Below are 144,179 nucleotides of genomic sequence, written 5' to 3'. Positions count from 1 at the left end.
TTAATCTCTTGATCTACTGAAGCAGTGCAAGCTGAGAACTGAGATTTGTTCCACACCAGCGCTAGATGATACTGAAAGTGTCATTTAATCCTAGTGTGCAGTTTATTTGTTTATAGACTGTCTGAAGTTCTTCACTTGACTTTTACTAGACTTGTCGTCTAAATGCGTGAATGCAGGAGTAAAGTTCAACATGCGGTAAGTGTATACTGCATGGCGTGGAATCCATCATCAGGGTATAAAGCAGAAAGCTTCGCAAGACTACAGAACAGGAGAAGACAGTGAAGTCTTGCAATAGAAGTAAGCCATCAAGAATGCAGTTATACAGAACCCAGACTCGGCCAGAGCGACAAATACATACAACAATTCTATAAACGTAAAATTAATATCGAGTAACATTTAAGACCCAATTTCTCCAAATGTACAGTTTATTTTTGCATTGCTAGTGAAATCAATCCAGAAGAAGCCACACTCACTTTATAGCCTGTATACAACCTGCCTGTTACAACATACATTCCTGTTAAACAAGCTTAATTAAAATATGCTATAGATACAGTCGTATGCAAAAGTTTAGACACCCCTGACAATTTCCATGATTTTCATTTATAAATATGTGGGTGTTTGGATCAGCCATTTCATTTTGATCTATCAAATAACTGAAGGACACAGTAATATTTCAGTAGTGAAATGAGGTTTATTGGATTAACAGAAAATGTGCAATATGCATCAAAACTAAATTAGACAGGTGCATAAATTTGGGTACCCCAACAGAAAAATCACCAATATTTAGTAGAGCCTTCTTTAGCAGAAATAACAGCCTCTAGACGCTTCCTATAGCCTGTAAAGAGTGTCTGGATTCTGGATGAATGTATTTTGGACGATTCCTCCTTACAAACATCTCCAGTTCAGTTAGGTTTGATGGTTGCCGAGCACGGACAGCCCGCTTAAAATCACCCTACAGATGTTCAATGATATTCAGTATAAATATTTTTGGAATTGGGATTAACCAGTCAGATTCATGGATAGAAGCTACTTCACAACCACACTGTAGTTAGGGAGTTTAACCAACATGACTGAGGGTGATAACAGTTACCTCTTCTTCCTCTTCTTCTTCTTCTTCTTCTTCTTCTTCTTCATACAAAAAATAAAACTCAATTTGAGGTGATGTTTTAATTTGTAGTTGTGCTTCCTGAAGCCAGACAACTTTTTTCTTTTTAGACTGTTGCAACTGAACCCTCAGAGGAAATCACAAACTTCACTCTGATTGACAGGGTAGTGAATAATGGCATCCTTTCATGGCCAGTTTTGTTTAATTGCTGTGAAGGTTGGGATTCAAACTAACAATCATTCAAACTCACTTTTTTAAATGTCATAATTGCTTGTTATTTTCAGTGCAGCTGTGACTTTTTCCTCAGACTTTTTCACAGTTGTGACTCTTTTGTGATGTTTTGTGACTCAACAGCTACTTAAAAAGCTTAAATTTCTAGTAATCAAACCACAAAAAAGCTGCAATTTGTAAAAAAGTAATAAAACCTGAACTGGAGAGCCTCAGAAGCAGAAGTATGCAGTCACAGCATGATATTAACTTATTTAATTATGGACTAAATCTATGTAAGATTTTCCTCATATGCGAAGCCTTACCTTTCTGAACTGATGTTAATAACCCTGTATCTAATCTCTGGCCTGATGAGCTGTCTACAGCTAAATAATTTGCATAAATGCAAATGTGATTAAATAATCCATATCAGAGGAACTTTTATAGCCACTGTGATGATTCATATTTACTACAAACATTTCTTCGTTGTTTAAAGTTGTATTTTTTTAATTTTTCCAAGTACTCCATTTTGTACGCTGAAAACGCTTCACCGGTTGATGATTCGTGATGTTGAATTTTCTGGCATCCCACAATGCACTGCATCAAGATAGTATCCACACATAACATAATGGATACATTCATTCATTCATTCACTCATTTTCTACCGCTTATCCGAACTACCTCGGGTCACGGGGTCTCAGGCGTCATCGGGCATCAAGGCAGGATACACCCTAGACGGAGTGCCAACCCATCACAGGGCACACACACACTCTCATTCACTCACACACTCACACACTACGGACAATTTTCCAAACCTTCCTTTGGACCGGGGGAGGAAACCGGAGTACCCAGAGGAAACCCCCGAGGCACGGGGAGAACATGCAAACTCCACACACACAAGGCGGAGGCGGGAATCAACCCCAACCCTGGAGGTGTGAGGCGAACGTGCTAACCACTAAGCCACCCATAATAGATACAGAGAATAAATAATGCACCACATAGTACAGGTTATTTTTATTGTTTGAAAGAATAAGGAACAGTGCAATATTTTGGACATCAAACACAAAGGCTACTATGCTACGTATTTTCTTTAATCACAGATCTATTTTTCAATTCAGGTTCATTTAAAGCCGCTTTACATGGATAATATAAATTCAGTTTAAATTTTACTTTCATTTACTTTGTACTTTCATCCCTATTGAGCAAGCCAAATGCAACAAATGCTGTGGAAAAACTTCCTGAGATCATATGAAGAAGAAACCTTGAGAGGAACCGGACTCCATAATTGAACCCATCCTCATCTGAGTGGGAAATCATTTCCCTTCTATAACTTATGAGTGTAATCACCAGCATAATTTCTTTGTTGGCCAAAGCCATCAAATATTTGATGTTCGTTGTAAAAATATCGAATTAACTGTATCGTTAGTGTCTGTTCGTTGTAAAAATCTGATAGAAATTTAAACATGTAATCATGCAGTCTGTTATAGAATTCAGGCAGAATTTTATTTGAATCAAGGAATCATTTTAAAAAATGCATGAAATCACATGCTTCATGAAATGTAACAAACATACAGTACTGTAAGGTAGTATGCTGTACCTGCTGTAGATCTGAGCTACTGTACATGTTTTTCCTGTGCTCTGGGGGTTTCCTCTGGGTACACCGGTTTTCTTCCCAGTCCAAACACATGCAGTGTAGACTGACTGGCATTTCTAAAATTGTATGCAGTGTGTGATGTAATTGTACCCTGTGATGGGTTGTGACCCCATGCAGGGTGTCCCACTGCCTTGTGCCCTGAGTATCCTGGGATCAATTTCTCCTGAAGGGTAAGAACTACAGAAAACAGCTGGATGGATAAATATAAATGAAATATTAAGAAGAGGAAACACTGATCATGCAGAGAAAATGACAGGGTAAATGGGGCAGGATATACCCCGAGTATGGATATTGATACTGACATCAATCTTTGTGTGAACTCTGTATAAATAACTCAAATAATTTCCTTTGTCTTAGCAACATCCAGAGAAAGATTCTGCACAGAAGCAATATCCATATAGGTTTTTAATAATATATTGTAACCCGAAAACGGCTTTTTAGTTGGAGAGCGCAGTTAGGAAGAATTATTATTCCATATTGAAATGCAAGACTGATGAGATTCCTGAGCGAAGCCTGCAGTCGTGAGGCGGGACGCTGCATGGTGCTTTATGGAGAGTCGAAGAGCTTGACAGTGACTCTGATTTACTACACTGTAAATTTCCACACAGGCCACAATCCAGTAGGTCATTAATAATCTCGATTCAGGACTACTGGATTATTAGATCTTATTATATGTCCAATGTAGTCGTTTCTGTCACAGACGCGGGATAAAAACAGACCCAAATGCAGGACAGCTTAACAGAAACAGGATTTATTAACTTAAAAACACGAAACAGGACAAAGACGAACCAGACAAAGACAACAGGGGAATCCGCGCTGCACAAGGCAACGCGGCTCAACTAAATAGTACAAATAATTATTCAGACATAAGGGACAGGTGTGCAGAGGCGGGGAGGAAAAGACAAGGGCGGGACAGACACGTGAACATAAAGAAACATAAACACATGGCCAAAGTCCGGGCAGAGTCCTGACAGTTTCTTTTGAAAGAGGGGTGTTTTTGAAGAACAGGACTGTGGAACAGTGTGCACTTCATGTACAATAACGAAAGCCATAAAAACAAATATTTAGTTATGTAGTAATACAGTAATTGTAGTAATGTAGTAATTAAAAATAAAATGGAATCATTGTTTAACCCTTTTTTAACAGTACTGTAGTGTTTCAGTCAGCTGACAAAATGGATATTTTTAATCAGTATAAACAAATGAATCATTTTATGGCCACAAGTCTGATATAAAATTAGTCAGATCGCTGTTGGATTAAAATAGAATTCGTGCATGTTTTTTCTGGTGTCTACATTCAGCATTTGATTTCTTTGTCATTTTACATTCTACGAAAGTAGACATTTTATAGTTTTTTTTCTTTAATGTAAATGGTGATTCCAAACTCATTTCTGCTCTCTGAGATGCCCCAAGTGCTTGTTCATAAGCCTTTAAAATTTTAGGTCGTTACCGTGAACTATTAAAATTCTATGTAAGGTTAACACAAGAGAATCTTCCGTGCCATGAAGATTTTCTACAGTACCTTCACTGAGATGAGGCCAACCATGTGAGGATCCCGAGGCATCTAGAGATTTACCAGCTCCAGTTGGACTCTGCTTCATGATGTAATCAGACATACTAAGAGGAGTTGCCAACTCCATGTGGTCTTTGAGGGCAATGACCTCCTCATCAATGCAACATTTGTCATATTTTTACACCTCCATTGTCACCCAAATGAGGATGAGGTTCCCCTTCGGGTCTGGTTACTCTTAAGGTTTCTTCCTTTATCATCCAAGGGAGTTTTTCCTCACCACAGTCACCTGAGTCACCTCAGACTCGCTCATTGGGGATAAATACAAATACATTTAAATATATCTAATATTAATCTTGAATTTTTGCATTATATTAATCTTTATATTAACCTTTTATTTTATGTTTATGTTCTGTAAAGCTGCTTTGAGACAATGTCCATTGTTGAAAGCACTATACAAAAAAATTTGTATTTGAAAGAGAGAGGAAAATAAAACCTATTGTCCTCATTCGTTTTATATCAGATTTGCGGGCAGAAAATAATTCATTTGTTTATACCGATTAAAAATGTCCCATAAGTTGATTTACACTGTGCGTGCGTAATTCACAGCCATATGTTAGATAGCTGGGAATCTATGAGAACACAACTGGCACAACTGGAACACAATTTAATAGTTCACATGGCTTAGTGCCAACGTCCCTGTGGTTTTACAGTGATCCTGGCTCTTTTAGATCTCAGATTTCTTCTCAGCCACATATCACAGTTTTGAGCAGTTAAGAGTGTGTTCAGCTGTCGTTTACACCACAGCATATAGCATTTCAGGAATATTTTACACCAACCAACAAAATGAACCGACTAAAAGAAGATAAACCCATGATTGAAAAAAAAACAATCCGTGTCTAATGTCTCCAGGTTTTTCACACACACATACACACACACACGTACACACACACGCACACACACACACACACACACAGTAATGCATGGTCTATAGGGTGTTACAGTATCAGGTGACATCTTAGCCTCTTGTTGACTCCTCATTAACACTGTTCAGTACATGACTTCATCCATCCGAAACACAACTCTGTCAGTTCGACCCTTGGCTGCACCCGTGGACATATTTTGGGGTTTAGTAACATCGTAATCTTCACTTCACGGATGGCGTCTCGGTCTGTCTCGACTGTCTTCCCCCCCTCTACAGGGGTTTTATGATCATTTGATCTCATAATGATGCTCCAGGAGACAGACAAGCTGTGGAGAGAAGGCATACAACAATAACGTAATTATTACAGAGAAACCGCCTGTTATTGTGATTGTGTCATTATGAAAGGGGAGATCAGCAGTTGTGGGTTTCTTTTTCAGGTACAAGACACAAGAATAATGTAATACAAGAAGTTCATTCTTCTTTGCCTAGCGAGGAAAACACAGCATCTCATCTACTTGCCCGTAATTTGGCCTGTCACACTGTGAAATGCTCACTTTGCATAAAATGATGTCTGTGTTGTAAACAGGATTGCCTCATTGGCACACGCTCACAACACCATCAGCGGGAAGCGCTTGAGGAGAAAATATTTTAGATGCTTGTTTAGATGCCATGCACTGTGTGAAGGCTAATACTGTGATTTTTTTGCACTTCTTCAGTTCAGATCATGTCCATAGAAATTACCCCAGTTTCTATTTCCTGCATTCTTTAAGTAATTAAGTAATTAAGTAAGTAAGTAAGTAAGTAAGTAAGTAAATAAATAAGTAAATAAATAAATAAATAAATAAATAAATAAAGATATAAAAGAGCAATTAAGGTTTCTCGGGTTGGTCGTATTTATTTGGTTGAACCTTTTTCTATCCCTGAGTGTTTTCATGTCCATTCTACATTCCTTCTAGATTCTAGATTTCCACACAGGCCACAATCTATAAAGTCATTCATTCATTCATTCATTCATTCATTCATTTTCTACCGCTTATCCGAACTACCTCGGGTCACGGGGAGCCTGTGCATATCTCAGGCGTCATTGGGCATCAAGGCAGGATACACCCTGGACGGAGTGCCAACCCATCGCAGGGCACACACACACTCATTCACTCACGCAATCACACACTACGGACAATTTTCCAGAGATGCCAATCAACCTACCATGCATGTCTTTGGACCGGGGGAGGAAACCGGAGTACCCGGAGGAAACCCCCGAGGCACGGGGAGAACATGCAAACTCCACACACACAAGGTGGAGGCGGGAATCGAACCCCCAACCCTGGAGGTGTGAGGCGAACGTGCTAACCACTAAGCCACCGTGCCCCCCCATAAGGTCATTAATGATCTCAATTCAGGCCTACTGGATTATTAGATCTTATGTGTCCAATGTAGTAGGTTTTTTGAAAGTGGAGTGTTATGAATAGTGTGCACGGCCAGAAAAGCAAATATCCAGTTATGTATTAATATGAGTTTTGATTAAAAAAATAAAATAAAAATAATAATTAAAAACAAAACAAAACAAACTATATATATATATATATATATATATATATATATATATATATATATATATATATATATATATATATATATATATATATATGTAAATATGTATATAAATACAATGGTGTTTCAGTCAGCTAACAGAATGGAAATTGACTTATCAGACAATTTTAATCAGTATAAGCAAATGAATTATTTTATGGCAAGTCTGATATAAAATTAGTCAGATCACTGTTGGCTTTCAAATAATTAGTGCTTGTTTTTTGTTCATTGCTCAATAGGCTCGAGATCCCTAGCTGATGAATCATTATTTCATGTGCACGAACCAGGTCACTGCTAAGATCCCTGTCTCACTACACACTGGGACACTGACGACTCAATTTCCGGTGACATTCTACCTTCCTCATCAGTCACTGAAAAAAATCCAAACATATCAAATATTTATATTTTAGGTGTTTTATCTGCTTTAATCAAGATGATAGATTTTTTTTTTTAACTTATTAAACATTTAAACATCAAGACTCAAATGAACAGTATATAGCAAGTCAAATAAAGTTCAAAACCTCTAATGTGTTTAATCATCTGAGAGTTACAATAACCATAACAAGCTATTTACATGTGAAGTTGACTGAGAGTTCAGTTTCGGAGAGTTTGGAAGTTTCTGAAAATATGATGTCATTTCCACTAATTGCTCCCAGTCAGCATCGATGTTTCCTGTTGTTTTTCTTTGTTTTGTTTTTTTGAGGTGCATTGTAGGATTTTTTACTGAGCAAAACTTTCAGTGTACTGGAAGGATTTTGTGATGGAGAAAGACCTCAATTACCTTAAACTGGTGACTCCTTGATTGGTGTCCTGACTATTAAACTTGTTCTAATACGTTATTGTTTCTATAGCAGCAGCTCATTAAAAGAAACTTGCATTGCAGATCATCATTTGTAAAGTTTATAAAGCAGAGATGTTTATAGAACATTTGCAGAAGGAAGCTTCAATATGACTCATTCTGTCATTAGACAGACGCTGATGACAAAATGTTTGTATTTTTAATGATTTTCCTCAACGTACTATTTTCATTTGAATTCATTTGCATAGTGCTGTAGTATAAGCTGTTGTGTTGTGTCCATTAACGGTATGTCTCCCATGGGTTCTTTTTCCTTTCTTGAAGAACCCTCTGTTCTACCATGTAAGTTTGGGTGATTATAGTACAGTAATTGGATAAAATTGTACTGATCGTACTGACATCTATCTATCTATCTATCTATCTATCTATCTATCTATCTATCTATCTATCTATCTATCTATCTATCTATCTATCTATCTATCTATCTGTCTGCCTGTCTGTCTGTCTGTCTGTCTGTCTGTCTATCTATCTATCTATCTATCTATCTATCTGTCTGTCTGTCTGTCTGTCTGTCTGTTTGTCTATCTATCTATCTATCTATCTATCTATCTATCTATCTATCTATCTATCTATCTATCTATCTGTCTGTCTGTCTGTCTGTCTGTCTATCTATCTATCTATCTATCTATCTATCTATCTATCTATCTATCTATCTGTCTGTCTGTCTGTCTGTCTGTCTGTCTGTCTGTCTGTCTGTCTGTCTGTCTGTTTATCTGTCTGTCTGTCTGTCTGTCTGTCTATCTGTCTTTCTGTCTGTCTGTTTATCTGTCTGTCTGTCTGTCTGTCTGTCTATCTGTCTTTCTGTCTGTCTGTCTATCTATCTGTCTGTCTGTCTGTCTGTCTGCCTGTCTGTCTGTCTGTCATACTGGATTTTCACAGGACTGTTACAATATACACTAATTTTCATAGTAAAATATCGTACTTACAGATTTTATTACTGCTCAAAAAATGTCAAAATATCTTTTTTTTTGTTAGTGGCAATAGGAAATAGAGCACATGCTACTCTTGTTTTTATGAGAGAATTGAAGAAAATTGCTCATTAGGGATGAAGTTAGAGATAAAATAGTTTCATTTAATTTCATTTGAAACAATTTTTATTCTATTTCTATGCTTCTGTAAAGCTGTTTTGAGACAATAAATTTGCAAGACCTAAAAATGTCCAGAACTTGAAATGAAAAATGAAAAGAAATCAGTCACAGAATTCAAAGTCTCTACGGTATGATACCTTATTACAGATGAAGCAGGCTGAAAAAGAAAGAAAATTATTGATAGGAATTGCCTGTAAATTTGCTTAGATTTAGTAAAGGGTTTACAGGGTATGCTTAATAATGTGATCGCTTTATGATTATATTGAATTTAGCAGTTTCATATTTTATTGATTTGTTCATTTACAAAACTTTAACAAAAAATGTAATATGGCTAAAAAATACTTGAGACATTCTTTAAAGACCCTGTTGATCAAAACATGTCTTAGAAGGAAAATTTATAATCCAATCTCCGCTGTCACCCAGATGACGTCGGGCTTCTGTTTGCTTCCTCTCGAGGTTTCTTATTCATATCGTCACAGGGAGTTTTTTCTTTTTACCGTAATTTCTGACTTACACATTAGGGTTAAGTTTTCATTTAATTGAGGATATCGCTCGGCCCTTCACCTCAGCCATGGAAGTCGCTCGGCATGAAAAATGAAAATTGTTCATTGTTAAGTGCTATACTAATCTAATCAAACTGAATTGAACTTCTCTCTGATTGTATGTTCAATTTTCGCTCGAAAGACCAGAGAAAGTTTTGCGTGTCTTTGAGGTAAATAAATTGTTTAAAAATATGAAATTGAAACTTTTCTGTTGTGTTTTGTTTCAGGGAGCCTATTTATTGTGATTGTGTTTGTGTATGTGGGATTGTTTTTTTGCATTAAAATTAGCCACCGGTGGCATTTCCATTTACCTAATTGGCATTTGAAAAAGGATCCTATTTTTGCGGATGTCTGTCATGCTAATCAGGTTACATGTTTTTCATGCTTGACTGGCAGATTTGTCTGAGCTGGAACTTGAATTACAGCAGCAGGCCTGTCGTATTGTCATTAGTATGCAGCAGGAGGCCAGAGTGTGACGCTCTGCGTGAAAGCGTCGCATGCTGATGGATAAAGCATCGAAAGCAGTCATTTGTGTCAATGTAATGCAATTTTGATCAAATCAAAAGTGATCTTTGCATAATAATAATATGGCTGGATCAGTAATGAGTCGGTGGGCGTAAATAGCAGTGTGAAATAATACATGTGAAGTATAAACCGTGCTGTGAAAGCACTGCAGTATGTTTCACCATATTTACATTTCAGTTCTGGATTCACTGTGGATTAGATGTTCTCACATCTTCCACTGTTCAACACAAAGCAATCTCTAGTGATAGTGATAGTGAGCACACAGAGAGCTTCTTCTCTATTGCCACTATTCCATTATTTACTACTTATCCCTTTTAGGGTGTATCAATGTAGCGTTCTAATTACATCTGAAACATTACCAATTAGTGTAACAATAAGAATACAGACATGTAGTGACACACGTGTAGCTACACACGGACTATTCTTCTGATGTATTAATGCACATGTAGTTACACAGGATTAAAGGTGGGGTGCACGATGTTTGAAAGCCAATGTTGACATTTGAAATCACCAAAACAAACACGCCCCTAACCCAAATGAGTGTCACCCCTGTTTTGATAGCTCCGCCCCACACATACATACGCAACCCAGGCAACTATTATAGCGGAACCTGCTGGGGCAGCTGGTCGAGTGGACATTTTTATCAATAAATGAACTCAATGAGTAATACTATGGTAATACAAATGTGTTTAGCTCCATTTCACGTGAAAGGTTTAGCTCAGTTTCACGCGGAAGACGACGTTCAACACCTAGAACCCGAGGCAGAGGTAACGGCAGGTATCCGCCATAGAAATGTTTCAATCACTTTCTGCTAATGTCACACATGCGCACTGAACACTCTCTACACCGCATTTTGACAGGACACACCCCTTTCTCCTCATTGGCTACACGTTTGTTTTGTTTGTCGGCCCGACTCAGTTTTCTGAAGCATTTTTCAAACATCGTGCACCCCACCTTTAATTTCACAACATGCACATACTGTAGATACAGGACATACTGTAACAGTCTTATAGCTAGTTAAGTGCAGATGTGCAGGTTGCGACACAGGCAATTGCACACATGTTGTTATGTACGTTCAGTTACACATGGTGAGTTACACACATCACACACATTTAGTTACACACAAGTAGTTACACATATGTAGTTAAGAACATGCAGCTAGTTAGATGTGTTTACATGCATATTGTTACACACACACATCTGTGTACACACAAGTGGTTGAATACATGTAATTAAACATATGCAATTACTCACATTTAGCTACATGTATTAACACACCTATAATTACACATACACATTTAGTTACTCTCATGTAGAGACACTTTATTTTTTACTCACAAGTAGATAACAGATTTAGTTACACATGTTTAATCACATAACATGCACTTAGACAAAGGACATAACAGTGTTATAGCTAGTTAAGTGCAGTTGTGCAGGTGTTGTGACACAGGTAATTGCACACATGTAGTTATGTACGTTCAATTACACATGATCAGTTACACACATCACACATTTAGTAACACACAAGTAGTTACACATATATAGTTAAGCACATGCAGTTACACACATTTAGTTGCATGTACTAAAATGAATATAGTTACACACAGACACACACACATTTAAGTACACACATAATTTACTTACAAGCAGCTACACAGATTTATTTACACATATTTAGCTACACACATTTAACATATTTACAAACATTCACTTACATGAACGCAGTTATGCAACTTTAGTTACACAAAAGTAATTACAAATATGTAGTTAGTTACATGCATATACTTACACACACACATTTAGTTGCACTCACAGTTACACACATGTATTTATTCACAAGCAGCTACACAATTTTAGTCACACACATATTTAAACATATTTACACACATTCACTTACACAAATGCAATTCTGCAAATTCAGTTACACACATTTAGTTACACTCATGTAGTTACGCACACACATAGTTAGACAGATATTGTAACACACTGTAACATTAAAACTCATTTAATAACGCAAATGCAGTAACACATATATAGTAAGACAAATGTAACTAGATTTTTAAAGTTTGTCGCGACAAAGCGGGTGGATATAAGGGTCAGTGTTACTTTTGGAAGCAAGTAGACAGAAAGCTAGGGTGCCAAAACATTTGGAGGTAAGTGGAGACGAGCATGTGACGTCATCCGAATACTCTTGAGGAAGTTCCCCAGATTGGGCTGTTTTGATATGTCACATGTCCATGTTGTAAAAAGTTTTACATTTTTTATTTTCACGTGACATCACGTGACGTGACCAGAATACACGTGAGGCAGTTCCCCTCATTGTGCTGAGTGTTTTGATATGTCACATGTTCATGTTGTAAAAAGCTTTTTGATTTTGAATATTTTGGGGGCGGGGCTGTGGCACAACCGAAAGTCGGTACACCAATTTAAACCTTTGTTCAGAGTATCACCCTAAAGGAGCTGGCCGAGTTTGGTGTAGATAGTTCGAAAGCTTGCTGAGTCAAAAACCTCCAAAGTTTATAATGGGAGTCTATGGGAAAAAAGGCCACTTTGAGACCCGGTACCGGAAGTACAGGAACTCAGATCGCTTAGAAAATAATAATAATAATAATAATAATAATAATAATAATAATAATAACAAACTTCAGACCAGGGTCTACAACATTTTCATTACAACAATTTGGTGCATGTGGCTCGAAAGCCCTAGGAGGAGTTACTATTTATAAATTTTTTTCTAAGCTTAAATAGGAAAACAGAATGTTGGCTTCTACAAAGCGACATAATGACACAATGTACACGAGATTCTTAAAGACTCCTCTTATCCTGCCCATAGATTGTTGTCCCTATTCTGTCCTTTAGGTGTTTCAGGAGCCTTCGGACAAAAACCAGCATACCGAGGAACAACTTTTTCCCTAGAGCTGTCACCATACATACTGTAACTCCTGATGATCAACCACCTCTGTATATTATGTCAATAGCACCTGTATATTTGTTGATATAATATATAACACTGTGTATATTTCAAGTCTATAGCACCCAACCTGTATATCATGTATATCCATACCTATATATCCATAGCATATTCCTCTGTATATTATTCTGTTCATACTGTAAATACTGTAATCATACTGTATATTCTGTACATCTTGCACTTGCTGCTTATTGCACTTCTGGTTAGATGCCAAAGTGCATTTGGTTGCCTTGTACTTGTACATGTGTAATGACAATAAAGTTTAATCTATGTAATCTATGTAATCTATGTAATCTATCTATTTAATCTATGTATCTACAATAAAAGAAACAGAAGCTATAGTGAAGATTCCGCAGCGTAGGCTTCAGAAATGTATCAGGAAAGTCGTGCTTTAATGTTGCTCAAAGAAAGCAGATGTTCAATACTGACCTCTGTGAAACCGAGGAAAATAACATTTGTGCTTGAGGCACGGCGTCAATTCACACAACATCACACACTCTTTAGAGTAGCAATTAGTCATCTCCAAAGATTCAGTTCTCATCGACTTTCTCTGCATGGAGAGTATGAAAGGTGGACTAATTTCTTAGGCTGAAATCTTTTTATGAAATCAATATAGTGTTGAACTTGCAGTTCTAATCATTCATTTTTGTCAAGAGCGGTATTAAAAAGGCAGATCATTTCCTCAAAATTTACATTTACGGCATTTGGCAGATGCTCTTATCCAGAGTGACTTACATTTGATCTCAGTTTATACAACTGAGAAATTAATGTTAAGGGCCTTGCTTCAGGGGCCCAGCAGTGACCAACTTAAAGACAGCAGCAGTAAAATCTGCACCAAATGCTAGTGGAGTTTACAGGTTCGCTCACTCACAGTTCCCAGGTATTACACAAGAGCTTTTCACACTTGGAGTTTAGATCAGTCTTAATCCTGGATGAACAGAATTCTGCTTTATCATAGGGCTTTTGAAATTGGGGAATAGAACCCCAGGGAGGGTGAAGGGCCTTGGTCAGTTGTCCAGTCGTGGCAGCTTGGGCCATGTTCAATTGCCCAATGGGGTTAGCTTGGCAGTGCTGAGGCTTGACCTTCCAGTCAACAACCCAAATTCTCAACACTTGAGCCACCAGTCCACAGCACCATTTTCAGACTGCACCAATTTCACACTGCACCATTTTCAGACTGCACCAATTTCACACTGCACCATTTTCAGACTGCACCAATTTCACACTGCACCATTTTCAGACTGCACCAATTTCACACTACACCATTATTACACTGTACCACTTTTACACTGCACCATTTTTACACCGCACCATTTTCATACTGCACAATTTTCACACTGCACCATTTTCACACTGCACTTATCAGTGAACACCTGGTTAAATACAGTACATGACAATCTTAAAAAGCCAAAAAAGATCAGAAACACAAGTCAGAAGCTTTTATTGTCATTTCAACCATATATAGCTGAAGCAGTACATACGTTTCTCCATTACCATGGTGCTACTTAAAACAAAGACAAAGCTACATAGAAAAACACAGAGATAAGGACTCAAGTAAGTTAGTCCTAGGCACATAAAGTGCATACTGTATGTGCAACCTGGTGCAAACAGTGCAAAACAAAAGACTACAAGATATTACACAAAAGACAATACACAAAAGCAGCACCGATCAGAGTACATACTGTATATTCTACAGTACATATGTACATTGTTGACACTACTGTACATATAAGAATATGCAAATATGAAGGTTAGGCCAGGTTTTAGGAATGTACAGTGTGAGGCATCAGATTATGAATAGCCAGCATTAATTGTTAACCTCAAGTAAAGTAAGAGCAGTGTGAAGCAGTGTGTTGTTATCTCTCTCAGCTTTCTAATCAATTTTAGTCTTATAAAATTTTCTTGTGTAGTTGATCAGCCGTTCACTGATATCCGATTTCTACTCATTTTTTTAGTGTCACGTATTTCCCCTGCTTTACGTCACACACTTCCGTGTTTCTATGTCTTGGTTTTCACATGCAATGTGGCACGTGCTGTTCCGTTTCTGATTATATTTTGTTCCTAAGCATCTAGTCGTACCAATATCACCAGCATTGTTTTAGCACAGTTCTTCCTTTACCCAGGGTTAAAGCAGTGTGTAAGACCTATACTGTATCATTTTTATTACATTAAAGATTCAAGAGATTTAAGATTCTTTTATTGTCCCTATACCGAGTGCAGCGAAATTAAAGCAGTCCTTACAGTCAAATTCACGTAATAATTTGGTGCAAGCTGAACTTCAAAAAAACATAACAACTGCATTCAAGGTGATAGTAATAAATAAGTCATATATTGTAAATGATGTATTAGGTATAAATAGGGATCTGTATATAATCAGAGGTTATTAAAGTGTAACTGAATGTAAATATACTGAGTAATACAATATATGAATAAACACATACTGAGGTATACAGAGAATGTACACTTATAGGGTTTGTGTATAAAATGATGGATCAGATTATTGTGATCCTTCAGTTTATGTGTGTGTGTGTGTGTGTGTGTGTGTGTGTGTGTGTGTGTGTGTGTGTGTGTGTGCATGCAAGGACAAATCGTTATAGTATAGACAATATATCGGTTCTTTAGTTACGCTTATGGTTGAGTGTAAAAGTTTAGTCGTTCATTATGTCTAATTTAAACTGTCAGTTCACTTTCTCTTTAAATCACTTGAATATTTATTCCGGATGAGTCTCTTAAAATGAATCAATTCTTACTTCATCTAGAAGTGAACGCATCACTGACAGGAAATTGCTATCACATTTTTTGTCACAAAGCCTAAACGTGTTATTAAATGTTGTTGTTTCAAATGCATCAATGCTTTGCAAAGAAACCCAGTGATGTGGAGTCTAAAATACAGTCTAAAGTAGAGATATTTACTTGAACACATACTATAAAGAGCAGTCATTTGTGAGTCATTTATCTCTTTTATGTCCCGTGTTAAGACAGTGAAGTGGGAGCATGCTAAATGTATTACGCTCATTTTATTCATCATTAATCATCCTTTACATTTACAGCAAACCTGTCATTGCCTTTGAGCCACAACTATTATCAGCCACTTCATAAAATCTACAGATATAGTCCAAGAGCTTTAGTTAATCTTCAACATCAGAATGTGCAAAATAATCGCAATCTCAAAGACTTTGACGAAGCATGGTTGCTGGTGCTAAGATAGGCCGCTTGAGTGTTTCAGAAAACCCCAAAAGCTGGGATTTGGATTGCGGGCAAGGTCAGAGAACCACTCTTTACAACCATGGTGAGCAGAAAAACATCTCAAAATGCACAGCGCATCACAAATTGAAAACAATTGGACTACAGTAGTGCGAGACCCCACAAAGGGTTGCCAGGAACTCAAAACTCAGGCTACAGTCGAAATCTATTGACCCTGTCTAAGATGAACAAAATAAAAAATAAAAAAATTGCCCAATAAGCCTATTATTATAATTAGTTTATTAAGTAAATCTACACAGAGGGGGTAAAATCTGAGTGTATCTAGTGTATACAAAACATGCAACCTCCATCCAAGAGATGGAGAAAATTAGGGGCCCAATTTCATAAGAAAACCATGGACCTGGCATCCCTGCTTCTGAGCTCCCTTTAGTTATTCTTTACTTCTTTTCTACTTCCCTATAGTCGTTTAATGGGCATTCGGTTACTTCATTTTACCTGTCTGTTTTCATTTGAATATATAATTATCTGTGATTATCATATCCGCCGGTGAAATGGCCTCGGCTATGGACCTCAACTACCAGTCATGTAAAATCCATAATGTAGGCACTGCACTATTAAATCCATCCATCTCTGGCTTCCATTTGTTAAATCTGCAGCAATTCCACCAGCAAGTCAGTTTATATGTATTAATGAAGGTAAGTTTGTGAAAGCACATGTAAATATGCTGAATTCAGTGTCCTAAATGTTTGATATGGTAATTAGCGTACAGGGACCGGACTATTTAATCTGTCAACTGCAGACAGGAAGGCTGTGAAATAAACATTCTACTGTCTAAACAGACATAATTTTTCTCTTTGTAATTACAGTACGTAGCGTTAGCACAGAGAGTGCAAAAGTGCCATTAATTATGCTGTCAGCTTTTATGACAAGATTAACTAAACTACAGCAACGTGGCCTGGGAAAGAAAATAGCCTCTACATTACATGTTAAGGAAGCTGTTTAGTTATGAATTAGTGCTTTGTTTGCCCTCAAGCTAAAGTGGTAATCAAGGTTGCTTTTATAACACTGGTATAAAGCATTAATGTATTAATCTTCTACAATTTTTTTCTTGTTTCAGGCTGCCGGTGGAACGAAAATCGACTGATCAGACATTTTCAGTATAAATCAGTATAAACAAGTGAATTATTTTATTGTCACAGGTCTGATATAAAACGCGTCAGGACTCTGTTGGCTTTCTGTGTGACACGTGGGTTTTTCCCTCGGTTGGACAACATTACACAGAATATTATTGGTTGAAGATCAAATTTTAGATGCTTCTGAACAAGAACAAGCAAAAATAGTCAGTAATATTTGGGTCGAAAAAAAACGAATTATTTTTTTATTTTGGAACTTTATTATGTAAATATTGCCCCTTGTAGCTTAAACAGAAATACTTATGAAAAACTATAAATTCCTAAAGCCCTTAGTATCTACTTTCATATAAGTCATTAACCATGTAAAACGCTGCAAAATTTTCAAATCAGATCTGGTTATAGCGTATTAACTTGATAGATGATTCATAGCAACGCTTAAAAAATAAAAATATAATCAATAAAATTCTAAATCAAATGTTATGTCAAATACAAACCATGTACAATATATCTGTGTCATCAAAGTCAATAAAAATAGAATAAAAAATAATTATAGTAAACACAGAAGGGGAAAAATATCTAGAAAATCTAAAAGTATACAGTACATATGAATATAGATCAGTGGTATAACAACATGACCATGCTTATATTTTCTGCAAAGATTTGTTGTTATTAACATTTGTTTGTGTAACATTCACGGAAGGAGTCTCCAGTGTCAATGTGTTTAAAAGCTGAGTCTTTCCTCTTTTTTTTAGCTGTTTTCAACTGCTTTTAATGCTGGACTATGAAGAATCTAATCTTTTTTGATCCAGTGTTGATGTCTATCATTTTTCAAGTAATCTTTCACAGAGCTCTTTATTTCAGTGCAATACGATCATGCAAAGGCTTCAGTAAATATTTTATGCGTTGTTGTATTAGTATTACTAGTTACAAATATTACTTCAATAGTAGAAAAGATCAATATATATAAGCAATGATTAAACTGTAAAATTTAAAATGCTCTTAATCAATGTTATGGCTCAAACTCAAAACTGCCTTTCTTGTTTTTTTAAATGGTTTTACATTCAATCCATACAATCCATACAATTACGTACAATCCCTTAAGTATCCACATGATAATTAATGTAGGTGTTATAATTGACCTTTTCACTCATTGATTCCTGTCTAGGTGATGGAGGTTTGATTATATTTCTAAGGAGAGCGATGTCCTCACCTCTGTTGGTCTATTGGTCGAGTGAAAGAAGCCATAATGTCTATAGAGATGATGGCCTCGGGTTGTGAAACATTAGGCTGCATTCAGACATTTTTTTCCCTCGCTGCTAGAACAACAAAAAATGTGAAAAACCTACAACAGTGAAAGCGGTATTACTTTCATCTGGCTTTGATCGTTTAAAGATTTATATTAGTCCTGAGGCAAGGCATGTTCATGATGGGAGTTTTTTCTTCCTGGGGCGATTCCACCCCCATCCACAAGACTAACTCAATAGTTAGGTAAGGATGAATCTTATGTAAATCATATGTGGTCTTCATATTTGCCAGATATCAACCCAGCTGAATACCTACAAGACATTTATGATGCATGATGTGTAACGATCGACATGTCAGACGGTTTTCTCCAAAAATGGCAGAATATCTCTTGGAAAAATATCGTTATCCCTCCAGAGTCAAATCACGTTGCACATGCACACTGTTCTCTTTCATGCTGTCCTTCTATTACCCCAACACATACTCTACACATGTCTGTAGATTAGATTGCATGATAAATCTTCTACACTCGTAGAAAACACTCGCTCTTCAATGGTTCTTTAAATACTTATTTCTATGGAACAGTGATGGTTAAACAGAAGCTTAACATCTCCTCTGCATTACACAGAGAAGATCTGATACCTTTTATTCACTTATCTAGCCATACGTTTCAGTATCAAGCAATATTCAGGTTGGTTTCCGTGCAAAGTTCCCTCTGTGGCACAATGAGCTTTTAGAGGATTGACATCTTCCTGTAAACAATGTGAAAGTTGCTGCTTGCCATGTTTAACCAAAATCATGTCTTTTGCCAAGGTACCATAGCAATGCTAGAAATCTTTAGCAGTGTCACAAATAACATACCACACTCCATGCACTATTTACTCTAACAGCTTAATGTATTAATTGTAGAAGTGTAGTATCACTGACGTACACTATCAGTAGCACTGACGTTTTATTATGTTGGCTTTGTAGAAGCCAGCATTCTGTTTTCCTATTTAAGCTTAGACAAAAATTTATAAAGAGTAACTCCTCCTAGGGCTTTCGAGCCACATGCACCAAATTCGGTTATGTTGTAGACCCTGGTCTGAAGTTTGTTGCTATTTCTTTTCTAAGCGATCCGAGTACCGGTACTTCCGGTACCGGGTCTCAAAGTGGCCTTTTTTCCCATAGACTCCCATTATAAAATTTGGAGGTTTATAACTCGGCAAGCTTTCGAACTATCTACACCAAACTCGGCCAGCTCCTTTAGGGTGATACTCTGAACAAAGGTTTAAATTGGTGTACCGACTGAACTTCCAGTTGTCCCGCAGCCCCGCCCCTAATATATGCAAAATCAAAAAACTTTTTAAAACATTGACATGTGACATATCAAAACACTCAGAACTTCCTCACGTGTCTTCTGATGATGTCACGTGATATCACATGAAAATATATCAAAACACTCAGCCCAAAGTGTAGAACTTCCTCAAGAGTATTCGGATGACGTCACATGCTCGTCTCCACTTGCCTCCAAATGTTTTGGCACCCTAGCTTTCTGTCCACTCGCCTCCAAAAAACACCGGCCTTCAGAATACTTGCTTTGTCAAAGCCAACATCAAAGTTTGTCTTGACAAATTTTACAAATCTAGTTACTCATTGGAAGTATAAGCCATTTCCCAGGTGATGCTGCTAGCTTCAGTAGGATACAGTGAATTTCTAATATGTTGATAAATAAATCTCTTTGTAAGATGTCTTGCCCATCAGAATGTTGTCAACCAACATAAGCAAAGCTGCGAGTGTTGAGTGAAGGAAGTGTTTAACATTCCACTTTTTCAATTGAATAAGCGCATCATCAGTGTACATTTATAGCATTTGACAGACATGCTTATTCAGAGCAAATAACATTTATCTCACTTACACAGCTGAGCAAGTGGGGTCAATGGCCTTGCTCAGGGGCGATAGTTGTTTGCCCTGGGGTTTGAACTCACAACCTTTTAATCAGCAGTCCAACACCTTAACCACTGAACCACTACCACTTCCCCAGAGTACTTGAAGTTCAATTCAATTCAATTCAAATTTATTTGTGTAGCGCTTTTATCAATGAACATTGACTCAAAGCAGCTTTACAGAACATAAGAAGCATAATACAAAAAGTTTAATATTATACAAATATTAATATTATACAAAAATTTAAGAATAATATTAGACACATATTTAAATGTGTTTGTATTTATCCCTAATGAGCAAGCCTCATCTGTATCTGAGGTGACTGTGGCGAGGAAAAACTTTTTCAAACCTTGAGAGGAACCAGACTCAAAAGAGAACCTCATCCTCATTTGGGTGACACTGGAGGGTGTGATTATAAATATACAGTCTGACAATTGTGTATTAATGAATAGGTTGTTATCCTCAAAGACCACATGTAGTTGTATCTCCTTTTTGACTGTCCAAAATCCTCATGAAACAGAATCCAACTGGAGCTACTGTAGAACACCCCGGGACCCTCACAGTGTTGGCCTCTTCTCACTGAAGGTCCATAATCTTCATGAAGCGTAACACAACTGGAGCTGGAACAATCTCTGGAAGCACACTTTTTCGTCTTGAAATTTTCAGTCGGTCTCAAATTACTTATGCTACAAAACGGTGAAGAATAGTATGTGATTTGGGAGGAACATTATGTCTTTTTCTTAAAGGAAAACCCTCCGATCAATTGTCCAAACAATTATCCAGAGGGATAAACTAAATACCCCTAAATTACTAATTTAATAGTATATAATTTCTGTTTATAAATTTATCACATATGTGTGAGTGTGTCTGAGAGTGTGTATGAGATGGATTGAACTGCAAATAATTCTTTCTATTATTATGAAACCTGGAGACTTTTTTTAATCTGATCTGTTCATGATGCCGATCTTTGCAATTTGAGTTGCTTCACTTTGGCATCAGCAGGTAATACAATATGATTTTGCCTAAAGCAGACCATTAATTTCCACAAAATTAATTATTGTCAGTGTTCACAAAACATAACAGGAGTGAAATTACATTAGTTCCGCTTCATGGTAATTATGGCTTTCCAAAAAATAAGATGACATACCATGAGAATTAATACATCCATTTCCCAGAGCTGTGCGAATCTCAGTTCCTAGCTTTTAATGTCCTAACATTATACAATGATACATGGTGACTTTGAGGAGAAAACACAAAAAAGGGATGACCAAAACACAAAAAATACCTATGCCGCTAAGGCTCTTTAATAAAATTCAAATTTATTTGTGTTTTATCTGGGCTGCATAATGTGTTCATTCTCTCAGTAACTGCTATGTTTGTCTTTAAATAACATTTTCAATTAAACTGAAATTTAAATGAACATCACTGTTGTGATGTTTTGAAATGATAGTTCTCCTTTTTTATGCTTCCACAGTCACCTCATGGACATTGCCCTGATTAACGCTTCACCGAGGTCGTGTGCAATGAAAAGATGGAGCAGTTAAGAAAGGACCTGAAAGCTCTCATGGGTGAAATTGAAGAAAGGTACACTCATCTGAAACTTCCATATGACCACTTTAATCCAAAGCACATGGACAATCCACTGTAAATGATTGCTGCAATCTATACAATGATGTACAGGTTTCATAAAGGGGCAATGTTTTACGAGTATATCATAATCCTGTAACCCATATACTGTAATACCAAACCATGCTAATAATAATTAATTTTATTTTTTACAGAAATAAATTCTTATTGCTAGATTTTATATAATTTTGAGTCAACAGTAAAAAAAAAATCACAGTCATCATTACAATCAATTTAATTCACAAAATCTCCCCCAAAAAACAAGAAACAAAACAAACAAACAAAACAAAAAAACACCACATTATACAACAAGAAATTGTGTGTAAAATCTAGGTGCTACAAGCATTTAGGAAATCTTGTCTGGCTAAATTTTCGCTTTCCCATTTCTTCCATTAAGCCTTTATTAAATTATAAACAAAACAAAAAGGCACAACATTAGTTATTTTATAGAAGCAGGAGAGTAGCAATACTCAAAAAAAGCAGTGCTACGTAATATTAGCTTTGCTAGTTAGCAAACATTTGCTAGCTAGCCTGGCATTTACAGGTAGGGTGTTTTCTTATTGTTTTGTTTTTCTTTGTTATTAAACATTGTGACTTGCTAAATCTGTTAGCATTTTAGTTAGTTTATTTTAGCAGGCGATTGTTGTGTTATTCAACATCTTGTTGTCTTGAAATGAAACAGTTGTTTTAAGGGACACATTTGATTTAGATTCTTTTTGTTAAGCTCTTTGTTAAAACAGCAACATAAGAAAAATTACAGCCTCCCACTTTTCTTTTACATTAACATACCTGGCCACTCTGTATATAGACCTTTATAAATATGATTGCACATAGATCATTTTTCTTTTTCTACTGTGTATCAAAATGGACAAAATATTAAATCTGATTATAGCTGTGTATAATAAAAGAATAAAATAATAAGTAAATATAATACTTTTGTATGACACATGATTAATGCATTTGTAGCGTGTATATAGCGCTACTTTTTTCAATTAGTTGTAGGTGTTTGATATTATTTTCCACATCTCAACTTTTTATTTTGAACGCAAGTTTACAAAAACAGCAATATCTAAAGTCTTTAAAAATAGAAGACCTTGTTGAAGCTGGTGTAGGACTTTAGATAATATAAATGTAAATTCAATCAGATTTAAAGTAACACTGTGCTGAAGGATTTTTTTCTGGATGTTGCAAAATGACACAAGTTTAACTGCAGAAAACTGACAGATTCTAATTCTGAAAATAGACATAAGCTATAAACCATAGACATAAGTTTCAGTTTCCCTTCACTGAAACTAAGAGATACAAACCTGTTCCAGCATGACAGTGTTCCTGTGCACAATTTGAGCTCCATTACATGATGTGTTAAGGATGGAGTGGAAGAACTATAGTGTTCTACACAGAGCCCTGACTATGACTCAACCCCACTGGACACCTTTGGAAGGAAGTGACCTTCAGGTCCCCCTTTTCTTCTTCTTTTTCTTCTTCTACCAGTCCTCATTTTTTTAACCCAGTCTTCTTCTTCTTCTTCTTCTTCTTCTTCTTCTTCTTCTTCTTCTTCTTCTTCTTTATGAATATCTTTTCATAGGTAAAGGAGTAGATCTGGAGGGTTAATGGGCATAGAGTGTTTGGTGACCTGGGATGTCTGGATGCTGTCGGCTTAACACCCTCACAAGTCGCTCAGGTTTGCAGACTGTGGAGTGGTGGGACGCTTTACTCCCCAGGAAGACCTCACGTCTGTGTCACCTTCTGGCTCTAGCATTTTAGTTATGCTGTCATAGCAAGTCTTGTTATGGATTCCCTGTCTGCACTTTGCACATAATTTACATTGTCCATCACCTGATTACGATCATACCTAACAAATTTCTTCTATCTCTCACTTTCAATTTATTGCTCTTTATTCTCTGTTTCTTTCTCTCTGCTTCTCTCTCTGTCTCCCTCTGTCTATCTGTTTATCTTCTTCTCTCTCTTTTAGGCTGTTTTTCTGTCCCTCTGTATTTAATCTCTCTCTCTCTCTCTCTCTCTCTCTCTCTCTCTCTCTCTCTCTCTCTCTCTCTCTCTCTTTTTGTGTCGAGCTACACATGCCACTCCCGCGCTACCAGTGTTCTGAGTTCCTAGTCTGATCGTCTCTTCTTATGGTGCTACTTCATCAATCCTGACGTTCTACCCCTGGTTGAAGTCTTGTTGCCCTGCCTGGGATTGATCTGCATGGTCTGCCAGCAATCATGGAATTGCTGTGGATGGGGCCGCCCGGAGTCATGCCTTCTTTGATGCAATATTGCGTCGGTCAGCTGTATGGTCTGATCTTTATCAGCAATCATTTGAAGACTTTGACAGGAAGGAATTAGTGTTGGGTCTGTGGTGAACTCAGAGTTTGCACTGACCCATTAGTTTCTCAGGAGCTCTCCATTGCAGGAGCTCTCCATTATAAACTGTTGTAGAAAGGACATTATTTTTTACATTTACATTATTTCCTGTCCAGTGTCACCCAAATGAGGATGAGGTTCTCTTCTGAGTCTGGTTCCACTCAATGTTTCTTACTCATATCATCTCAGGGAGCTTTTCCTTGCAACCGTCGCCTCTGGCTTGCTCAAATTAATGATAGGGATATATATACATATATACGTATATATATATATATATATATATATATATATATATATATATATATATATATATATATATATATATATATAGTATTTTAAATTTTAAATGAATATTTTTACATTAATTTTAAACTTTAAAAACGTATGTATTAATGTATTTATATTTATTCTTGTTTTTTTCTAATCATTATTATATATTTATTTCTTATTTTCTTCTGTTTCTATACTTCTGGTTTGAAATGGTAAAAATAGCAACTAGGAACATGGTTTGATTTCTACATTTATGATCAGCTAGCGTTTAAAAAAATCAAGCAGCATTGTTGGTTACTTTTGCCTTTTTTTTTCATTAAAAAAAACAAAAAAAAAAGAATTTTTTTCATTCAAACTTTTACATCGGTTCCACACAATTGAACTAAGCAACATTGACACAATTACACCGTATTTAATGATTAATATTATTTAATCATGTATTTTTTAAAACCTTGAATAAAATGAAATATCAAGCTGAGCTGAGAATCAAACCCACAATGGTGGTGTTTTACAACAGACACATTACTGCTATGCTATTTTAATATGCATGATTTAATTGCTCAAATTTAATCCCATCGTTAAACTGTAGTTCCCTTCAGCAGCAATGTCTTCATGAGATTCACAATGTATCTGGTTTATGTTAATATTATGCGAATTTATCAGCTTACGCAAACATTATTCAGTTTAGTTATTAGGGAACGTGTGTTTAAGTTTGGTAAAAGCAATGAAATCACATTCTGGTGAAAAATGTGATTTGACAAAAAAAAAAAAAAAAAAAAAAAAAAAAAAAACAGTGAGATGTTTTTTCTTAAATCTGACTGACCACGTATTTCTTTATCTCAGTGTATACTTGTCATGAAGGGTGTAGTGTTGGCACCTCGTGGCTCCGAGTTTCCTGAGGTATGATCTTGACCTTGCGTTTCTGTCTCTGTAGTTGTGAGTATGTGAGTTCTACAGTGTCCACATGGGTTTTCTCTGGTTCCTTCCCACCTCCACCTCCGGCCAGAGAAAAGCTGAGAACGCATGTGACCTCATGTGACAGTTTTCTCAGGGAAGGTGTATTCAATGCAGTTCACCTTTAAGTCATCAGAGGGCTCTAAATTATACAAACTGCTTCTTTAAAACCAAAGTGGTATACACAAGACAAACGTATAAAGTGTACATTCACAATTTTTATTGGCATAAATCTTTAAATAGTGACATAATTTTTTTTTCTACAACAAATGTGAGGACAGCGGGAGTTCGGGCCAAAAAGATCGGCATGTCCTACTGCAGGATTTAAAGGGTACACACGCGTATCATATGCCAGTACAGAATGGCTGATACAGCCACTTAAAAATATAATGAAAAACAATTTTATTGGCTGGTAGTTTACAGTATACATAATATCAAGGGAACACTTGAAATCAGGTTGTGTAAACATTGCCCTGCATCACTTACACTTATTGAAGAATTCACATACTGTAATTCTGCACTAGCAAAGCAACTTTTTCCAAATATATCTATATTATATTTATATATATTTATATATATATATATACTGTACACATGGATACATTTACAATAATACAATGGAAATACGTCGTCTCTCGGGTAGGTTTTTAAGCACACAATGCTCTTGTTGGTTAATTTAAAAAGGCTTTAAAAAGGCAGTCTCAAGAGCAAACGTGGCCGTGGCACAGTTGGGTCCGTTTTCCTATTGTCTTAATGGAAATTATACAAAGTCTATGACATTTACATAAGAAATTGGCACACTTTCCTTGTTCAGAACTATCGTTTAATCGAACTTCTGTATTCCACAGACAAATTGATCCAGCTATTGGAGGCTTTGGGGGATTCGTCTGTTGTAGCAGACACACTCATAATCTCGAAGGAAGTGTACAGAATAGCAGATCTCTCTTTACTTTCTGAAGCGATTCGTCATGTGAGAGAACTTCCTGTTTGTGCGGGTTTGTTAGAGTCTCCTCAGGTTGTGCTCTTCCTGACAAACACCTCTCCTCAGACTGATGTCATCCAGCACCATTTCGCCAGCATGGCCTCTCCGCCTTTCACCTTTCACAATCACCTGTGAGTACACACACACACACACAGACACACACACACACACACACACACACACACACACCGATCACTCGAATGTAATCACATTAATCCAACATTCTCATTTACACACTAAAATGAAATTTAATTTCTCTGAGCTGGGGATTAAACAGAGCGCTTGAGTTTAGTCCTCATTTATCTGTCTGGGTTCCAATAACGCACTAGGTTTTTTAAATCCACTGTATAATAAATGAGTTCACTAGGTTTTTTTTTAACATGTAAAATCCTCATGCTGCCCAACTGAGAACATTCATAATCATCTTTAAGGTGCTACCACAATTGCAGCATTTTTAAGTACAGTATATTGACAATGTGCTAGTTAGCCCTACTCTCATGAGACAAAACGCTGTTATCTAAAGAGATTTATATCTGAGTAGCTAAGGCTTAAGGGCCTTGCTCAAGGGCCCAACAGTGGCAGCATTGCAGTGCTGGTATTTGAACTCATGCCCTTCCGATCAGATCCAACATCTTAACCAGATGTTAGGCTACTGCTAATCCAAAGGAGATAATGCTGGAATATTAATTAAAACTCAGCAAAGGCATAGCACAAGAGTAATCTTGATGTCAGGCTCACACTCTCCAGGCCATTGCCCCACAGTGTGATCTGTGTCGTCCTCCAGCCGCTGCCTCCTGTGCGACCCCACACGGCTGGACTGTGCTGTCGGCCTTTCTGCACAAACACCTGCAGCATGCCCACGTGGTGACCCGCCAGCTTGTGCCGGAAAGCCAGACACAGGTTACCCTCGCTCAAGGGAGATGCCAGGGGAAGAATGAGCTGGGCTCCACGGCCGTTCCGTTTACCTGACGCCTCTGAGATGGTCAGATACTTTCCACCTAAAATAGAAACAACCATACACCATGCTCTTACAACACAACACAAAGCTGCTGCAAAATAAATAAATGCAGAATAAATAAATAAGTTGTATAGAGAGTCACTGATCAGTATTATGTACACATTTTATCTACAAAACATCATTTTCCAAAACAGTAAACCACTAACTAGGATTATCATCTTCCTCAATCTTCTGAATATATTCAAAGCCAATATAAGATGGTTTAATAGCACAATGCTGTTAAATACTCGATTCTGATTGGTCAGAAGGTGTTGCTTAATTTGCTTAACAGGAGCTTAGACAGTAGAACAGGTTTGAAGATTAATCAAAGGTTTTTATTAATGTATTTATTCTAATATGTAATCTAATTGGTAAATATGTTGTTGAAGAAGGCAAAACACCTTTGAGGATGTAAAGCGTTATATATATTCAACTCTTTATTAGTTTTATAAAGTTAAACAGTATTTTTTTGTACAGTATATACAGTGATACCTCGAGATACGAGTTTAATTCCTTCCGTGACCTTGCTCGTATCTCAAAGCAATTTTCCCCATTTAAATTAATTGAAATCCGATTAATCCGTTCCAGCTCGCAAAATTCCACTCCAGTTGTTTTGTTTATGTGTTTTGAATATGAAAGATGTACAGTACCTGTATTTATAAATGACAAATATTGTATAAAAACATACAGTAATAAAAGAGAATGTTTAAAAAATGAACTGGTTTTACTTTACGGAAGATGCGCACGGAGGTTGAGGGAGGAGTAAACAGGCGGAGGAGTTAGGAGGAATTACACTTCCACTTTCGTTCACTTACTCGCACTCTTAATGCTACTTTACACTTAAATGGAACTTAACTAAACTTCATTTAGAGCAGGGCGAGCAGCAACTAGAAAATAGAATAGACCCCCGTATAACAGAACCATTAATCATGCATAGAGTTAAAAAAAGGAAAGGAAAAGAATAAATGAATAAATGGATAAATAAATAATTAAATAATTAGAGAGAGAGAAAGAGGGAGAGAGAGAGAAAAATATGTGGAGATTTATGACGTAAACTGGTACAACGAACACAGGTTCCGGCATGGTGGAGTCGGGGTTGGAGGAGGGAGTTTAAATCGCAGCAGCAATGAATGGGAATTTAAATGGTGGAGTAATATGGAAGTCGTAACCGGATTGCTTAATTTTCTTCATCGCTTTTCTCTTCACTAGTTTTTGCCTTTTTTGTCTCTCTTTCCTCACTAACATCTGCTGGTCGTTTTAATAAAAACCCGTCCGGTCGGCATATCGGATGCGGTGTAGTCGCACAAGTTCACATTTTTAACGGATCCAACGCTCAAAACGGATCCGAAAATTACGGATCCGCAGATGGTCAGCACCTCACGCAGCCCCTTTGCGACTCTCCATAGGAAATGAATGACTTCCTGTTTATCGACCGTCGTTTGTCGTGTGCAGTGGAAAGGCGGCTTTAGCCGAGTGAGAAGCTGAGGCTGGGGAAACAGAGCACACGTGGTTGTTGGGGATCTTTGTTTCGGCGGCGGCGGCGGCTCGGATGCTCGTATCTCAAAAATTTGCTCGTATCTCAAGCCAAAAATATGGTCGAATCACAGCTCGTATCTCAAAAGATTCGTATGTCAAAGCATCGTATCTCGAGGTATCACTGTATAATGTGCTGAGTCATTTATAGTAAAGCAGTTACCTGATGGGTCTGGTACTGTCTCCCAGTGCACATCTCCCTCTTTGTGCTGGATCCAGTCACATAGACCCTGATCAAAGGAGCAGCTCAAAAATCCAGCCTCTAAAATACCAAACCCAGCATTACAAAGCAATTCAAAAATGCAGCTGGATTCCAAAAAATAACACAAAACACAACTTTGAACTCAGCACTGACGCAGTCAGATGAGTTTAAACACACACATCAGACTAGCAGCAATCAGTCTGTAGGAGAAATGGATATTTGCAAGCTTTAAGAGGCCAATGAAAGCTCTGTCCGTGCCAGACTACTGATCGTGTTTTAGCGCTGAGTGCCAGGATACAGACTGAAATCGTTAGACAATTTGCGTACCTCTGACCTTACTTCTAACAGCATGCAGAAACAGTGGATAGCAACCTGGGCTCACTTCCCAGACACATACTGAACACTGTTTTAGACTATAAAAGGAGTTTTAGCCATTTATGTGATGAACTATGAACATTCATGAGGCATCATATACATTAATATGATTATACATGAAACGCATTGACCACCTTTTTACTTCAACAATCTCAGAAGTACTACTGTTTGAGTCGAGAAGGTAAATAGAAAGACACGGATATAGAGCAGATATAGAAAAAGTATACCGCACCTGGATCGTCTTTTAGCTCTTCTTCTGTGTTACCCAGTTCAATGTCTAAATCGGTAACGAGAACGTTGTTATTTCCGTTATTCCGTGGTACTATGGGGGAAAAAGAAGAATCATCAGGATTTCTAGACACAGCTCTGTTATGATGACTGACTGTACAGAAGATAAGTGATACACTGTTCAGTTAAACACAATATCACAATATCACAACATTCAGTAAGCACATATGTTTAGAGCTTGTATGAAATATTCACATTTTGGCAGGTTGGGAGGAAGTTTTGGGGGGTTGAGTGGATAGGGGTGGTGTACTAAACAGAGGAAAGAGAAATCCGTCCCCTTTTGCATGTATGCTTATACTGTAGATGCCTGTGATTGGCTAGTGTCGCTGTGATTGACAGGGAGAGAGAGTATGCCACACCTCCGTCCCTGTTAGCACAGCCAATTTTGCTATCTTTGGCTCCCAGCAACAGATGCATAGTCCTGACTATAGTGCAAACACTTTTCTGTTGCGACACTTGGAAGTTGTTTAGCAGAGAATTCTTGGCCAAAAAAAAAAGCAGCACAATGGTTCACTGGCTTTAAGGTTTATACAGCTTTTGGAATCAGAGCCAAAAATGTCCTGATTGTAGCCTGTGCTTGGGTTGTATTATAATCTAGGCTGAAATATACTGTCCCTAGAGTTGTCAAGCTAGAGTTGTACTGTGTCTGTTGTGGGAGTTGAATGGCCATCATTCTACTGTGTGAGTGAAATGAAGTGGTAAGTGTGGGCCAACATTGAAACATTACCCAGGTGCTATCAGGGCATCCAATGAATAAAAAATACAAAGAAAAAATGCAGCATTGCTTTTAAAGGACAAACAATCATATTTTTAAATATTCACCTACAGTAATCCTTTCACCAAAAACTCTCTTTGGCAGCACATTTTAAAGAATCAGACGCCATTGAGTGGGTAGTAGAGGCCCAGTGGTTAAGGCTTTGGGCTACTGATCAAGGAAGGTTGTGAGCTCAAATCCCAAAACTGGCACATTGCCACTCTTCGGAGCAAAACCTTCATCCATCTCTTGCTCACTCACTTTGGATGAAGGTGTCAAATGAGCAAATGTAGTATTGCTCCTGCTGGTGGTTTGGATTGAACGCCAAGAAGCTTAAACTCTTTTGTTAAGAGAGCCAATGCCTTGGCATACGTTCGCTGCTTATTAAATATGTTTGAGACGTTTCCAAGTTTGCAGTTATGGCAGCAGAACTAGATGAAGTAAAATGTTACCTCTGCCCTCAACAACAACCACTACAAAAATTCAATGAACCAGCCACTAAAATAAACATATCAAACACTAAGACTCAGTTTGGTATATGTTTACTGAAATGTGGTCTTCATACAATACCAGTCTATAAGCATGTATCTAACTCCGTCTTTATGTAGAAGATAGAGAGGGAAAAAAGAGAGTTATATAGAGAGAAAAGGGCAATTGTTATGTGATTTATCTTCCAGGTTATGCATTTGTGCATTCATGAAACCTTGAGACCTTTTCTAGAACATATCCACATCATCTGTAGCTGTTAAAATTATGCACAGCTTCTTAAATTAACAAAGTATCGGAACGATCGGCACTGTTTTTATATTACTGACATAGATTTCCAAACAGGTTCTACCTGGAACCCAATCTGAAAGGGATGTCTTTTGTAGGGTTCTACACAGAACTTCTAAAGGAACAAGCTGAAGATCCCTTAAGAATTCTAGACATTAATATAATTTAAATAAAGTGTTACTGATTTGTTTTTGTGCTTATTTTAACAAAATATAGTTTTGTACAGTAGATGCTTATTTAGGTGTTAACAGAAGGAGGCTTCAGTGTCAGTGCTTTGGAATAAAGGTACAATGAAGCTGAAACACTCACAAACTCTTGGAGGTTTCACACAACTATACAATATGCGGAGCCGGGTGGCCAAACTTTACTGAATTCACGTTCACGCAATAGTTCAGTTCATAATATATTGCAATTCACATAATATAATGCTAGACACATCAGAGTTCAGTGACCACGACAGCAAATCCGTGCATTCTAACAAGAGCCACAGTATCCAGGGTAGTGTTAGCATACCACTATGAAGAATGGACCACATGTTCACACTGTCTGTGAGGGATGTCTGGGTACTAACCCAGATTGTATCCAAAAAAAACATAAAACCACAGCTGCCCAACTCACTGCAGAATTAATTGTGTACCTCAACTCTCCGGTTTCCACCAAAACTGTTCATCTGAAGCTCACTCACTCATCTTCTACCGCTTATCCGAACTACCTCGGGTCACGGGGAGCCTGTGCCTATCTCAGGCGTCATCGGGCATCAAGGCAGGATACACCCTGGACAATCGCAGGGCACACACACACACTCTCATTCACTCACGCACTCACACACTACGGACAATTTTCCAGAGATGCCAATCAACCTACCATGCATGTCTTTGGACCGGGGGAGGAAACCGGAGTACCTGGAGGAAACCCCCGAGGCACGGGGAGAACATGCAAACTCCACACACACAAGGTGGAGGCGGGAATCAAACCCCCAACCCTGGAGGTGTGAGGCGAACGTGCTAACCACTAAGCCACCGTGCCCCCTTCATCTGAATCTCTACAGGGTTAATATTTATAGTCGGGCGGCTATAGCCAAACCTTTGGTCACTTGTGCCTATGTCAAACGTCAGTGTCAGTAGTGCCACCAATAGAAATCTTCAGCTGTGAAAAGTGTGAAGCATCTCCCATGGGCTCCAGTCACTAGAATAATATTGTATAAGTGAACAATATTGATCCACTTTGGGGTGTTTTGGAGTCAGGATACTATTCATCACGTAGTGACCTGGCTACTGTTCACTCCTAGAATGGGTCAAAATTCCTCTGGCCACTGTGCTGGGTCTAGTATCTGTCATATACAAGATGAATTGATGCTCTAGTGGCCGCAAAAGGGGTAGTTGTGGGGGGGTATGGGCTTTTACCTAATACCTAATAAATGCTAATAAATTATAGTGTTATAAAACCAGGTGTTTCAGTTTCATTATCCAACCCCTGTAAGCCTGTAACTTTAAGTTTTCTTACTTCATATTTTCCAATTTTACTGAATAAATAATAAAAGAATAACAAAAAATAGGTTGTTGGCTATTTATTAATGCTTAAAGCTGTTATAACATACAAGGTTACTTCATAAATATTACTATACTGTAAATGGTTAAAATGTACAACATTCCACCCTCAAGATTCAAATGTCAAATTGCTCTGATATAAAAAGAATAAAATCATTTATTTTTCATACAAAAACAATTCATTCACTCATTCATAGTGATAATTCTGATCACTGATTATTTAATTATCACATGGGTTATTCCTTAATTAATAAAAAGAGGACTTCTGGCTAGAAAAAATAACAGTATTAAACTAGCAGTGAAGCAGTATATTATATTGTGTGGAACGTAGGCTTTGCGTGTCAAGCCTCAGGCTTTTTTTCCAGGTTTCACATTGCCCTTTTGTTGCCCTTTAACTCTCTACCTCTGCTGATCTTTGTTTCTATTCATCGCACTTGATTCTTTGCAAACATTTGGGAAGCCAAACAGAACAGTGCTCATAGGAGACAACACTCGCTCAAGGCTAAACAAGTCGCCCTCTCAATATTTTCTCCCAAAAGAGTGGCGAGGACCTGATGCTAGGTTGGTGACATTTTCCTGCACTGTGTATGTGCCAATTATAGAACAGGATAACAGCAAGGAGATAAGGCCATGTGTCCAAGCCTTAGTTTGTGATTACTACATTGATTTCAATTACCTCCCTATCTTGTAGTCGAATACCGCATTCCCCAGACGTGCCCTCATTCCAGTTCGGATAAATAAATTAACAAAATAAACTCACAGAGGACAAAGTCATTACAAAGCACTACAGGTGTAAGAGATGCTGCTAGCAATGCTGCCCTAACTGCTTCATTCAATCATTATTGTTTTGAATCAATTTCAGAAATGTGGTTCTAATGAACGTTACCTAACATCTCGGCCACAAGATTTTTTACAGCCGGTGGGTAAGGGTTTCGTTCCAGAATGAGGTAATTGACTGATGTGCTTTGGCAATGCTGACCGGTAATGTAATAGTTGTCGCTGTTTTTCCGTTCTCATTAGGTCTTGCCATCTGGAAGCCAAGGCTTTCAGATGTTATTTTCCTTCACAAAGCAAAACTGATGCGCTCCCTACTAGCGAACCCCACTGATACAAAACACTAGATCAGGCTGCGAGAAGTACGCACCAAATGAATAGACATTAACCTCATCATTTTGGGATTATCATTTTGGATCGTAAACTATACCCAAATTAGCAGGCTGGCTATTAATGTAGTATTTCAGTGGTGAAAGTAATATTGGAAAAAATACTGTACTGTAGAAAGAAAACAAATTATTTAGCAGCCATATTTGATCCCAGACTAGCTACAGTAGAAGGCTAGAGATTTCAGGTCATCTTCATTGATCTGATTAATGAACCAAACCAAAAGGATGATGGAAACAGAATATTTCAAAATTAATTGACAGAGAAGGATGTGTTTATTCCGACCACAACAAATTCACAATAGATGTCTCTTGTTCAGAGACCATAGAGCTAGACAAAAATGGTAACCTGGTACTAATATTTAATCGGTATGTAAGTAAGAAACTTCAGATTTGTCAGAATATTTACTGTAAGCATTAAATTCTAATCAGTGTCACCACTCAGTCCTGATAGTTGGTTATTCAGCGCTTTGTAAGCAAAGAATTATATGTCACTTGACCATAACTGAAAACTCAATGGGCAACCCATGATCTAGAGAGTTAGACAGCATGGACAACTCCATATTTGCCATATCACCCTCACAAAATCACACCTGATTCAGTATGTAGGTCATGTTTGCATCTATGTTATCAGCATTTGGCAGAAGCCCTTAGAATCCATAGCAACTTTCATTTAATGTAATTTTTATACATCTGAGCAATTGAGGGTAAGGGCCATGCTCAGGGGCCTAGAAGTGGCAGCTTGGTGGACATGGGAATCAAACTCACAACCTTTTGATCAGTAGTCCAACCACAAACATACCACAAGCCAACGCGTTTATGTCGCAAAGAGCAGTGTGTCAATAGGATAATTTATAGATAGATTGTTATGTGTTTTAACTTAAGGGTTTTCAAATCCTCCTTGAGAAAAGTTGTAGAGTTCGACAAAACTTTCAAAGGTTCCTCCAAAAGCCTTTTACAAGAAACTAACCTTTTACAAGAAAGCTTCAGGCTTTAGGTATGGCTGGGACTATTCCCTGCCTGAACACCAGGGGGACATTCTGGCAGGCTTTTTTAACTGTGCCATGTGCCTTTGTTTTTGTATCGTTTGTGTTAGCCCCACCCTTTCCTTATCTGTTCACACCTCTGCAGTCCTGTTCCTTGTGTTTCAATGATTGTCACCCCTATTTATACCAGTTGTCTTGCATCTCGTTTTTTTTTTGCTGAGTCCTTGTGTTTGTGTTCCCATGTTTTGTTGTTTCTGTTCCTAGTGTTTCTAGCGCTTTGTTATTTTTCCCTTAATAAACCCCTTTTTATGTTATCTCTGCATACGGGTCTGAATTTTATCTGGGAAGACACCCTATTTCCTGACAGTATCTAAATACACAATTAGACAACATCTTAAAAGGTAGCGAGCAGTCTGTGGTTTAAGATACTGTATGTTGTTACCTTCTCAGAAAACGGTCTTTGAATATTCTGTGGATGGTTAACAGTTTTCAACAGTTTTCCAAATTACTTAATTTTAGGTACAGTATACTAGGAACAGTGCAAACTTTTAGTGAAAGCAGCACAAATTATGCAGTGCAATTTAAGGAAAAATCAAGGTTGAATCAGAAACCATTAAGTGTCCACTGGTTGTCCATCTGGGAATAAATGTTAACTGAAACTCTTATGCCCCTTTTCCACCGAGGCAGTTTGAGTGCTGGTTCGGAGCCTAATTTAGAACCAGTTCTTTCTTTTTCGACAGCCAAAGCACCGGCTCTGAACCAGGAAAAGTGGTTCTTAAGTAGCACCAAAACGTTGCTCGTCTACACTTAAGAACCGCTTGTGTCAGGGGCTGTGGGCGGGGCTACTGTTAGCGCATTTGATAATATACCTTAAGTATACTAATGTTTAATACACTTTTACTTTACCGCAATATGATACATTATCAGCACACATGATAGTAGGTAGCTACATGCTAAGGCTAACTTTTTTCTGTGTTAATGATAAAATAATGTTATGTACTTTCTCGATTACAACCTCTGTTTATACAAATTACATGGAGCTGCACGTACACGTTGGATTCGTCGCGTTTGGATGTTAATGTAGGTTCACAAAGCCATGAGTATTAACAGTAAAGCAACATCCGCCATTGTTGATGTTGTGTTTGTGTTTGCCGCTGCTGCGCTTACGTTGCTGTGTAACGTGACACATATACAGTGACGTCAGACTCGGCTCTGTGACGGCTCTCTAGCCGATGGAAAGGCAAACCGGTTCTTAGAAGGTTCGCCAGTGGAACCAACTTTGAACCAGCACCAGCACTAGCTCTGAACCAGCACTCGGTTCTTTTTGGTGGAAAAGGGGTATTAGAGGTTCTGTGTAGAACCTTACAACTTAAACTACAAGATTTTCCATCTAAGAAAGTGTTTAAAGTAATATTTTAGGGCTAAATGAGTCAACAAAGTCTTGAAAGACACTGCAGTAAGAATGAAAAGGATGATGGAAAGAGAAAAAATTATTTTCACTCGGAAGTTCACTTACTGTGGACGTCTCCTCTCTGTTTCTCGTTGTTGTCTTTGTGGATGTTGTTGTCCAAAGAAGTTTCTGGAGGGGCAATAGTCGTGCGAGGGGGTACAACTGGCACCCTTGGTGTTAGAGCTGGGGCTTGGGTGGTGGTGGTAGTGGAACGGTGAGGTGTGACATGGGGCTTTTGGGTAACCACAGTAGGGGGTCTGGGAGAAATCGTAGGTGGTTTACGGGTTGGGATGGTTGGCTTCTTGGGTGTTGGGATGATTTTCTTGGGTGGTGAAGGTGTTTTGGAGGATGGCGTTGTGCTTGGGGAGATCCTTTTTGATGTCACTGGTGGGCGAGCAGTGGTAGTGGTTCTCTTTTCGTCTGTATCTGGAATTCTGTTGTTGTTCCCGGGTGAGATCTTTCCAGGTTTGGGAGGCTCGATGATCACTCTAGGGATGGCTAAGAGTATTCATCAAAAATAAAACATATCATGAGCCATGCTATTATGGAACTTTTTGATGAATATATTGCCCCTAGTATGCTAGATAAAAATAATGTCTTAAAGCCCTTAGTGTCTACTTTCATATGAATCATTAAGCACCACTGTGGAGTGTGACGTGACAAAGAAATTCAATGCTGAACATAGATGCAATTACAATACTTTCATTGTATTTAAATACAGTAGTCATAGAGTATTTATTTAACAATATCATTGCACGTATGATGTGGCACTTTTTAGACGTTTAAGTACGTTTAATATGTTTTTATTCATTCTAAACATCACATAAGCTGTGATATGCAATATATAACGAAACTTAAGTGAGTAGTTGTACTTTACATACAGTCCCAAATAAATTTTTTCCTCATCATAGATAAATTTCATATAGAACAGAGTTCAGTTAATGGATTTGGGAATTTTGTTCATGCTTGACATCTTTCATTATAGCGTGAATGGAATAAGGGTTGTTACTTAACTGGCAGTGTTCCCAGAAGTAGGCTTAACGAAGAATCATTTCTCATTGAAAAACAAATGAATCTGACAGTTTAACCTACTGTTATAGCAATAATTAATTTACTTTTCCTCTGTTTGCACAGATCGGTGGGCGGTGTAGCAACAAGCACAGCTTTTTAAGACCTTTTTATGCAAATGAGGCCACCGAACACTAAACACTGATCTTGTCTCTCTCTGTCATTACATGCGACGAACTGACAGATGGATATTAACGTTAATGTTTAATGTGTTTACTGTCCTGTGCTGTTAGAAATGCACCTTACATTCTAGGGGATTAAGCCCTTACATGTTTTTATGCCTGACTGAACAACAAAGAGCCAATAAATCCTCTGTACCTTTTCAGTGTGTGACAACAGACGCCATGGCATAAGTGTGTGTACTGTATGAGTGTGCATTTGTGGAGTAGTGTGAATTGTTAGGTCGCTATTTAAAATAATGAAAAAAAAAAGTAATTTTTTTTGCCTGGTAGAGCTGAAAAGCTGAGCTGAATTAACAGCAAATGGAGCACATGATTGATACACAATAGAATAAGAAGACTCACTCGTTATACTTCTGAAATGAATCAATAAATCTCCAGAAAGGTAATTAAAATGCAATGAGAATGTCTGACAAATGGAAAACTATCTATGTTAACATGAAAGTACCATGCAGCTCTATATCTTCTATATATTCTGCCAAATGCTGTAAATGTAAATGTAAATGTAAATGTATATCTGTATGCTGAGAAAAGACAACTTTCTCAAAACAATCACAGGCAGAAGTATCTTACATTATTTCTACTTCATTTACCTTTAAAACAGTGAGTCTTATTAGAGTTTTTGAGTAATGTGTTATATATAAAAGTATCATCAATGCCGTAACAAGAAGGACAAATATATACGTATATACAAGTATATACGTACAGTAGATTACACCACTTTTCCTTTTTCTATCTTGAACATTTGCTACTTATCGTTTTTGTTAGGTACCAAATTATATCATAGTGCTTCTAAATTCTTGAATCTGATTGGACAGTACAAACAGTTCAGTATCATTTTTGTAAATTTGTTTTTAATTTAATATCAGCAGTTGATAATAGTATTATTATGTGGATGTAGGGACGATTTCAAACAATGTGCCGAATACCAAAAATACTGTGCTACTGAGCTGAGCGGTGTAGCGTTTCCATCTGCACAATACTCACGTTTGCACTCGTGACCTGTTCCACCTCGGAATCCGTCCTTGCACTTGCACTTAAAGGAGCCGGGTGTGTTGTAGCAGGTGGAGTGGATGCTACACTGGTGTTGTCCAGTCGAACATTCATCCACGTCTGGAAAAATGACATCAGTCTTTTATCCTACATTTAGCAGACACCATTTTCCAGAGTGACTTACAGTTTATTTCAATTCATACAACTGAGGGGTAAGGGCCTTGCTCAGGGGCCCAGCAGTGGCAGCTTGGTGGACCTGGGATTCGAACTCATGACTTTCCGATCAATAGCCCAACACAATAACCACTAAGCTATCACATCCCTCCAGCATGTACAAGCAAATATACAACCTTACACCTTATTAAATGTCAATGCTAATAGAAGATTACAAATTCTTTGGGCAAATAGACCAAAAAATAATTTGCGCTAATAATCACTTCAATCTTTATTATAATCAGTAAGTTCCCCAGTGTTTGTCTGACCAGCTGTCTGTCTGTCTGACCAGAAAGAAAAGAATAACATCATTCAAATGAATAGACTGCAGAAGTGAATATAATATTGTAATGAAAACAATCTAAAGTGTAATCTAAATCATGTTTTTCAGATTCATTGAGAAAAAAATGAAACCTGTAAATGTTACAGATTAAAATAATCTGATTAAAAGATTAAAAGAAGCTCGAAGATCTTCAAAATGCCCAAGTACACAACAATAAATCTAAAGATTTTACAGTGTTCATTTGTGTCCGACTGGACAAACATTGGAAGAGTTAATTAACCCTGGGGATGTTGCAGCTTGCTGTCTCCTTCAGGCCATCTGCTTTGTTCTGATCGACTACAATCTCTTCAATCAAAAATCATCACAAAACCCAGAACAGTAGCAAAAACAGATATTTAAATAACATAAACACAGTAAAGTGGGAAAAAATTAAAAGTAATAAACACAATCTACGATACATATACTGTATATATATATATATATATATATATATATATATATATATATATATATATATATATATATATATATATACATACAGTATATATATATATATATATATATATATATATATATATATAGGTATAGACTCAGACCTCTGACTTGTATCCTTGAGCTCACCTATACACTGGTATTTGCCGTTGACGTACTGCAGGTCAAAGCCGTCATGACACTTGCAGATGTAACTCCCGAATGTGTTGACGCACTTCCGGAAGCGTGGGCAAATGCCACGGCCTGTGGCGCACTCGTCCACGTCTGAAAAACAAGCATTCCTTTGCATCATTCTTTTTAATATTTTTTTCAATCCTCCCTCTGCATTCAAACTGCTTTTGCTTCGCCAAACTGGATGGATTGGTGGATTACAGACTAATCTAGATAGAAGGCTTCAGAGGATCAGGCTGCGTGGATGGTCAGGAATACATTTCACATACCTCATCCTTCATTTTCACAAGAAAAGTATTGATGCATAGGGTAATGCAGAATAAACACTGGATGGGATATTTCACGCTTGGGTGTAGAAATGAAGAATGCTGTGTGCTGACTCAGAGTGTGTGTGTGTGTGTGTGTGTGTGTGTGTGTGTGTGTGTGTGTGTGTGTGTGTGTGTGTGTGAGAGAGAGAGAGAGAGAGAGAGAGAGAGAGAGAGAGAGAGAGACATAAAAGAGTGGGTGTTAAAGAAAAGAAAGAGAGAAATGACAAGAAATAAAGAAAAAAGAAAGAAAAAAGAAAGAAAGAGAGTGAGACAGAGAGAGAAAGCCAGAAAATACAAAGAGGGATTGAGAGAGAGAGAGAGAGAGAGAGAGAGAGAGAGAGAGAGAGAGAGAGAGAGAGAGAGAGAGAGAGAGAGAAAACATAAAAGAGTGGGGGTTAAAGAAAAGAAAGAGAGAAATGACAAGAAATAAAGAAAAAAAGAAAGAAAAAAAGAAAGAAAGCGAGTGAGACAGAGAGAAAGCCAGAAAATACAGAGAGGGATAGAGAGAGAGAGAGAGAGAGAGAGAGAGAGAGAGAGAGAGAAAGGCAACAAAGCCTCATCAATCATTCCTTTCCTTGTCCAAAACACTCTGTGCTGGAGTTTCAGCTTGCCTGAGCAACATTTGATTCCATAATCATGCAATTAGGATCATTTCCTTTTACCTCCTCTTTTTTCAGACAAACACATTTGATAGATTGCTCAGTCGTACGAGGAACAAAACACGTCAGATGACGCTATTAGTCATTCCAAAAATCTGCTGGGGTAAAAAAACTAGACTTGTGGGAATCGTAAATCAAAAGGCTCTTCATTCCTGTTGTCACACAACGGATGCTTATTTCCAAGCAGTGACTGATGCTTGGAGTATTCCAATGCTAGACAATTCTGTAGTTCTAAGCGCTTTTTATTTGTGGATACGACGACGGTTTCTGTGACCTCTGCCCTCTCGTTTACGTCTCAACGTCTCGACGTCTTTCTGCGTAATCGTTGACATGTCCCTTGGGCTTGTAAAAAACTCTCCTAAAATATTACGACACTGGAACACCTGTGCCGCTGAACCACCTTCTACAGCCCCTCTGTGATGGATGGGCTTTTGTTCGAGACACCACTATTCCTCTCTCGCTCTCGAGAGGCTGACACGCAATGGCTGAAAAGTGGACCAAAAAAAAAGCCAGGCTGTAAAATTTAGCTCATCCTCTGTAACAGAATCATATATTTAAAACGTGACACAGGTTAACTGCTACAATTTGTTTCCGTTCCCATCTGTGATTTAATGTTGTGCAGGGAGACACATCTAAGCGAAGAGGAAAGGACGTGAACCGCTTTAACGGCTCAGCACCTGCAGAAGGGCATTAATACGACCATTAACGAATGCCACTATGCAATCTCCAAGCACTTGCACTGTAATTAGAGCGTCGGAGGGGTAAAGAAAAAGAGCTCATTGTGTGGTTGTCAAGAGCGGCTGGAATACCACAGGAACAGAGCGCTTCAAGAGAATCTGTGTACTTATTTGCAGCTATTTGAATTTCAAAACTCTGTCATCTTTCACCGCAAGCACCGAATAAGAAAAATGGCAACAAAAGACTCCTGTGTTTGATTAGCAAGCTACAAATCAGAGTTAAAAAACACGCCAGAGGGAGAAGGAGGAAAAGGCGAAGCAACTCGACGTTGTGCTTCTTTGTGCTTGTGTGCTTTTGATTTCTGAGTGAAGTAGCAGAGTTTGTTTGGCTCACAGCGAGCAGCCGTACCCACGCATGTCCTGCCATCTGGGGCGAGCTGTAGGCCGGGAGATGGACATTGGCACCGAACTTCGCCTTTCATCACCTCACAGCCGTACTGGCAGTTAGCCATACTGCATGTACGTGCATCTGAGACACACATAAAAGAAGGGAAAGAAAAGGAGAAGACATTATTACTGCAGTGAACTTTATAAACATCAAGAATAAGGATGTACAAACCAAAACTAGATCAGGATTAGATTCCGTTTTACATACATTCAGGTTTGTTTTGATATTTTTCATGACTTTACCTTTCATTACAGACAAAAAAAAAAAAACAGTCCATCATTATTTCAAGCAAAAGTTTGACTTAAATCACAATTTAATTAGACATGGCATTTTTGGTGTTTAAAGTTTGCGTCTTTATTTTTGTTCTGTAGCTTTGAACCTAATCCTTCCCTCCCCCCATCCATCCATCCATCCATCCATTCATCCATCAATCCATCCATTTATCCAACCATCTAAATATCCATCCATCCATCCATCCATCCATCCATTCATTCATTCATCCATATATCTATACATCCATACATCCATTTATTGTTCTATTCGCTATTGGGATGCAGGGAATCTGGAGCCTACACCAGGCAAAAAGCAGGGTATGGTGCACACTGGATAGACTGGAACTTTATAACAGATCACAATCCCACACACACACACACTCACACACCCATTCACAAAAGACGGACAATCCGCTTTCACCTCATGTCTTCGGACTGGAGGAGAAAACCGGAGGACCCACAGGAAGCTATAAACCTTACACTGCTTATAAACCAGAGCCTCGAGGGTTCTCACTCTTCATTTTGTGATCACAGAAATAAACACAAAAATGTAGCAAACTGCGACATTCATTAGAGCGTGCAATTTTTCAGAATTACAACAGATTTTATACAGATTTGGGCCAAGACGTGTCATGTGACATCATCACAACACACATTAGGCCAAAGCCCACTTGAGTTAAAATGTGCTGAACATGAGTACAGCGTCTACACAGCGTACATATGAGTCTTCATTGTAGTTTAAAAGGAGTTACATTTTTAAAACAAGTAAAATTCAAAATAAAAACAAAACATAATATAATATAAATAAAGAGAATATTGCTAGCTTAAAAACAAAAAAAAAATCAGATCGGTGCTAGAGGCTTGTGTGTGTGTGTGATGTGTGCTAACCTGGTGCTATAAGCTTCCTTTACTTGTCTACATTAACGTAGTAGCATCAGCACACACCTAAAGACACAACATTAGCTACGTCTAGAGAAAAATCTCATTTTACATCTCCATACCGAAATCAAACCGAAATAAACCGTTTTTAATTTAACTTTGTTATTATTCGTATCTGTGTTTTTTTTTTTTTTCATAGTAAACACATTTACGTGCAATGCTTCCATAATGTGCGTGTTTTCAAAGCAGCTAATCTGATTGTGATGGACATGGATTTCACCAAGTCTTAAGAAAGAAAATGAAAAAAAAATAAATAAAAATCAAGCAAAATGATGTGGTTTAAAGGTACCGTCTGCTTTCTGGGACCGTATGCTATAACTACTTATCATTTCATTATTTTAGATGTTCACAGAAGTTTCAGAGAATTGAGTGAATGAATCACCTTCTATTAATTTCAAATGAAATCTTTCAAATCAAAGCACCCTTTCAGTACAGAGAAGTAACTCAAACAGTGATGGTTGGTAGTAATGCTTTAGGCATGAATAAAGACACATGTGCAAGAATATGCAAACATAACGAATGCACAGGTTCATACCCAAAGGGTAAAGAATGACTGTTTCGTCGTTCGGGTTTCAGAGCTTCTGTCTGAGAAGACTCAATTCTGTAAATGGGTCTTTCTGACCCTGAGGCAAAAGACTAGTGGAGAAGATAACCTCGTACTATTACCTCATCCCATTCCCATCTCCAAAAATGCACTGAAGGGAAAAAAAAAACACACGCTTCATTCTTTACTCCGCACCACTATAAGGTCATCAATGGGGTCAACCTGCTCTTTCCAAAATAACAGGGAAATGAAATTGCTTATTATGCCCAGCAGCCAAATGTGAAGAGCTGTTAAAGATTTCAGCAGGGTTACAAATGGATCATCTAGAGCCTTAAAACACAGAGCAGTCCTTCAACTTCGGTCACATAGTCAAGAATTACATTATTCAATAATACACAATGGCTACCTGTATATGCACAAAAACATTGACAGATAAATCTTATTTAGTATTAGATTTTACGGATGACAAAAAAAGGGATAAGTTAAGCCTTTAAATATGTCCAGATATTAAAATAAATCTACTTTGAATAATAAAAATAGCCTATGAGCATCTCTAGACATTTATCATAAGGAAAACCAAGGACAAAAACATGATTATGCACATTAGAAAGGATCAATGTCCTTCCATCATCCCTAACATAGCTCTGGTTATGCTATGCTATTATATTAGCTAATAGACTGAAGTGATAAAGTGACTGGTGATGAATTAAAGGAAAACATAACGTGCTTTGGCTCCAAATGAACCAAACATTCTGGTCTCTTTAGACTGTAGCAGGTGAAGGAATATCAACAAAAATATCTTTTGGAAGAATGGAGCTCAGTGCATTAGTGCATTTCCAGAGCAGAGATTCGTACAATCTGCAAAGGAGCACTAAAGATTTTTTCAAGTTTGGACAGCACTTGTAAAATACACTTCTAATTGATTTTGGGATTGCTGTCTATAGAACCACTATCACGCTGTCTTTAATCAGCATTTGCGTCTGTCAGCTTTTCTTCATCAGTGATCATTCGAAGAAGACCAGCAGGAATGAACTCATGAAATGATGCTGAACTGTTAGTTCCTCAGGAGCTCTTGGCTGCACGATTCCACTCGACTACAAACTATTGTAATAATGACATTATTTACATTTACATTATTTATTGTCCAGTGTCACTCAAATAAGGATGAGGTTCTCTTCTGAGTCCGGTTCCTCTCAAGGTTTCTTTCTCATATCATCTCAGGGAGTTTTTCCTCACCACCGGCTTGTTCATTAGAGATGTAAAGTTTATTTATATATATATATATATATATATATATATATATATATATATATATATATATATATAAACTTTACATTTACAGCATTTGGCAGATACCCTTATGCAGAGCATTACATTTTTTTTATTTCATTTTATACAACTTAGCAATTAAGGGGTTAAGGGCCTTGCTCAGGGGCCCAGCAGAGGCAGCTTGGTGGACCTGGGATTTGAACTCACAACCTTCTGATCAGTAGTCAGACAGAATAACCACTAAGCTATCACATCCCCCAAATAATCTCCACTGTTAAAAGCACCAAACAAATAAATTAAACTAATTTGAAAATTTTCTTTTAATTTGTCAACAATCTGCATCTGTTTTTAAAAAAACAAACAGCAATCATTATCAAACAATCAAATCTACAATCAATTTAATTATTCGTGTTGCATATTGTTGATGGCAAAATCAATCCATTCTTTAATTTGTTGGGAAAAAGATTGAAGCCACATCCTACATCCTGAGGTTTAGTCATGAGATTAAAAAAAACTATATATCAATTATCAATCAAAATAACCATTAATCATCTCCACTACAGAAACATCTGGAGTGTCTGATGACACAAGGAAATGATTCATTTAATACCGGCAACCAAACCTGCAGAAAAATCTCAAAACCACAACTGACGGTATCTTTATCCTCCCCCTCTAAAATAAAAAATCCCTCCTGTACGCTCTGATAAATGCAACGATACGAGCATGCTTGCAATAGTGTGGGGCTTCTGAAAGAAAGAGAAATATTGAACATTCTCAGTGGTTAACATGAGACAAGCACAGACACAGCCTTCTCAGTGCAGGGAGAATAGCTCAGGGCCAGCTAGAAATGTCAGGATTTACTGCCAGGGTTGAAGTTCACTCTACTCTCTTTCTCCCTCATTTTCTCTTTCTAACTCACTTTTCATTTGAGTCACTGTAAAAGCCTCCACAGGGGCTAACCATGCCCCAAGCTGATAGGGTGATGGCGGGAATATTAAAAAAAAACTCTCTGGAGAAAAAAAACGTAATCATAGTTGCATACAATAGAAATGGAAAAGAACACATAATGGCAGAGAACTGGACCTGCTTAAAAATAGTCTGCGATACAATGTAGGGTCTTTGTTTAAATAAAAAAAAATCCTCAAAATATTAGATATTAGTCTTCTATGGTTCCAGGTTGTTATAATGGTTTGTAATTTTTTTTTTACAAAAAAAAAATTGTTTGCATTTTCTACATGATATATAAGAATATCCCATTGGTTCAGCAGGCTACTTGTGACAAAGGAGGAAAAAACCTTTGGTATATATTGCTGATTTGACCTATGTTGGGGTTGAATATTTACAGAATATCTACAGATCTACCGGCTCCAGTTGGACTCTGTGATACTTATATATTTGTAACCACACCATCTAGTGTCACCCGTATGAGGATGGGTTCCCCTTGAGTCTGGTTCCTCTCAAGGTTTCTTCCTTTACCAATCTAAGGGAGTTTTTCCTTGCCACTGTTGCCTGAGCCTCCTCAGACTTGCTCATTGGGGACAAATACACATACACACATACATACATACATACACACTGTGAACTGTATATATCTTGAATTTTTATTATATTAATTCTTTATACTTCTTATGTTTATCTTTTGTTCTATGTTTATGTTCTGTAAAGCTGCTTTTTGACAATGTCCATTGTAAAAAGCGCTAAACAAATAAACTTGAATTGAATTGAATTGAATTGAATATTTTCAGTATTAAACGTCTTTGTCATTTTAATCACACTCCAAAGTGGTTATTAATGGCTCATATGAAACTAGACACTCGATGCTTTAAGAAGTAGTTGTTCATAAGTGTTGCTCTTTTTAACTGGCCTAGTAGGGAAAATATCATTATAGAAATAGAGGTATATATAATATATATATATATATATATATATATATATATATATATATATATATATAATTCCGTCTTCAAAGTAAATAGTGATATCAAACCTATCTCTGCTCTCCGAGAGGCCACAAGTGCTTTTTCATAAACATCTAATTTTGTGTAAGTTAAAAAAATCCTAAACAAGATGAAAATACACGTCCTGACTGTCATTTAGGGTAAAAAGGGTCGAGAATCCTGTAAGTGATGCAATTTGAACGTTAAAATATAGCAATTCGGTATCAAATATCTTGGAACTCTAGTCGAAATCATTGGACATTTAGACAGTTAAATCAAGTTTGGTCTTTACTTAATCTATGATCATAAAAGTACTGCTTGTGTATTTGTCAGGCTTTGGGAAATTCTCATTTCCATACTCCATTTCATTCAATTTGAGTCTCCAAAACCAGACCTGGCCATTTTTTATTTTTCAATTTTTACTGCTGGCCCCTGAGCTTGTTAATTAAGCTGGATTGATAAATTTGCTGGCAAATTTACATGCATCAGACATCTGTGCATGAAGTTAAATCTGTGTAGCATAAAAACAGCATCTGCTCATTAGTGTTCAGCCTTAACGCCATGCCATTTCCATCTGCGACAGCGAGCACGCATGACTAGTGAACGCACCGGTTGGTGGTGGTGTTAGTGCGTGAAAGTGGAGCAACATGCCAGCTGGATGGCTGAGGGCTAAATGAGCAAAAGCAAAGCACGACTCACTTCCGCAGGTCCCATCAGGCTGAAGCATGTAGCCGTTGAGGCAGTAGCACTTGTAGCTGCCGTACGTGTTCATGCACCTGTGTTTACAGGGTCGAGGCTTCAGGCCACACTCGTTCAGATCTGCAGGAAAGAGAGAGCAGGATGAGTTAAGGCAACCAGACAGAAAACCTTATGATGTGTGCGTGTGTGGTTTTCGGAGAATTAGCCAGCGGTCACAGTTCAGAGGTCAATCCCCTTAAAGCTATGAGAGAATGGTGAGGACCTTTGTCTTAACAAGCCCACCTTCAAGCATCTCTTCCTGGTTATTACCTTTCAATAAAGGGATTCCACCATCACCCACACTTATATATATATATACAAATAGACACTGTGTTTTCGCACTGACGTCTCTGTGATGCTAAATGCCAGTAACCTCTGACCTTTTCAAAAATATTATTAGACACTGCGATATTTCAAGCTCGGATTAGATAGATTTCCTGGAGTCTAGCACCTGCCAAAATGTTCGGAAAGCACACAGAAATGTCAACAGAGCCCGGAAATTAATCACAGGCCTCCAGCCCGGTGCATGCATGACAAGAATATAAAGAATTCCGACCCACGTGCACGGAGCTGAAAAGCGATTCCACTCTCAGTCAAGGGGTCAACTGTGTATCACTTTCCTCCTCATACTGTAAGTTATCACTCCAGGTTTTCTGTTCATGGAGTCTAATTTTCCCCACAATGAAACAGATCCCACTGGAAGGCGTACGATTAGCTCGAATGTAGCCTAGCACAGAGAGAATGGCGCCATCTTTAGCTTCGAGTTATTCCTGGAACGTATTCTGTGGCATAGCGCGATTTTGAATTTTGACAGGTGCCCCCGATTTAAATAGACAAATGCGCTAATGTTATTGACGGCAAAAACAGCACTAATGCGAGGTCATTTGTAGGGCACAGTCAGGAAAAAAAAAGTTCATGTTACTGTACGAGTGTCATTTTTACTCCTACGGGTTTTCACATTTTACCTAGTCATGCATTGAAAATGATTTTCCAGGAAAGGATTGAATAATAAACATGAAGAAAATGTTAGAAGTTTTGGTGTACAAAGCAAAAACTGGTGTCGAGATTTTCAGTCACACTTTTATGTAAATATGTGAAACTTCCGAGCTTTTATTGACCTTAATACACACTCTGTAGCAAATGTTTGTCTTGACATGATCATTAGAAAGGCTACACATTTTGAAGCTGTGTGATTTTTAAGTATTTAGTACAACGAAACATTTGTAATAATGACTAGATAATACGCTTCAGAATTTGCTTTTAAAGTGGAAAAAACTACTCAAGCTCTCATACATTGAGCTTTCAACTTTTTTACCCGAGACTATGGAATCTGAATCTTCAAATAACATCAAAACTGAAAATAAATAAATAAATAAATCTTTCAGTCTCTGTTGTATTTCCTTAAAGTAAGAAAACAACACATAGTATATCAAAATGTTATCTAGGCATGAGATTCCAGGCAGCTTTGAATGTCTTCAACCTGCAAATGCCCTCGAAATGCCAAATAATTTATAACAATAGTATCGAGGTCAGGTAAAAAACGAGACGTTTGATCGATGTTTTTCTTATCCCCATGGTGTGGGGTTTTTTTTTTCGTTTTTTTTTTTATTAGTCTTACTATACTTTGCGTTCTACCAAACTTTCTGCTTTCCGACAGTTGACAAGCTTCCAAAACTTGCCCAATGTCAGAGAAGTCAAAATCTGGACAGCATGCAGACATCCTCCATCTTACTCAATCAATCAATTAATCTTTTTTTTTTTTTTAGATAGACTTCAGTTATCATGTAATTGAAGGTGCAAATTAGCAGAGGCTGAACGAGCCAAACCTTCGGTGTAGACAATCAGCTCTTGTAGATATCATCAGAGCTGTTAAACGCCACATGTTCATGACTTATCAGGATGTAGTAATGAAGTAAAATGGAGGCACAGTTGGCAAATTAATCAAGACTACAGGTTAATTAACTGTTAGAACTCCGTTCAGGAAGCATGGGAATCATTTATTTTTCAATTATACCCCAACACTGTTGAATCCTTCATTCTGACTGGGTTTGTTTTATATCAACAGCTCTGAGAGTAAAGCCAATAAATACACGAATTAAAAAGGTGTTGTTTAACAAAAAAAAAACATATTACAATGGATTATTACGTTTCCTGTAAGAAGATTATGGAAGGAATCTCCAGTGTGAGCACTTTGTAAGATTTAGCATGCTTTTTTTGCCACAGGAAAGTAATCAGAATTTTGTGCTTTCTGTTTTCTCACTTTACTGAAAAGTTGTGTGTATTAACTCTACCTGTTTTGCTGTGTTCATGTTCAGCATTGAATTTCTTGCACAGTGGTTTTTCCAAATAAAATAACCCAAAAAACACACAAATGTTTCTATCTTCCAGGTAAATGTTGATACCAAACCTATTTCCACTCTCTGAGAAGCACCAAGTGCTTTTTCATAAAATTTAAAGGTGTTATTTCCAACCACTAAAATTTTGCTTAAGGTTATAAGCCAACAGTATCCTGATTTTATATCAAACTGACGATAGTCATACAATAATTAATTCCTTCAAACTGACTGAAAATTTCCGCTAAGTTTATTTCAATTCCAACGTCCAGAACACCAGAGAACTAAAGAGAAGATTAATAGGAAAAAAATAGACTTTTATGAGAGACTGACTGTTTATCATGGCTATAATCTAAGTGATAAGTTGATATGCAGAAGTTCCAGAATATAACTATAAATGGATAAAATGTATGATGTGTTGTTCTTAAATAATAATAGATGCATATCTATCGATAAATAACTGCGGTGGTGGTAATGGCTCTGCATAGTGCAGATCTGCATTATTTTCCTAAAACAGCATGTCATACATGGTAAATAATGGAGGAACCATATGCATTAGCATTATTTTTAACCTGAGCTGATATGCTATCTGAACTCACTAGTGCAGCATTTTCTATATGGCAGGACACCAAAAACCATGTGCACACATAGCAAAATGTTCTCTTAACCTTCATGCACTGTGCTACACCCCAGTTTATGATTTTTTTCCCTTTTGGGTTGTTTTTCATTTCTCTTTCTTCCATTTCTGTAATAACCTCAGCATCGGTAAAAACACAGCCTTCAGGTAAAGTCTCGGTCAAACTTTTCTTATCAAACTGAGCCACCAAATCTATATTAAAAATACGTAATGCTAAGGGAGGAAAGAAAAGAGTTTTCCTCCCTTTTTTTTTTAAAGCAGAGTCTCAGCTGGTTCTTTTTGCCTCTGGGGAAAAAAACCCTAAAAACAGCAAAATTTAAATGTCATGAATGTGGATTAGTGGAACGGCCGTCCAGTATCAGTGAGCTAGGGGCTACGGCACATGAGGGAAGAAATGAGAAAGAACACGAAGCAGAAATGTTTGCTGTGGAGAAAAAGAGAACAGAAGGGGGGCGAGGAGGGGAAAGAAAAGGTGGGGAGAGGGATCGAGGGGAATAAGAAGGAGATGGAAAGAGCAGGGTAGATTAAAGAAACATTACAGTACAAGGCACAGAACCTTTCACTGCCAATGGAGTGTGAAGAATCTCAGCTCACTAAACAATAGCACAGAGGATAGAGAGAACATATATATATCTATATATCTAGAGAGAGAGAGAGAGAGAGAGAGAGAGAGAGAGAGAGAGAGAGAGAGAGAGTCTAATATACATACAATACAAACAATATACAGTGTAGTTTGTTGCAGCTCTACACAAATTCTACCACCCCAAACATTCCTCTAAATTCAAGTCCAGCGTGTTTTATTCCTCTTATACATGAACACTTGTGACATACATATTTATATCATTTATATTTACATATTAATTGATGCATGCTTGAAACAAACTCCTTCCTGTTATCACTTACATTATAGCAGCTGTGGTTTTAACAGTACATGTTCTACTGATTATTACTCCTCTTACTCATGCAGCTGTCTTTTCTTGAATTTCCCGTATGGGAGATTTATAAAGGTACATCTCTCTCTCTCTCTCTCTCTCTCTCTCTCTCGCCAGAATTTCTTTTTATTTCTCTTATTAAGTTAACAATAAAAACAATAACAAAGTTAAAATTGTCCTTTTACCAAAAAACCCACAAACAGCAAAACATTTTCCATCCGTAATACTTTCCTGTGCTTTTTCTCCATTCCTTCCATTAATGTTAAATAAATCTCTTTACTGAAAACTATGATAATAATGAGATATTTTATTTTTTATTGCAGTTCCATAAAAATATTAGCTCAACCACCTTGATACACCATCTGACCAATTAGATTTGAGAATTCATAAGCATTGTGTGATGAAGACATACAGACAGACAGACATACAGACAGACAGACAGACAAGTTTCAGTGTGATGCTTGCTCCAGGATCTAGTGGTGATCTTGGTTTTGGTAATCACTCCTTTAATCTTTATTCTTTGTTATGACTGTTAAGTAAAAAACAACATAAACAACTCCATGTTTTGTCTGATTTTGTCAGTCTGACACTTGTATGTGATAAACAACACACAAGACACAGTGTCACAGTTAAAGAGTTCAGCAGTAGCCCTTGTGCTCATAGAGGACTTTGAGAAAGAAAGGGATAAGAAATGCAGAGAGACAGAGAGAGCAGAGATAAAAGAGTCGGTGTGGGAGAGAGCAGTAGGCCAAGCACTTGGGTGCTCTGAGATGAAAGATGGTTTGGTTCAGAAGTTCACGGTGCTGCGAATCGAGAAAGACTTGCAGTCTTAGTGTTGTTTGAGTGTGTGTGTGTGTGTGTGTGTGTGTGAGAGAGAGAGAGAGAGATTAGAAGACAGACACAAAATACAGAGGGACAGAAAAACAGCCTGAAAGAGAGAGAAGAAGAGAAACAGATAGACAGAGGGAGACAGAGAGAGAAGCAGAGAGAAAGAAAAGAGAATAAAGAGCAGAAATACAGACAAGGAAGAAAGAGATGGAGAAAATGAGAAAGAGGAAGGGACAGAGAGAAATAAGAAGACAGGGATTGAGAAAGACTGAGACCTACTGTAGACAGAATGAGATACATACAGAGATACACAGGGACACAGTGAGAGACAAGGAGATAGGGGAGAGACTTAGAAATAGAATAAGAGAAAGACATAGACTGAGGGAGACTAAGAGAGAAGCAGGGAGAGGAAACAGAGGCAGATAGTAACTCAGAGAGAGGTGAAAAGAGAGACAAAGTGAGAGGGAGTAGAGAGGAAGAAGTAAAGAGATTGAGAAAGAGACTTAGGGAGACAGGAACACAGAGGGATAGGGACAACAAGTGAGAGTGAGAGAGAGAGAGAGAGAGAGAGAGAGAGAGAGAGAGAGAGAGAGAGAGATGGCATGCTCTGCTTTCAGCATGTCATTCCGGCCATGCCCATTCAGGCTCTGGGATCAACTTCAGAAGGGAGGGAAAAGAGCGAGTATTCACTATGCTTCGCTTGAACGCACTGCGCCATGCAGGTGGTGGTGGGTGGGTTTGTGGGCGGGATGCAGAAGGGTGAAAAGAGGAATCACCCAGTGACCATCGGATTAGCTCACCCTCTGAAGGCACCCTCAATGCTGTGTGGTCCATGGGAACAAACAGAGGGGGAAGACTGTCCCAGATTGGGGGGTTTACATAGTTCTGCTGTTCTACTAACAGGTTAAAGAGAGAAAGGGAACACAAACAACACAGCAAACAGGATCACGTCAGTATAAATCTCCAGCAGATCACACACCTTTAACCGGTCCACATTCCTGCAGAGGACAAGAATGACATTAGGCACTAAAGAGGATTATCCATGTGTGAGTTGGCTTTTAAAAAAAAAGAAGCCAAATTCCTGTGCTATGGAGACTGAATAGAGTGAGTGAGTGAGTGAGTGAGGAGTGTCTCCGGCCTCCATCTGCTTCCTCTGAACAAAAGCGAGCATGGTTTCTGTGTCAAAACATGTCAACAGTCACGTCCAGATCTGTCCTCCAGTTAGCACTGTTCATTGTCAGCAGGGAAAATGGGGGCTGGGGAGACGTGAAAATGTTTGGAAGGGTTTGAAGGTTTTGAGAGGTTTGCGTGCTTGCCCCACCTTTGTATTGCGAAATGGAGTCTTAAAACTCAGCTGTGCTGTTTTTATCCTGGTCAGCATTCCTAAATGCTCGATCCATCGGAGAAGAAGAACAAAGGAAAACACTCTCTAACTCTCACTCATTTTCTACCGCTTATCCGAACTACCTCGGGTCACGGGGAGCCTGTGCCTATCTCAGGCGTCTTCGGGCATCAAGGCAGGATACACCCTGGACGGAGTCAAAGGAAAACACGTTGTGGTGTAATTGAACAATGCAGCTGCGTTAAGACTAATTATATGATGACACGTAAAGCCTGTCTCGAAATCCTCTCAGCTTCATTTCGCTTTCAAGTTATAAATATCACAGGAAAACAGCCAGTTTGCCATGAGTGGTTTGTGCAGAACATGAACCGTTATCCCACATTAAACAGTTGGATGGGAGACTTTGTTGATTTTAAACTGTACACCCGCTTATCAGCTTTAGCTGGAGCCAGAGGACTGATTGCATATACGAGCTATCGTTCTGATAATAGAAGCACTCATGGAGATTTAAACAGAGTGCTCGGCACCATCTGTTAACAAGATAATATACAAAGAGGAAAATGTAAGCACACTTGCCCTCAGACGGGCTCATAATACATTCCTTACTGAGAGCATTCGCAGCAGGTGAGCTGATTCTCATTTACAATGTCGTCCACAGCAAATAATCATCTGATTAAAACGTTCTGATCCGCTCCGAATGAAGCACGGCCTGACGCCGTTGCGTCTAAAACGGATTAGCGCTTTAATGGGTTTATTTGCATTTCCTCACGCATCTGCCTCACATCAGCAGTATGATGATACGAAGTTAAGATGAGCGACTGTGCCTCTTTACACAAAATGGAGATCAAGAGAGGTTCAAGCTAATGAGGCTTTAATTGGAATTTAGTCCAAAAGATAGTTTCACGTCGGGCATCATCGTTTCACGTGCAGTGCTCAGGATTGCTCAATTAGCAGTGATTCATTCTTTGTGATGGACTTCACTAACAGCCTGGTGCAGTTATCCATTTATCAGGTTTATGCATATTTTTAATGTGTAATTATCTAATTACATTGTTTTAAATGTTCTTCTGATGTCGTTTGGGCTGCTAATTTGGATAATATAGTTTGAGAGTGTGTGAATGTTTGGGACAAATTTATTAACACTAAGAAAAGAAAGTCACAGTTTCAGTTGAAAAATGCAGATACATTAGTACTAGATATTTAAGTATTTGAAAGAATCACGTATAAGCTTATGTATGTTTGCTACAGTAGCTAGTGAGCTAACTTAACTAGTGTTAGCATTTAACAACACTACAGAGCTGCTAAGACTGCTGACATGGTTGTTATTTTTTAATAAGATGTGTCCATAAACAAATACACTGGTGAAAGTAATTTCTTAAGACCTATTTTCAAACAAGACTCATGACCACAATAATAGCATTTTAAATAAAATAAATTTGACTGTGGAAACTAACTAAATTAGTCCACAGGACCCTAAGCAGGGAGACGATATTACACTTCAATCTTGGAATGTTACACCAAGACTTCCTGGCGTCACTGGGATTGCGTCATGGATATACCATTAGCCTAAAGTTAATTAGTTAGTTCATTCATTCATTCATTCATCTTCTACCGCTTATCTGAACTACCTCGGGTCACGGGGAGCCTGTGCCTATCTCAGACGTCATCGGGCATCAAGGCAGGATACACCCTGGACGGAGTGCCAACCCATCGCAGGGCACACACACACTCTCATTCACTCACACACTACGGACAATTTTTCCAGAGATGCCAATCAACCTACCATGCATGTCTTTGGACCGGGGGAGGAAACCGGAGTACCCCGGAGGAAACCCCCGAGGCACGGGAAGAACATGCAAACTCCACACACACAAGGTGGAAGCGGGAATTGAACCCGACCCTGGAGGTGTGAGGCGAACATGCTAGCCACTAAGCCACCATGCCCCCCTTAGTTAGTTCAGTAAAGTCAAATTTATTAAACTCTCAGAGATCATAGATTTCCTGCTAAATGAACGTCACATATGAAGTATATTAAGCTGTGACCTAAAGCTCAACCTCAATTTATTGAAGATAACCACCAACTCGACTCTGTATAAAACAATTTTTGTTGTATTTATGTAGTACATTTTTAAAGGTTTGCCTAGTGTAATATACTGTAATTAGTTATGAATGTGAATAAATCAAGACTCAGATACATAAATCTCACTCATTTTAACGTGTGAGTTAATTTCGCTAGCAGCTAACTGAACGGCTAGCTATTCAGGATGGAAGGACACGATAGAGGAGTTTGACAGACATTTTTTAGTAATAATAAGATTTCTGAATTTCTGAATTTCTGTCATTTCAGTATTTTAAAGACTACACAGATTGTTGTTAATGATTTAAAATAACGTGGTCATGGAGTACCCAAAGAATAAGTTCAAGCTTAAACAAACATCTTGAGTGAACAACTTAACCGATTGAAAGAAACACATTTGAACGTAGAGATGGCAAATTCTTTAAAGTATATAAACACCTAACGGCCTCGGTCATTAAAATGCTTGAGGGCTATCTAACAATCAACACTGTTAATCGCATGGAGCCGGTGTTTGGTAAGCGTACACACACATTACAGGGACAGATGGTGAGCGAGAGGTACACATTTAGTCACATTTTTCACACTGAAGCGGTTCAGAAAACATTTCACATGATTTCACTTGGAATTATTAGTAAGTAATTACTAACTCTGGACTACACAATAAAAGCTAAAAGAGTAATCAAGATTAATTTTCTCAGTGTTATAATCATGTTAATTAGACAATTATTGAGCCAATTGAAGCAAATGTTCAGCTTTGTATCTTTCAGTCTATCAGATAATTTCATCATTATTTTAATTAAGTTTATTATTTTGATTATAAAAATAAAAAAACTAAAAAAGTAACAAGGCAGCATAATAATTATTGTAACGATGAATCTATTTTAAGAATTTCAATTATTCTAAAATGGTGAGTAATTGTTGCATTTGTACGTCTATCCTTGTTTTGCTTGCCATCTTGTTAACTAAACAAAGACGGACATGTCTCAGCATGTTTTGGAAGCGGAGACTAGAAAATGATCAGGATTGGTTAGCAGATAAAGCATAAAGTTAAGTGCAAACTTTTGCACTATCCATAAAGAAGTATTTTTTATTTTTTTTAAAAACTGGGTTAAAACTAATAGATTTTTGTATTATTAATACATAGTCAGAAATCATAAAATGTAAGCAATTTTAATACATGATTATCCAGGATCTGTGAATCCTAACCTAATAAGTTTTAAATTTATGCTGAAATCCTCGCAAATAAAAAGATTTGAATCTTTCTCATTCAGGTTATGCAGATACCACTAATTTATTAATAGTGTCATATTTCTGTATTTAATACTGATCTCAATGACATTCAATATTTTAGTGTATTGATAGATCAAAGCATAAAATGTCAGCTTGAGATATTGTGTTTATATCAAACTGTCAGTCAGCAGCATCTGCCTTCATTCTGCTCTTCTCGAGCCAATATTATGCAAGAAGAATGGGCTTAAGTCCAACTTTTAGAACAGTGCCTGACTGAGATATGCCTCTGTTTTTGGCAACTTCTACACGTTTGTCTGTGTAGTGCTAAAATCCCAAGGTCTGAAAATGAAAGACTATAAACTCCTTTATTAGCTGCATGTGTGCATGTACTGTAGCTCAACCCTGAATATAACTGAAAACTTGTTATTTTAAATAAAATGTCTTTTAAACTTTTACACTTAACTGTGTCAGCAGTGGCGGTTCTAGGATTTTTCTGTAACAGGGGCCATTAAGGGGCCACATGTTACATTCAGGGGCCAAGTACAGGGTACATTTAAGCACACAAAATAATTTATTCAGTACGGTGCAAATACATTTTGGCAGTTATTCCTTTTTCCTAGGCTTAGGAACGCTCTAATAAAAAAATATGAGCCAGTAAAGTTCTTAATGATTTTTCGTTGTGAAAAATTCTCCGGTTGCTCTTCTTGTCGACGATTGATGGAATGGGGGCCAATCCTCATTCCAAGCCACCATCCTGCTGACTGTGTTCATTTGTGTTTGAGTAATATGTTCTGTTTAGCACTGTTTAAAGCCTGAGTGGTTCGCATGTTTGCTTTACACCTCCAGGGTTTGGGTTTGATTCCCACCTCTGCCTTGTGTATGGAGTCTGCATATTCTCCACATGCTTCTGGGGTTTCCTCAGGGTACTCTGGGTTCCTCTCCCAGTCCAAATATATGTGTAGGATGTAGCTTGACTGACATTGCTAAATTGTCTGTGATCTGTGTGTGTGTGATTGTGCCCTGCAATAGAACGGCATCCTGTACAGGTTATACCCAGGGATAGGCCCCAGGTTTAGGTGTTCCTGTAGATTAACTGATGTAGTGGATGGATGGATGGATGGATGGATGGATGGATTTTTTTTATCACAATTTTTGCTAAGCCCATTTTGACCTGTTTGTACATTGTCTGACCGGTGCATAATTTCACCATCTATTTACCTCACACTATTTTTTTAATTGTTCACTGGAACTGTTCTTAATTTAGTGATCTGTTCCTATTCAACTGACCTTCACTTGCACCCTCCAGAGTCTGTATTCCTGACATACAGTAGAAATGTAGCCAATACAGTGCAACCAAGTCAATAAACCAAAAACACGTTATATAACATTTTACACATGTTCCACTTAAATTAGGTTTATAGTAATATGAACTGTAACATGATTATCTTGTCTGTTTAAGTGAAAAGATCATTTCCGTCTCCTCTGCTCGGTGCCTGCCCTGACCACTGCCCTAACAATGAACCGACACAAAACTGTGTCAGGCTGGAAGGCGAGATCGCTCAGTTCCACATTCCTGAGGGGTTTTGTTTTCCTCCTTCATCTCTCCTTTTTAATTACACCTTCTCCCATTGCTCTCTTAGGGCAGTAGTTTCACTCCTCAAATCACACAAGCCGTCTCCCGTCCGGGCGGACGTACTGTTTTAAAACCAAAGGTTGTCTGCGATGCCGCGTCCTGCGTCCCGGTGTTGAGAGCACTTACAGTGCAATTACTTTGAAGCGCTGTCTATATTCAGGGCTGAGTTATCTGAGGCCAGTGTTTGAGATTGTATCGCTAAAGGCTGAGAAAGATTAGACATTATTGCTTCTTCATTCTGCTGAATAAGGTCTTTTATACTTTACACAGAGAAAAAAATTGCAGTGAGTGACAGTTGTGTGCAAACTGAGAATTATTGGTTCACTAAAACAAGACGGTAAGTGAATAAAAATTAACAAAATAAATTTAAGAATGTGAAATGTCTTTTGGGAATTATTTCTGTCTAAAAAAATACAGTACAGAAAAAAAATGCACTACATCTGGACAAATTACTGACTGACATGTTTTCCTCTTGTTGATGCGTGTGTAGATGGTGCGTGTGTGTGTGTGTAAATTAACGTATTTTAGCATGTTCTCGTTTTTTGTTATTGCTTAAACACTTACCTTGGTTGCAGGTCTTTCCCGTAAATCCAGGGTGACACTTGCACTTGTTGGGTCCGATACAGTCTCCGTGCTTGCATCCGTGCTGACACAGAGCTGTAGAGATTCCCATACAGGTGAAACAACCATCAGATATATTCAACACAAAGCAAAGCAAATCAATCAGTCGGTCAATCATCACATCATTAAACAGTGTATTCATTTATGTGTTAAAAATGAATAACATTTAAACAACATGATATAAGAAAAGTAAGAAAGTTTAAGTGAGGGGAAAAAAAAAATAACATATTACATTGTTGAAACAAAAGTACATCCTAGATACGTGCGCTTTAAAATTTGTGGCAAATTTTTAGGTTAAGAACCACATGTGGATGTGCTTGTTAGATGTCCACAGTCTTTGCATAGTGTAGAGGGGTTTTTGTGTATTTTTTTTTTTTTGGTAATATGACAATTTTTTTTAAAATAAGAACTCTTATTGCATAAACAATATCATTAACTTGTCTCGCTGATGCGTGCAGCATTAAATGGACCTGCGGTGGTGAAGTGGTTGGTGAAGTGGTTGAAAGAACCAATTCAGGATTTTTTTTTTTTATACATCCAATGCAGTTCACTCTTTATTAATACACTTTAAAATAAAGAGCTGAATAATAAGCCTGGTCTTGTAAAATATAAACAGTAAAAGACTTGAAAGTGTGCAGTTAAAGGGAAATAATCATCACAGGTTCTACCCAGAAGCTGATTATTTTCCTATAACCTCAAATCCTGAAGTCCTTTCTTCTTCTTACACCACAGCAACTTTCCAACAATTTATTAAAGAGTAATTTGTCCATGAAATTCATTAAGTTCATCCATTTGTAGTTAGATTTAATGTTGTGCAGAATCTGCAAAAAAGGTATTTCCTTCTAACGCTTACTATAAACAATTGCTTCATCATCAGCCTTTATATGCACCAATTTCTTTTTTTTTTCCCCCTCTGTTTATTAGAGGAAAAAAATAAACAAGAAAAGAAAAAGAAACCAAGTTACAGCTCAATCTCTATGGTTCAAAGCACTGGCAGTATGGACTCCTTCCAAAAAATGCACCGTTTAAAAACTACTTAAAAGTGTGCAGTAACCTTTCACTCCTTGATTAATTCACTAATTCGGATCATTTTTACTGTATTGTTTTCCTTTAGGCTCGGGACCATGCTTAGTGTACACTATTCTGCACTTCAACTTCACGACTCATCTAATGTTTGGATTGGGACACCATCCATCCCAGAGCTGAACCTGGGAAAATAAAGCTCCTCAGCTTCTCAAATATGAAAAGTGGCATAATGTGGCATAATGCAAATTTCAGGCATTGCCACCTCTGAGTCAGGATATTAAGATATATAGAGTGAGTGCTATGTGTTCCTCTTGCCAGAAACCACATGCTTTTCTTTTAACTCAAGGCGCCATGAACCGCAGCAAGCCTTTTCCTTTTCAAAGCCCTGTTCGCATGGCAGCTTCCAGCCAAGTCGGATTAATTTCCATTAAAAGCTTCATTAAGTCTGTCATAATACTGTCCTCTGAAAGGCGTTAATTATGCCCAGTGTGGGGACGAAGAGACAGACAGCAGAGACAATAAGGGACAGGGATGTCAGACACCTCCATCTGCCGACCACACTAACACTCACACTCACACACACACACACACACACACACACACACACACACACACACACACACACACAGCAAGCCAAGATAAGTGCCTGGATAAGCAAACCAGGGAGTATCCTCAATGTGCCATTCTGTCAATGAATTCAGCGCCTTTATTTATCAACCATAAAAAACAAAACACCACTGATAGGTGAAGTGAATAACATTGATTATGTCACTACAATGGCACCTGTCAAGAGATGAGATATATTAGGCAGCAAGTGAACAGTCAGTTCTGGAAATTGATTGTTGGCAGCAGAAAAAAGGTTAACTGCAAGGACCACATGGTGATGGCTGAACAACTGGGTCAGGGCAGTTTTTGTGGGGTGTTCCTGGTGTGCAGTGGTTACCTACCAAAAATTTTCCAGTCAAGGGAGTGAAGGCTACCACAAAGGCTGGTCCAATTCCAAAGAAGAGCTACTGAATCCCAAACTGCTTAAAAAGTTAAATCCGGTTGTGATAGAAAGGAGTCAGAACACACGGTGAGTCACAGTTTGCTGTGTATGGGGCTGTATAGCTGCAGACAGGTCGGAGTACCTATGCTGAACTCTGTCCTCCACCAAAAGTGCTTACAAAAAATGGGCATGTGAATATCAGAACTGGACCATGGAGCTATAAAAAAAGGTGGCCTGGTCTGATGAATCACATGCTGAAACATCAAGTTGAATGTGTGCATCACTTTCTTGTGGAAGAGGGCAAGGCAGAAAGAAAGCAAATCAGTAGAGGCAGTGTGATGCACTGAGCAATGTTCTGCTGGGAAAACAATGCATCCTGACATTCAAGTGGGTGTTACTTTGACATTTAATAACCTACAGTACCTAAACATTGTTGCTGAACAATTACATCCCTTCATGTCAACAGTAGTCCATAATTGCAGTACACTGCAAAAAACAGGTCAGGAACCGTTTGAAGAACATGAAAATAAGTTCAAGGTGTTGAGCTGACCTCCAAATTTCCCAAATATTAATCCAGTCAAGCATCTGAGCAATGTTCTGGAGAAACAAGTTCAATCCAAGGAGGCTCCACCTCACTGAACTGGATCTGCTGCTAATGTGTTGCTGTCAGATACCACAGGACACCTTCAGAGGTCTGATGGAGCCCATGTGTCAATGGGTCAGAGCTGTTCTGGAGGTATAAGAGAAGGCCTACACAATGTTAGGCAAAGAAACAAACCCAATTGCTAGATTTTCCTGAAATATTTTATAAAGTTAGTTTTTTTCTTTATGCATTTTGATAAACTACAAGCGGATAATACAACACTATCACTACCGGACAACACTCCATAAAATCAAACTGGCAATAAACGTAACAAATAATATAGGCTGTTGAAATAATAAAATACTGTATGTGGTCTACAAATTGTCATCATTTTCCATTTTAACTTAAAAATCAAAAGTCCCATTTTTGTTTGAAAATACAGCAGATACACCCTGGATGGGATGCCAGTTTACCGCAGTAAAGCATTCAGAGGTAGATTTGTACCCAATTTGTCGACTGATGAGAGGAAAACCTAAAACCAAGAAGAAACCCAAGGAGACACAAGAGAACAGAAACTCCACACAGACTGTAACCCAAGCTCAAGATTGAACCAAAGACCCTGGAACTATGGGACATCAATGATACGCTGCCACCTTGAGAGACTGCTGCTATGTAATTATTTGGTCGGTGATTAAGAGACAAAACCTAAGCTTTTGTAAGTGCGCTTTAGAAATAACGAACACGACATCTGCGGCAGGTTCAAAAGCACTTGTCCAATCTCTAAATGCAGGTAGATAAGAATAACCCTGTCTCATTTCACTTTACTTCACTTTTAAGCTGCACTGTGAATGTCACCTGATCAAAACCTTTCTCAAGTTAAACCTTATGGCCTAATTTGGTAAAAGAACCAAACAGAGCGAGCAGTTGAGCTTTGACATTGCGGCTGTTATCCAGGTCACTGATTTATCCGCTACGTCAGGCAGCTATCAAACCCCACGAAATCATGGATTAGTCTGGAGGACATACCGCCTGATCATGAGATGAGGTTATATTTGTAAGCAACAGAAAGAGCTTATGGAATGAGCCATGAGTAAGGGGAAACCTATACTCTATGCCTGGCTCAGAAGAAAGCCAGCTCTTGGCACGCACATGCCTCAGGCAAATCGTGCCAAGGAAAATACCCCGTATAGACTACCCACATCAAAACCTGCCAACTGTCCCTGCGAGTGCCGTACATACTTTCTGGAGCTTCATTACCCAAGTAACTGGGTAACAGTTTACTTTAACCATGGATCACAAGACTGACTTAACCTTGTCATGGTAGAGGACATATATGGGGTTGCTATGGCAGTTTATCTCCAATGATATAACAGAGAGCCTATATATTATATATTTATATATAAAATGCTAGACTATATAAAAATTATATATTTTTTTGTTAAACAGAATTATTTATAAGGGACAATATGAACAATTGTTTTTCTTTTTAAGTAAAAGGGTTAAGAACAGAGCCAGAATGCCCTCTGAGATGTAACCATAGCAACAATTGTAATAGGCTAGCCTACTGATATGTGAGAATTCGCTAGGTCTAACAACAAAGACTTGCTATTTCAGTAATGAGGAAGTAAAATATCTACAAATCCTATTTCTTAAAGCTGAAATAACCAACACCTCTTTTACCGCCTCATACATTACTGTGCAGTCCAGAATTATTAGCACCCTTCATATTAAATGAGTAAAATAAAGGATAGAAAATACAATGAGTGATTTTTTTTTTAAACAACATACCTACCTTACGGAGTAGAATAGGTTCTGCAAAAGACTATTATTAAAATTATTGGCACCCCATACAATTCATATTTCAAGAATAATTCACCATTGTGAATCACCATTGTGAAGCATCTGATTGTGTTCTTTGAGTTTTTTCTTCATATTTTTTTGTGCCCCATATTAACCAATTTATTAACCATCAACCAGGTTACGTTTTTCTTATGGTGATAGATTATCAAGCAGATTTTATATGTGTATAAATGATTCATTAATTATACCGATTAAACATAAAAATCGCCAAAATTAAGGAAATATTTGGACTATTAGAAAATGTTTATTTTTTTTCAAGCATGACGATTGGTTGTATTATTAGAAACCTTCATTTGATTTTTTTTATTCTATATATTTTGGCAAACTAAATCTAATTGTTGTTAAGAAAATGATGTGTCTGAATATTTTTTGTAGACATTTTGAAAAATACATTTACAAATAAAACCTTAATAATTCTCTTAAAGCATGCTAATAATTCTGAAGAAATAACTCCTGTTCCTGTTGTTTCTGAGGAATCTATTGAGCTTTATTTAATTATTTTTCTCCATATGCCATTCGAAAATCAATAGTGGTTCCCTCACGCTATTATAAATTTCATAACAAGCCCTTTATGATGCTGCTATAGATGTAGAAATGTCAGGATAAAGCGCAGAACCTTTTATGAGCAAATATGTCACATCTTATAAGGACAAATCAAATGCATTATGACAGTTACAATAAGCGCATGTCATAACATGCATCATAAAGTGTGTAGTAAACCTCACTAAGCATAACATGACAGTGTGGTTCGACAATTAAAACAAATTGTTAAGACGATTCATGACAATAGTGTTATGATAAATGTCAGCCTTATGATGCAGTTTTAAAGTGGAGTCTCAATACTGACCTCTGCATTCTGTCAACAAAACAAAACAAAACAAAACAAAACAAAATGAAATGAAATGAAATAATAAAAAGACAAAAAAAAAATCTAAATGCAAAAAAAAAATGTTAAGCATTCTTGTTTATTTTCAAGATAATGTAAAATGTTTTAATGCATTTAAGAGCTCTTCATTTATTTGAATTCATTATTCTACAGGATAAATATTTAATTTGCTACTTATGACTCTTAGGTTCTCTCACATCGGATGCATTAAAACATTTTACATTATCTTGAAAATAAACAAGAATGCTTAACATTTTTTTTGCATTTAGATTTTTTTTTTTTTTTTTAGAACTGGCAAAATGAATCATTAGGGTAAAACAGTGTTCATGACGCATTCATAAGAATTAATTAACGCTGAAAAGGCAAAACATTTATAATCATTCCACTGACACTACAATAGAATTTATACAGTATACTGTATATCACATACATAAATTTTTTTTGGTATTTATATCATGCCTGTTTTTTGCACGCAGTTATGCGGCATTCATGATATTGACTCCATTTATAACACTCATATGAAGCATTATAACTAATATATGACTCATACAGTATATTACTGAGATGTTTGCTCCTGAGTTTGTTCTGTATTCTGTGTTACGAGATTGTTCAATGCTTAGTCATGTGTTACGAGATTTTTAATCTATACAGACTTCTAATTTCCATCTGCGTGTAGGAGAACCCTAATTTATAGACACATAAAAAAGAATCAGAATCACGCTTCTCAAGCACAGCAGTGCAAACAGAGGCTGCAGCAGCAGGTGGGAAACGTTCACAGGAAATCAGCATGTGCACTGAGCATGAGTGAGAGTTATAAATAAACAGGAAGTGAGGATCCAGAGGACAAGGCTCCTCATAAACACTAGCAGAGATGACTGCAAAAGTGGAACGTATAATGCTAACCTTTGGCCTGGCACCTTATCCCGGTTAGCCTGTTGGTTAAGGCGTAGAGAGCTGCAAAACAAACGGCCAGAAAAAAAAAAGAAAAGAAAAAAAAAGATGACAAGGGAGGGGAAGACAAGCTGAAAACATTACATAGGAGCCATGCCTTGAACGACATGCATTCCTAACAGCACATATTCAATCCATAAAATGCAAACAATGCTCACACACGTAAACAAACCCATACATACTGTCTCTCACATTTCATCTGGTGCAAGAGCAAGAACGTTAGGTACGCAGTGCAGAGAGAACGGTTTCATTATGGGATTAAAAAGGGTCCTTGAGCCTTGATAACCCAAGCACCTCATTAAAATATACAAATCCTGCCACGCACAAATATTCTGAGCCAAGAAACGTAAGCACATTCTGTACGGCTAGAGACTCAGAGTATTGGAGTACACCGAACAGTGAAACCAGACTCAGTGCCAGAACACAATGAGACTGCATCCAACCATCACAGAGATACCTAATATCTACTAGTGCTTTAATTTTTGGTTTAAATAAAGGTATTATTTTTCAGCACAGCATGTTTCTACATAATATTCCACCTAAATGCAGCTATAAAGAAAGGAATACAAGGGTACACAGTGCTGATGAGGGAAATTTAAAAGCTTTCCTGACTATACTAAAGCATTAAAATGGCTGTATTGCCTTGGATCTGGTTCTCAAAATAGCATGTGAAGAGTCAATGATTTTCACAATGCAGCGTTATGAAAGCTACTGAAATTGTTTTAGTCATTAGCGTACTTAAGTGGCCACTAGAACTGATGGGTTTAATTCAAATCTCAATAACTCAAAAACCTATGAATAATGTCACTGGGATGTCACTAATGTGTTCTGAAGGAGGAAAGGTCATGAATGAAAAAAAAGGCTTTCTATAAAGGGCTTTAATAAATACCTAAAATATATTGTACACATTTAAATGTGGTCAGTTAGATTATGTTGATGAAATAAACATGTTGATGAGAGACTGTGGAATTTATTTTTTTAAGTATTAGGTAAAGAAGTTTACAGTACAGTACAGTAACATGTTAAAAATTCAACCAAGTCTCCCAGAGACATCATGCTGTATAATAATTAATAACAAATTAATCAAATGCACTGAATGCATCAACGTACAGTATCAATACCGAGCTACCCTCAACGTTGAGTAAGATCGACATGTAATAATGTGCAATAGATTTATACTATGAGCAATATATACATCTCACCATACATATTGTGTATTTTGTTTATTTATTCGTAATCCTTCTTTTTTAACTTTCTCATTTAAATTCCTTCATAGTGTTATGTTTAAATGTGAGTGTTACCAAACTAATTTTCATTGTATTGTATACAATGACTATAAAGTACCTTACTTTAACTTATTAAATCATTCTGAACCCACCAGGCTCATGAAACGTTGTAATGCGATACGGTAATGCAGGTAATTTTGAAATGAGGATAGTGTAAAGGCTATGATTTTTTTAAAATACCCACATTACCGTATAATGTTAACACGTACTGTAACATGCAAGCATGAGTGTGTTTGTAGAAAAGTGGGAAAGCTTCATGAAAAAATTCAAGTCAAAATACTGAACCCCGGTCCCCGGTTTTCTTGTTATCTGGACAGTTTTCTCATGATATAATTGTATCGTGAGAAAAATCTCATGCCTTGCGAATGTTTCTGGTGTATGTGCGCATTTGTGTCTGAAATCTCCATCATAAATTTAACTTGCCTGGAGCAGAGATGGACTTTATCTGAGTGAGTCCCTGATCGAAGTAAAATAGAAACGTGAACATCTGTGATGCTGCATTACTGCGCGCTTCTGCCTCTAGAACATGTTCTTATGCTGAGATCATGAGAAAATTAAGTTTTATTTAATAATTAAGAAAACAAGAAAAAAAGAAGTAATAATGCATGAACCTCTTAGAACTTTCGTACAATACAGAGCAATCCAGGGAATGTTTAACACATTGCTATGTAATGCCTACTCGTGTCAGAATGTATAGCAGGTGCTTGTTATTTACACTTTACACCGTGTTTATATTTTTAACAATCACTCACTCATTTTCTACCGCTTATCCGAACTATTCTCGGGTCACGGGGAGCCTGTGCCTATCTCAGGCGTCATCGAACATCAAGGCAGGATACACCCTGGACGGAGTGCCAACCCATCGCAGGGCACACACACACTCTCATTCACTCACGCAATCACACACTACGGACAATTTGTCAGAGATGCCAATCAACCTACCATGCATGTCTTTGGACCGGGGGAGGAAACCGGAGTACCCGGAGGAAACCCCCAAGGCACGGGGAGAACATGCAAACTCCACACACACAAGGCGGAGGCGGGAATCGAACCCCCAACCCTGGAGGTGTGAGGCGAACGTGCTAACCACGTGCTAAACACGCGATTACTTATTTCATTTAATACATTCATTTTCAGTAGGCTTTATATCCTAATCAAAAGTGCTTTTGAAGTCTCTAGCAATAAATACATTGATACTAGTTTACAGTAAGTTCATCAGGAAGAGTTGCTGATCAAACATCTAGGGGAAGTTCATTCCACCACATAGGGGCTAGAACAGAGAATGGTCTTGATTTGTAACCTGAGAGATGGTGGGAGCAGAGATGGTGGGACCAGTCGAGCAGTGATGGAGGATCAAAGGGAGGGAGTGTAATGCAGTGTGGGGGGTGATAAGAGCTTTGAGGTAAAAAGGTAAAAGGGTGCCGGTCCATTTTCAGATTGGTCAGCAAGCATCAGTGTTTTAAAAAAGAAGGCGTAAAAATAGGCTTGTGTGGGAGAATTAGGGAGGTTAAAAACAAGTCGCACAGCTGCATTCTGGATCATTTGCAGAGGTGGAATGGTGATCTGAGGCAGATCTGTCGGGAAGGAGTTGTAGTCAAGTCTCAAATAAGGGCAATTTAGTGTAACCAGTTCTCCTAGAGGCATGTTCTATAGGACATGGAAGGAAACCAGATAACATGGAGGAAACCCACACGGATAAGAGGAGAACGTGCAGACCATCACAGAAACAGTGAAAGTAACTCGAGCTAAGGATCAAACCAGATTCTGGACTACTGTACGCACTGCTCCACCGTGTCACACTGATTTTATTTTATACATGTTCATTTTAACATGACATTTATTTTGAGGACAAGTGCAGTTTTTATGGCCTTTATCACTCACCTCAACACATCAACGATAAAATTCATGATTTTTTTGGGGGTGCTACTCTTTATTTCTGTCATTCTGACACTGTCTAACATTAGGATATTGCTCCCATTGACTTTCATACAGTACATAAACAAATTCCCTTTCATTTCTGACTATCTGCTCCACTTACAGTATATCCACCCAGACATGTTTGTGTATTATGTTACCAATTAAAAGTTCAAATCTGATTCAGGCTTCTTTGTAGTCTTATCATGAACTAAGCAGGCAGAAAGGCCTCTCCAACAGTTTCAAATCCTCCTGGCTTTCAGGATCTGCCAGTGGGATCAAAGCAGTAGAGCATGTCAGAGAGAGAGTTAATACGAGCTTAATCTTCCCAGTGTAAATCTAATCACATGGAGAGAGAGAGAGAGAGAGAGAGAGAGAGAGAGAGAGAGAGAGAGAGAGAGAGAGAGAGAGAACAAGAAAGAAACAGGGACAGGGAGAACTACAGAGAGAGCTGCAGAGAGAAAAAGAGAAAAACAGACAGAGAGACACAGTGTGAGAAAGATAGGTAAGCAGACAGACAGAAAGAAAGTAACAGAGATACAGGAAGACAGACAGGCAGACAGACAGACATAAAGAAAGAAAGAAAGAAAGAAAGAAAGAAAGAAAGAGCATATAGGGATAGAGACATATACAGACAGACAGACAGACAGACAGACAGACAGACAAAGAACTAACTGAGAGTGAGGGATAGAGATACAGAGAAAGAAACAGACAGACAGACAGACAGACAGACAGACAAAAATAAAAAGAACAGACTGGCATAGAAGGACAGAGATACAGACAGACAGACAGACAGACAGACAGACAGACAGACAGGCATAAAGTGATACAGCATGTCATAGAGAGATATTGAGAGACTGACAGACTGACTGTGAAAATAACATAGACAGAGACAGAAAGAAAGAGACACAAGTGAAGAGACAGTAAGAAAAAGAGACACAGAAAGGCAGACACAGACATATACAAAGAGACAAAGAGTGTGAAAAGAAACACGGTGAAAGAGGTAGAGCGAGAAACAGAGATACAAATATAGAGTTAAAGAGAGAGAGAGAGAGAGAGAGAGAGAGAGAGAGAGAGAGAGAGAGAGAGATTGTCCTGGTTCACAGTGAACACAGAGCAGAACAGACAGTGCAGGCGTAACGGATTTGAGCAGTGGACGTATTCGAGATGAGCATGAAGATTTGCTGCAAGTATTCTGACACCTCATTCATCAAGAGCTGTTACAGCTGCTTTACAACACTATCTATACACAGCACTAAAGCACTACCACACAATGTACAGCATTATAACATGTTACACTAAGCACTATAATCAGATGATTTACCTGACTATAACCAGTCTAACTTGATTGTGTTTTCAGAAGAAGGAGCTTCCCGTCTTGGTCATTGGGAACAATATTGACCAGTGATTGATCTTTAGGAACAACTGTTATCACTGGTTAGTCATTAATGATTAACACAATTAATGTTGATCAGTTCTTGGTCATTGGGAATAGTGGCAATCTGCTTTTGTTCACGGAGCATGATGGGCATCAGTGACTGGTTGTTGCAGATAGTGATGATCAGTGATGTGTCATTAGGTGACAATGATGGCCAGTGATTGGTTGTTAGTAGTTAATGATGATCAGTGGTCACTGGTAGTCAATTGTGGTCAGTAATTGGTAGACAATGGTGATCAGTGATTGGTCAGTCATATACAATGATATTGAGCGATTGGTTCTTTGGGAGACAATGATGATCATAATTGATCCATAGGAGACAACGGTAATCATGACTGACCATTGGGAGACAATGGTATTGATTGCTCATTGGTAGACAGTGGTGGTCAGGGACTGGTCATTGGGAGACAATGGTATTGATTGCTCATTGATAGACAATGGTGGTCAGGGACTGGTCATTGGGAGACAATGGTATTGATTGCTCATTGGTAGACAATGGTGGTCAGGGACTGGTCATTGGGAGACAATGGTATTGATTGCTCATTGGTAGACAATGGTGGTCAGGGACTGGTCATTGGGAGACAATGGTATTGATTGCTCATTGGTAGACAATGGTGGTCAGGGACTGGTCATTGGGAGACAATAGTATTGATTGCTCATTGGTAGACAATGGTGGTCAGGGACTGGTCATTGGGAGACAATAGTATTGATTGCTCATTGGTAGACAATGGTGGTCAGGGACTGGTCATTGGGAGACAATGGTATTGATTGCTTATTGATGGTGACAATTATTGACAGATTGGTCATTCAGAGACAAAAGTGATTGTGATTGGTCATTGGGAGACAATATCGATCAGTGACTGATCACTGAGAATAATGGTGTTCAGCCACTGGTTTTTGGGAAACAATGGTGATCAGCAATTAGGAACACCATCCAGTCAGGCAAATGAAAAAATAAATGCAATAAAAAGTTAAATGCCATGTTAGCAAAATTGTGACCTACCCCTGTTTCAGATTCAGAAAATTAAATTAAATTCATTCATTCATTCATTCATTCATTCATTCATTCATTCATTAAAGCCTATTTTGCTGTGATTCTTACTGCAAAGTTTGTCTTTGATATGTGACTACATGTTAGGTTTCTGTTTATTATTTGAATTACAACAGATGGGTGCAAGACTACACCTGCCTGGCTTATTGAGTTCTATAACTCTGAAAACAAAATAGAACTTGAGGGGAAAGTTATTATGTCCACTCATTTTTAGTAGAACTGAGACCTACATCACCTTCGTAGAATATTTAATTTGATGATAATAAGAATAAAATATAATATTTATTTATATTTTCAATAGCAGACTGGAAATGCTTGTGCAGTAAGGCTAAATCAGAGGAGAAGAACTAAACTGATGGTATATTTTCCATGCCTGGTGTAAAACTAAAAGACAGAAAAGTCGAGAAAGATAAACAGACACAGAGGGATAACAATACAGAAAAAAAGAGAGAAAGAGAAAGAATGGCAGAATCTTCTTCAGCTCTGATTAAGGTGAAAATGTGCTTCAGTCTATGTGAATAGTCTTCATTGAAGCTTTGACCTCCAGAATCCAGATGTTCATAGAAATAAAACATCTCTTTTCTTTATCTTCTGGTCGTCGCTGATGTGATCAATGGCAGATTTGTTTTTGGTCCAGCATTCGTCTCTGGAGCTTTGTGTTTGGGGGTAGATCTGTATGCTAGGTCACTGTGGAGCACTTTCCCCTCTATGACCTGTCTTTTCCACCAGGCTTTTATTAGGATCTTCTACCTCTACACTTCAGGACATCCCCATGAGTGCAAGAATGTGAGGGATGATGGAAGAAGCTGAAACACTGCAATCAAGAAAGACAGAGCTCCTGCTGTCCCTTTCATTCACCCTTATCCTCTCTCCTCTCTTCTCTAGCCAGTTTCAATTACTGCCTGAGTATTTGACCGCTTGCTGATTGCACGCTAGCTACGACTGGGGACTCTCTGACCTTGGGCTTCACGTGTTAGCTGTGTTTTGTTGGAGATTCCAAAATGTTTTACAGAAAGTGAACATTTCCGGAATTCCTGAAAACCAAAATTGATATTTCTATAGAACAATAGAAATAAACAGAATTGAACGTAATTGTTTGAATGATGCAACATGTCAGCTTAAGTGCAAACCTTATACTGTAGTTCCTGGCTCATAAAAGCTCTTCTGTGAAGCAGGAGTTACATACAACTCACCGGATAAAGTTCTGGTTCTTCCAATGAAAAACCTGCCTTAAGGTTCTGGGTTTCTGACAAAATTCCTGAAGTGAAAAGTTATTAACAATTCTGGAACTATAATCCAGAAACTAAAATTCTGGTGTTAAACAAAACTGCATAAACAAAATTAAAATTCATCAGTGCTAAAAGTTCTGGAACTGCAGCAATTAAAATCCTGGTTCTTCTAAAACTCCAGGAACCCTGACTCAATTTCTTAGGTTCCTGAAAAGGTTCCTGCAGTGAATAAATCTGGATCAAAATTCCCAGTAGATAAAAACCTGCCTAAAATGGGTTCCAGAAAAAAATTCTGAAGATAAAAGGTGCTAAAAGGTTCTGGACCTAGAGAAAAGGAACTAAAATTCTGGTCCGGAAATGAAGTTCATGATGTTCCTTCACTTGAAAAAACATGTTACTGGGTTCCTTAAACGGTGGAAGCAAAACTACTGCCCAAGAACTAAAATTATGGTTCCTCTAGTAGAAGCAAGCGTAAAATTCCTAGGTTTCTGAAAAGGAACCCAGTAACATGTTTTTTTCAAGTGAAGGAACTTCATGAATGTATAAATTTTTAGTTTGCTTAGATTGTTTGTTTCCGGACCAGAATTTTAGTTCCTTTTCTCTAGGTCCAGAACTTTTTAGCACCTTTTATCTTCAGGATTTTTTTCTGGAACCCATTTTAGGCGGGTTTTTAGCTACTGGAATTTTGATCCAGATTTATTCACTGCAGGAACCTTTTCAGGAACCTAAGAAATTGAGTCAGGGTTCCTGGTGTTTTAGAAGAACCAGGATTTTAATTCCTTTTTATTTTCAGGAAGCCAGGAGCTTTTTTCTGGAAGCAATGAATTTTAGAATTGACTGGAAAAAGCAGGATTTTAGTTCCTGGGCTGTAGTTTCAGAACTTTTTATTAGCTTTTTACAGCATCAACATTTTCAAGAATACAGGAGCTTGAGGTATCTTTTCACAGCAGGAAACTCTATTTTCCATCAAATAAACTTAACCTTAACCGTATACTAAACATTCTTGCCTCCCTTCATATTGAGACAGCCTTGTGTTATAAACTCATGGGCTCACTCAGAGGTGTGAAAATTTCTACATTTAAGTTCTTCTAGGTTAACTAGGCCATGACGAATCTTGTCATAAACATAGTAAATATGACCCTGTTAAAATTTAGCAATATTCTGTGAGTGTTCTTAGAATATATTTGAGTCAAAAAAGCACCAGAGGAAATGTGGAAGATTCACTCACTCACTCTCACTCCCTCACTCACCCAACACAAAATCACAGGTATGCACTCATGCTTCATTTCATCCTGCCCCACACATGATTAAGCGACAGCTGGCACATAAACTAAACCAGATAAGAGAGACTTGCGGCTCAGTGCACAGACGCATCAGACACCATGAGGTTAGAAAAATCGCATTAGCTGTTACTTACAGCTCCGTCAGTTGATTTGTGAGTCAAGCAGCTTTCTTCTCGAGCGAAAGCCATATATATCACGATCCCACAGTCGAAGCAACAGCTGGAATATCATGCATACAAGCCATGCAGAGAACGTTGCGCATTTGTCAGGCTGCCAGCTGCGCTCAGTTCGCTAATAATATCCTCATACACCTCCAAACGCAATTACCCCAAGTGTGAGGTTATTTTGATCTCACAGTAAGGCTAAATGTTTGGGCTTGGAAACATGCCTTAACTTTATTGGATGTGTAAGGAACATGCAGCAGCAGACATAATAAAACATGCTAATGTTGTTAATGCAAGCGCTGCTGCCTCGCCCTTGGAATGCTCTGAATGCACTTGATGAACTGAGTGCCTCTGTATGAGGAAAAAAACTGGTGTAAATATAAATGTGTTGTTTTGGGTTTTTTTTTTTATTTGAAAGAGACATACAGTAGAGAGCTCATCACTGTGAGTACGAGAGGAGAGGAGCTCATGAGTAGCGCAGCACATTGGACATCTAAAGTGATTGCACATTCATTTGAAAGGTATTCAGTCAGAAGGTTCATTCATTAGCAGTGAGCATCATTTGGGGAACTGCATTACAGATTGTATTTAAGGTACAGAGTGTGTTTTATTGTGATTAAGTCGAAATTAAATCAATTAAAATGAAGAAAATCCTGAGCTTAGAAGTAAATGACTTGGATAGAGTGTTTGTTACTCTTATACCACAGCAATTTGTCGTTGGTAACAATGTTTTATCCATTTATAGAAACTTTAGATTTACTATAGATTCCTGGAAAAGTTCCCACCATTCTGTAATCACTTACATTATAGTAGCTATAAACACACATTACCTCTCTTTTTTCTCAATAAGACACTGGAGACACCTTCCAAAAATCCAAAAGAAATAGAACGCATCAACTATCTTATTAATCTCTTGGCATTAGACAGAATTTATTCATTGTCTTGTATATTGTGAGACAAAAAAAGCATTTTACTTAACAGTTAGAAAGAAGTGTTAAGACATAATGCCTCATTTCAATAGGCTCACATTGATTTAATGAAAATGGTCTTCAATACATACTCCCACTTAACATGTTCTCACTATCACTGAGTCACAGCATGCACATAATGTAGCCACTGAAGGCTAGTTACCATAAATCGGTAAAACCAAAGTTCGTGCTGTGATTGATGTAAGTCACACTCGCTTCTAAAACATTTCAGAAGCATGTCATGGGTATTGCTGGCAGCAGCATAACCAGAAATTTATTTCCGATGGATGAAGAAATATACAGAATAAATTCATGACTGGTTTCCTGACCTGTATAATTAAACTGCTAAATGTAACATGCTCCAGCATTTTATTTTTCATTTTAATCAGTCCCTCCAGGAATTTGCAATTTTGCGATCTTGCAAATCTGCAAAATGAAGCAAACTCCTTAATGTTTTAAGAAGCTTAGAATTTTTAAGATTTTCTGCAGATTTGGGCCAAGACATTCTATAGCCCTATTCGGGACGTCTGTAATATTAATTGGCCAATTCGCATGGGACAAGACATCTCAGTAGAACTAGCAGAAGTGGGAGGGGTAACTCGCTTTACACACCACAGTAACCTCCTTGTCGTCCTGTGCGTATGACGTTGCTTCCTGTTATCACGTGCGCAAACAGACAACATGGTGCCTCCATGCTTGCAAAACGCGCCAAAAACTACTTTTAAACAGGAAATGACAGAATTTTACCGTACATATTTACTGCGGGTCTATTCGAATGGGATTAGTATTACCTAAGGTAATTTTTCCGGACCTTTTTACAGAATGTAAAGGTCGCCGTAATCTTAACTGACATTGTCCGTAATGATTACCGAGATGGCACATTCGGACGGGACTAAAATCACCGAGAAGCTCTGGTAATAATTACTTTACCCCCACGTCCCCACGTCAAACTAATCCCGTCCGAATAGGGCTTATGTGATGTCTTCACTACATGATGCAACAAAACCCTGTTCAATTAATATGTGTCAAATGAATTGTCCATGAACTGAAAGAATCGCCAGTTAAAGTAGTTTTTCAACTAAAAATTCAAAATTCAGCCTTTTTGGCAGAAACAATCATAAAAAAAAAAAAAAAAAAAAAAGTTAAAGCCTAGAGGGACTGTTTACTAATGGTGCCAAAAATACATGACACTGAAAAAGATTTAATTAACATTTTAAAAATAGTTTATCACCTCACGCCTCACAATTACTGAATTGGACCAGCCACTAACTACAATGCAAGTCTATGCCCATGATGTTATTATAAAAATAATATCATATTACCTTGCAGTCATAATTACTGTTAGAATTCAATAGCTCTGTGGTATAAGAATATTATATTTCGATTTTTTTTTAATCTGTCAGGGTTACAAAATTTAATTCTGACTGAACACAAGTCACCAGTTCATTACATAGAGTGGAATTTTTTCAGATGAATGCATCTAATATTAATGTTGTACGTTATTAGGCATATGCTGATCATCATATAATATATTGCAATATTCAACACACATGATATCTTTATGGTGGACGTGACAAAATGTTCTTGCAGGTACCAAAAAAAGGTAACCAATCTGTCATTGGGTTGGTGACCCTCAAGGGTGTGTTATAGACCCATTTAAATTGTAGAACACAATTGTACATTTCTGTGGTTCTTATGGTGTCATATTTATATTAATTGTACAGCAAAGAACAAAAATAAATAAACTGTTTTTTTTTTTTTGTTTTTTTTTAATCTGAGAGTGTAGAAATTTCCATTCTGGAAAGTGTGTCAAGTTTAAAAAGCAGAATTAAGAATGCTGTCCTCTAATTTGTGACTACTCGATATCTGCAGATAAACATGGTATTATTCATCATATAAAAAAATATATACATTCAATAATATAATATAATATAATCAGCACATGCTTTCAGGTTTCTGCAGTGCTAAATAGAATATAGTGACCTATTTTTTAATAAAGAACTGGCAACTTGCTGTATAGTCAGTTTATATTTGTGTGCAAGTGTGTGGCAGAGAGTTAGAGCATATAAAAGAAGTGAAAGCCCCTCTAAGCTAGCCCCAGAGCCCTAGCTGCACAAGGTAGCGGCATGCTACTCACGCTGGCAGTGCCCCCAAGAGCGTCGCGTCCAGCCCCAGCAGCAGTCTATGTGAGTGCCGTAGCGGCACAGCCCGTTGGACGAGGCCATCTGCCTGGGCCACCTGTCAGGACAGAATAATAAATATAATAAGATATCATAGGAATCACTACAATAGTGCATCATCATGCTAAACTGATATCATCATGCACTGCAATTGGATAGCGGTTAAAGCTCCAAAGGTCGGGTGTACCGCCCAGCACCGCCAAACTGCCACTGTCAGGCCTTTGAGCAAAGCCCTCATGATGTACTTAATGTTCACATACCAACACTTTATTTGAATTATTCATTATTCTTCTTTCACATCTCATCTCATGATTTTCACTATCACTTCTGTACCATCTCTGAGCCTCACTGACGGTATGTAATTATGTTTGTTGTGATGGTTATTATTATTCGACACTTTTTTGCGTGGATTGTGAAAATACACTTAGTCCACAGTACAAGATGAATGGTGTTGGGTTTTTTCATGGCGTTTGCGTGCTACACTTGAGTAGGATACCATGACTGAGATCATGACACCAAGAACTGTCATTTTGCTTCTCCTATAGAGCATACAGTGAAGCTGACAGAAATTACAGAAGCAACAGAAACTCTTACTTGCAATGGCTGGCATCACAGCCAGCCCATCATTGTTTATTTTCCTATAGCACACCCAGTCATGTTCTTGTCCTTATATGCTGTATTCTGTCGAGCTACACATGCTAATCCTGAGATACTAGCGATCCTGGGCACTTTGATTCTCCCAAACTGCCTGATTGATCCTGATGCTCTAACTTCTGGTAGGAGTCTCATCCCTTGAAGGCCACGTGCTACTGCTGAGGATGAACCTACACACACAGCCTGGAGATACTGGGATTGCTATGGATAGTATATCAGTTAGGAACCATGGAGATGGCTTTGGACTACAATCACCACAAACACTTTAACACTCAAACCTCCATCAGCGAACAGTTGATAACTTCAACAAGACAGACATTTTGTGAATCTTCTACTACTAACAATAATGCACTTATACAGTAGTTATCGTTAAAGGGAAATAATTTCTAATCACACCACCGAGGATGAATGAGAATGGGTTTCTTCCTCTTGTCGTCTCAGGGGGTTTGAATTGAACTGAATATCATGTAAGCCATTTTCTGCCCGAATATCTTGCAGATGAGTCTTTTGTCGAATTTGACTTGAATAGTTGTTCATGACAGTGTATTCTAACCAGGGTTGTATAGTTGTAGAAATTAAAGATATTTTCAAATACAAGCTTTGATATTTTAACAAAGGCCATTTTCTCAAGCTATATGAATGCCTGTGAGTGTGTGTACTATTGCTGAGCCTGTCTGGCTGATGCTGCTTATCCTATTCATCAGTAAGTCAATGACACCTTATCTGCATTCACACTGACTCCATTGAATGTGCAGATAGAGGGGCTACAGATAACACCAGTGTGAATTATCACCCCGTCGTTCAGCATCGGAGGCAAGACGAGCTATATCTGCTCTCCCTACAGACACCCGAGCATCTGCTAGCAACGGTGCAGGAAATGATAATAGCGATATCGAAATGAAATATAACATGACCTAAAGTAATGAGACGTTTCTGTGGGGGGCTTTGTGTTTAATCCACCATAAGTCATTTCTCAGTGAAATGGAGAAGATGTCTTCAGCCTAGGATGAAGTGTTCCTGCAAGTAGGCCCAGTTTGTTGGCAGTCCCAAGTAGGATTAGAATACCTTTTTTATTTAAAACTAGAAGAAAGAACCATTTAAGGTCTTGGAAAATGAAGAGCAGATTCCAAAATTTGGTCATTGCATGACCTAGATGGATCACGTGCCAAAATGTGAGGTTAAAAATACACTTTAATGTAATATTCCTGGAGAAGTAGCCATTTTGAGAAAGGAAAGGAAGAAAATAGGGATGCTGGATATAGCAGGTGGGGTGGGATTGGAGGACCTGTGATAAGAGCATGGCATTGTTAATTCCATCCACACTCACCTCAATCCCCTTCGATTAGCTTCTACTGCCAGCCAGGGAAAATGCTAATGCCTCTGGCTGCCCGTGCTGCCAATCACCGAGAGAGGAGGTTTGATGGAAAGCAGCAACGGCAGGCCTGGGAAAAAAAATGTTTGTGTGCTGTCTGGCACAGAGACAGGGACATGACTCTTCACAAAGACTCCGAAGTCACACCAAGCATGCTAAGCGTCAGCGTCTGGCTTTACTCTGACACCGTCATTATTTAATCTCTTGTTTCTCGCCTCAGATACACACAGCAGGATGGACACTTTCTGCCTTCACTGTATCCGTATTCACACAGCTCTCAAGCATCTGATCATCCAATCCAATCAAAACATGTACCTAAATACTGACTGCTAAATGATTACTAAACTATTAGCCATGATACTAAATCAGATCATCCCTGATTATGCTAATTTATATAATAAAGACGCTAATCAGCTCTAACAAAGGCACATACGGAGACAGAGAGAGATGAACACCAGATTGCTTTTTTGCAAGCGCTGATAATTAACATGGCCGATCTCCAGATAGGCATTTTAACAATGGTCGCAAACCCAATAAGGTTTCTGCAGTAATGTGGCAGTGCGCCTAGCAGCTACTGAGGGATCATTTGCTTACATGGTTTACAAATACCTAATAAAACAAAGAGAGAGAAAGAGTGAGGGAGACAGAGAGAGAGAGAGAGAGAGAGAGAGAGAGAGAGAGAGAGAGAGAGAAGGAGAGAGAGAGAGAGAGAGAGGCAAATGGCAATCAGAGCTATGAACAAGGGGCAAGCAGACAAGCAAGATCAACAACTATAGATATAGCAGCAAAACAGAGACAAAGAGACATAATCAGAGAGAAAGATGAACAAAGGATTGAGAGAATGTACAGCCCATGTGAGCTTTGGGAAAGAGAAATGTGTGTATAATACGTAACACATACAATAAAAAACAAACTAGATGGTCTGAAAGAATTTCTATCTATCTATTTTGCCTTCATTAATAATGTCAGGACCTGTGATTTACTGTAGAAAGAGCCTGTTATCCTGTGGCCAGAAATAATAGCTAGTTGGCTAAATATAAGTAAAAAAGCTCAGTGCTCAGAGAGCAAGAATCAGTTGATGTAACAGTAGATAACTCCAAACTTTAATCCAAAACACTGCAAAGTTATCTAGCTAATTGTGTACTTTAAATGTACTTTATCGAAAAAAAATTCCTGTTAGCTTTTTGGAAGTGAAATGTTTTTTGTTTTTTTTTTTGTTTTTTTTGATAAATTCACAGAATCTAAAAGTACCAGCACTGGCATTTTGTTGGGAAAAAGTGCTAAATGAGAGGTGGACAATTTGTGGAGTCTCATGGAGGCCCATCTGGCATGTGTGATGTACTGTATGTAGAAGTAGAAAAAACGAGTATAAAAAAACCAAATGGAAAAGAGAACAAAAAAAGAGATAACAATTGTGATAATCCTACCATTTAAAAGGAAATGGGTTCCTTAAGGTTCCTCAAGGATTCTTTAGGTACTTATGGGTTTTAAGCCTCTTAATTAAAGGCTTATCTGACAGGAAATCATTCTGTTGGAGGGTTATTCATAGAAACATAGAATACAAGTGTCACTCCAGAGGAATTAGCCAAACCGTGTAATGGTGTAGAAAAGTAAAGTTCCCATGATGCATTTCCATTTCTCCAGCATAACATACCATCCATCCCTTTCATAGAGAGCACCTTACAGTACTACGCTCACAATTTGGCAAATCTTCACAACAACAATCTTCCAAAGATTTCCTGAGTTATGCCATGGGGATCAAATGACCCCCCCCCCCCACACACACACACACACACACACATTCAAATTTCTAGATCACTGATTCATAGTTCCAGCCCAGAAGTTACAAACAAAGTGTTTTTGCCAGAATAGAATGATTTGAGATAAGACACAAGCTCCAAACAACACTGACACCTTGTTGGTGGGAAACTTGGGAAAATTGGGTGACAGGCCAGTTAGTATGTATAGAGAAAGAATAGCATAAAATGAGAACAAAGTGACGTAGAAGAAAATTGGACCAGGAGAAGAATAAAGATAGATATGAACAGAATGTCAACCCTATAAAGGCTTCTGGCATGTGTGGGCTATGGGAGCATGCCTGAGATCACCTCCCTGGTGCCAGAAAAGAAGGTACACAAGTCATCACGTGCCAACCTGCAGTTTGTGAACCCTGGACCACATCCAACGACATGCCAGAGTGAGAGAAAGCGTGAGATACGGGGGGGTGAGAAAAAGAGAGGAGGAGATGCCTGGCGCCAGGATCCATGCTTAGCTTGGTGTAAAATAACTGTCACAACTAATCTTTGCCACCTATTCGAACGCCTGGCTTCACCCTGTCAACCACACACTCTCAACGGCTTACTCTCTCTGACTTCGCCACTTACATCCATCTCGTAGGTGGAGTAATTTCTCTTAAAGTCCTCGCCTTATGGTTTATATGTAGAGGCCAAGATCAAAATTGTTGGTAGAAGGCTGTAATTTGTGATCCAGTGCGATTGAGGGTGGAACAAGAGTCATGAAAAATTCATGAAATTTGTGCTCTAGTCTAACACAAAGGCCTGAAGCCATTTTTACAGTCCCATATGAAATTCGTATTGAGCGTCACACCGTCATTTAGTATGTACAGTCATCTCATGAATAATGATGTAATGATGCATGGCATTGTTTGAGAAGAAAAAGAAAAGTGCTTTTAATATTCTTCACATTCCTGAGACACCTCCCTTGACTGGCCTACAATCAGACACGGGTCATCAACACACACACTTGACAGTCACATCCCACACACATACACACTGTGTGTGCACTGAAACACCAGTTTTTGCTGAGAGCACATCCTCACGTCTCGCTCCGGCAAGCTAATGAAGGCTAATCGCTCATAATGAAAAGGGTGAATATAAAATTCCAGCAATCTGTGTGTAATGACCAAGCATATTAGTGCGGCTGGTCATTGGTCTCTCAGCTGCTGAACGGATATATGCAGATAAAATGCATGTGTGCACGGATAATTAGTGAGCAACTGACAAAAGGAGGAGATAAATTGTACCCAGTGGTTCAGAAGAAAAAAATAGTATGGAAGCCATCTCACAGGACTAATGATGAGCTTAATGAGGCAGGAAGTGCAGCAGCAAATGGAACAGGGGTTAGCGATATTGTGCAACCTGGATCTAATATTGGAAATTCTTTGAGGCCGGAATACTAGTAACTGTTATTGCAGCTCATTCTACAGAGTTGAATGTGGATGCAGGGCTGGATGTGGTGTGGCATCACGCAACAGTGGAGATTCAGTGAGTAGTTATTAGGTTGATGTTAGGCTTTTTGCACAAATATAAAATAATTCTTTAGCATTATACTTTAGATTTCGGCTGATTTAGGATGCATCGTGTGCCATGTTATCACACAGTCGTTTATAAAACACAGCCAGGTATTAATTGGGATCTTGTGACATAATAATCTACAACACTGAGATATTTAAAAAAAACAACTGATGGCAGACATTTTTCATACAGAGCAACTTAGTAATGCAGAATACATTCATTCATTCATTCATTCATTCATTCATTTTCTACCGCTGATCCGAACTACCTCGGGTCACGGGGAGCCTGTGCCTATCTCAGGCGTCATCGGGCATTAAGGCAGGATACACCCTGGACGGAGTGCCAGCCCATCGCAGGGCACACACACACTCTCATTCACTCACGCAATCACACACTACGGACAATTTTCCAGAGATGCCAATCAACCTACCATGCATGTCTTTGGACCGGGGGAGGAAACCGGAGTACCCGGAGGAAACTCCACACACACACAAGGTGGAGGCGGGAATCAAACCCCAACCCTGGAGGTGTGAGGCGAACGTGCTAACCACTAAGCCACCGTGCCCCCCATGCAGAATACAATCCAAGCTTATAGCTGTGAGTTAAAGGCCTAGGCCCAACTGTTTCTCTGGAAGTACCAAGATTTTAACCCAAACATCTGCTGCAATGGTTTTGGGATTGGCGTTTTTTTCCCCTTAACTAGCAGACAGTCAGGGGTTCATTTCTTTTTAAATCCAATCCAATCCAATCCAATCTAAGCATATGGGTACGAGTTAGGAGCCAAGTGGAAAAGCTCAACTGGTTGTCTAGATGTGCCAGGATCTTCAGTGTTAATATAGCACCTTAACAACTTGAATTATTTTTATGCCAGCTTGAGTCTGGACTGATTTAGTGTTTAAGTAGACAGAATTAATCCACACATATGAGAATAAGTGAAGTCCCAAAGCTCAGGTGGATCTCAGACAAACTTTGAACTCAAACTCATTTCTGCACTGATACAGAAACTTAATTGTTCATTAAACATGACTATTTTGTCTAGATACATTTTTGTCAACTATCCTTTTTAGTGATATAACAATATAGACATATATTTGCGTTGTTTAACTCTGATAATTTGCACTAGAGTTTAAGAGAGAGAATCAAGAGGCTTTTATTGTCATTTCAATCATATATACAGTAGCTGGCGCAGTAACCTATATGACATTGAACTAAAAGAAAAAATCCAAATACCAATAAACACTACTATTCTGAGCAAACTGCTATAATGAGTTTTTCTATTGATTAAATCTATCTTTGTGGTACAAAATGCCTGTATGCACTTTAGGTAGGAACAACCCATTAGACACGACTTTTAAATAGCCCTGCCAAAGGACAGGAAATAATGAATGGGTCTCTCATAGTCCCTTCTTGAATGTTCTGTCAATGAATTTAGATTGAGGCAAGTGAAGTAGGTTTATAAGCAGTAGCAATTGGCAAATAATGACTTTGTTGACATGCTCCGTCCTTCACGGCTGGCATAAATGAAGCTTGCTGGAGGGTTAATGTACGCTGATTATGTGCTGGTCAGCCAACTCTAAAGAAATGCTCTGATGTCCAATATGAGACACACTGGGATTTTTCACGGATTGAACCTTTGCGCTGAATATAAACACAACCTTTAGATCGAAGGCTAAACTCTAATAGCAATCAATAACTTGGCAGTGCAACCAAAACTGATTGCATAGAAGGATGTGGGGCAAACTGTTAAATACACAAATTGACATTTATTTACTGTATTTTTGTAATACTCCACTGGCTGCATAGCGTATTCATTCATACAATCAAACAAAAAAAAAGGTAAAAGTATGGATCAGCTACAAATACTGTAAACTTAAGCTAAACATATATACAGTAAATTCTTTCTATGCAGTATCATAGATTGCTTATTGGAAAACATGATTCTTCAAGTGCCTTCAAAACGGTTTGGAACAGTTTACCAAATGTACCCTGAAAAATTAACCCTTTTTTTTTCTTAATGTTTAAAATTAAGGGTTCCAGGTAGTTCAAGGTAGTATTTTCTTCACGTAAGAACCCACATTATTATCAAATGAGCGATGAAATAAACCCATTTTAAGGTTTATTTGAATAATAAAGTGGTTCATCAAGGATTCTTTTGTTAAGCGAGGCTTAAGTTTCGTAAAGGTTTTTATTTTAGAACACCTTTTAATACTAAAACACTCAGTTGGACCTTTATATGCTCCCTGAAATGGACAACAGAAGAACCTTGAGGCTTCCATATTTTGTATGAATGTACACTGACCGGGGGCACGGTGGCTTAGTGGTTAGCACGTTCGCCTCACACCTCCGCCTTGTGTGTGTGGAGTTTGCATGTTCTCCCGGTGCCTCGGGGGTTTCCTCCGGGTACTCCGGTTTCCTCCCCGGTCCAAAGACATCCATGGTAGGTTGATTGGCATCTCTGGAAAATTGTCCGTAGTGTGTGATTGTGTGAGTGAATGAGTGTGTGTGTGTGCCCTGCGATGTGTTGGCACTCCGTCCAGGGTGTATCCTGCCTTGATGCCCGATGACGCCTGAGATAGGCACAGGCTCCCCGTGACCCGAGGTAGTTCGGAAAAGCGGTAGAAAATGAGTGAGTGAGAGTGAGAGAGAGTGTACACTGACCTAGATGCTGAAAGTAAGTCAAGACTTAAGTTTGAGATTTAAGTTTCATAACCTGTCCTCACTTCAATGGTTCTCCTAGGGATTTTGGATGAGGGTACTTACACAGCTTCCCAAAGTGTTTCTTTAAGACTTGGAACTTTCTCTAACAGGAAATCAGGTGAAAGATTCTTCTAGATGATTGAGGACACTGAAAGTAGCTACCTTGAACATTGTTTTAAGAGCTTCCGTTCTTTCAGTCTGTGCCGAGTGCCATCATCAATCCCCAGCCCACTATTGTCCTTTTCAAATCAGGTCACATTAATGTCTGGCGAGCACTGAAAGCAAATGTATAGTTGTGTGGACAAAGGAATCGATTGCAGATCCTACGGAGCTCGTGCTTGCTTTAAAATCCAACATTTCTGTGGTGAACTTATAAATATTCCAGCAAAACCTCCATCGCTCACAAGGTCTCTCTCTGTGAGTGGAACAGTGACAAATAAACAGAGGTGAAAGAAGAAGAAAAAAGACTACAACTGAGAAGATAATGACTCCATTTTAAAAGATTGCCCTATTTTAGTTGCGCAGAGCCCAAAGTAAATAATGTTTTATTTTACAGCAAAGTTGGAGAGCAGTGTATTCAGACATTCCTCCATTCTGCTAACGTAAAACCTCAGGACATGAAGAATGCTCCAATAGCACTTAGCTGACAAGCCGGTGATTGCCAGTCTTGCACTAGGAATATCATTTTTAGTGTATTCTTGCTTTAACACACCCAAATGAACTTGTTAATGACCTGATGAATTGGGTCAGGTGTGATAGCGCAGGGGAACTCCAGGAGCAGGACGCACAGGAAACATAGCTGTAAGTGGAGACTAGAGCACCACATGCCAGGGAAAGTTAAGCTTAGGTATATTAATAAGGGAGCATGATGCAAGGGCTTGAAACATACTTTTAAAATAGCCCCCTTCGGGTAAATGTAGCTGTCACTGGTGCCGAAAGCGAAGTTGTTATCCATAAATAGGGCGCATTAATTTCATTTCAACCTAAAGCCCCTGCGCGTTATTGCAGAGCAAGAATTTGACCTGAAAAAAAAAAAAAATCTGAGATCAGGGTTAGGTGCATGTGAAGCTCAGGGTGCTGTCAGGAGGGTGTGAGTGTGAGTGTGAGTTTTTGCAGCGCTCTTCTTCACATAGTTCAGCATTTCATGTTAGAACATGAAGCCAAAAGCCGGCATCCCGGCGCGCGCTCTCAGTCTGATCTCTCAGTCCAGAGGAAACGCTAATACACACTTACACTTAAATCATTCTTCCTGCCATGTCCTTTCCTCTGTGCAATAGTAAGTTTACAGTAAACAAACAAACAAACAAACAGGTATTATGCATTTCAAGAATATAGGGAATTCAATTGTCGGGTATTTTGCATGAATATTTATATCAGGTGTGTTGCATGTATTGATATTTATCTTTTGCTCAGTTAAATAAATAAATAAATGATCCACTACCCTATAGAATTTATTAATGCGTCTTATCGGGACAAAAACACAAAGAAACAAACTCTACACACATTTGCATCATTTCTGCAAAGAAAACCATTCACAATATGCAAACCTGCTCATGCATATATACAGTATGCTTACCTCCCATCAAATTCTGCACTCACACCGATCAGGAAAATCCACAACACGATCAACTTTCTCAACATCTCCGCGTGCGTTCACACAGAAATCCTACACTTCGGTAATTTCGTACCCGCTCCGGTATTTCAGCAGGCTGTAAAAATAACGTTTCAGAGACAGATCGAGAAGTTCACAGAAGGTCCGGCACTAAAAGAGCACGGTGCTGTTTCTGCTACCAGTTCATGCAGTATGTGTGTGTGAACTGCACTGGTGTGGTGCTGAGAGTCCTGCCTATATACCGCGTGAAGCCAAGTGCACTCTGCTGGTGCGCACAAAACTGATGAAGGATTCACCAAGGAGCCGACTCCTTTTGAACGACTCCCTTAGGGAAATCAATCAGGTGAATCGATTCCTAAGGCGAAAGGATCAGCAATTTGTTTTGTATTTTTTAAATTTGTCTTAACAGGCATAGGCTAATTTACACATTAACCACTTTAATGTGTTTTGCTGTCTAAGATTCTTATAATAATAAAATAGTCGTCAATTTTTCACCTGCCTTACTTGACGTGTCAAGGTAATTTGAGGTATTGTCTATTATTAGTAGTAGTATTAATATTATTATTAATGATAATATTAATACTACTACTACTACTAATAATAATAATAATAATAATAATAATAACAATAACAATAATAATAATAAATATTATTATTGTTATTATTATTAATATATTATTATGGTTGTTATTATTATTGTTATTATTATTAATAACAATAACAACAACAACAACAACAACAACAACAATAATAATAATAATAATAATAATAATAATAATAACACTAATAATATTGATTGTTGTTATTATTATTATTATTTAGTTAGTTATCCATATTAAACACTATATCCATGTTATATCCTAAATGCAAACCCTCAGAAACTGTACTCTACTCAGTGTCTCAGCGTAGCGAGCCAAAAAAATCAGAACTCTTATGGTTGACTCACTTGTTCAAAAGAATCGAATCAGTAAACTGACTCGTGATGCCGAAAGAGAGCTGTTTTTATATGCAGAAAATACTTCTACACGTTTGTGAATAATTTAGACTTTGGGTAATTTAAATAAATTGTATTTATTTATTGCAAATAATAATAATTATTATTATTTGTATTCTTATTATTCTTATTATTATTGTTATTATTATGAATATTATTATTATTATTATTATTAATATCATTATAATATTATTATATGATATACTATTATTATATAATATAATAATAATAATAATAATAACAACAATAATAATAACAATTATTATTGTTGTTGTTGTTGTTATTATTATTATTATTATTATTATTATTATTATTATTATTATTATTATTATGTCTCTTATATGATGGGGCATGGTCTTGGTAGCACTTACTGTTATGAGGTGTGGCCTGTTTTTTTATTTCTTATAATTCCTAGAAACCAATGAGCTAATTTGTATTACTTACTGAAAGCACCAGGGTGTTTAATTGATTTATGTTTAATAAACTAAAGCTCTTTATAAAGACCCATTATGCTCCACTGGACTCGATACTGATTACACAATTAAAAACAACAAAAAACTCTTCTATTGTGCATTACTCAAACAATATGTGGTCAAAAATGGTCACTTTGCCATTCAGGGTAGACAGGGTAGAAAGGGGCTGTGTAATCGTGTATAGCGGCAGATGGGCTACAGTCAGTCATTACATACCTGTTAAGTGATTTATATGAGATACATTCAAGGTAGGTGCATTTAATAAAAATGTCCTCTGGGTACATACTAAGCAAACTATATTGACAGCTATACCAGAAGCATCTCTCAAAACACTTATATTGTGCGTTAGGTCTTCTAAGTTGTTCAAAGCTGGCTGAAGCAAAACTATGTGTTCTTTTAGGACAATTCACATCATTCATTCATTCACCTTCTACCGCTTATCCGAACTACCTCGGGTCACGGGGAGCCTGTGCCTATCTCAGGCGTCATCGGGCATCAAGGCAGGATACACCCTGGACGGAGTGCCAACCCATCGCAGGGCACACACACACTCTCACTCACGCAGTCACTCACGCAATCACACACTAGGCGCCAATCAACCTACCATGCATGTCTTTGGACCAGGGGAGGAAACCGGAGTACCCGGAGGAAACCCCTGAGACACGGGGAGAACATGCAAACTCCACACACACAAGGTGGAGGCGGGAATCGAACCCCGACCCTGGAGGTGTGAGGTGAACGTGCTAACCACTAAGCCACCGTGCCCCCTGAGATTTGATATGTGTAATTGAATTTTTTTCCCCAAAAAAATGTCACTCGTGATTCTATTTGATTTGAGAAATAGACAGTTGATAAAAAAGTATTTCCTTTGTCTAGTGACCAGTAAACATTTGCATTTCTCTATAAAATATACCATAATACATTTTTTATTCTGTTTATTATTAAACAATGTAGGGTGTCCCTGTCTGAGAGGTCACAATAGAAATGCTAACATATTACAACATAATGGTTTCATTTAAAGGTGTGATTTGAATATCAGGTTGTACTACTGTAAGAGCTGTTACTATGAAAATAAATAAATAAAAACTCACCACCTTCTGACTAAAGTGAATGAGGAATTTAGGAGTTGTAAACTCATAATAAGGATAGACAAAAAATATCACAAATTAGGACTTTAATAAATCTTAAAGTACTAAATAAATAAATAAATAAATACACTTCTAAACTAGTTTTTTTTTTAGGAAGATAAGAACCTTTACATATTCAATGAACCCTTCTTCCTGAGTGTAGTTGGCTTCCTTCCTCAGCACGCATCCTTATTATTTAGGGGAACCTCCTCAAACCATGATCCAAGGCTTGAGGTGTTTCTTACAAGCTGAGACGAGATATGTTAGGATGCCAGAGGCTTTTTTTGTGTATACACACACATTTAAAACCACATACACGCTCACACCTTTTCAAATATAGACCTGCAAAGCAAGAGAAACAGTGGCTTCAGGCGTGTCAATTTTTTTCCTATTTAATGAGGTCAAACATCTGCATGATCTAATAACGTCCACCGGGTGAGTGAAAGTTCAGATGCTCGGTGTATGGACAGAGAATGAAGTAAAGGTTTCAAGGTTCATTCTTTTAACAGAAAAATATCTCTTAAACTTTGCATATCTGCATCTCAGTACTAAACAAGGGCTGAAAAAAAGATGACTGATTGACATTCACTTTACTGAGATCAGGGCTTCTGAGCTCTGCAGTCCTAAGGTTCATTTCGGGTTCCGCCACTTCTAATTCATCTCGACTTGTATTGGATTTTATAATTCGCTCATGAACTGTATCAGGCATGTTATGAGTCGGGAATATTAAAACGATGCAGGTCTCTAGAGCCTTCAAGACTACATTTACATTTCCAGCATTTGGCAGACACACTTATCCAGAGCGACTTACATCATCTATATATATATATATATATATATATATACGACTGAGCAATTGAGGGTTAAGGGTCTTGCTCAGGGGCCCAACAGTGGCAGCTTGGTGGACCTGGAATCAAACTCACAACCTTCTGATTGGTAGCCCAACACCTTAACCACTAGGCTACCACAAGACTAGTACTAGTATTGTTCCTTAGTTACAGTGAAGAAGGTGTGGCCTTTGTGCCTCAGTGACAGTGAACCAGGTGTGGCGCTCGTTCCTCAGTGATAATTAAGGAAGTGTGGCCTTCATTCCTCAGTGACAGTGAAGGAGGTGTGGCCTCTTTCCTCAGTAACAGTGAATAAGGTGTGGCCTCTTTCCTCAGTGATAATTAAGGAAGTGTGGCCTTCATTCCTCAGTAACAGTGAATAAGGTGTGGCCTCTTTCCTCAGTGATAATTAAGGAGGTGTGGCCCATGTTCCTCAGTGACAGTGAAGGAGGTGGCCTCTTTCCTCAATGACAGTGAAGGAGGTGTGGCCTTCATTCCTCTGTGACAGTGAAGGAGGTGTGGCCTCTTTCCTCAATGACAGTGAACGAGGTGTGGCCTTTGTTCCTCAGTGACAGTGACAAAGGTGTGGCCTTTGATCCTCAGTGACAGTGAAGAAGGTGTGGCCTCTTTTCTCACTGACAATGAAGGAGGTGTGGCTTTGTTCCTCAGTGATAGTGAATGAGGTGTGGCCTCTTTCCTCAATGACAGTGAAGGAGGTGTGGCCTTCATTCCTCTGTGACAGTGAAGGAGGTGTGGCCTCTTTCCTCAATGACAGTGAACGAGGTGTGGCTCTTGTTCCTCAGTGACAGTGAACGAGGTGTGGCCTTTCTTCCTCAGTGACAGTAAAGAAGGTGTGGCCTTTGTTCCTCAGTGACAGTCAAGAAGGTGTGGCCTTTGTTCCTCAGTGAGAGTGAAGGAGGTGTGGCCTTTGTTCCTCAGTGACAGTGAAGGAGGTGTGGCCTTTGTTCCTCAGTGACAGTGAAGGAGGTGTGGCCTTTGTTCCTCAGTGACAGTGAAGGAGGTGTGGCCTTTGTTCCTCAGTGACAGTGAAGGAGGTGTGGCCTGTCTGACTCAATAACGTGAAGGAAACATTTTCTATGTCTAAAATCACTCCCTGACTCACTCTTTCACTCTTTACACTCTACCGAAAAGCATGTCCAATATAGAGCACTACATACTGTAGGGCAGAAGCTATGAAGACAGCTGATCTGTTTCAGAAAACACTGTGAACATGACAAATTATATAGAAAACTGAAGTCATAGAAAATTGTTAACCTCACCAAGGGAAATAGTGAGCATTGGTGCATTACTGGTAATACAGTCATTTATCTAAAGGCTGTTTATTGAGAATTTACAGGAAAATGAGTGCACATTGTAGCAATGTGCTAATGGCTTGTAATACCTAATGATACAGTTAGGGGGAAAAATATATCACTTAACTTGATATAATGCTAAATAAACATCAAGCCTGTCAAGAGAGCATCTCTGTTTGGATTTACATATGCAAGTACTTATGAGACAATGACTGGATTATAATGATTATGATTATGATGATTATGTTTCAGCTGACAACAATTCTTTAAACCCTAACTGGTACAGTGTGCAGCTTCTCCTTTCTCAAACAACCATGTTGGAAGACACATCTGTGGTCCATGGAAAATACTGTTACTGTGTTTCATAAGGCACAAATTGGACTGCATCAAGCAAAGAAAACAACCATGGAGACTGCTGAAATCAGTGAAATTGGGTTAAGAACTGTTAATGTGTTATTAACACCTGGAAGGCGAGTGGTGAACCGTCAATTTTGTGGAAGAAATATTGTCAGTTTTTTTTAAATGCTTGGTGACTGCATTGTGATGTCAACAGTGAAATTGAAAGCACTTCCACATGCACAATATGGCGAGAAATTACAAGCTTGGGACAAAACCTCTGTGTGGCCACAAGTAAGCCATTCATTAATGAGGCTTTCTTTCATTAATCAGGAATAAATGACTTCACATGACTCCTAAGGAGCATAAACATTGGACTGTGGAGTAATGTGGTCTGATGGGGTAAAAATGACAAAAGTGATGGGCGCATCAGACTCGCACCAATGCAGTGTCTACACATACAGCGAGAGGTGGTGACTTCTGGGGACATGAGAGTCAGTGAACGTTGGCGACTAGATTGTGGGCGTGTCCAGTGATGTAAAAAAAGTTATAAAAGTGATAATGTTGAGTTGAATTTCATGCAAATATGGAGCGAATATACTAAAATTTATACACAAACATCGAATCTCCTGGCGCCACCCACTGATTTACCCACATTATTACTATGGCAACCAGTAGCTAGTAGGAACACATAAGAAGGAATGATCTGGGGTTGCTCTAATTGGTCAGGTCCAGGCTTAGCAATATTAAGTGGTAATAAAATGAAGTCAGCTGAGTGTCAGAACATTTTGAATGACCAGATTATTCCATCCATCTTCTACCACTTATCCGGGGCCGGGTCGCGGGGGCAGCAGTCTAAGCAGAGACGCCCAGACTTCCCTCTCCCCAGACACTTCCTCCAGTTCCTCCGGGGGAATACCGAGGCCGTTCCCAGGCCAGCCGAGAGACATAGTCCCTTCAGCGTGTGTCCTAGGTCTTCCCCGGGGCCTCCTCCCGGTCGGACATGCCCGGAACACCTCCCCAGGGAGGCGTCCAGGAGGCATCCGGAACAGATGCCCGAGCCACCTCAGCTGACTCCTCTCGATGTGGAGGAGCAGCGGCTCTACTCTGAGCTCCTCCCGAGTGACCGAGCTCCTCACCCTATCTCTAAGGGAGCGCCCAGCCACCCTGCGGAGGAAACTCATTTCGGCTGCCTGTATCCGGGATCTTGTCCTTTCGGTCATGACCCAAAGCTCATGACCATAGGTGAGGGTAGGACCGTAGATCGACTGGTAAATAATCGACTTTCTTAACCACAACAGACCGGTATATCGACCGCATCACTGCAGAAGATACACCGATCCGCCTGTCGATCTCCCGCTCCATCCTTCCCTCACTCGTGAACAAGACCCCAAGATACTTAAACTCCTCCACTTGAGGCAGGAGCTTTCCACCAACCTGAAGGGGGCAAGCCACCCTTTTCCGGCTGATCCAGATTATTCCATCAATGTATTTTATTCCCTGACAGCACAGGAATATTCAACGATAACAATGCCATGATTAATCAGACTCAAATGATCAAAGAGTGTTTCAGGAAGCATGAGGAATCATTTTCACACATGAATTTGCCGCCAGAGATACCTGACCTTTACCTCATCGAAAGTCTTTGCTGTGTGCTGAAGAAGACATTACAGAGACATTCAAGTCTCCTGTCTTCAATGCAAGTGCTCTAAAAAAAAAAAATGAATGTAACCCTGGAAGAAATAAAATGCCGTAACTTAACATAAAGTTGTCAAAACAATGCCATGACAAATTCATGCCGTAAACTGAAGCTAAATGAGGTGTATTCATATGTATTGCATTGATAAAACACTTTTAATGATCATTTAAGAAAAGATACTGTACCTTTATTGCCGATTTAATGATAACTGCTTCCATTCAGGACAGAAGGATTATTCACTTCAACAAACAGAGAAGTATTCTTTCACACTAGGGTTTTTTTCCCTTTCTTTTCTACCAACCAACGCACGTTTAAAAAGTGCTGCTGCCTGCGTTTTTAAAACCCGTCTGTTTATCGCACTGATGAATGAAAAAGTGTCAAGACATTTTTTTTCATCTTGAACAAACAGGTCACAATTTGATGGGAAACATGAAGGACAAAGTGCTAGTGAAATATTAGTCTTGTAAGTCACTGCAAACAAGATGATTATCTTAACAACATCCATGATGCAGTGGACAATAATTCAGCATCTGTAGGATGCCAAAAGGCAACAAGTTCAAATCCAGAGGCTACCAGAAAAACATCGGTCCTTGAGCAAGACCTCTAAATGATGATCTTAAGAACTAACTCAAATAGAATAAAGGTCTGCTGCTACATGGATAATTCTGTGAACTCAGATCATACACAATCAGTCGAGTTTCTTTTGTTCCTGGGTACGCTCTAACTTCTGATTAGCTTTTGTCACATTTCAGACAGATTACAGGCTGTTCTTTCATATATCCTCAGTCTTCACTAGTCAACAACCCAGTGTCTGGACACACAGAAATAAAAGCATCTTTTCTGTCTGAAGCGTGCCGAGAAAGCCAGACACACTGCAATGTGAGACACTGCTGCTTTTTATATAATAGCATTCTCCTTATATCTCAATCGCACACTGATTACACTTCCTACTTTGATGTACAATTTTACATTGTTTCTTGATATGCTGTGCAGTAAGAAAATTCCACGAACAGTCAAGTGAACACATCGCAGAAGGAAAAAGCACCTTAAAAGCACAGACACTCTAATATATTTATAAACTTAGCTTTCGTTCAGGTTTGAAGCACTTTTCTTGCAGCAAAAATCTTTTCATTTTTGATGTATACCAATGTTTAGAATATACATTTTTAATGTTTCTATAGGGGGGCACGGTGGCTTAGTGGTTAGCACGTTCGCCTCACACCTCCAGGGTTGGGGGTTCGATTCCCGCCTCTGCCTTGTATGTGTGGAGTTTGCATGTTCTGCCTGTGCCTCGGGGGTTTCCTCCGGGTACTCCAGTTTCCTCCCCCGGTCCAAAGACATTCATGGTAGGTTGATTGGCATCTCTGGAAAATTGTCCGTAGTGTGTGATTGCGTGAGTGAATGAGAGTGTGTGTGTGTGTGTGCGCCCTGTGATGGGTTGGCACTCCGTCCAGGGTGTACCCTGCCTTGATGCCCAATGACACCTGAGATAGGCACAGGCTCCCTGTGACCCGAGGTAGTTCGGATAAGCGGTAGAAAGTGAGAGAGTGAGTGAGAGATGTGGAAAGATCTCTTCTGCAGATAATTCACTTATTAACAGCAATTCATTGAATTTATTATTGGGGAGAAAGAAAATAGGGCGTTTTGGACAAAAAAAAGTACAAGAACATATGCTTTAAAGTTTAAAAGCAATCTGCTGCATACGCTTAAAGATGATGGAAACACCACCTCCTGAGATCCTTATCTTAAAAACACAACCAAAAGATGATGCTCAAAGTTTGAGATTCGTCAAACAATACTACTAGAAAAATACTGCAAGTGCAGGCAGCTGGAGCTAAGAGTCATTAAGGCAAAGAAAATTCAATCAAGCACCTGTAATATGAGAGCTGATGCTGGATATGGGAAATTAACTCGATCCATAGCCATGAAATTTAAACCAAATTGAAACGACATAAGGGATTAAAGGTCATGGAACCATTAATAAACCTATAAGGTCATTCCACACTTCAAGCCTTTCGAGCACCGCATATCTTCTCCCTGTAGTAAATGAGATGGCTCATTCGAGGCACTTCCTTTTGTTTTCCTCATAATCAGAGATAATGACAGAAGAAAATCTGCTGGATTGCTGTACAGTGTTCAATAGGCCTCATTTGCATGAGAAGCAACACTTAATGTATTGCAACTTCTGAATTATAGAAACCGACACACTAATAAACTAGAGCCTTTCCGTAATTCACACCTACTGTACGTTTAATTATAAAAGTGAGAGATTCTCTATTTTCTCGACACGCTGCAGGTTTTCCCACATGATTCCCTCTCCTTGGAAAGAGCCTCAGCGTCTCCAGCTATTCAGTCCTGGAGAGATTGACTTCGCCGGCAGAATTCAGATGAGGTTTGCTAGCCTGGTGTGTGTATGTATCACACACACACTCGGGCCACTTCCTCACAGTGCGAAGGCAATTTTCCCACTCGATATCTAACGTGACATGCTGGATGTTATAGGCTGAGGAAATGCACGTGTGCGTGTGTGTGTGTTTGTGTGTGTGCAATAACAATCCAACCGTCAGAAGAAGGGTACATAAACACAGTGAATAGGAAGAGTGTATATCTCACTGTGGCCCATTGTAATGGGATGACCTTTATATAATCTACGAACCGCTCAAACATTCGAGTCGTACACACTCCCGAAAAGCTCCATCCACAAGCAGCCGCTACAGTATGACTGCGTGATTAATATCTCGCTATAGTCATTCCCAACAGGCTACTCCTGAAAAGAATGAATTAAAAAATGCAGCCTTCTTGTAAGGAGGAGCAGCGGATTATAATGAATAATTTTACATCAATAATATGTGGGACGGGACGTGACGGGTTCTTTCGAGACGCAGTCTTTTGTTCTTCTTATAATGAGGAAAATATGCTAGATGGCATAACACAATCCAATAAAGCCTCATTTGCAAACAGCACGTGAAGCAATTTTTAATTTATTAAAGTGATTGAGCTTGTGAACGAGTCTGAGTACCGCTGGTTTTGCTTGAGTTGGTAGCTCACACTCAGAAAATCAGCACAACCACCAACTGCTAACAGTTCTAGATCAGTTCTAGATGTAATTCAAAGCACAGATTTGTGTTTTTATTATCAATATGCTTATACATTATTGTTTCTATAGCAACAGCTTCTTCAATAGTAGATTCCACATTCCACATATAGTACAAAGGCGGATATAAGTTTTTATACAAGACACAAGACACAATTATCACCAAACTTACAACACTATAGATTAAGAGACAGGGTGTGTAAATCTGCAAATTGTTATAGTTCACAAGTCTTCTGGGAAACATGTACTGTAAATGTCTTATTTAGCTGCTGAAGGGCAGTACTTCAGGCAGTAAAAACAAAGTAACTGTTAACACTGAGAATTCTGTGCAAAAGTTTACACCCCCCAGCTCTTAATATGGTGTGTTGCCTTCTTGAGCATCAGTGATTTATTTATTTTTTTTTGCACTGTTTTCTTTTGTAATAGTTGTAATGGAGGTGTAAAAAAAGTTGGATCTTAAAATCATACAGCCTCAGCTAAAAAGAAGTCAAATATCTTTAAATGATGTGACGAGCTAAGTATGGTGACCCATACTCAGAATTCATTCTCTGCATTTAACCCATTAAAGTTCGCACACACACAGCAGTGAATACACACACACACAGTGAACACACACCCGGAGCAGTGGGCAGCCATTTTATGCTGCGGCGCCAGGGGAACAGTTGGGGGGGTTCGGTGTCTTGCTCAAGGGCACCTCAGTCGTGGTATTGCCGGCCCGAGAATAAAACCCACAACCTTAGGGTTAGGAGTCAAACTCTCTAACCATTAGGCCACGACTTCAAATATGCAGAAGACGCTGGAAATGTAAATAACGTGCAGGACATGGAGGATTTATTTCCTGAAGAACAGTGGGCAAGGACAAACAATGGACTTATGAACAACTTTCACAAAATATAAAAACTGATGTTGATCATCCAGGCAACAACACAGTGTATCAGGAATTAAGTGTGTGTAAACTTTTGAACTGTTTCATTAGTGTAAATTCTGTGATTATTTAGTGTCTTATATATTTATATGAAAACATCTATTATGTGAAATAGCTTATTGGGGCAGAACTAAATAAAAAAATAAATCTTTTATAATCCGTCTTTTTTTTGTCTTCAACCTGTATTCGAATTTTTGACCCCAACTGTAGTCCAAGTCTAATAATAAAGTGAATATTTTAAGTGTTGATTTGGTAACGTTTCCTGTTACGATGCATGTACTGTAGGTAACAGTTATGGAAGGAGTCTTCAGTGTCAGCTCTCAAATGTGTTTGCATTAATTGTCGATGGTTAGAAATCATACATCATATCATTGTTGTATAAGAGGAATAAACCTGTTAGAATAAAATAATGGAATGATTCCAGTCATTGATTATTTTCTCCTAATTGCATAGCTGGAACATCGTTCATCATTCATTTCATGTTTATTGTAGTTAAATTGTTATGAACATAAAACACAAATCATGGAACAGCCTCCTGAGAAAAACATCCACTATTGCCAGCAAACCATTCCAAAAAAACAAAAAACAAAAAAACAAAACCAGAACAAACAAACAAACAAATTTATTTATAAAAAAGCCGATTTGAATACTTAGGACTCAACAAATTCTCACGACTTACATAGACCTCAGAGTTACTATGAAAAATATTCAGGTGTTCCTCAAGGCTACAGTCTACATCCAGTTATACTTTTATACTGTAGTCATGGGATGGAGATGCTATGCTGGAACCCCGACTAGCATGTTGTTCTTGGGGGAGCAGCTCTCAGGCTCCATGGTCATCACCTTCACTGAGTAACCGTGAGTCTCTGCAGCCCAACTGCGGTCCAAGTCGACCAATCCCATGCAGCGTTTCCCTGGAGACGGAACAGAGAACGGTCATGACAGCACTGTCTAAACACATCCCTCTATCTGTCCTCTAGATTATTCACAGAACCATCGATCACCAGTGTAAGAGATTACATTCATTAAGAACTGATATTCATATAATAAATGATCTTTTTCATCAGCAATCAGTAGAACACATCATGATCTGCATTTTATTCAAGGACAAGTCAAGAACAGATTATTAGATGTCTACAGGAACCCGGGCCTTGTTTTGCTTTTCTCTGAATCTTCCAGCTTAAATCAAATATGTCCCTTCTTGTTTAAGTCTTAAGCTTAAGGCTGTGAAGGCCACAAACCAGCCACCTTCTAAAGAGATGTCTGCATCAGTAGATGGCAGATGCTGGTTTATGTTACTCATTAGAAGGTCATAAGAAGTGTACAAACTGAGCTGTCAGAACAGATGGATTACTTTAACTGTCTCTCAAACAAGGCTGTGAGTAGAACGTAGTAAACAGCCATTGGCTGCTTTAATGGTAAAAACTTATACCTGTATACCTTCTAGCTTCTAATTTATAAAATTATCACACATCAGTCTTTATAGTTTAAACAGAGGGATGCAGAAGTGATCCAGTGGCAGGAAATGTCTGGAAAAATGATCAGACTGATATGCAGTGTTGACAGGAAAGCTACAGTAATTCAAATAAGCACTCTTTAATGCCACGATAAGCAGAAAAACATCTCAGAATTCATAGCATGTTGAACCTTGGGATGAATGAGTTACAACAGCAGAAAACAACATTGGTTTCATCTCATCTAGGATAAAATCAGGATTCTCAGGCTACAGTGTGCACAAAGTCACTAAAACTGGGCAGGTTAAAATTCAGGGTTGGGGACAACAACATGAAAAAAAACAAACAAAAAATAAAAACAAGCAAATAAAGTCCTGTATCAGGCAGGTTGGAGTGTCAGAAGTGTCAGAAGTGTTGTGTGACAGAAAAGTGTCAGTAAGAATTAAAGGAAAGGTGTACAGCTCTGCTGTATGGGTTAGAGACAGTAGCAGTGAGGAAAAGACATGAGGCAGAGATGGAGGTAGCAGAGGTGAGGATGTTGAGGTTGTCTTTAGGAGTGACGAGGATGGACAGGATGAGGAACGAGCACATCAGAGGACATGTACAGAGGAGGTTGATGGTTATATTGGTAGAAGGATGTTGGAGATGGAGCTGCCAGGTAAGAGGTCAAGAGGAAGGCCAAAGAGGAGATATATACGGATGTGTTTAAAGAGGACATGAAGTTAATTGGTGCAAGAGTAGAGGTTGCTGAGGATAGAGTTAGGTGGAAACAGATGATTTGCTGTGGTGACATCTAACAAGAAAAGCAGAAAGAAGAAGAAGATCATCAACAAGGCAAAACTGCCAATCAATGGATGCTTTTCTGACATTTAACAAATGCTATTATGAAAAGTCAAGGCTAAAGGAAGTTTAGTAAACTTTAAAAGTAAACAGAATCTTAAACTGGATCCTGTAATAAACAGCTACTAAACCAGTTATGCGAACCATCCTTATTAGTATTGCTACATGAAAATATGACTTTTTTTTTTTACGTTTGCTCAAAAAGAAAAAAAAGAAGAAAAAAAACTCTTCAACTGTTATTGACGGAAAAACTCCATTTAAGAAAATATTCTTTTGAAAGCCTGATTTGAAGGTTTTGAAATATTCTCAGAATCCATCCATTAATTTAAAAACACTTTAGCGATTGAAAGGACGTTGTGTTCGTCTCTCGCTACTCAGTCAATAAACTAGTTAATTTATTTAAAAGCTGCTGGCTTTAAAAGGGACAACACTTTCACTTCACTATAGAAAAAGAAGTTATGCTAATAAATTGGCTACCCCCCCCCCCCACACACACACACACACTCACACACATATCAGTAACATCAGTGGGTGCTTCAGCTTGTCTGAGTCATAAGTGAGCCTTTACATATAGAAGGATATAGTAATATAAAAGTAATATGAAAGTAGGTTAGTTTCAAGGCTAGGAAAGACACTCTGGGGATGGAAAAAACCCATGAAAATATATTTGTTTTCTCAGAAGGGAACTACAGTGCCTGCTATGCACCTACATTTAATCATGTTTGTCATATTATTCTTCTAGTTTTCAACATTTTCCTATTCTTTTCATCTAGGCTATATTTTGAAATGCATTATGTATTGTTCTTCTTCCAAACCTTACAAAAAACTTTTGCATCTCTGTTAGAGAACGGGAAAGGTCACTACTGTTAATGCGTTCTTCTTGAGAAAAACAATAAAAATTTCCTTTCCCATCATCTCAACCCACTTTTGCACAGTACAGGATGGAACGTTCTGTACTGTGTTTGCTTAGAGGATCTAAAAAGACTGAATGAACTAGGAATAAATAAACGAATACATCCGGCTCAAGGGTTTCCAGTTCGATCAGGAACTTGTTACTTAAGGTTCGAGTTGTTGAGGTTCTTTGATGAGTCCCTGTGTGTTTCCTGTTAATTGGGTACACTATATTGACTGTACAGTAAGTGTGTGTGTGTGTGTGTGTTGTTCCCTGTGATAGACTATCATCTAATCCAAGGTGTAGTTTTTCCTTGTACCCAAGATAGCAGATACTGAAGATGAACAAAAGCAAAAATGAATAAATGAATCAATGTGCAAATTAATGGATGGATGAATACATTGATGAACCAGTGACAAAAATAACTAAAGAAAAAAAAAGAAAGAATAAATCTGCACTAACCATCTCATGTGTAATTCTAATTGTGACTTCTATTATGACCAATTTTCTGAGTATTTTTGTCATTTTGTTCTAAGCATTATCTGTTATTCTTGATATATTAACCTGTTACTAAACACTTCGACAATGAATATTAATTTAAAAAAAAAAACAGAGCTGTCAACGTTGCTAGCATTAAAATCCTAAAATCGTAGGAAAAAAATGAATTAGCACAATTCAGCAAAAGAGAAGGTGATTTGTTTCCATTTTTGCGTCAAGCAAAAGCAAGAAAACAGTGAGGGTGATAAAATAAGATTGGTGCATAAGACAGAAGCTCATGAATCCTCATGAATTTCCAGGTAAGTGGTCATTGCATGACAAAGCCGGTGCATATCAAGTGCTCGCTACAAGAAGCTAATTTTCACATGCCATGTCTTTTCTCCTTCAGTGATTTTTTTTTCTCCTTGCACTTGTCAGGTCTCTCCTGTAATACAATAAATGGGTCAAAAAATCATGCATGCTATTTCCAAATTGTAGAGGGTTACACCTTATGATTATCGAGTCAAGATTATTTGTCACTTACTCAGTTATATAGAATATAAAATTTGCAGTAAAATGGAAACCCGGCCTCCTCTATAAAATAACTATGCTAAAAAAAAAATGGAGAAGTAGTAATAAGTACGATATAAAATATTGTCCATAATGTGCAATAAGGTAATAGACAAAAACGCAGTTACGTGTAGTAACAGTAAATAGTGCAGTGTGCAGGGAAACAGTGGAAATGTTGAAGCATGTTGCAGGTTATACTGTACGTTGCAGCATTAACCTTCCCAGTCAGTATACACATCAGAGACAATGCTTTGTGTATGTAAAAAAAAAAAAAAAAAAAGGCAGGACAGTGTATCATTCTGGGTAGCTGCGAAGGATGAGCATGGTAGGCAGGAATGACTGATCATCCAATCTGAACGAGAGCTCTTCAGCGCAATGAGGCAGCAGCACGGTGTGATGGAGAGCCGTCACAACGGGAGACTAAGTGATGCTGCCTCGCTTTGGCTTGATCTGCACTTCACCAATATTCACTCACACTCCATTTATATTGGATTGCAACTCAGGTTTGAAACTTCACGTTCCCTGAAAAACTAATTAACTTGGTAGGGCGAGCGTGTTTATTTTAATTGAAATGTGCATAAGCAGGTAGTTCTGTAGAGAGGAAAGTTAATTCAGAGGTGAACCTTTATATAGTTTACAAATATCCTGTCATGGATATGCTTAGAGATTTAAATCTGAAAGGAAAAACTCTGTTTTTGGCTTGTAAAATGTGTATTATGGAATATATACAAAGCAGAGAAATATCTCTGAGTGCACAACAGGTTGCAACTTGAGGTGAACGGGCTACAACAGCAGAAGACCACACTGAGTTTCTTTCCTGTCATCCAAAAGCAGGAATCTAAGGGGCTTTTTACACCTGGTCACTTCATGTGTTTTCTGTGATCCGATAGCTATCCGATGGTAAAAAGACCAGGTCTAAATGCCCTCCGAAACGTTTTCGAGACGGATATAAATCCGATGGTTCAAACCCCTTCAGGAGGTGGTCTGGGACGCATTTCAGATGAAACTGGACAGGTGTAAATGAATGTGGTTGTTCAAGCCACATATGTCAGCGCTATACTCCTCCCAAACGGAAGTACGTCACTCGCAAGTGACTCACGAGTCGTTCATCGCGCCAGAAACAAATAACATGGACGACATGCAGGGTTGGTTTTTTATTTATTTATTTTTTTTTTAGCATAACTGTCGTAACAAGTTTTTTCACATTCTTTTTGATTGCATTCTGAAAACGGCATACACCAAAGCATGTTCCATTTCAATTACCCCGGAAATGAGGTAAAATATATTTGCATTTTCGGATCAGAGAAAACACATGAAGTGACCACCTGGTCTTCAGCTGTCCAGTTTCAGACATCCTGGTCTCGCTATAACCTCAGATTCATCTCTTTAGCTGATAGGAGTGAAACCCAGTGTATCCTTCAGCACATCCATCGTATGGATTGACATACTAACCGCTCTGAGATGCTTTTCTGATCAGCACGACTGTACATGGTGGTTATTTCAGTTATTCTTTTTTCTCCCGTGAACAACTCTGAATAAACTTTATGGACTGTTGTGTGTAAATACCCCAGGATATCAGTAGTTTCTGAAATGATGATTGATGTGAACATAAAAACTCAATCTGTACAGTATATCCATGATTTTATGGATCTATGTGCTGCTGCAACATACTGTAATTGGTTGATTTAAAAAAAAAATGCATGACTGAGCAGGAGCACTGAGCACTTTAATAGGTGTTTCTATTAAAGTGGTTGGTGAAAGTGGGTCTAAAATAGATTAAATGGATTCCACCCCAGTAAAATAAGACAAACTCACCGATTAGACGTCGCTCAGTGGGAAGCTGGACAGCTGTCTGATCAGCAAACCTGCACAGGATCATGTGCTCCTGGACGAAACAAAGATGTCACATTCAGCTACAAACAAATTACCTGGATATCATATGACCTTTTTCCAAACCAACCATTTACACCATGTAAGGACTCATAAATTAATCCTAAGTGAAGAGTGAGGAAAACACAGAGACTAAACTTTTAAGAACTACTGAGCACTACCGTACTAGTAAATAACTGTAAAGGACATTCAATTCGGAACAGTCACGTGCACTGAAAATAATCTGAATATCGACTTAATTCATATTCAATCTTTTACATTTTATTTGTATAGCACGTTTAACAACGGACATTGTCTCAAAGCAGCTTTACAGAACATAATGTTTATCAATATTTATCTCTAATGAGCAAGCCTGTGGCGACTGTGGTGAGGAAAAACTCCCTTAGATGGTACGAGGAAGAAACTTTGAAAGGAACCAGACTCAAAAGGGAACCCATGCTCATTTGGGTGACACTGGGTGTGAAAATAAATGATTATAAACACTGAAGAGTGTGATTATAAATACAGTAACATCCTTTCTACAGTTGTATACAGCCATTTGGAGTTGTGTAACCAGGAGATCCTGAGCAACTCATAAATTAGCTCATCATCTGAGTTCATCATAGATTCAACACTCGTACATTGGTTAGACTTGACTGAATTGAGTAACATGAACACAATTAGTTTTGTACATTCAACATAATTTGAGTCAGTATTCTGTATTATGTACCGAATAAAATCAAACCCCTGAGCTCACACCTGAGCTGAGACTCAAACCACTACATTTATACTGTAGATTCAAGCAGTGTCAACCTTGTGAGATTACTCAATGTAATTGGTTTACATTAATACTCCATGAGGGGGCACGGTGGCTTAGTGGTTAGCACGTTCGATTCCCGCCTCCGCCTTGTGTGTGTGGAGTTTGCATGTTCTCCCCGTGCCTCGGGGGTTTCCTCCGGGTACTCCGGTTTCCTCCCCCGGTCCAAAGACATGCATGGTAGGTTGATTGGCATCTCTGGAAAATTGTCCGTAGTGTGTGATTGCGTGAGTGAATGTGTGTGTGTGCCCTGCGATGGGTTGGCACTCCGTCCAGGGTGTATCCTGCCTTGATGCCCGATGACGCCTGAGATAGGCACAGGCTCCCCGTTACCCAAGGTAGTTCGGATAAGCGGTAGAAGATGAATGAATGAATGAATGAATAATACTACGTGAATTGATCATGCTCGGTCTATGTCATTCAATCTAGCCATTAAAAACTTGTTTAAGTTTAGTATAAGCAATAAAAAAACACATTTTATTCAGAAATATTATCTTTATATATAAAACCTAGATCTGACTGACCACCTTTTTCCTTTTTTTCTGTGTTTGTGTTTAATTCAGGATGGTGGTGAGAAAAAAGTAAGCTTCTCCTGGGAAAGTGAGTGTGTGTTGTTTCCCATGCAGTCAAGGCTGCAGTTTTTTTTTTTATTTTAACAGATTAATCTGTTGTGATACACATTTCTTTGGGGTTTATGTATTAACAGACTTTCCAATTGCCAGTTTAAATATCTGACTCATTTTTTATGTGGTTTGGAAAAGTTAAGGCAGATTTAAAAGTGCTTCAGCTTTGACATATTCGCGTACTTTCATCTCCCATGTTGGGAACTTAGCATCCAGTAGGTAGGTTTTAAAGAATGTAAGTTATTTTATTATGCATATTCTGTATAAACTGCTGCCAATTTTTTAAGATTCTGGCATTTTTTTGGGGAACTAAATTTTGCTACTCAGCCATAGAAAGAAGAAAAATACACATCTCAGACAAGAAATTGTAAATCTGCTTAACTTTAATTACACAGAGTTGGTATGCACCGAGGCTCCAAGATTATAATCCCAAGGTTTTCATGTGTGTGAGTGTATGTGAGTGGGTTCAAATAAAGAGCACCTGTTAGGTCAGGGATTAATGCTGGACAAGAAGACCTGGCTCAATTTCCAATTCATCGCAAAAGAGTTCACCAAGGTTCTGCGCAGTTCTCTGGAGTTGCTCAACAACAAACCTATCAAAGCATGTCATCATGGGCTTTGCTTTGTGCACAGTGGCATTGTCATTGTTGCAGTCAATGATAAAAGGGTGTTCCGCAAAGTTGGAAATCTACAATTGTGTCAAATATCTTTGTATGCAGTGGTATGAACATGCCAAAATTGTTAGCCCAAAGCCTGAAAAACACGTCTAGAACCATAATTCCTCCTCCACCAAATGTTACTGTACAGTTGGTACTGTACATTCAAGGTTGTTATTGTTTTCCTGGCATTTTCCAAACCCAAATTTATCCACCAGACTTCCAGAGAGTGAAGTAATTCTTCACTCCAGAGTTGCCACTGCTCTAATATTGTGCATAGTGAGCTTAGGGTAGTGAAGCCTCAACAGATACGGCTCTTGGCTACTGAACAGAAGGTCAGACACCATCAATCTGGACCCTTGTGCAAGGACCTTAAATCTTAAACCTCTTCTCCAGGGGCACCATAATAAGCTCTGACTTCTCACAAGCTGGAATATTCATTGTACTGTATACTGTATGTGACAAAGTGAGGGTTTGTGTGAGGCCTGCCCTGACATGGAAACCTCATGAAATGCACAGTTTTTTTGCTGATGTTGCTTCCAGCAGCAGTCTGGAACTCAGTAGTGAGTGATCTAACAGAGGAAAGGTGATTTTCAGATGCTACACGCTTCAGCACTCATTGGTTCTGCTCTGTGAGTTTGTGTGGTCTCCTGCATTGCAATTGCTCACAAAAATAACTCTTGCATTAACTGGGGCAAATCTAGCAGAGTAGAAAGTTCAAGAAATAACTTGTGGTGTCTTATGACAGTGCTACATTTCAAGTCACTGAAGCATGACCCATTCTATTGCCAGTGTTTGTTTACGGAGATTGCATGGTTCATCTTAACAATAATAAATGTTTTAACAGCCATGGGTGTGTTGAGGAGATGATTAGGAGGTTAATCGTGAAAAATCATGAAAAATGCAAAGGGGATGGGGTTTTGGGGGCACTGGTATTTTTATCCTTCATTCCCAGTGGTCACTAATGAATATGCGACCAAATTACAAGCAATCTGAATCGCAGACATGTATAGTATAATACTGCAAACCATGTGCTTCATATTACACCAATATGCAATTTGTCACAACTGCTTCCAACGCCATAATCACCCTAGAGCACACAGCAGCACATTGTGTTCCAAAGAGGCACTGCAGACACATTCAATCCTAATTTCAGTTTGCAGAGTAATGGCTTTTAAGTTGGATATAATGAAAAAGCCTTTAGCGTTTGATGATGTGTTCTGAAGTCAAATCAAATGTTATAAACATTCATCTGAAGATCTTCTGAAACTGAGAATTGATTTAGACTATCGTTGGGAATCGTAGAAAATGGAGTGTAATTGCCTAGTCAAACAGAATTACCTCTAATCTTAGGTCATGGCTGTGTTGACAGCTACAATAAATGCTGTACATTTTGTTTCCCCTCATGAATCAAACAGCCCCAGAAGCCTTGTTTGAGTGCATATTTGCACAATTTTTTTTTTCCGTTGTGCAAAATATAGCTTGTGAAAATATGACACTGAATTGAAAAATATCTTTTTTTTAAAAAAAGCTTAGAATCACAGACATATAGACCTCTATAAAAGGGTTTACAACTATATTCTGTAACACTCAAGACCTTCAGAAGCAGATATGGAGCAAAATTCAAGGAGACAGAAGACAACTATACTGTAGAAAAAAAGACTCTGAGGAAAGCCAGATTTCTAGCAGTAAGAATGGAACTTAACTTTACAGGCTGAGGGACTTCCAAGCAGTAGGTCTGAACTTAAACATAACAGACAGTATATATCTAGAAAGATTTCCAGAAACAGGGCCAGTGCTGAAATCTTCAGGACCTCCAGGAAGTGTGTTTGACTTGCGTTTTTTTTCCAAGAAACAGTTTGGGCTATACTGTAACTCACCTGCAGGTTGGCAGATTTCTAAAAGCAATCTAAACCACAAATAATTAAATTTTAAGAAAAATAGTAGAATCTAAACATTTTCGCATATATAAATCTAGCAAGGTTAAGATAGGAACATAGGAACATGCATAAACACTTCAAAATCATGAGAAGAAATGAGGAACTAAACCCTGCAGTAGTGTTAATTTCGTCACCTATTTTTAATTTAGTCTTAGTCTTAGTCTCGTACCAAATGTCCTTGTTAGTTTTAGTCATATTTAGTCATTCACATATCTTTTTTTGTTAGTCAAGTTTTAGTCGACTAAAAGTCTTTTAATTTTAGTCTAGTTTTAAAGTTTTTAAGTTTTTTAAAATAACACATTATTACTGAGATTATTACTGATAAACATTTCAGTAAAAAAAGTGTATGTCACATATGTTTCACTCGAACTTGACCGCACATCACATTTTTTACTTTATTGATACTGCTTTTAATCGTAAGGCAAAGACCGGTCATCGGGACATAAGCTGTCATGTACAATAAAAGAGCCTGCGCAGCATCAGGAAATATAATTTAACACAAAAAGCCTACACGGTGGACTTGAGCTCAGGATTTTTTTTTGAGCGGCGTGTGGACGAATTGTTTCTACGCACACACTAAACAGCACAAAGCCGCAAACTCGTTGTGAATATTTTAAAGGCGTAACAGCTGATGAAAAAGCAGAGACAATTGTAGACGAAAATGAAGAGAGATTTTATCTTCGTTTTTATTTTATACAAAACATTTTCGTCTCGTCTTTTTTCATCAACAATAATGCATGTTCATTTAGTCTTAGTCAGCGTTTTTGGACAGTGGTGCAGTCTTGTCATCGTCTCGTCTTAGTCATGAAAAAAAAAGGTTGCTGAACATATTTCGTCTTGTCTGACGAAATTAAAACTACCCTGCAGGGTGATATTGATCAACAGTTATGGATGAACCCAAAACCTTTGTGGTGGCAGATATCCTGGAATTAATCTGAACCTAAATTCTGTTGGTGGCATATTTTCATGTCCTGGGACGACCATAAACTCCATAATAAAGCTCCAAGTCAAAGGTTCAACTTTACAGGGTGGCACATCTCCAGTAGCAGGTTTGGGTCTAAATTTAACATAGTGGAAACAAAGTGAGCAAAGTACTGCCCATACCCTGCAGATGGTATATCTCAAGAAGTAGGACCTAAACACTGCAGGGCAGCAGATGTCAAAGGTGAGTGTGGTAGATCACAGGATAAGGGTAAGAAATCAATTTTGCAAAATGACAATACTCCTTGAGAAAGGTGGAATGAAAAGTCTTAGATTGTTGGAGCAGCATTTGACATAACATTTAGAGGGTGGTAGATTTGGGTGTAAGGGTTACACCCAAACTCTTTAGAGTGGTGGATCTTCACACACAAGGTTCGACCTAAACTCTTCATGGCAGTAAATCTCCATGATTAGGGTTGAACCTAAATTAAGTTATATAATAAATCACCAGTAGAAAGGTTTAATTCTACAGGGTGGTACATCTCCAGTAGCAGGGTAGAGTCCAAATTTAACATCGTGGTTGATCTATAAAAGCAGAGTACTACCTAAACTCTGCAGGTAGTATATCTCAAGAAAGAAGCGGGACCCAAACCGAGCAGACTAATGGATTGAGAAGGTTGTGAGTTCGATTCCCATGTCCACCAGGTTGCCACTGCTGGGCCTCTGAGCAAGGCCCTTAACCCTCAATTGCTCAGTTGTATAAAAATGAGATAAAAATGTAAATCGCTCTGGATATAAGGGCGTCTGCTAAATGCTGTAAATGTAAACTGGGTCACAGAAATTCAAAACAACATCTGACCTAACATCTGGAGCATTGGTAGTTCAGGTAAAGCCTGATGCAGATCTTGTTGCAGATCTTTAGAAACTTGGTTCAAAACTTTGGAAGGTGTCAGATCTCCAAGTGAATTAGTAGACCTAGACTCTTAATGGTGATAGATCTCTACGATCAAGATTGGACCAGTAGGAAGTCATTAACCAGAGAGAGAAAGGCAGACCAATTAAAAAAATAAAGAAATAAAATAAATCACAGTTTATTTTCAGAGGTAACTTATCTGCGTCTGTCGGGACATTAAGCTGTCGGAGCTGAAGCAATCGCAGTGGATCCTGCAGATTATGTTCAATCCATCACTCACAAGTCAGATTTAAGTGTCTCTTACACGCAAAGTAGGACAGAAAAGTAAGAGAACTACAACCACTAGGTGTACAAGACAATCATTCATGAGGATACCAACGTGCAAAGGAACATTCGAAAGCTGTTTGAACAGTTGCCTGCTGCAAACAAAATGGAATCCACAAACAAGACTAATAAACTGATGTGAGTTCGCTGTAAAGAGTTTTATTGAAGCTGTAATGAGCTGTTCAAAGCCCACAGCAGGAGGACACTAATCTCTTGAGACACCCAGTTTTATCCAGCACAGATCTGGTACCATGTGTATGGATTTCACTGTCTTATTCACTCTGCAATATGATTCAGAGTTCTACATGCTGGAATAAAATGGGGTTACTACTGAGATGAGAGCTGTTACAGCAATGTAGAGTGTTAAGACAGAATAAACCAAAGGAAGAGAGACAGACATCACCTACAGTACATGAAGAAGAATGAAGGAATGTCTGATACCTTCACACTTACCTTATATGTCAACGTGTCTGCAAATTTCTTACTGTGAAGAAGGAAAGAAAGGAGGATTAATGACACACGGTAAAAAGTAAGGCTTAAATGAAAGTTTTTTTTAAAAAAAGAAGTGAAAGACAAGAAGAAAAGATTATGAAGTTTTATGTTCTAAGCTAAAACTTAATTTAAGTGAGTGTGATTAAGTCAAACAGGAAAGAAAAAGAGTTTTTATTTTATTATTATTATTTATTTATTTATTTTTATTATTATTACAGAAGCCTCTATCTCTTCCAAAGGTTTGTAGAGGGACAAAAACAACTTAATCATCATGATTTATTCCCTGGATCTAAGCCGCTTCACCTTTAACCCCACTCGGAACTATGTTGATCATTCAAACCAACCCATTTAACATCTTGAACAAATACAATCAATCTCCCAACCTTCACATGGATCTTACTAAACAACACACATGCTTTAAAAAATGGTTAAACCCAGAAGTTTAAAAGGCTAATTGGTTTGTCACTCTAGAGAAATCCTTAACTCAAAACAGAATGTTTTCCAATGTGCTTTTAATGGAGCAAAGATCCTTTAACTGAAGACCAGCTGAGGAACCTTTGCTTCTAGCTTTTTAAACCTTTAATGAATCTGCATACTTAAAATATAATTAATAAAAAAAAACATCAATAAATCCATTAATGATATTGTCAGGACTCAGCCCGGACTTTTGGCCATGTGCCTGTGTTTAGGTTCCTCGTCACGTTTCCGCCCCGCCTTCGTCTGCTCCTCCCTCTCTCCACACCTGTTCCTAATCGTGTCTCATTGTCTTTTATGTATTTAAGTGAGCCGCATTGCTGAATGCAGCGCGGAATCATTAGTTACGTTTAGTCCCTGTTAAGTGTCGTCATTTGTATTGTTTTAGTTATCATCATTTACTGTCTTGTCTTCATTATTTATTAAACCCCTTTCATTTGAAGCTATCCTGTGTACGGGTCTGTCTCCTTCCTTCCTGGTTGTGACAGATATCCATAATCTCGAACCTCTACATAACATTTTATTTCTTACGTGTTACATAACAAAACGTCAGTAAAGAGGCTCACATATTAAAAATTAATTGAGCAAATATAAGTTTGTATGTTTAGAATTTTATATATTGCAACTTGACAACGTTGTGCTGTTTATTAGCGCTTTAATGCTATTAAATTGTTACTAATATTTTTTCAATTGTTACTATATTTTTTTTGTGCTTTTTTTAAACCAGACAGCACAGAAACAATTAAAAGCAATCATTTATATTGAAATGATATGTTGTCTAATATTTTTTAGTGAGCCAAAATTAGAATAAATAAATAAAATACGTTTCTGAACATGAACTACAATATAAACAAATGAATACACTGCACATTACTACAATGGAAGGAACGGGTCATAATAAGCCAGAGAGCTTAAGTACGTACGAAGCCGCTATTATAGTCTATTCACACATATAATTACTGTGACTACTGGGATTGTCAACTGGTGGACTGTAGTCTGGGTGCAGAAAGTGTTAGTATACTATAGTAAGTATTTCAACAGATTAAACAATGTACATGAGAAACATTCCAGTAGCAGGAGCAAATAAAGGTATGAAAGAAAAACTGGCTGTAGTTTTTTAAGCATAAACCTGAGTGGCTTCTCAACCTCTGGTGGAGACAAAATGACCTGCGTTTATATAAATATTTTAGTTGAAGGCAGCTCATCAGGTCAGAGAACAGCTACAGAGCTGGAGACATGAGGTAAAGGTTTCTGGTTGATGAACTGACAGATTTCAGACATCTTGTCTCTTCAGAGTCGAAATTCAATGATCAGAGTATCATTGATTTAATCTTTCTGTCATTGGTTAGCGTTCCTTCAGTATTATTAGGGGAGAGATTTTGCTTGACGTACTCCATGGTCAGAGACGCGCCACACCAAAGATCTCGAACATTATAAAGGTGATGATGTGTAGCTGTCACTCTACAGTACAGGAGCTCTCAACTTGTTCCCGTTTTTAGTGCTGTGCAATAGTGTGAAAAGAAAACACTCTGAACCACACAGACTGCCTGACAGGCTTACTGTAAAATAACAATCCTGCACCATGAACGTTAGACAAACATTGCTGCCAGAAAGCCAATCAATATGGCAGTGTCATGGTAACAGCTCAGGCACGGCGGCAAAACAACTGTTCGGCTTCTCGTACCGATCCTCCAGAGCCCCTGGAGGAAAATCTCTTATAGCATCGAATTACGGGATTACCCAGACCACACGCCTACTGCACTCCAAGGTTGAAATGGAATGCATGGCAAACGATAAAGTTGTGTTTGTTTTTTATTTATTTGAGTTCAGCTATATCGTGCTGCTGATACATTGCTGGAGGGAAGGACAAGAAGGACAGGACATCTAATAAAATTTAATAACATGCAAGAACATGACCAGGCAGACATGTGAGTGAGAACAAGAAAAGTAAACAAAGACACACTCACTAACACACACCATCTCACTCATACACTCACACACTCACTCTCATACACACACTCACTCTTATACACTCACACACTCACTCTCATACACACACTCACTCTTATACACTCACACTCACTCTCATACACACACTCACTCACTCTTATACACACACACTCACTCTCATACACACACACTCACTCTCATACATACACACACACTCACTATCAATCACACTCACTCACTCAATTACACACACTCACTCACTCTCACACTGTACACACTCACTCTCATACACACACTCACTTACTATCATACACACACTCACTTACTGTCATACATACACACACACTCTCTCTCAAACACACTCACTCACTCTCATACACACACTCACACTTACTCACTCTCATACACACATTCACTCCCTCACTCACTCACTCTTTCTTATACACACTCAATCTCATAGACACACACTCACTCTCATAGACACACACTCACTCTCATAGACACACACTCACTCACTCACATACACACACTCACACACTTTCACACACACCCTCACTCACTCACTCTCATACACATGCACACATTCATGCACACTCTCATTCTGTCTGACTGTTTTTCACACACACACACACTCCCTCTCATACACACACACTCACCTCCTAGGGAAGCTGAACTTGAGGGTATTCTGGATGAAGCCGTAACAGCACGGACTGATCACAAATCCGGCTTTAGCCTGAATGCAGCGATCTAGAACCATGTCTGTCGCCACACCACATGCATGCAGAGCCACCTGCAACAGGTAAAACACAACTGATACTTAAAACCATCATTACACCCCTGTACTTTACAAATCAATGCATATCCCATATCCTACAGACAGAGCTTGCTTCTATTTCACACTTTTTCTCCCATTCCTGCTGCTAATAGGACAGATGAAGTGCTTCAGTACAGTATACAGAGAATTAATGAATTTTTTAAAAAGTGAACACATAATTGCACAACTAAGTTCAGCTCTTTCTCAGCTTTACCATATAATCTATTATAACACTGTTCTGTTGTTGTGCCTAGTGGGCATTTATGAATTTTTATGAAGCGGTAAGGCGTTGGCCTACTGATTAGAAGGTTATGAGTTCAAATCCCGGGAACACCAATCTGCCACTGCAAGGCTCTTAACAATCAATTGTTCAATTGTATAAAAATCACTCTAGATAAGGGCGAATGCCATAAATGTAATGCACTATATTTTTGTCTTGTGTACTATTCAGATATATTACAGTGTTACACCATAGTCCTGAAGAAATGCTGTTTCATTCCAATATACACTAATTTTATTGAGGAATGTCAATAAAATGCACTTGACTTGTTTATGAGTCGTCTAGTGGCATCTGGTTTACCCTCCGACTGCAGCTGCCTTTAATCAAGCACTACTTTAGAGCCCCATTAGGATATGAGAACACACAGTTGATGAGCACTTTAATAAGTCTTGTCTGTGGCATAATAAAGACTGAACCACAGATGCAGAACAACTTCTGATTGGCTGTGTGCCTAGCATAATTCCTGGGGGTCTGGTTGGAGTCCTGGGACAGAACAAAAAGTTTAATTGATCAAAGGTGCTATTAAAAGGAATTTACGTACACACATATCTGAGTAAAAGAAAAAAAAAATAACTAGATTTGTAAAGTTCGTCACGACAAACTTTGATGTTGGCTTTGATGAAGCAAGTATTCGCAAAGGCCGGTGCTTTATGGAGGCGAGTGGACATAAGGGACAGTTTTACTTTTAGAAGCAAGTGGACAGAAAGCTAGGGTGCCAAAACATTTGGAGGCAAGTGGAGACAAGCATGTGATATCATCTGAATACTCTTGAGGAAGTTCTCCTCATTGTGCTGAGTGTTTTGATATGTCACATGTCCATGTTGTAAACAGTTTTTTGATTTTGCATATTTTGTGGGCGGGGCTGTGGGACAACCGGAAGGCCAGTCAGTACACCAATTTAAACCTTTGTTCAGAGTATCACCCTAAAGGAGTTGGCTGAGTTTGGTGTAGATAGTTCGAAAGCTTGCCGAGTTACAAACCTCCAAAATTTATAATGGGAGTCTATGGGAAAAAAGACCATTTTGAGACCCGGTACCGGAAGTACCGGTACTCAGATCGCTTAGAAAAGTAATAGCAACAAACTTCAGACCAGGGTCTACAACATGTCTGAATTTGGTGCATGTAACTCGAAAGCCCTAGGAGGAGTTACTCTTGATAAATTTTTGTCTAAGCTTAAATAGAAAAACAGAATGTTGGCTTCTACAAAGCGACATAATAATATAAAATAAATTTGAATTCAGTGAATTAAGAATTCATCATTCATTTATCTGGATTTGACTAGATATTTTAAAAAATATATATATTTATGTTCTACTAAAAAGAAAAGTAATAATAAATTCATTCATTCATCTTCTACCGCTCATCCGAACTATTCTCGGGTCACGGGGAGCCTGTGCCTATCTCAGGCGTCATCGGGCATCAAGGCAGGATACACCCTGGACGGAGTGCCAACCCATCACAGGGCACACACACACTCTCATTCACTCACGCAATCACACACTACGGACAATTTCCCAGAGATGCCAATCAACCTACCATGCATGTCTTTGGACTGGGGGAGGAAACCGGAGTACCCGGAGGAAACCCCCGAGGCACGGGGAGAACATGCAAACTCCACACACACAAGGTGGAGGCGGGAATCGAACCCCAACCCTGGAGGTGTGAGGCGAACGTGCTAACCACTAAGCCACCATGCCCCCCATCATAATAAATAATTAATAAAATAATAAAATAAAATCCTAAAATAGAATTCAAAAAATGTCTTGGAAAAAAAAAAATTCCTTCATCTGTCAACTATAACTATAGTTATAATAACAAAATATATATCTTTTACTGGTTCAGTCAAGAACAGTGTATCTTGGTGGCTAACGCGCACCATGTACAGTATATTATATACGTCCCATTTATAGTTGGTAAACAGACACAGTTTATACCCTGTGGATGATTAAATTAATACAAACCATAATTCCAAACACTTGGAGAGGAGTACACACTAACGAAGTGTACTCATTGATCTGTTAGCAGTTTCAGCACGAAGCTGCGGTTCCTCTCAGGCAACAGTGTAACAGAGCATGACAGCAAAGGACTCTGTGCACATTAGCTGCAAACTGGTAAGAACTGCTTAAAGGAAGCTGAATAAGAGCCGATGATCGTGCACAATGAATGAGGTCCGACAGGAGGTCCGTCTGGGTAAAAGATGGACAAGCATTCATTGTCTCCTTCTCCAGTCCGGAAAGTATGACTGAGTGAAGATGAGAACCCGAAGTAATGAGGGGAAACACATTCTGATAATCTGATAATATATAAATCACACCTAGTCATTGCTGTGTTCTCTGCAATAGACTGCACTAAAGCATTTAAATCACTGACACTTTAATTACAAAGTATGACACCTCTCTTCAACACAAAGTTCATAAGGCTACATATAACATACACAACTCTTTCATGACCACCTGACGAACTGCATAATGCTTTATTTAATAGCAGTGTTCACTTTACTATTTTACACCTACATAAGCCCTTCCTAACCACTAGAAATAAATCTATATGGAACCTTATCTAAGGGCAGGGTTTATAAGGCTACATAAAACATACACAAGCACTTCTGATTAAATGGATAATGCTGTATTTAAATTCATTTTTCACAGTGCTATTTAACTCATACATCATGACCATCTGACATATACAGTACTGTATATGTCTGATGGTTAATAAGGGTTTATGTAAGTGTTATATAGTTGTATTAACAATGCCTTATACAGGTGCTATGTATACCTTTGAACACAATTAGGTTTATATATCAGCTCAATCTGTATAACTCAAAAACATAAACTGGCTTACAGAAAAAAACATGTCCCCTTTGGTCAAAATGAATTCAATTAAATTTTATTTGTATAGTGCTTTTAACAATGTACATTGTCTCACAGCAGCTTTACAGAACATAAAAAATGTTTATGGAAATTTATTTGAATTCATCCCAAATGAGCACTGAGCAAATGAGGACTGTGGCAAGGAAAAACTCCCTTAGATGGTATGAGGAACAAACCTTGAGAAGAACCAGACTCGAAAGGAACCCATGGTCATTTGGGTGACACCAGAGAGTGTGAATATAAATGATTATAAACACTGGAGAGTGTGATTATAAGTAATATCCTTTCTACACTCGTATATATACAGCCATTTGGAGTTGTGTAACCAGGAGCTCCTGAGAAACTCATAAAATAGCTCATCATCTGAGTTCATCATAGATTCAACACCAACTCCTCCATGCCAAAGTCTCAAATGCTCAATGATTGAGATACAGCATATGTAGAATGCTTTGTGTATTGATTAAGAGGTTGTTCTCTTCGATGTGTTCATGTGGTTAGAAAGTCTTTATGAACACAATTGTAGCTGGCAATTGTCTCTATATCCCTCGGGATGCGCAGAAAAAGAAGAGCAAGTAGAGAGGAAATAGTGTAGCTGCTGTTAATATGCATTATATTAGCAAGCACTAGATGATAATGTGCATTTGATCAGATGTACATGAGCATACGTTTATGGGGTGCATTATGTGTATGTCTGGCTAAAGAGATATACAGTATCTTTAATCTATATTTAAACTGGGAGAGTGTGTCTGAGCCCTGAACACTGTCAGGCTATTCCAAAGTTTAGGAGCTGAATACAAAAATGCTCTATACCGCCTTTAGTAGACTGAGATATTCTGGGAACTACAAGAAGTGTAGAGTTTTTTGATCTCAGAGAGCGTGACTGATAATAGCATGTTAGAAGACTGGTTAGATACATGGGAGCTAAACTATTTAGTGCCTTGTATGTAAGTAGCAGCAGTTTGTAATCAATTTTGAACATACTGTACAGTAACATGTAGCCAGTGTAGAGATGATAAAATTGGGGTTATTTGTTTATATTTTCTTGACCAGGTAAGAACTCTAGCAGCTGCATTTTGGATTAATTGTAGCCTATTTATTAAAGATGCAGGACAACCACATAGTAATGCATTACAATAGTCTAGTCCAGAGGTCATGAATGCATGAACTAGCTTCACAGCATCAGATACAGATAGGATGTTTCTCAGCTTGGCAATATTTCTAAGATCGTAGAAGGCCGTTTTTGTAATATGGGCGATATGATTTTTAAAAGACAAGTTTCTGTCTAATAAAATACCCAGTTCTTTCACTGCTGAGCTAGAAGTAACGGTACATCCTTCTAAGTGCAAGTTGAATTTTGGCGTACTGGTTTTCGAGCAATAAGTAATATCGCTATCTTACCGGAATTTAACAATAGAAAATTATGGATCATCCAATCTTTTATATCTTTAACACTCAGTTAACATGGACAATTTAGATATTTCATCTGGTTCTGATGAGATATATAACTGGGTATTATCGTCAGCATAACAATGGAAACTAACCCCAAGCCTTCTAATGAGGGAAGCATGCATATTGAGAAAAGCAGAGGTCCTAAAATTGATCCTTGAGGGACCAAATATTTCACAGGCATTAAACCGGACCATTCTCCATTTAAATCGATAAAATGATATTGATCAGACAGAGAGGATCTAAACCATCTTATAGCCTGTCACTGAACACCTATGTAATTTTGTAAGCGATCTAAGAGAATGTTGTTATCTATAGTGTCAAATGTAGCACTAAGATCAAGTAGAACTAATAGTGAGAAGACGCCTTGGTCCAAAGCTAAAAACAGGTCATTTGTCATCTTAACAAGAGCAGATTCTGTGCTATGATGGGGCCTGAAACCTGATTGAAACTATTCAAACACAATAGATTTGTTCTTCTGTAAGAAGGAGCATAATTGAACGGACAACCTTTTCTAATATTTTAACATAAATGGGAGGTTAGAAATTGGTCTGTTTATTAGGATCTAGATAAGGTTTCTTAATAAGGGGCAAAATAACCGCCAACTTGAAGGATTTAGGGACAAGACCTAAAGATAACAAGGAGTTAATAATACTGAGAAGAGGCTCTCTAGCTGTCTGTAACACTTTTTTCTGTAGTTTGGTTGGAATGGAATCTAACAAACATGATGTCAATTTAGCTGTAGTGATAAGTTTATATATCTTTTCCTATCCTATACTTGTAAAGCCTTGTGGAGCTTCAGGTGAGATTGGATCACAAGATGTTGTCAACGGTTGAACATCCACAATTTTGATCCTGACTCTAATTTTTTTTTAGTGAAGAAAATCCTCACTACTAAACTATGATGGAATAATCTTCAGAAAAAAAAACACTGTGCAAAATAAGAACCTGGGATTGTTTTGGTTATTTTCTATGAGTTTGTCCAAGGGCTCAGTCCTAGCAATGTGTCTGTAGATGGACATATTGTCCTTGTACACAATTCTAAAAATCTCTAATTTAATTTTTCTCCATTTTTGTTTGAGTATGACTGTTATACCATGGTGAAAATTAGAAAAGCATCATTTTGGATTCACATGACCTCATGATCAATGAATCAATACCTCTCCATCTCTTTGAAGCTCAGCATCCTTATGATGCATTAAATTTCACATCTGACAATATGGTAATACAAATCTTGAAGCTCTGGTGCTAAATAAAATTTTTTGAGTCGGTCTCGTCTTGCATCTCGGCCATCTATTAATGGAAAAGTAATGTGCAGTGTGCATCAGATCTCCTCTAACAATACAGATTCGTGTAACAGAATAACAAGAGAGCTTATTACAGTATGCTGCTCCTTGTGACATAATTACCTGAATTTCACACACTGTTTTGCTTTTGAAATAAATAAATCTCATTTTTGTAGTATGAGGTCACCTTAACCTGTACATTCTGCAAAGGACACTCATAATCAGTAATAAAAACAAGCTATCTTGCCAGAAGATCAGTGAAATTATTTTTGGTATGGATAAGTAGACATTGTTCTCCCAAACCAAGCATCTCCATGGAAACTAATACAAAATTTTATTTGTACCAGTAGTCTCAAGTGAAAAGCGAATCAATCTAATTTAAAATTTCTGTTGATGATAAAGGAAAAGAAAAGCTCTGCAATGAGGCTTGGATTAACCAGCAATTCTGCTTCATTGTGCATCAATTATTTGCAGATGAGGAGAAGATAACAGATAATGCGGTTGATGGGATTTTTACCTTCTTTAACTGCGTTATTGTTTTGAGCGTTAATTTTTTGCTGAGGGCGGCTGTTCAAAACAAAATCAAACACAAATTCTCTTGATTTTAATAATGACATGAAACAACAATGCTAGAGATTATTTATACACCTATGTTAAGCTTTATTACAAATATGTGTATTTACACTTTGTCAAATGTCTGCATGCACAATGAATAATATCTGACTTCGGGAGAGCAACAAATGTCTGCATGCACAATGAATAATATCTGACTTCGGGAGAGCTCAAAGCTTAAACGGCAGATCAAATCAGTCCTGCGGTCATGAAGACCAAGGAAATGCCTGTGGAGCTATGAGAAAATAAGAAGGAGAAGGTTATTATAACATCAGCAAAGCTTTGAACCTTCTTAGGTGTACTGTGAAATCCATTAAAATAAAGTGGGAAAAAACCCAGACACTACCAAACTCGGGTCAAACCAAGAGCTTGGGTAATTTACAGAGACGTGTCCAAGAGGCCAGCTACAGCAGTGAATGAAGTTACAGAGCTGAAAAAAAAAAAAGAACCTGTACTGAACTCAACAATATGATGAGTTCTTCATAGATCCAGCCTCCATAATCCAGATCCAAACCTGAGAGTTTCTAGGAAACGTTTTATTTTACTCTGAGACAGGCTGAAAAATTACGAGCTATTTCAGATAAAAGTTAAAGCAGGATGTTTGCTGTAAAATGGTAAACTGTAAAATGGTAAAATGTGATGGTAGCATCATGATTTCGAAAAGCTATATGAATGAACCGCTTCCCTCAGACAGACTTCTGCATTTAGACAAAGAAAAAAATACATGCTACAACAGGAGAAAACCAAACAAAACGTCTAGCCTTTAGGAACCGTAGAATAAAAGCCCAAACTAAAAATATATATCCGCCAACATTCTGTATATAATTTTGGAACATATTTGCTTTGAGGTATGGAAGAAAATGAAATGTGCAAAGCTTAAGTTGACAACTCAAATCACTACTGCTTTTAAAAAAAAATAAAATAAAATAAAAAAATATAATAAAATAAAAAAACACCATAGAAATTTTTTGATAATTTTTTTAAATTTACAAATCATGCAAAAACCATCTAAACAACTAATTTAATTTAGTTTAATTTAGTTTAATATATAGAGATACAATATTGGGAAGTGGTAGCTCAGTGGTTAAGGTGTTGGGCTACTGATCGGAAGGTCATGGGTTCGAACCCCAGGTCCACCAAGCTGCCACTGCTGGGCCCCTGAGCAAGGCCCTTAACCCTCAGTTGCTCAGTTGTAAGATAAGGGTGTCTGCTAAATGCTGTAAATGTTAATATTAACATGAAAATTCAAAATAAGATATTGGGGCTGTGGAATCCCATTCTGATCGGCTTACATTCAATATAGCAATTCAGCAAAGGGGGAAATCATCAAGGGATACTTTCTAAGTCTTGTCACACCTTCAGAGTATACACGTAAATGCTGCCAAAAACAAGTGCTTATACAGCTAAAAAAGTGAAACCTTACAGTATGTCATCTTCTGCTGCTGTTTTCCTCTCGCCTCAAGGTTTGACATCTTGTGTGCTCAGAGAAGAGTGGTTATTTAAGTAACCCTAGCCTTCTTGGCACCTCATAACAGACTGGTCATTCTTCTCTGATCTGCCTCATCAACAGTGTGTTTCTGCCTGAAAACCTGCTGCTCTCTGGATGTTTTTCACACCATTCTGTGTAAACTCTGGAGACTGTTGTGTGTGTGTGTGTGTGTGTGTGTGTGTGTGTGTAAAAAAAAAAATCCCAGGAGATCAGCAGTTTGTGATGTGCTCAAAGCAGCCCATCTGGCACCAAAAACTATGCCATGGTTAGTCACAGGGATCAGAATTTTTCTAATGCTTGATGTGAAGTGATGCTTAACTGAAGCTCTTGATCTGCATCTGCACGACTTGATTCTTTGTGCTTCTGCCACATGATTGGCTGCTTAGATAACTGCATAAAGGTGCGGGTGTTCCTAAATGAAGCAGTGGCTCATGAGGTTGTTGTTCAATTCAACTTTAACTTTATTTGTATAGCTCTGTTAACAGTAGTCATTGTCGCAAGGCAGCTTTACAGAAATATATGAATTATAAATTGATCCCTAATGAGCAAACCAGAGGTGACATTGGCGAGGAAAAACTCTTTGAGACAATATGAGGAAGAAACCTTGAGGGGAAACAGACTCAATCTGGGTGACATTGGATAATGTGTTTATAAATCGTTTCCCTTCTATGACTGTACACTATGGCCACGTTCACACTGCAGGTAAAAGTGGCCCAAATCTGATTTTTTTGGGGTCAAGTGACTAGGTCAGACTTCTTCAGGAGTAGTGTGAACACTCAAATCTTGCCCAGATCTGATTTTTTCAAATCAGATTTAGACCACAAGGCGGATTTGATGCGACTTTTACGTCAATCTACATCGACATTCGTCACAATTATGCGCCGGCGAGTACGCACACAAACCTGACTATGCCTACAAAATGGATCAAATAATCAAAAGTTGCCCTCGACATCTGAAAATTTTCAAAACACTGCGTCTCTGTGCTGCCATTACACAAACATTTAGAAAGAAAAGCGAAAATGCTTACATCCTCCATAACCTCGCCAACTTTAGCGCAACGGCGTGCTGCGTGCGACGTCATTGTTATTGTTCGTTTGCGCATGCGGGTCAGTTCGAAACAGCAAACAGTTCACATTGGTATCTGATATAAGCCACATTTTAAAAGGTAATGTGAACAGCCAAAAAAAAAAAAAATCAGATCTGATCAAAATATCCGAATTGAGCATTAAGACTTGCAGTGTGAACGCGGCTTATGTTCAAAAGATGCGACTGCATATATACAGGTGATTAATTTGAGTTTTAATGAGGTTTCGTTCCTTCCTTCAGTTCCTTCTTTCCTTCAATCCTTCAATTCCTTTCTTTCTTCAGTTCCTTCCTTCCTTCCTTCCTTCCTTAATTCCTTCACTTCCTTCCTTCCTTTCTTCCTTTACTTCCTTCCTTTACTTCCTTAATTCCTTCACTTCCTTCCTTCCTTCACTTCCTTCTTCCTTCCTTCCTTCAGTTCCGTCAGTTCCTTCCTTCCTTCACTTCCTCAATTCCTTCACTTCCTTCCTTCCCACACTTACTCACTATAAATGCCGGTGGCGTCTAATTAAGTGTGTTTGATGTTATTTGCCATCGACTTGGAAATGGCTAATACTTCTTGTTAGTTAAAAATAAAAGATCCATTTGAGATGATATGACACTTCTAAAGTTCATAAACGAGACGCTAGAGAACAGTGCATAAAAAGGTGCACAGTGTTTAGAATGTCACTTGGGACCTGGCATAAGATTTGAGAGCCACTTATTTATATTTTAACCCCTTTTTTATTTGCCTGTGGTTAATCTTTAATACCCGTGACCCGAGGTAGTTCGGATAAGCGGTAGAAGATGAATGAATGAATGAATGAATGAATAAATAATCTTTAATAAACTCAATTTGGTTAAAAAAAAGTTTGACTACTAGTGTAGCTGTAAAGAACTGTTAACCAGCAGAGTCAACTGCCCTTAGGCTTTCATTATACATTATACAAATTGATTTTGTTGTTGTTCTTTGTACAGGAAGCTGGTTAAAATGATTGCTTTTGGTAGACACATATTCTACAGCTGTGGTGCATAGAGATTAGGTTGAAAAATGTTGAAGCTTTTCCTTTAACAACCTGGGGCTTAGATTAGATTCGGCCTCTCTTGTAAGTGGATTTGAACAGCAGCATCTGCCAAATGAATAAATGTAACCCTAAAAGTCTTCAGTCACTTCTGCTGAACCATGCTACAGCCACGACAAATGAAGTCTGCACCAGCCTTCAGCCCCAGAGTTTTCCCCCTAGTACATCGCTCCTGCTATGTTTACTCACATCTCCACACAAGCCTGGAGCTGAAAGTACAAGTTTATGTGTGACTGTCAGAAGAAATTGCGGCGACTCGTTTTCACGCCTCAAACCCCAGATGAGCTCGTAAGTAACAGACTCTGTCTGGCTTCTGAGGTAGAATCTAAGCAGACGGTGTGTGAGACAGAACATAACCGAGCACTGCTAAAGGATATCCAGCTGTACGCTGTTATTGCAAGACCAGATCATTCAGATCCTGAGACTCTCATTGCACAAGCAGCACCAAAGCTGTCTGATCCAACCAAGGGGAATCGAGCAGACCGGAGTTCTGGGTACATACTAAATATTAAAACATTAATAAATATATATATATAAATAAACAATACTAGAAAGAAATTAAAACCGCATGAACAAAGTTTTCTTTCATCTTCAGTAAAGAAGTCATTTTCAAGTTGGACCTGGATGGAACCCCAGGAACACTGAACACAACCTGGACCACAACACTGAACACCATGCAACATCCACAGACTCATTAAGGCTTTTTAATCTGTGGGTTATCATTTGAAGTGGGGTTTGTGTCACTATTTACTCCAGGTTATAAAAACCTGCTCCTGCTCTTTTATAGTTTTAACCCCACAAATGTTTGTCAAAAGTGTACAGTGTGAAACAATGCTGTGTTAAAATGTAACAGCGAGATGCTTAGCAATCAGAAACCGAACAGCTCGTGCCTCATCTCACCTGAAAACCAGGATGGAGCAACACTCAATCAGCTCGGGAGTCTGTAGTGTTGAGCAGCAGTGAACAAGTGCTTGCCGTAGCGTGAGGGACATTCATGACACTGAAAAATTAGTGGAAGTTAGATATCAGTGAACACCTGATCAACTACAGGACTATTTTAAAAAGGACCAAAAAATATTGGTATAACAAGATCTGCTCGGGAGCAGAAAGGCAGACTGGTGCTTCTCCCTCCTCCACCCTCAATGAACAGAAAGTTAGAGAAGCCATCATTAAAAGCAGTCACATGCTGGATTTATGAAACCACAAACATGAATAATATAATAAGAATAAGGTTAAGCCAGGGATTTAGAAATGTACAGTGTGAGATGTCAGATTATGAACAGCCAGTGTTAAGCGTTAACCCCAGGTAAATTATGAGCAGTGTGAAACGTCAGACAGGAAAACCCAGGATTCTGTTTAGCTGGAGTTTACAAAGACAAAGAGTTAAATATTTCAAGTTTGAAAATCTATATTCACACCTATGTTTTTCATGGAGAACCCAGAGAAAACCCACGCAAACGACAGCTGCCTGAGCTCAGACTCGAACCAGGGAACCAAGCAAAATTTTAGGGTAGCAAGAATGCAAAAACAATGGCTCGCATCCTGTGAAAGACACCCACATGGAAAAATATCGAACTTTTTATTACATGTTGCTTTCCCAGGAGAAATCTCTCTAAATCCCAACCACATAGGCACATTTAAGAGGATATAAACTTCCTGTGTGTGGGGAAGACTGACAATTTGCCAGGCTGACAACCAGCACATGGTTTGGATGGAAGGCCAAGTGGAGCAGGTCTCTACAGAGCGTAGAGCAAGCTGAAACGTCTCATTAGGGCAATGAGCGCACAAAAAACACAGACGTCCAACAAAACACTAACAGCACAGCCACACACAGCGTCACTCGAGTGAGGCCCGTGTTATGTAACTCAATCAAAAGAACAGCTCTGCTGAAGAAATGAGCCGTTCAATCTCCATAGTGGATTACACACAGAAAACCCCTGTGGTCAGGGGAAATCAACAGCTTTTCAACAAAACATTAGAAAGAAAATGAGAAACTAAATCAACAAATCTTGGACAAATTCCCAAGCCAATTCAACAATTCTAAGGCAAATCAAAATCGGGGTTTAGATCTATAATGATCCCGTAACGTCCGTCATTACTTACAATAACAATTCGTACCAATGGGTTATGTAACATTCAAGAATCTAACCAACACCATGTAGTAAAAAGCCCAGTCTGATGCCTAATGGGCCTTTCATCTTGATATTAGCCAGAAAAATATATGGCCTGTTCAAGGTTCTTGTGGGTGTGAAAAATAAATAAATAAATAACGAGAGAGAGAGAGAAAGAGAGAGAGAGAGAGAGAGAGAGAGAGAGAGAGAGAGAGAGAGAGAGAGAGAGAGAGAGAGAGAGAGAGAGATTAAATAAAAGAAAACAAACAGAGAGAAGAAAATCTCCCCACTCTTATCTCCATCACAGATGTCAATGTCAGGGCAAATGGAACAGCAGTCCTTTGTCCTTTAAAATGTCTGCACTCAAAACTCTGCTCAATAGGCCAAGAAATAAAAAGGTAATTTGGGTGAAGTGCACAACGTTTAACGTTTAAAAAAATATTCCATGTATGATTAAAGGGCAGTGGTAGCTCAGTGGTTAAGGAGCTCAGTGGTTAAGGTGTTGAACTACTAATGTTAAGGTCGTGATTTCGACACTCAGTGCCACCAAGCTGCCACTGCTGGGCCATTAATTTAGCTTCAAATGATCTAACTAAGAATCTTAGCTTAAGAGTGATTCAGAAAAACATAAACACGTTTATCTTAGAGAGGAGGCGGGGCTAAACCCTGTTACTAAGACTGTGATGGTTGTCGTATAAAAATATATATTAGTGCTTTTAAAATCTGGTCTATTATAAGCCTTTATTTTGTCTCTATGTTAAAATATTTGAGTCTATATTGTGTGGAGATTACGTTTCTGACCGGTCAGAAAATCTGTATGTTATAAAAATGTTATAAATGTAATGTAAATGTAGACATCTCTGACATAAAGCAGAAATGTCATAGAGACAAATTATATCATTTCCGTAGCTATGGTATTTGAGCTCGGAGATGTTAGTGTGTCTCTAGATGACATAGCAGCAGCAAAAAAATAAAATAAAAAATATTTGCAGAATTATTCGTTCCAACTCATAATAAATATCTAAATAAAATAATACAACTCAGGGTTAGGTGTGTTGTCTATTGCGAGATGTTTTTCTGCTCACCTCGGTTGTCTCCACCCACAGAAACGCAGCTCGGTGGATGTTTGTTGCTCTCCGCACCATTCTGTGTAAACTTTAGAGACTGTTGCGTGTGAAAATCTCAGAGTATGAGCAGTTTCTGAAATAATCAATCCATCCCATCTGAGACCAACAAACATGCCATGGGCAAAGTCAGAGACCTGAGATCATTCTCCCTCATTCTCTTTGTGATACAATGACTGAAAATCTGCAAAATCTACTGGATAACTGCATGATAAGCATGGATACAGGTGTCCTTTTATTGTGGCCAGCCTAAGACACACCTGTGTAATAATCAGTGTTGTAATGTAACGGAGTACAAATACTTCGTTACTGTACTTAAGTAGAAATTTCACGTATCTGTACTTTACTTCGCTATTTATGTCAACTTTCACTTTTACTCCACTACATTTCCTAGATAAAATGTATACTTTTACTCCGTTATATTTCCACTAAGCATCTTCGTTAATCGTTACTACAAAATAAAATCAGAAGAAATGTGTGTGACTGCAATAAGGGAGGTTTGGTGAATCACTGCTCCTAGATCACATTACGCAGCTCCGCACGCTCTATTTCAGTGTAATGTTGCCAAAGGAGGAGCACAACTGCACAACTAAAACTGCCATGGAAGCACCTACTGGAGGACCTCCCGTTATCGTAGACGACCACCCCGACGATAGTGGTGAACAGGGTGAAGAAGATAACGTTATACACCCGTGGCCGTATTTGCAAGAAATGTTTCTGTACATTGGAATGAAAGATTCCTCCTACCGGATGAAGTGCGTCTTATGTCTACCGAAAATCACTGAAATTTTACTTTTTACTTTTACTTCAAATACTTAAGTACATTAAATATCAGAAAATGACTTTTGATACTTAAGTACAGTAAATATCAGATACTTTAAGTTGATACTTTTACTTGAGTAATATTCTAAAAGGTAACTTTCACTTCTACCAAAGTCTTTTTCTAGTACGATACTTGTACTTTTACTCAAGTATTGCTTTCTAGTACTTTATACAACACTGGTAATAATCATGTTGTCTAATCAGCATCTTGATATGCCACACGTGTGAGGTGGATTGATTATATCGGCAAAGGGGAAGTGCTCACTAACACAGATTTAGACAGATTTGTGAACAATATATGAAAGAAATAGGCTTTTGTTTACATAGAAAAAGTCTTAGATCTTTGAGTTCAGCTCATGAAAAATGGGTAAAAACAAAAGTTTATCATTTCGTTCAGTGTATATATATATATATATACATATATATATATATATATATATATATATATATATGTGATAACGATTAATGATCAATGATGATAATGATGGCGGAACTTCGGCGGAAATTCGGCGTATCCAGCTTCCATCTCTTTCTCCTCCTCCTCCCCATCATTTACCACCTCATAATCGTTCTTCTTCTTCCTCATTTGCCTCATCATTCTTCGGTTCATCTTTTTTCCCCCAATTCCAATTCCCACATCATCCTCCTCTTTTTATTCAAATCTGCTCCACATCAGTCTTCTTCTTATCTTTATCTCTGCTCTGCAATTCAAAATCATCTATCCTACTCCTCCTTCTCATCCTCCTCAGCACACTCATCATTTCTCCTGCTCTTCCTTCTTATAATTACGGTTCTCTTCCTCAGAATACCCATCATCCTTTCTTCTGCTCTTCTTTATTAGAATTATTCTCCTCTTCCTCCGGATCATTACTTATCCTGCTTTTCTTTCTAATAATCCTTTTATCTCCACATCATTCTTCTATTCATCATCATCATCATCATCATCATCATCATCATCATCATCATACTACACCACTGCATCATAATTTTCCATATCACTCTCTTCCTCTACTTCTCATTCAGGTCTTCTCTATATATTCAGTTATTCTCCTTCTTATTTCTGCTCTCCAATTCTTCATCATCTCCCTGCTTCGATATCTCATTAACATTCTCCTCCTGCTCATTGTCACCGCTCCTCTTTTTCATGCACATTCTCCTAGCTCCTCTTCCTTATCCTCCTCCTCACCACTCCAGTTGCTCATTATTTGCCTTTGCATCATCATGATCATCAACAAAATCGTTGTCATCACTCCAGCGCAAGTGCTTAAGGCTCTGAGGTTGTTGCACCAGCACTGCCAAGGTGCCACTGTTGGGCCCTTAATCTGCAAGGGCCTTAATCCTCTTTACTCCAGGGACACTATCATGCTGACCCTGCATTCTGACCCGACCTCCAAAGTTAGGATATGCAAAGAAAGCATTTTACTGTGCTGTAATGTACTGTATATATGACACCGACAATGTATACTTTTGTCATCGTCACCTCTTTTTCTCATCATCATCCTCCTGCTTATCGACATCTTCCTCTTCATCCCTCTCATCAACCTTTTGACAATCCCACTGCCATCATCCATTACATCCTCATTTTCCACCTTCCTCTTTTTTCATTCCATCCTCCTCCTCAAAATTCTGCTACTCACACCATCGCTCTCCTCCTCACCACCTCACAAATACGACTGAGCAGTTGCGGTTTGAGGTTCTTATGCAACGAAACAAGCGTGAAAGCTTGGGAGGAAGTTGTGATGTGAAATCTCGACCTTGCTGTAGCCAAAATCATTAGCATGCTCCTGCTCATGATCTTCCTCTTCATCATTCTGTTCATTCTCCTCTTCTTCCTTCTCCTCATCTATCCTCCTTCTTATCCAGACCACGCTTTAGTGAAACATAATGTACGATTTGTTTTCTGATGAAACCAAGTCATTATTGCTGTTGACGACTCTGAAAATCAACACTTTTTAACGCTACACTTAGTATAAAGACTTCTTAATTTAGAGAAAATAGCACTCTTCTGGGTGTTAAAGTAGTGGGAGTGCTAGCAGAGCCGTGGTTTAAAAGTCGACAGTTTCGTTCTCGCGGAATCTGGTATTTCAGACCGCAAATAGGCAAGAACTAACAAAACCATTCCCACTTACGACGGTGGGGGAAAAAAACAGCAATTCAACAACTCGGTTCTGCGTGAGTGCTAGCAAACAAAAGCTGCACTCAAATATGCATTCCTGACTTCAAAATAAGTAAAACTGGAGGTTTAAATGCACAGAAATTGCTTAGCGTTGATGTACGGCTTAACGTTGCTGAATAAGAAATGTTATCATCCTAGCCTGGTGGTTAACAACAAACGACACATCGGTGACCGTGTCCTCAAGATGCTGAGGTTAAAACATGTACTGAATAAAGCGTTTAATTGAATTTCAAATAATCAGCTGCAAAGAAGACAAAGAAGGTATTTAAAGAGACTCCTATAGTACATATCCGCTCAGTTATTATGCATGTAATCAAAAAATTACATTGAATATTAATGTCTTGTAAATTCAAATTGCCGTCTGTCTTCATGTTGCTGTCAGTGTACGCACTCGACTGTCTGTGCCCGAGATGCATCGCTAACGTCTCTGTAAATGAATACAAGCTTCGGTTGACCTGTCTGTAATTAGATTAGACCGTCGTTTTAATTGGATCGTCACTCACCCCGACTTGGAAGTTTCCTACGAAGTAGTCAAGGTTTGCCTGGATGAAGCTGATGTTCTGAAGCCCGAGCTGTGAGCTTCTGTCTCTTGCTCTAACCAGAGACTCTTCTTTGTTTTCTATAAGGATGACCTAAAGGAAAAAAAACAATCTTACTATACCACACTGTTTCCTGTTTCAGCACACCCTACTGTATTTATACAGTACACTCAATGATCACTTTATCAGAAACACCTTTACAAATGCACTCACTCATGTATCTCTAATCAACAAATCGTATAATCAGTGCAATGCATAAAATCATACAGATACAGGCCAGAAGCTTCAGGTAATATCCACATCAACCATCAGAATGGGGAAAAAAAAAAGTGATATCAGTGATTTTCACCATAGCACGATTGTTAGTGCCAGATGGGCTGGTTTGAGTATTTTGATAACTGCTGATCTCCTGGGATTTTCACAGTTTCAGAGTGGCGCCATAAAGAAAAAACATCCAGCGAGCATCAGTTCTGCAGACAGCCTTCTACAGCCTTGTTGATGAAAGAGGTTAAAGGTGGGGTGCACGATATTTCAAAAATGCTTCAGAAAACTGAGTCGGGCCGACTAACAAAACAAACTTGTAGCCAATTAGCAGAAAGGAGCGTCTCTCCTCAATATGCGGCAAAGAGAGTGTTCAGTGCGCTTGTCTGACATTAGCAGAAAGCGACTGAAACACTGACATGGCGGATACCTGCAGTTTCCTCTGCCTCGGGTTCTAGGTGTTTGAACGTCGTCTTCCGCGTGAGACAGAGATAAACCTTTCACGGTACAACACACAGTACTACAAAAACACATTTGTACGTATTACCATAGTATTACTCATTGAGTTCATTTATTGATAAAAATATCCCCTCAGCCAGCTGCCCCAGCAGGTTCCACCATAATAGTTGCCTGGGTTACTTATGTATGTGTGGGGCAGAGCTATCTAAACAGGGGTGACACCCATTTGGGTTAGGAGCGTGTTTGTTTAGGTGAATTTAAATGTCAACATTGGCTTTCAAACATTGTGCACCGCACCTTTAATGGAGAATGGCTACACTGGTTTGAGCTGACAGAAATGAAATAATACCTCAGATAATCACTCTGAATAATTGTGGTGGGCTGAAAAGCATCTCAGAACATACAGCTGGTTGAACTGTGAGGTGGACGAGTTAAACAGAAGATGAGAAGGACGTGTTCCATTTCTGTCACCCCAAAACAGGAAGCTGTGGCTGCAATGGGCACAGAGTCATCAAAACTAGACAGTTAAAGACTGGGAAATGCAATCAGGTCTGATCAATCTCGATTTATTCTGAAGCGCACAGAACGTAAGGCCAGAATCTGGGATGAATTCAGGATGAATTCATGGATGGCATTAAACCTGCATTGTGACATCTGTCCAGACTGGTGGAGGTGGAGTAATAGTGTGGGGAATGTTTTCTTCACACACATATAGGCTTTTAATACCAATCAATCATCACATCCTAATTGAACATCGTTGTTATCACAATTTAACATCTTCTATTGGCTGCTTACAGCATGAAAAAAACATAAATCATCTAAGACTGGTGTCATGAACAGAACAGAAGATACGCTGGATAAAAGTGCACCTGAAAAATCTGCAGGGATGGATTGTATGATGCAACCATATCGACATGGAGCAGAATCTCAAAAGAATATGTCCAACATCTTGTGGAATTCATGCCTTGAAGAATTGAGGCTGTATTGAGAGCCAAGGAAGGCACTTCCTATTATTAATACAGCATTCCTAATAAAGTGTACAGTGAGTGTAAACCTAAGCTTTCAATAAATCATTACTGATCTCTGGCATCAGTGTAAGTCGAGTCAGAGTGAGTTTATAAACCCCAGACATCACTGAGCTACCTGGAGGTAAATACTCCAGTCTTCGTTTTAGACGCGTGTAGAATTTCATCTCCGCCTCGACTAAAGACGAACAAAAGAAGAAAGCGATGCCGACTTACCCGACACTGAGGAAGTGTGTGTGCCAAAACAATCCCAACATGGCCCTGAAATGAAACACACAAACAAAAGAAGAAAGTCTCAAGATGCAGCTTTCAAAGTACCATCAGATCAAAGGCTGGCCGTCATAGCCGAGCTCCGTCCGTCAGAGTTTTGCCCTGCGAGCCTCAACGCCTGTGAACTGCACATGAAAGACTGAATATCCAGAAATGGTTGCTGTGCACGGCATAACAAAAACACCAAAGAACATGACAGTGTGTATATGTACATGTGTCAGTCTCACACACTATACAATGTGAGAGAAATAAAGTTAAAAATGGTTTGGGGCAAGTGGGTCACTGCTTTAAGAGAACTGATTAAGCTGATATAAATAGTATTTTCAAACCTTTCTGTTACAATACAGTTAAAGTTGAACTTTGGAGTGTGAACGAATGTAAGGTTTTTCTTTTTGGCCAAAATTCAGTCACAGCAACAAGTGTTCCTGCTATGAGTCGCTGAGGTAAAATCAGTTATGATGTGAATATAACGACTTTGAATAATCTATGAATAATGTTTGCATTATATATACAGTATATATATATATATATATATATATATATATATATATATATATATATATATATATATATATATATATATATACTGGAAGCTCAGTAGTTAAGATGTTGGACTGTTCATTAGAAGGTTGTGAGTTCAAATCCCAGCACCAATAAGCTGCAACTTCTGCGGCCTTAAGCAATGCCCTTAACTTTCATTTGCTTATGTGTATAAATAAGGTCAATGTAAGTTGCTCTGGATATCTCTAATTTGCATGTTGTATGAATAAAGGCTCGGGTGAACAGGCCAATTTATAGTGAGGTCCAAATGCAAGTTTTTTATTTTAATCTTAGATTATTTTGACCAAATCTGCCGTCTTTGAACTACTGTTGCTTTGTGGTCGGGTCTTCATCAGTAATAATTTGGAATTAGTGTTGGGTTTGTGATGAACTTTGAAATTGCGCTAACCCGTTAGTTCCTCAGGAGCTCCGGGTTGCTTAATTCCGCTCGACTACAAACTGTTGTAGAAAGAACATTATTTACATTGGTGTTATTTCGTGTCCAGTGTCGCACAAATGTGGATGAGGTTCACTTCTGAGTCTGGTTCATCTCAAGGTTTCTTCCTCATATCATCTCAGGGACTTTTTCATTACCTCCATCACCTCAGCCTTGTTCATTTGGAATAGATGTTAGAAATACATAGTAACTTAATTAAGCTGCTTTGAGAAAATGTGAATTGTTAAAAATGGTGTACACATAAATTGAATTGAATTAAATCTTTTTTTTTTTTGTCTGAAATGTGGCAGTTTAGTTTTCAGTAGCATCAGTACCCACCACAAAAAAAATAGGATGGTCTTCATTTACAGTTTCCAAATTCAATATTTACATAAGAAACCTTTCAGACTTACTCCTCCACTGCAGAAGTCCACTATAGTGTGATTAGTACCAGCCAGCATCTTCACCATGGCGACAAGATTGTTCAGCTGCTGCCGCTTACGTAGAGCTCGAGTGTCTGACATCTTACCTGAGAACAAATGATAAACGACTCATCACAAAGTCTGTACAATAAAGATACCAAAATATGACAGATTATAAAGTTGGAGATTACTGTAACTGTACAAATTCACTAGACTAAAGATGAATTACAATTTATTTTATAACGGTTTTAGGAAATATAAGAGCCACCAAGGCTTGACATATTTTACGCATATACAGTATGTATTTATTATTGAGAGTTTCTATTAAGCATATGCTCAGGTCCACTATTATAAACTTGTTTTTGGGCTTAATTAGCTTAGTTCACACCTTCTGTTAGTCTTCAGTACAAACAACAGTTCAACAACCTCGAAAATCAAGTAGGATGTTAATGACAGTTACAGAAAGATCGGCTGCTTCATTAAAAAAAAAACCTCTTTTGTATAATTATCACTTTTGTCTTCTTTCTATCCTCTTTTAAAATTTACACCCGCTAATATATATATATATATATATATATGCATGCAAAATTTGATGCAAGTTTTCTTCACTCTTAGAAACAAATGATGCAATTCCAACCTTCAAATTTTCATTTCCTGAAAGAGATTGAAAGACGAAGAAAGAATATGGGTTATCAAGAATCCAAGGAAACCTTTAAAGAAAAAAAAAAGAATCACACCTCTAGATGAAAAATATAGCTCTGTGATGAAAGAAAAATAAAGAAAGTTTGTGTGTGACGCACGAAGCATGCAACGCAGCAGTATACGCAAAATAGTTACTGGTTTTGTTGTATATAATTGTATATATAACATAAAATGTTGTTTTGTTTTTTTTTTGGCAGAATTTTTTTTTTTTGCCAAATAAGTGTCATTTAAAATTAGAACTTACCCACACATGAATACGCCTTATGTAGGTTGCTGACTACCAGTATATCTGTGGAACACCATTAAATCTGAACACTCATATGACCAGGTGTAAATGTTTAGTTACTTATTACTTATTTCTTATTATTTACTTATTACTTTATTTATGTAATTACTTCCTTAAGTGAAAAAAAACAATAAAATCTATCCACTTTGTTGCAGATCTATCCATCCATCCATCCATCCATCCAACTCACTTCTCTCAATCTCTGCAGAAATATAGAAATGTTCTCTCTCTCATGAGAAATGTTCTCATGGTTCTCTCTCTCTCTCTCTCTCTCTCTCTCTCTCTCTCTCTCTCTCCCTCCCTCCCCTCCCCTCCCACCCGAAAAATAATCAACAATCACTGACACCACCCCAAAGTTGTCCACCAAATGCTAAATATATAGGCAACACTAATTTAAAACTTTATAGAGTTAAAAACTATGAAATGCCATTCTTTAAATCCTTTATTTATTAAAGAATAACATTTCATACTATTTAACTCTATAAAGTTTTAAATGAGTGTTGCAGAATGTCTGCAACACAAGTTAGCTCCTGATATCACCTACATTATAGCAGCTATAAACAGGCAGCTTTTCACAAGCCACTTTTTTCTCTCTGTTACTAAGACAAGCTTGTCATTTTATTGCCATGTTAGTTTTCATGCATTCAGTGACTCACATCAACAAAGAGGTCAAAAGTCATTTCTTTTCAACGAGAGCTGGCGGTTTCCAGAAACAGGAGAGACAGTGAGCTTTGACGACTAGATGTGGGCGTGTCCAGCAATTTAACAAATATTAAATGCAAAAAATTATGCAAATATGGAAGACCGTAGAGGTCACGTGATCCGTGTCAAAGAGCACACACCACTTCTTCATCTCGTATGAGATTTTATACATAAGCACCAAACTGATTTGTTAAGAGAAATGTTAGTTGTGTCACCCATTGATAAACATTATTACTACGGCAAAGAAACACCACTAGAGACTCCTTCCATAAATGTCCAATCAAGATCTCCTTCCAAGAAATCCTCGTTATATCATTACAACAAAGAATAACATTGGAATCTGTGATCTGTCTTGCAGCAGGTTGAATTATTTTAACCAATCAGAATATGAGAATTCAACAACAATGGATATAAATAAATAAATGATTGTGCACACGGTTACTTCATTAGAGACATAAGTGGTAAAAATCTTAATGCGCAGCATGGTGTACATTTACACACTCTGAGAAAGATTTTATTTAACAGAGAATACTACACTTAAAGAAGCAAGCAAGCCTTTTCTGAAGTCAAGGTAGGGCGTCTCTTTCGGTGATTCATGGCCCCGTTGTGCCCATAGCAATCTAGATAACGCGTCCAGAGAAAATTAAAAAAAAAAAAAAAAAAGATATATAAAGCAATGAATCCTATATCTCTCAATTGACTGTAAGCAAAAACAAAGGCGGCATCACATTATCATCTCCCGAGTCACACATCTGATCTCTTCCTCACTCTGAAACGCGTTCACATGGTGCACTATGATATAAACCGCAGTGTGGAAAGCAGGACAGTGGGCACAAGGTTAATGAAAGTGACTGTGGTTCCTTCTATAGGTAGAGAATCACAACTGAGAAACAAATAAGTAGGATATCAGTATAGACTAGATATGTAGGGATGCAGTTCCCATAAATCAACCAACCAACCAATCAATCAATCCACAAACCCCTACAAAAAGCTTTTATAAAACTCTAAAGCCTTTTTCCCTTTAGAGGTTTCCTCTGGGTCCAAGATGCCCTGACCAGGATTAACAATTTAGAAAAGATGTAAAGCACATGATCAATCTGGGAACCGTGTCCACAAACCGGTTTGTTTTCGTTTCCTCACAATTTTGTTTGTTCCTCACAATCTCTTATTAGCTGAACAATCTGGCAACCTATTAAAAAAGCTCATTTTTATCTATAATTCAGTACAGAAGCTTTTCATGCAAATGTTTAACTGGCAGAAAGAGCTAAACAGATGCAACGATATGATGTGTGAAGTTTCTTCTTAAAAAGGAAAAAACATCTAAAGATGTCCCAAATTAATTTGACATTAATGAGGCAATTTTTTGCTAAAAGTTTGATGAACAGATAATGAACAGGAAGCAAACAAGAACAAGATCTTTCAACTTCAAAATAAAGTCAGTCTTCTGAACAGCTAGCACTCAATAAACTAAATAAAATACCAATAATCTAAAAACTGATCTGGAATCTGCATGTGTGTAAGTTCACATCATCACACAAGGCATATGGCAATAACAATTAGCCTTTCAAAGATGTTGATTAGAAGGTTAACGGTTTGTCATGATCGGTTGATTGATGGTGGTCCATATCCGAGTTTTCCTCCATTTATAGAACCTCCTTTGATCTGATCATTTGTTTCATTTAACAGAAAAATGTTTTCAGCACCATATGTGTCAGGGCAGAATGGTTTCCATCACCTTCACACCGACACAAACTCTTCGCTTCCTGCAACTGTGCGTGACAAAGCATTTACTAAAAGTGGTTTCTCATCAAAGAGGTGAGAGACAGAACATTTCAACACTCGGCTCAAGCATCTCTCATCAGGTTTATTAATAATTGTGTATGCAAGATGATAAAATAGCCATGGCGGACGGCCCAGGTGGTTTGATTCCTCAGCCGCGTTCCAGGCCACGGCTTCGGTCCCTGTGGCTGGTTGTGATTGGCAGGAAAATGGGATATTTAAAAGTTAGCAAACAAGGTCTAAACAAGCAAAATTGCACTGTATCCAGCAAGCTTTCAGAAAGTGGGTACTAGGGAGATGGAGGTTTGGCGGCATTTAATAAATAATGAGTGCGTGGGTATTAGCGGAGATGCCAAGTTGGAGTGTGAGACACAAAGTTGGAGAGTTAAAATAGAAATGAGGCAATCCCCGATGCCTGCCAATTCAACTCCCACAGGAACATAACACATTAGCATGGAGCAGCGCCCAGACATGTAGAGGAAACAGGATGCATGGAATCGAGAAATATAAATTGAAGGCCGAAGGGAAAAAGTTAGAGGGAAAAACAATCAATTCTTCAGTGCACTGCAATTCTCTGCTTATGTGCAGACAATTTAGAAAATGAAACATTTTATCAACTGGTATTCGATAAATAATCCCTTACCAATGATTCTAATAATTCGATACTAGTCAGGATTTCAATGCAGTTAAGTGTTCATGAGCCTGTACTGTTACACTGTCACAGAAAGCAAACAGCAGCAGTACGAAATAGATAAATAAATAAACATACAAATAAATTATATTTATGATTTAAATAGACAGACACACTCACTCACTCACTCACTCACTCACACTCAATTTTATAAAAATTCTATATTTTTACAGAAATGTTTTCATTAGTTATCTACAGTACATATATTTGCCATTAAACATATTTGGCTCAATAAATCAGGAATATTTACATTTACAGTATTCAGCAGATGTCCTCATCCAGAGTGACTTATGTTTGTCTCATTTATACGTCTGAGCAGTTGAGGGTTAAGGCTCGCAAAGGCAGCTCGCAATGGCAGCTTTGTGGTCCTGGGACTTAAACTTACAACCTTCTGATAAATAATCTAACATTTTAACCATTCCTGATTCTGATTGGTCAGAATGTGTTCATTTTCTCTAACAGCAGCTCTGATTGTAGGAATTACAGTCGTGACCTAATGGTTAGAGAGGCTGACTCGTAACCCGAAGGTTGTGGGTTCGAGTCTCAGGCTGGCCACGACTGAGGTGCCCTTGAGCAAGGCACCGAATCCCCCCAACTGCTCCCCGGGCGCCGCAGTATAAATGGCTGCCCACTGCTCCGGGTGTGTGTTCCACGGTGTGTGTGTGCGCACTTTGGATGGGTTAAATGCAGAGAACAAATTCTGAGTATGGGTCACCGAACTTATGGGTCACCGAGCCGTATGTCACGTCACTATACAGTATCTGCACTTTACTCATAACAGTCCTACTCCTAAGTCTATTTCTTTTCTATTCCATTCTATTTCTATGATACGGACTGTCATTAAAAAGCATTTCACTACATGTGATACTGTGTATGAGTCTGTATGTGACCAATACAATTTGAATTTGAGCAACCGCACTTGTTCTAATACATCACCGTTGCTATAGTAACAGCTTCTTCACAGAGACTTGAATCAGAGATGCAGCACATAATCAAAACCTAATAATAAACAGATTTTAAAGAGTTGCTGTTATTTAACAGAGTATAACGGTCACTGATGTGCTGAAGATTTCTGTAAGGAGACGTTTATTTCTCTAACATTTATGGAAAGAGTCTCAGTGTCAGATTTGCTTTCATCAAGACGGAACATTTAGTTTCTCTGTAACGTGACAAGTCATGTTTTTTTGGATTATTTACTTTTTGGATTTTTTCATTTGAGAGTTTTTATTCTGACTGGTTTAATATAAGCCTACGATTTTTTTTTTAATGATAATTAAAAATAGATTGTAAAGACAGGAAGTGGATAACTGAGGGGGAAAAAAAACGATGCACAAAGAACTGATTTAGAATGGTTGCATTTCACCCTGAATTAAATTAGAACATTTGACATTTGTAGGAGAAAAAGGCACAAAAAATAAATAATTAAATATATAAATAAATAAGGGAAAAAAGGCAGCCCTGAATTTGCCCAGCAATTATCATTCTATTAGAGACAGACAAAGAAGGAAATGATGAATGAAAGGGAACAGAACTGCTAATTGTGTTGCTTAAAAAGCCTTTTGGAATTCTGTGTGTGTGTGTGTGTGTGTGTGTGTGCATGAGTGTGTTGTACTGTCTCTTTTCTACTCTCGGGACACAGGCAGTGAGAAACTAGACTTTCTGTAGATATCAGCCTGCATGTTTGACTCACCAACTCACCTGTGTGAGCTTCAGTGTGAGTCAGACGTACATGATGATAATTTACACCAATTCCAAAACCCATACTTACAGCAGCTACAACAAGATTTACAGTTCACTGTGACATATTTCTGGCTTGCCAGATTGAAGGAAACACACACACACACAAACACACACACACACACACACACACAGAATGTCAATTTTACAGTGTATTAGTGTGACAATCTTCATTCATTAAACATTTATTTCCATTTCTTTTTCCTAGAGAACAAATTACTAGAACAGATGGGTTTTTGACATCGCACGTTGTGCAACTAATGTAGAGTAATATGTTACAACAATAAGATGACAGTTAACCACAAATTAACATGATTCATCAAATGGCTTCAGAATAATAACGATTCAAAATGGCACTTTATTGTGAAGCCTTATAAAATGTTCATGAAACTTTCAGAAAATTATTTTCGAATTTCTCCCAATTTGCAGGAGGGCAGTGCAATATCAACTCAGGTCAATTAGATTTTATTGGCATTTTGACCATATTTAGCTTAGGCAATACAGAATAACATAGAAAAGACCTTCCTCTCGGACCCTGGTGCTACATAAAACAACAAGAAATAGGGAAAAAGAAGGAAAAAAACCCACAAAAAAATGGTTAAGTCTCTGTGTTGTTGATCAGATGTTCAGGGTTCAAGCCCCAGCATGGCCAAGCTGCCCCTTTTGGGCCCTTGTGCAAGGCCCTTAACCCTCTCTGCTCCAGGGGTGCTGTATAATGGCTGACCCTGTACTCTGACCTCCAACCTCCAAAGTTGGGAAATGTGAAGAAATAATTTCACTGTGCTTTAATGTACATGTGACAAAATAAAGACTTTTATTCTATAGTGCTGGATGAAATCAACAACAAACACGAAAAGACTCCCAAGCCTCTGATCACTGAAATCTGGAAATATCGGTATAAAGTGTTATTTTTTCTTGAAATATTTTTAGAAATATTTACACAAAAATGTGTATGTAAGTAATATATACTAAAATGACCAATTACAAATTTTGGGAATTTTGGGTAGTGTTTGTTTATTTTTGTACACATTCTTAAAAATGCCTTTAAACTAATTAGTGTGTATATACTTAGTAATAAGGTGAATATACACACAACAGTACACTTTATACAACCTGTAAAATGCCTCTAATGACTTTGTTACTTGCAATAAACACATCTCAATAATCAAGTCATTACACTTATATGCAATCTTGTGTATATATATATATATATATATATATATATATATATATATATATATATATATATATATATATATATATCACAGCGTGCTCTATTCTTCCTTTCATAAGCGGCTGAGAGTTAAGTTGAATTTTGTTGTATTGTATATGATCACAGCATCTTTATGTATCACATATTGTCTTTTCTAACCATTTTTTTTTTAAAATAACAATTAAACTCTCAGACTGTTAGCTGTTTAATTCTTGACTCTGATTGGACAGATGATGTTTATTCGGTTTTCTACGCGCTCAAACATTAATGCTGACTGTAACTCAAATGACTGATTTAGATTCATTACACTCATCCTAATGCTGTACATTATTGGTTGCTATAGTAACAGCTCACTCTAAGAGAATTAGATTGCAGATGTGGCACATAATCTAATAATAATTATTTTTATATAACAAAGGAAGATTAATAGAAAGAGAGAGAGAGAGAGAGAGAGAGAGAGAGAGAGAGAGAGAGAGAGAGAGAGAAGTTGGTGACTGTGACAATTTTGCTTGTTGCTGCTATAACGTAAGAGATCACAGAAAAAAAATTGCTCCATGACATTAAATGCAACTATATATAAAACGGACAAATTCAACTTTTACTTGCTGCCAAATCACTAGAGTACAAACTAAATAAAATACTTTGGGATGCGCGTGCTTTTATTGTTTAATAATTGACTGAGTTATTCACAGCCCTCTGCACCACAGTCATTGATTATTTTCCTCTAATAGCATGCCTTTTACTCCTGACTCAGCATTTTGTGCTGAATCTGTAGCTTCAGATTTTTTTCTGCTTTTTCAGAGTAACACCAATTTTTATATTCATGAAACTACAAGAATCTGGGTATGATATGAGGAAAATATCAGCCAGCCCATTTTACAGCACAATACTCGATATTATTTCAAATCAACTGATTCGATAAAAAAGTACCAAATTGAACTGGTGCATCGCAAATGACTTATGCATTACAAAACCAGCACCGAAGCAAGCGCTTATGCAAACATGCTATTTCCGGCGATGCTGTTAAGGGACTTGCGGTACAACGTTGCCCTGCAGCTCCTGTGCATTTGGCATCGAGCCACTCGCTTTCACATTTTCTTTTTCTCTAAAAGCTAACAGCAGTGTTCTTTAGGTCTGAAATCTCAGAAGCGATATGAAGGATTAGTCAGACCTGCATTCACAGAGCATGCAAACGCTATTTTTGTCTTCTCAGGATTAGAGCCATGTAGCGCTCTGTCAATGCAATACAGGAAGGCGAGCACGTGTGTGTACCTGAGCCAACGGGAACCGTATATAATTAACTTTATTAGACAGCCATAACTGCAGCTCTGTCTCCATCCAGCTCGTCAAGCGTTTACACCCTGTCAGATGTGAGATGGTGCCAGGCGCCGACTCAGTGGAGCACATAAATACTCATCACACGTTTGGGAGGAAGGTAATCTCGAGCATTAAATAAGACTGAGATCAGGAAAATAAGTTCAAAATGTAATCTTAAACACATTTAACTACATTGAATCAGTGCACTTTTTAGTGGGAGGAAATTGGACACTTTTGGTTATTTAATAGACCTCGAGTCCATACATTCACATTAAGTTTACACACGAGGCTTGACTTTATAACCATCAACAAAAAAGTATAATGAAATCATAAACACTTAAAACATTCAATTAATAGAGGGGAAAAATGTACTCAGACACCACAAATTACCAACATTAAGAGATCAAGAGTTGTCTGTTGGCAAATTACAGCTTTAAATCATTTACTGTTAGGAGCAATGATTTTTTTTTTTTTTTTTTTGCAGAAGCATTGTGGTTTGTTTTTGGCTCCTTCTGCTTAACAAATCATCTTCCATTCCCCAAAGTTATAAGAACCCCACAATTGCTGGATTCACGATTTCAAAACTCTCCACAAATGTTCAATGGGATTCAAGTAAAGAAACAGTGAAGGCTATTTTGGTATTCTTTGGTGGTATGTTCAGGGACACAGTCCTTAAACCTCAAAACATCCCCAAGATTGAGTTTTTTGGATGATGAGATGAACTTCTCTTCTCATATGACCTTAAACATTGGTCCATTCATCATGCTCTCACCACCATAATTCACTAAGAGTATGGCTTTCTTAAGATAATCTTGAGAACTATTCTTTCTCTGAACACAATGAGCTAAATTACTGGAATAGAGTATTATTGTTCTCAAATGCTTTCAGAATCTTCCTGTCTGTGACTTTTTAATTTTTTTGCATACGAGTTTGGAATAAGGTGAAGGAACAGAAATGATTGTGCTGCAGTCCATTGCTTATTATTCTGTGTAACTGCTCTTCCTGCTGCCTCAATTAGACATAATGATATTTTGTGTCATGAAGCATATATATCCACCTGATTTCTGTTTATAGTAACAGCAATATATTATATTAATATTCATATATTTTGTTTATAGCACATAACATTCTGTAAATTTCAGTTTATACTAATAGCCATCTGCATATTATATTCATAGTACATATATATTCATCTGTATATTATGTGCATAGTACATATATATTTATCTGTATATTATGTTCATAGTACATATATATTTATCTGTATATTATGTTCATAGTACATATATATTTATCTGTATATTATGTTCATAGTACATATATATTTATCTGTATATTATGTTCATAGTACATATATATTTATCTGCATATTATATTCATAGTACATCTATATTTATCTGTATATTATGTTCATAGTACATATATATTTATCTGTATATTATGTTCATAGTACATATATATTTATCTGTATATTATGTTCATAGTACTGAACATATATATTTATCTGTATATTATGTTCATAGTACATATATACAGTATTCATCTGTATATTATGTTTATATTACGTTCATAGTACATATATATTCATCTGTATATTATATTCAGAGTA

The 144,179-nt window shown here is 38.1% G+C and overlaps 2 protein-coding genes across 10 annotated transcripts in view; both read right to left on the bottom strand.

The window, feature by feature from the left end:
• Positions 1–25,888: 25,888 nt before the first annotated feature.
• Positions 25,889–87,256, bottom strand: npnta (nephronectin a). 9 transcript variants are annotated; one of them, XM_060873044.1, is made up of 14 exons: positions 86,982–87,256; positions 77,326–77,426; positions 65,808–65,858; positions 59,505–59,597; positions 53,459–53,554; positions 47,890–48,009; positions 42,191–42,310; positions 40,096–40,230; positions 38,973–39,098; positions 36,805–37,236; positions 30,012–30,101; positions 29,366–29,464; positions 27,411–27,670; positions 25,889–26,801 (listed from the first exon to the last, which is right to left on the bottom strand). In XM_060873044.1, exons 1-14 carry the CDS (start codon positions 87,044–87,046, stop codon positions 26,691–26,693), a joined length of 1,899 nt encoding a protein of 632 aa, XP_060729027.1. In that variant the 5' UTR covers positions 87,047–87,256; the 3' UTR covers positions 25,889–26,690. The 9 variants fall into 9 exon arrangements, with proteins under 9 accessions (XP_060729027.1, XP_060729028.1, XP_060729033.1 ...); XM_060873045.1 differs by having other exon boundaries at positions 53,459–53,551; XM_060873050.1 differs by lacking the exon at positions 47,890–48,009.
• An 11,013-nt stretch (positions 87,257–98,269) lies between these two features.
• gstcd (glutathione S-transferase, C-terminal domain containing) overlaps positions 98,270–144,179 on the bottom strand; it is a 119,318-nt gene continuing 73,408 nt past the window's right edge. Inside the window, exons 6-12 of the mRNA XM_060871453.1 lie at positions 134,135–134,250; positions 132,692–132,736; positions 130,695–130,823; positions 113,674–113,807; positions 110,555–110,585; positions 103,854–103,923; positions 98,270–98,719 (exon numbers count right to left, since the gene is read on the bottom strand). Of these exons, the coding sequence (XP_060727436.1) occupies positions 98,583–98,719; positions 103,854–103,923; positions 110,555–110,585; positions 113,674–113,807; positions 130,695–130,823; positions 132,692–132,736; positions 134,135–134,250 (662 nt within the window). The 3' untranslated portion in view covers positions 98,270–98,582. The remainder of the gene's footprint in view (positions 98,720–103,853; positions 103,924–110,554; positions 110,586–113,673; positions 113,808–130,694; positions 130,824–132,691; positions 132,737–134,134; positions 134,251–144,179) is intronic.

This window comes from Tachysurus vachellii, chromosome 6 (assembly GCF_030014155.1).
Source record: "Tachysurus vachellii isolate PV-2020 chromosome 6, HZAU_Pvac_v1, whole genome shotgun sequence".
NCBI lineage: Eukaryota > Metazoa > Chordata > Actinopteri > Siluriformes > Bagridae > Tachysurus > Tachysurus vachellii.
This window is presented reverse-complemented; position numbering and strand designations above follow the sequence as displayed.

Excerpts from the sequence above, each read along its gene's own strand:
- npnta (XM_060873044.1), bottom strand. The coding sequence starts at position 87,046 with ATGTTGAGAAAGTTGATCGTGTTGTGGATTTTCCTGATCGGTGTGAGT. Across the intron at positions 65,859-77,325 it reads CTCTTGGGGGCACTGCCAGC|CTCTCTACGCCTTAACCAAC; the intron begins GTGAGTAGCATG and ends TTTGTTTTGCAG. Across the intron at positions 27,671-29,365 it reads GACAGTACCAGACCCATCAG|GTGGAAAGTATCTGACCATC; the intron begins GTAACTGCTTTA and ends TTTCTATTTTAG.